Source organism: Rhineura floridana, chromosome 2 (genome assembly GCF_030035675.1).
Source record: "Rhineura floridana isolate rRhiFlo1 chromosome 2, rRhiFlo1.hap2, whole genome shotgun sequence".
NCBI lineage: Eukaryota > Metazoa > Chordata > Lepidosauria > Squamata > Rhineuridae > Rhineura > Rhineura floridana.
In genome coordinates, this window is record NC_084481.1 from 53,490,645 (window position 1) to 53,612,340 (window position 121,696).

General features: G+C 41.1%; 1 protein-coding gene and 1 long non-coding RNA gene across 2 annotated transcripts; one reads left to right on the top strand and one right to left on the bottom strand.

Moving 5' to 3' along the window:
- The first annotated feature begins 6,582 nt into the window (after nt 1-6,582).
- On the top strand, nt 6,583-120,216 carry LY75 (lymphocyte antigen 75). Its single transcript, XM_061608667.1, has 35 exons — nt 6,583-7,293; nt 21,004-21,375; nt 28,745-28,918; nt 30,210-30,374; nt 34,745-34,855; nt 35,105-35,248; nt 39,012-39,200; nt 39,538-39,695; nt 41,442-41,552; nt 41,898-41,986; nt 42,172-42,341; nt 42,470-42,666; nt 43,802-43,944; nt 46,171-46,252; nt 47,431-47,499; nt 48,406-48,529; nt 51,875-51,910; nt 52,918-53,093; nt 54,851-54,915; nt 56,996-57,072; nt 68,060-68,196; nt 68,434-68,539; nt 69,862-70,022; nt 80,567-80,696; nt 81,913-82,139; nt 86,266-86,434; nt 88,973-89,137; nt 96,542-96,664; nt 98,671-98,865; nt 98,976-99,196; nt 101,610-101,784; nt 112,853-113,017; nt 113,210-113,326; nt 115,216-115,383; nt 117,161-120,216. Exons 1-35 carry the CDS (start codon nt 7,179-7,181, stop codon nt 117,343-117,345), a joined length of 5,211 nt encoding a protein of 1,736 aa, XP_061464651.1. The 5' UTR covers nt 6,583-7,178; the 3' UTR covers nt 117,346-120,216.
- On the bottom strand, nt 98,381-112,210 carry LOC133376480 (uncharacterized). The gene is made up of 3 exons (XR_009760493.1): nt 112,131-112,210; nt 111,905-112,006; nt 98,381-99,377 (listed from the first exon to the last, which is right to left on the bottom strand). It is a non-coding gene; the product is annotated as an uncharacterized LOC133376480 (long non-coding RNA).
- Nucleotides 120,217-121,696: the final 1,480 nt, after the last annotated feature.

Consider the following 121,696-nt stretch of genomic DNA (forward strand, 5'->3'; position numbering starts at 1 on the left):
AGTATATTGTATCGCTGGAAAAGGTTCAGAAAAGGGCAACCATCAAGGGGATGAAGCAACTCCTCTATGAGGAAATGTTGCAGCATTTGGAGGTTTTTAGTTTAGAGAAAAGGCAAGTAAGAGGTGACAGGGGAGAAGTGCATAAGATTATGCATGGCAAGAAGAAAGTGGATAGAGAAAAGTTTTTCTTCCTCTCTTATAATGCGAGAACTAATGGACATCCAATGAAGCTGAATATTGGAAGATTCAGGAGAGACTAAAGAAACCACACAGGGCATTTTTAACAGTGTGTAGTTAAACTGTGGAATGTGCTCCCACAAAAGGCAGTGATGGCCACCAACATGGATGGCTTTAAAAGAGGATTAGACATAATCATGGAGAAGGCTATCAATGGCTACTAGCCATGATGGCTATGCTCTGCCTTCATCAGTAGAAGCAGCATGCTTCCAAAAACAAGTTGCAGGTCCTGGTTTCGGGGTTCCCGTGGGCAACTGGTTGGCCCATGTGAGAATAGGATGCTGGACTAGATGAGCTACTGTCTTGATCCAGCAGGCTCTTCTTATGTTTGTATGATATGTTTTTGTTTGTTTGTTTTTCTTTCTCTCTCCTAAAGTGTCCGGTACATCATCTCTTTTTCCACCCAGTTTAGAACCAATCTGAATTTAGACAGATGAAGTGTTTGGCTGAAATAGTACAAATTTTAAACTGCTGGTTAAGGCTATGGGTAGTGCCAAGGCTTATTTTTCATATTAAATACTGAGGGTTGTATACAACTTAGTCCTACTCAGATTAGACCCATTGACATTAATGAACCTAAGTTAATCATGTCTATTAACGTCAGTGGGTCTATTCTGAGTAGGGCTATCAGTGAATACCATACTACATATATCTTTATTACGATCGAAGATCAGCAATACAAATACAATACAATCAGCTGGATATCGGAATAGCAGTAAAATGCAAAATAACAGCAAGGGCTGATTAAAAAGTAGTCCAGGAATGTTATAAAAGAATCAGGGTGGAAGGGAGTCAGGCTGGTTCGCAGCGCATAGTTCCTTTCTGTGAACCATAGCGGCTACACAGAATGAGGCGACCTTTGCAGTAATCCGAGGATCCCGATCCGCCAATAAACGTCACAGAAACTCAGCCTCAGAACTAGGATAGAGATTAGCTAAAATTGGGAAAATAAACTTGTGGCGAAGGTTAGAATAGAAAGGGCAACAGAGCAATACATGACACACCGACTCCACCTCCTCAGCACCACAGGGGCAGGTTCGTTCAGAATGTGGGACACCCTTATATCTGCCCTCCAATAGTGCTGAAGGAAGAACATTGAATCGTGCCAGGGTAAATGCTCTCCTAAATTTCGGGGTAGATAGATTTGAAATATAGGAGGCGGGGACAAAGGGTTTCATATTAATGTGGCTTAAGGAGTAGACAGCAGCCAAGCACTGGTTGTTCTGGAGTTCAATGTCTCTAAGGCGTTGATTGATTGTTGTTTTGGCCCTCGTATACCCTAAGGCCCCTATTGCTGGCAGCGAAAAGCCAAGAGATTCTAATTTGTTGGACAGCGTCTGCTTCCACTGAGACTGGAAGGGATCTTCCAGAGTTAAAGGGGCCAATCCTGTGGGTATGAATAGTAACTTCAGCCAATAGCTGAATCTGAGCATCCAAACTCGGGTCTTGATTAAAAGGGCACCCAGTTCCAAACGTAGTGCCACATTAGGGACACAGCACGGGACACCCATTACTGACCTCATAAAGTTGGATTGAACCACCTCCAGCAATGTATAATTGCCCCCGCTACAAATTTGGGTCCCGTAAAGTAGTTGCGCAAGAGCCTTGGCATTAAACACCTGGACAGCCGCAGGAACATATGAGCCGCCCCTTGTATAGAAAAAGGCAAGCAAAGCCTTTACCGTTTTCTGGGCGGTCTCAACCGACCTTACGAGATGTGCCTTCCAGGATCTCGAGGACTGGAATACTATACCAAGGTAGCTAAAGGCATTAACTTGGACAATAGAATGATTGTCAATTTGCCATCTGTACTTATGCCTCTTCCTGGAGAAAACTAAGACCTTGCATTTTGCATAGTTGATTTTTAAAAGTTCATCAGTACAGAAGGCTGCAAGTTCTCTTAATGAGCAGCGCAATCCAATCGGCGTTTGAGAAAGTAAAACAATATCATCAGTGTACAATAAGCATGAGATATGTCTCCTCATAAGTGCAGGGGGATGAGAATTTACTGTCTCTAGGCATTTAACCAATGGATTAATATAAAAATTAAATAAAGAGGGGGCCAAGACACATCCTTGTTTTACACCCTTAAAAGATGCAATCGGTGCAGACAGATGTCCAGCCCGATTGCATCTTACCCTTATCTGGGTCCTTTCGTGCAAACATCGAATTAAGCAAAGTAAACGTCTATCGATGTTTGTGTCCCTTAGTTTCACCCACAGCCTCTCGCGAGATATTACATCGAAAGCTGATTTGAGATCTATAAAAGCAGTAAAAAGAGCCCCCCCCTTGCATAAAGAGCATTTTTCGGCCAAATGCTGAAGGATAAGGCCCTGGTCCATGGTGGAGCGCCCAAGTCTGAATCCGGCCTGTTCGTCGGCCAAGATGTTTTCACCATCCATCCAAGATGTTAGCTTCTCTAGAAGACGGCTTGCGTAAAGTTTACTAATGATACTAAGAAGGCTTATGGGTCTATAATTTGAAGGATCCATCCTCTTGCCCTTCTTATAGATGGGTATCACAATGGCCATTCTCCAATCTTCTGGGATGGAGATTGATTGATCTATTACAGTAAATAAGGCCGTCAAAATTGGAGCCCACCAGTCCAGGAGCGTTTTAAGAAGTTCCGGGGAAATATTATCTACACCGGGTGCCTTGCCCATTTTCAGTTCGTTAATAAGTGCTGCAGTCTCACAAATGGAGACCGGTGGCCATTGGGGTAACGTATTAACGTCTTCCCACTCGGGACTATCACATTTATCACTTTTGGCGAATATACTAGCGAAGTATAATTCCCATGCGCCAGCTGATATATGATATTCGATACTCGGCGGAACGGGCTGGCACCCCCCTGCAACCAGCTTCCAAAACTTTCCAGAGTCTTTTGAACAAGAGGCTTCTATTAAGTTGTGCCAAACTTCTTTTTGATGTAGCTTTTTCTTTTCTTTTATTAAATTTTTAAATCGTCTTTTAGTATCTAAATATTCAGTGGGGAGTACTGATAATTCAGAGGCTCTATACCTTTTATAAATGGACGTGAGGGTTTTCTTCAATGCTATGCAGTCCTGGTCAAACCAGGGCTTTGACGCCCGCTCTAGAGAGCCTGGTCTCCATTGGTTTTTAAGGATTAAGGAGTTACTTATAAATTTCACCATCTCCTGATACCATAAACAGACAGATGATGAAGCAGAGGCAAATAAAAGCTTATTCCTAACGGCTAGAGCTTCAGCAGAATATAGGGATTTAGCTAATTTGTTAGCAATAGCAGGGGACCATCTGATACGGGTGGCTCTTCTCTCCGCCGCTAGGTTATATAAAGGTTCTTGGTCCAATAGTAACTTTTTATGACCCGGTTTAAGTGTAAAGATCAAAGGGAGATGATCACTTTCCTCCCTGACACCAACTTTGCACCTGGAGACGTATTTCAACAAATTGGGGGAGATCATGATATAATCAATGGTGGACACTCCATGGCAAGAAATGTAAGTAAATTTGCCATGCCAATCTCCTGCCACGCCTCCATTTAGAATAACCAGGACAAGGGCATGGACCATCTGTAAGAAGCAGAGGCCAGCAAAATTACAGCCTTTGTCCTTAGATTGCCTACTCGGACAGAAAAAGGGCTGTTCCACTATTGGAGGGACTAGACGGAAGTGTTCATACAATGCTGCATTGTTAGCGCATGACCTTGCATTGAAGTCCCCTGCCAGAATAACAAAGGCTTGGGGATACTTGGCCACCATATACTTGGTGACATAATCCTGTAATTTCGACCATTGCTCTCTTATCAGTTGTTTTCTAGATGCGGGAGAGAGGTAAATGTTGATCACCAAAAAAGAATCATCTTGTATATTCAACAGTAAGGCGGTTGCTATATCCTCTAGCCCCTCTAGGCTCAACGCCATTGCGCCCAATCTGGTAGAAATCAGGGTCGCTAGACCACCTTTTGGCCGGCCACCTCCAGTGCTTAAGACTGCCTCTAGAGAATAACTTACAAAACCACTTAAGTACAATTCCTCTATGAGCCAGGTCTCTTGGAGCATTATAATATGATGCTGATTGAGAAACGTGAAAAATGCGGGGTTGGAGCTCTTGTTGGACCAACCTGCCACGTTCCAGGACACTAAAGATAGCAAAGCATCTGTCCGAAGTACATTATGTCAATTTAAGTGATACCTTACATTACCTGTAGCAGAAATGTTATCTACAGAGCGGCCAGGAGAAGTTATCAAAAGTCTTGATTGCACAGGATTACTCAACTGCTTACTGGGGGCCATAGATGGAATAGAGGAAGCACCCTGCATGATGGGGGCCTCTATAGTCCTGACTTTTCCCAGGACCCTAGTGGATATATCATTGTTCACCTGCACCTCATTAGGTCCCTCAAGCGAAAAGATCCCCTCCAGCATAGGGCTCCAACAACTGACATTAGAAACAACCTTAAGAGGGAACTTCATCTGGGGAGGGGGGCAAGGGGATGGAAGTCTAGCATTATTTTGCTCAGCGGTCTTTACACCCCTTAAATCTGCCAACTTGGACTGATTTGTCGATGTAAGGACTAAACCAATCCCCTGATCACACCCAGAGGAACTCAACGTGTCCGCTACATAATGCGTGTCAGCAACAGGGTTGATTTCTGCCATCACCTGGATTTCCAACTTTTCCCGACGGGGCAGAGGGCCGACTTTATTGTCCGGAGCATGAAGAACTTCTGTCTCTCTGCAATCTTTGTGGGTAGGGGATTCTTCGGGTATTTGAGTCAATGCAAGCAGACGGGATCTAAGAGAATCCAGTCTCGATATGATGTTCTCTTGGGCTTGTAATGGTAGAGCTCCATAGGACTCCAAAAGTCCGTTCTCCTCTATCACAAATGAATTGCTTGCCAGTTCGTTGATCGCCGATTCATAGGGACTTTGAACAGGTGCCGTATCTTGACGATGCTCCACGCATAATTGGACTTCCTCCTCTTCAAGTGGTTGCACGGTTGATTCCTCAGGTGAAACCTTTGGGCGCAATGGAATACCATACTAAATATTTTAAAAACACATAGTACACCATAGAGAAAACTTTAGCATAGCCATCTCCCTGCTGTGCCAGCTTTCTTACTTGTAGGGGCCTCTTTTAATGAGGGGAGCATTTAAAAATGGTTCTCCAACTGCACATGACAGTTTATAGGTCAGAATTCTGTCACCACATTCTGCACAATAGGTAGATTGGACATTATGGCCCTCTTCCGCATTGCCATTGTGGTATAGGAGCTTCAGTCTCTGGAAATGGTGTCCCTGGTGTGGGGAGAAGCCACACCTTGCACTCCTTCCATGTGGTGTGTGACTTCTGACTAATATTACCCAAGCAATAAGTGGCACCTCTTAGGAAGATTATTATACTGAAACTCACTCTGAGTCTTGACCATGCTCCTTTGCTATGGATGGGAATAATGTGATGTGGTGGAATAATTGAAGAAATCCCCCCTCTGGAATGATACCTTCATAGGAAGCCTATAACATTGTACTGGTTTTATAACGGTGACAAAAACTCTAGACTTGTCACCTGTTCCTTGTTTGGTATTAAAGTTTAGCATTTGCTGATTAAGGACCCATCCTTCAAATAAGGATGTGGCAAATTTGAACTGTGCATGCTACAATTCTGGAATTGATTCTAGAAATTCTCCTCCTTAGGCTGCAGTCCTGACCCTACTTACCACTGAATTCAGTAGGACTTACTTCTGAGTAGACAAGGTTAAGATTGGAGAAGAATTCAGAACAGCAAATTCAGACAACAATAAAGAAATGGCATTGGGCTGGGTGCTAATTTGCCCCCCCTAATTATTTACCCAAGAACAAATTCGGCTGTAGCCTTACTGTAAAAAGTAAAGGTAGTTGTGTAGATTTTGTTACTATACGTTATCTGCTGGAGGGCAATCCAGGGGCTCTATCATTTGTAGAGAATGAAACTCTAATCAGCCAAACATATATATATCATCCTCATCAAGCACTCTCCACCCCCTGTGACTATATACTTCCAACCCTATTACCATAATGTTAACTACCATGTTTAGCTTGGTTATGTTAGCCTTTGCAAAGCCACAATGAGAAAAGATACGACCCACCACCCACAGAGATCTACTGCCACAAGATGTTGCAATGTACACTGCTCCTATTCAGGGTTCCAGCCACCCACTCTTAATTCCAGGATACTTAATTTAATCCCCACTTTCCATTTCCTACTTCACAACAGACACTTCGACGTTCTGTGGTCATTGAGCATGCTCAGTCTTCATTGGGCTGTTTGGGGCTTCCCTTCCCCCTACTTTTTTTGCGAAATTCCTTCTTAAGTGCAAACCTTGAGGTTGCACAGGCCCCGAGCACGCTGATACCTCCCTCTTGTACAGTACCTGGATGGTGCCCTTTTGGCTACTTATAGTTTGGCAAGGATGGAAGAACTAAGTTCTATATTATATAAGATAAGAGACGACCGTGCTAGACCAGATCGCTTTCTGTGAACGGCTGGGTTTTGATTACATAAATCGCTACTGTGAGCAGAACAACGCCTCCCGCGCGCTTTTCTGCTCTGGCGTGTTTCACTTTCGATATTTGTTTTCATCCTCTGCCTATCTACGGCCTTGGGCGAAGGGGAAGATACAAGTGATTTTATATATATAGCAACGCAGTTTGATTTTTTTTTTTATCTCGTCCCCACAGGCTCCGCGGCCTCTTCTCCTGGCAACAACTTGCTGTTCAAGACAAGGCAAGGCGGAAAAAAACGTGATTGGTTCTCAGTCTCCACCAATAGGTTGCGCTCAGTTGTCATCGACTCTGGCGCTTTCACAGCAGGGACTGCAAGTGAGAGTCTGAGAAGCGCCCGAGGGAGATTTCTCAGAGAAGGCGGTCGCAACCATCGCCTCTGGTCGCCGCTGCAACTTTCTCATCTGCTGCAAGAGGATGAGGACAGCGCTCCGGCGTTTTTTGCCCACCTACCAGGAGGCTTTACTGCTGCCTCTACTACTCGCCACCTTGTACTGCTGCTGCGCCCGCTGTTGGGCAGCCGCTTCCTCAGGTAACAGCCTAGCTAGAATTTTGCTACGCACTTGCTCGGAGCCTGGGGACCGAGAGACCTCCGAGGTGCGTACGGGGAGCTGAGCCCCGGAGGTAGAGGAGGAGAAGGAGGAAGCCGCGAACCGCGCATGCGGGCGGGGGGCGGGGCAGGTGTTTGTAGGTGCCGGTCCGCGTTGGCGCAACCCTGCGGGGTGGAAAGGACTGGGCAGAGGGTCGTGGTGGCGTGTGGCCTCCCTCTGTGTGTGCATTGGGGACAGAAGGAGGAAATCCCTCTTTAAAGTTCTTGAGGGGCGTGTGCCGGGGCTAGGCGGGAGACGTCAGTGTGTGAAGAGGCTTAGGGTGAGGTGCAACTTTGAGAAGGGCGGGGAGAGACGCACCACTGGTGCAATTAAACGCTGTAGACTTTACGGGGCTTTGGGGGGAGGGATTGTTAACTTGGCAATGTGTATATAATTTCATTTACAACAAAATGTGGCAAACTCCTTCACCAGCACTGCATTTGGGCGCCCTCCTGCTCATTTGGCTGAGCAAAGCCTTGGACATCTCTGCCCCAGAGTTCTACTGTGGTGACGGCACCATTGAAGTGAAGCCTTGCAGAACTGAAAGAGTGCCTCTTCCTCCCACCCCTTGGGGGAACCGAAAAATCCCGAATTGTTTTTTCCCCTCGTGGTGGGTGGGTTTCCCCTGAAATGGTGTCTGGTTGGTCTTTGAGGAGGAAAGAAGCGACTCCCGCGAGGGAAACATAGACGCGCAGGACCGGCATAGACTTTTCTCCTTGTTCCGTAAGAGCAGAGGAACGTTTGGAGAAACAGTGACTAGACAAGTTTTTTTTAAAAAAAGCTCCGGAACTTGTATATTCCGTGCCGGGACTCCAGCCTGGAAACTCGGAGAGTACTAAAAAACACGAGGGCATGTGCAGAGAGTCCCTTCCTCCTGATAACTAAGCGCAGCTACTCAAGTCCTGAGGTGTAGGAGTTCAAGCTTTACTTTCCAGCAAGAAGATGGGGCCAATCTAGCAAGGCGTCTGATCCACCAGCGTCTCCAGGCGACCGTTGTCTATTAGCAGCAGGGCAGGGCAAGAACCGGCTTTCGGGTTTTTTCTGCCACGATTTCCGAACGCGTTTTCCCTCATCCGCGTTTAAACAGTCTTTTCACACACCCTCTGCCCTTTCTCCAGCAGTTGTTTATATTATCTGGGGAGCTTCTGCAACGGAATCCTTGCGCGGTATGACTCAAGGGCTCAAAGGTTGGCCAGTCTGCCAACTCTCACCCATTTTACTGTAAAGGAGTACTGTTCTTGGGCGGAGAGAGGGGAATTCCTCAAACCGGTTGGAGCTCCTAGAGAAGCTCGATGGATATAGATAGGCATCAGGTTGATTGATTGCTTTGTTTCACTCCAGGTAAAAGAGCAAATTCTGCAAAGGTAGACTTAGACGCTTCTTCCACCTTGAGGCAAAGGCTCCTTTTTTAAAACAGTTGGAGAAGTTTGGCAGGCGCTGCTTTTCTCTGTTGCTACAGTTCCATGGTGTAATATAGCTGCGGCACTGGTTTAATTTCTACCTGTTATGTAGTTATTAAAGGCACAAATGCTGTGTCTGGGATAAAAGTGGGAGCAAGCTTATCCTGAGGCTGAATTCAGTTTCAGGTTTTTGTTTCTTTAAATGAGAGTCAAGCACATTGAATCTGCTCATCTGACATCCTTAGACCATTCAGATGCTATACAGATCCCCACTGCTCAGAACATCAGGTTGGAGATTGGTGGTATTGACACCAATGATATAGATTTCCGGGGGGGGGGGATGAACTGCACAATTTTCCACCGTCCTAAACTTATGCTGTATAAACATCACACTTTCCCCCCCAATGGCTAAAGTATTTGAACTGAAATATTTGGGAATCAATAAAACTTACTTATGGTACAATCCTATATATGTCTACTTGAAAGTAAACCCCAGTGAATTCAAAAGGATTACTCCCCAGGAAAGTGTATATAGGGTAAAGTTGCAGCTTTAATATGGTCTTAATGTTATATGCAGAGGTTTTCCTTTTTTTTTTTTTTCAATAATTTTTATTCAAATTTTCATAAAACATACAAGACGAAATCATAAAACATTCAAAGACAAAAAACAAAATCAAAAATAGTTAAACAAAAAAAAAAAAATAAAAAAATAAAAATAAAAAATAAAAAATAAAGAGTAAAATATTGACTTCCCATTTGTCAAAGATCAGATCAGTTATAAGTCTATAATATATAACAATCCTGTCTCTTAAGTCATATTATAAAATCACTTTCCTCCAATAGTTATCTTACTTAATCATCAAATCTCATAAACATTACTTTATTCTTTCCACAAAAAGTCAAAGAGAGGTTTCAATTCTTTAAGAAATATATCTATCAATTTTTTTTTTCCAGATAAGCATATCGATTAATCCATCTCATTACTAATTATGATAATCTTATTGTCATAACCATAGTCAAAATAAACATTTCAATTAATCCATCACATCAGAATCTGTTAGGTTCAGTAATTTCAGTAGCCATTATTCTATTATCCCTATTAGTTCCATTTTCCATCTTCCATCTTCAGTAGTCTTGTTAAGTCCAGTAATTTCGGTATCCAATCTTCCATTATCAGTATTCCATAATAATCTTGCTGTCAAAGCCATAGTCATATAGTAAGAGTCTGATGGGAATTACCTCTATCCCAAATATTTTCTTGCCATCCATTCTGAATAGGTTGCTGAAATACTGCTGTAAAATCATATCTCTGTTCTTTTTTTCAAAATACACTGGGTCATCTCTTGAAAGTTTTTCCATTGTCACATGGCTGCAGTTAATTCCATAGATTTTCTCTATATTGGGCTCCATCACATCATTCCAGTCCAGAAGATTATCCATGCCATTAATAACTTTATCTCTAGAATCTTCATTAATTTCTTCAGAGATAACATTGAGTTCCAAACAATAGATTTTATTTCTAAAGTCCATAGACTCCAAATCTTTTTCCTGTTCCACGTTTGTTCCAATCTCCGGGGTCTCCTCTCTCACAGGGACCCCTGTTCCAGTCTCCAGGGTCTCCTCTCTCACAGGGACCCCTGTTCCAGTCTCCAGGGTCTCCTCTCTCACAAGGACCCCTATGTCTTTAATCTCCTGTGTCTCCAAACAATAGATTTTATTTCTAAAGTCCATAGACTCCAAATCTTTTTCCTGTTCCACGTTTGTTCCAATCTCCGGGGTCTCCTCTCTCACAGGGACCCCTTCCAGGGTCACCTCTCTCACAGGGACCCCTATATCTTTAATCTCCTGCGTCATTTTACTCAATTCAATTTTCAGCTCCTTACAACCCTGTCGCAGGTTTTGTTTCGTTATCTCAATCTCATCCATTATTTTCTGAAACATAGTTATTTCCAGATTCTCAGCCACTTTCTTAATTGCCATTTTAAAAGAAAAATATAGGAAAACCACTTCTTATTTCAGCAACAATTGGGTTAATACTCCAAACTTGGTGACATCACAGTATAAACAGAGCAGACAGCCTTATCTCTCCATAGTTAAGTAAACAAAATGCAGTTCCCAGGATCGAAACAATTAATGGCAGTCGTCAGGAAACAGATTCGTCAAAAAAAAAAATAGACCAAAAAGAGAGTAGTCTCAGACAATATAATATTCTTCAAAATAAAAATCTGGAATAGAAATCCCTCTTCTGTGTATATCTTTAGAATGCAAATCCAGGACAGCTTTTTGCAACAAAAACAGAGATAAGCTATTAATTAGTGCGTAGCAGAGAGAAGTTATGGCTCCCCAGTGAGATGTCAAAAACCGATCAATCTGGCAAATCTCTTTTAAACAGCAACAATTTAAGTCAAATAAAAGAAAAATATAGAAAGAAGGGTGCTTGCCTGTTAGTGCGTTCTCTCTTAGAAGATAAGGTGAACGTTCGCTTTATCAGATAGAGCTTGCTGTTGAAAATCCGTCCCACCTTCGTCGGCTGGACCTCGTCCCATAAATTAATGAGATCTGGTCGTCCCAACAAAAATAGGCTTTGAGGTTAATCTCTTCGTTTCTCCCTACCCGGGAGAAGTTTAATCAGTCAAAAAAAAAAGAAAAAACTGACTGATATATCTGAATAAGCTTCTTTTGAGGCAGGAGCCCGTCTCAAAAGCAGGCACAGGCTAAGTCACCCTTCCCGGAAGTCATATGCAGAGGTTTTCCATGAAAGCTATTTTCACTGGAATACTTGTAAATATTTTAAGACATGACAGTTCCTTAGCATGCACTTTTGTACTTTACAGTAGGGCCCCGCTAATACGGCGGGTTAGGGACCAGGCCCCCGCCGTAAAGCGGAAATCGCTGTAAATCGGGGCCCCATAGACTATAATGGGCGTCATCATGCGAAAATGATGTCAAAATGGCGTGCCACAGAAAACACTGTAAAAGTGGAACAAGTGCCGTAATGCGGGGCCTTTCCCTAACAAAACCGCCGCATGAACGAAGCGCCATTAAGCGGAACGCCGTAAAGCAGGGCCCTACTGTATTATTTTATTAGAACCCATCTGAGAGCATTTGGTGAAGAGAAGGATATAAATTTCACAAATATAATAAATGCTTGGAAAAATCAAGTACAAAAGTACTTGGAGAAACTTGCCAAGCTAGTCACTGAATTGGTGCATGCTCCCAATCCTAGAGTCCCCAGTACAGCATGGTTGCAGGATTGTTTCTTGAACTTAATCAGGGGTTCCACCACATCAAGACTAGGGGACCCTTAGCAGGAACCTTACCTCCTAGGGGGTAAGAAACACATTGCTGGGCTGTTTTTCAGGGCCAGCTCTCAGTCACTAGAGTTGATTGCCGCAGTTTGTACTTTCTTTCTGTAAGTGTAGGCTTCAGATGTTTTACAGGTGGCAGGCAAACCTCTCAGATGCACCCTGATAAGACAGGAGACTAGTGGTTGCTTTTCTTTCTTTTCTTTTTTTAGAAAGAAATTACTGGTGTTGTCTCGTAGAACAGGTGCAGCCTAGTAGGAAAGGAAGAGTGATGAGAGAGAAGGGAACAAAAGGGGGGGGAAACATGTCGGCAGCTGTTGCATATATACGGACAAAAAACCCCATGAAGTTGTGATGTCTCTGTATACTCAGGATTCACTTAAGGCTTCTAGTTATAAATCTTGCCTACAGATAGATCTGTGACTACTGGAGCCAATGTCCACGCTTGTACAAAACCTGCCTGTCTTAAGATACAAACCTTACAATTCTCATGTTTATAAAACATATCTATGATGGGCATTTTCTAGTGAATGTAAGTGAAGTGGTGCTCAGATGCAGATAAGAAAGGAAGCCCAGATAACACAGTTGCTTTGCTCTTTCTCCTCTTCCCTGCACTGATTGCGCTATCATTGACACCGGCTTCATTCCCACTGCTACTGGAGATAGGCCTCAGGTGACTCCTCTGGCTCCAGGCTGGCAACAAGGCTGCTGTAGCAGCGAGCTGTGTTACACAGCATAGTGTTGGGAAGCTATGGGTGAGATTCTTGTAGTCTCGCTTCTTCTCTAACCTTAAAAAGTGGGAAGCAAGACAATGGTGCATGTATGTAGCATTTGCAGCACTCCAAAGCTCTATTCAGTGGCCAGCCAGATGATGCTGATAGTTTAGGTTTATATAGCAGTTCCTCTGTGTTCAGTATTCTTTCAATTGCCCTGTAGGGTAGATCTGTATTATAGGATTGGGCGATTGGGATAGATGATGTCTTGGGGTCCCCTTTCAAGCTTCTAATTTCAAATCTCTACAGGTGGAGTTGACATTGGGGTGCATGCAACAATATTATCTCCTTATTGCAAAAGGGTGAGTGTGGATAACTGAATGTTCATGATGTAGGTAAAAGTTTCTGGCTTTGCTGGGGACTTCCTGGATAAAACCTCGCAGTTTTAACCACTCACTAGTTCTTCAGTAACCAGAAAAGCTCACAAATGGGACATGACAGAGATAGCCACCCCGTGATATTTCCTCAGAGCATCCAGTGTTCAGAAGCATACTGTCTCTGTTCTTCATTGTCATGTCTATTTGCTGTTGATATTGCTTGTGTTTGCTAATTTTTCCAGGGTAACATAAATTCTGTACACAGAAAAGCAGAATCCATCAACTTGTATAAACGATTACAAGCATAATATATCTTATTTTGCGTAGTTTGCTTCTGCTACTCCTAGTGAGAAGCTATGCAGGACACTGAAACCCCATTCCCCAACCACGTTATCTTTCATTGTTAAACTTTTCTGTGAACTTGGGCATCAGATCTACAAATTTTAGTCTACTTTAGTTAAATGCATTAACATGTGCACCATCTATACATTTTTTTAAAAAAAAATAATTATCTGCTGCTGCTTGTTCTAGGGAAGGGAATTTATGAGACCTGCAAGGCAGCAAAAGAAAGTTGTGCTTGATCAGAAAGTAAAATAAGAGCAGCTGCCTAAAGTGTACATTTTAGAAAGCAGGATGTCGTGTGCTCATGTACTGTCTACCACCACATTAAAAATACATATTTTCATTACAAAGATTGGGCCATAGTGAAATCAGTAGACTGCAATATTATGCCAAATTACTCTAGTTATACAGGGGTGGGGAGCCCGTGGATAGATGTACTTGACTCCGTATCTCATCAGCCTCGGCCAATATAGCCAGTAGTCAGGGATGATGGGACTAATAGGTTCCCCACCCTTAGCATACAATGAATTAGTTTCTGCCACACTGTAAAACTCCTGATCTACCAAATTGATTGCCAATCAGTTGTATTGGATGATTCTGTTATGTGGTGTTTTCAGTGGAGAGAATAACTTAATTTCTCTCTTCATTCCACATCAGTCCCTTTTTAGTTGCCCTTTCTGTATCTTCTGTCACTTCAGGATCCAGATAAAGTGACCAGAACTGTACAAAGTGTTCTAAAAGTTAATGCTTTCTCCTTTTGGATTGCTGCAGCATATGAGCTGGTGTTTTCAGTGACCATTTTACTGTGGGGTGTGGACCAAGGTTATTTTCTCTGAGTAGTTAAAACTAACCTATATCCCTGTCTGTATATATATGGGCCACACTGACTTCCTTCTAAGAGGAAGACCAGGATATAAATTTAATAGATAATAAAATGTGTGAAGTTGGGATTTTTTTAATTGCCTCTATGCACATCCCAAGCCAGACATCCAAGTTGGATTTAGAAAGGGAAAAGACACCAGAGATCACATCGCAAACATACGTTGGATAATGGAACGGAGCAAGGAGTTTCAGAAGAAAATCACCCTGTGCTTTATAGATTACAGCAAAGCCTTTGTCTGTGTAGATCATGAAAAACTATGGAATGCTTTAAAAGAAATGGGGGTGCCACAGCATCTGATTGTCCTGATGCGCAACCTGTACTCTGCATAAGAGGCTACTGTAAGGACAGAATATGGAGAAACTGACTGGTTCCCCATCGGAAAGGGTGTGAGACAAGGGTGTATTTTATCACCATATTTATTTAATCTATACACAGAACATATACGGAAAGCATTGGACCAAGATGAAGGAGGTGTGAAAATTGGAGGGAGAAATACCAATAATTTAAGATATGCAGATGATACCATACTCTTAGCAGAAACCAGTAATGATTTGAAACGAAAGCTGATGAAAGTTAGAGGAAAGCACAAAAGTAGGACTACAGCTGAATGTCAAAAAAGACTAATGACAACAGAAGATTTATGTAACTTTACAGTTGACAATGAGGACATTGAACTTGTCAAGGATTATCAGTACCTCGGCACAGTCATTAACCAAAATGGAGACAATAGTCAAGAAATCAGAAGAAGACTAGGACTGGGGAGGGCAGCTGTGAGAGAACTAGAAAAGGTCCTCAAATGCAAACATGTATCACTGAACACTAAAGTCAGGATCATTCAGACCATGGTATTTCCGATCTCTATGTATGGATGTGAAAGTTGGACAGTGAAAAAAGTGGATAAGAGAAAAATCAACTCATTTAAAATGTGGTGTTGGAGGAGAGCTTTGCGGATACCATGGACCACGAAAAAGACAAATATTTAGGTGTTAGAACAAATTAAACCAGAACTATCACTAGAAGCTAAAATGATGAATCTGAGATTATCATACTTTGGACACATAATGAGAAGACATGATTCACTAGAAAAGATAATAATGCTGGGAAAAACAGAAGGAAGTAGAAAAAGAGGGAGGCCAAACAAGAGATGGATTGATTCCATAAAGGAAGCCACAGACCTGAACTTACAAGATCTGAACAGGTTGGATCATGATAGATGCTCTTGGAGGTCGCTGATTCATAGGGTCGCCATAAATCGCAGTCGACTTGGAGGTACATAACAACAACAACATGCACATCCCATTGCCCTTTCTTCCATCATACCTCACTATCTGTCTCCCATTGGAGTGATTCTTTTGGAGTTCTTCAGTCTCCTAGGAATGTCATCATTCTTAATAATGTCACACTTTTCCTGAATTGTATCCAACAAAGTCTTCCTATTCACACAAGATCTTCTGTTGGTGCAAAGGAACTTTCCCTCCCTTTCTTCTCCCTGCACACCCCACCCAATCTGCTGTGGAGGGTTGGGGGGAAAACCCAGAACAGGTTTGGGGGATGGGAAATGGGGAGGGAAAGTTCTGTTGCTCAAGAAGAAGACTTTGTGTGAATGGCATGACTTCGTTGGATACAACCTCCTGACTCCATATTAATTATGAATAAGGAAAATAGTGAAGATTGTTAATACAGACTCATAAGAACATAAGACAACCCTGCTGAACCAGGCCAGCGGTTCACTGGTCCAGCATTCTGTTCTCACACTGACCAACCAGATGCCTATGAGAAGCCCGCAAGCAGGACCTGAGTGCAAGAGCACTCTCACCTCCTATGGCTTCTAGCAATTGGTATTCAGAAGCATGCTGCCTCCGACCATGGAGAGAGAACACAGCAAACATCATAGCTAATGTCCGTTGATAGCCATTTTCTCCATGCCATGCATAATTTTATACACTTCTGTCATGTCACCTCTAACTTGCATTTTCTCTAAATTAAAAAGCCCTAAATGCTGCAACCTTTCCTCATAAGGGAATCATTCCATCCCCTAGATCATTCTGGTTGCCCTTTTTTGAACCTGACTCTTGGGAGCTCTGCTGGCTGCATCCAACCAGGGCATTGTGAAAACAGTTGGTTTATTCCTGTCCTTCCAGTACCTAGTTATTTAATCTATATAGCGACTTATGTACCATGATGGTTAAGTTTCTATAAAAGTCTTTGTTGATGGACTTTTCGAAAGCTTTTTAAAAAAATACCTCTGTTACCTGCTATTGTCATCACTGGTCGCACAGTTTATCATTCAAGTGCTTGTCTAGGGACAACTGCTGATAACCCCTAGGGTAACTTTTAAAGCCCCCTTTTTAATAGACCGGATTTTGTTGGTGTGTTGGCATGCAAACTTTCATGTCAAAACTCTTCACAAGGCAAAATGAAAAGCATGAAGTGATATTCTTCAGTTGCAGTTGCCATTTAATGAGTTTGTGGTTGAGATGAAATATGAGCAGATTTCCTGGCTCATAACTGAGGCCTCGCCCTTTGTCTTCCTGCTGAGGTGAAGCCTGCAAAGCCTACAGTAAGGGTGGTGATGGTGGAACGTGTGTCACTCCAGATGTTGTTGGATTCCCATCAGCCCAGCCAGCATTACCAGTGGTCAGGGATGATGGGAGTTTTATTTATTATTTATTCCAGAATCTATAAACTGCTCTGGATTTAGAAAATACCCATGCAGTGTATAGGAATAATACAGATCATTAAACAATAAACATAAAAACCAACATGAATTAAAAACAGGAGAAATGAAACAGACTAATGCAGGAAGGCTTGGGAGAAAATAAAATAAAAATGTGAGGATTTGCTTCCCTTGTAAGGGAAGAGATTTGCAGACTACTGGTGCTACAATTCTGAAAGCACGTGCATGAGTCGCTGCATACTTTACAGCTGGGGTATATGGCACCATCAACACATCTTCATCTACAGATCTAAGTGACTGGGATGAGATGTAAGGAGAGAGGCACAGAGGAGTTGTAGTCCAGTTACATCTTGGGGCGGACACAGGTCCCCATCCCTGGTCTACAGGAAAAGTGTGAAAGTCTCTTGTCAGCACCTAGTCAGTTTCTGTTCTTGTGGACTTGACTCTGCTTCTTCAAGGCTGTGTGCTTTCTTTCTCCTTCCTTGCAGGAAAGCACATCATCTACCTCCGCTAACAATTCTGAACACCTTTTACAATAATTCTGTGTTTTCTTTATCATTGCTTGTACCATTGGAAGGATTCCTCTACTGTTCCATTACTTACATTGCAATATAAATATTTGTTTTCCATATGTTTGCTTCCATACGTAGTTTATTTTTTAAAAACTCACTGTATGCCCAACATTTACCACAATTTTCCTCACTGCCTATCAACCATGAGCAACTCTGTGAACTGGGGTTAGTTTTAACTGCTCTGACATAAACTACTCGGAAGACAGGAACTGGAATGCACCTGTTTACTCTGAGCCATCTTTTTACAGAAAATAATTTTAAAGGCACAAATAGTGCCCAACTGCCTCAGCTAACATCAGTAATAATAGGAAGACCATTGTGTTTGGAGGTGAATTGGAACTTCACAATTTTCCAGGAGTAGTCTTTCACATGTGGAACAAATATTGCTCATGTAAAATTGGGTTAGCACAGCCCTTTTTGATCCTCTGCTTTCTTTATCAAGTGCCTCGGTCGTTTAACATTTACATTTGTAAGTGTTGCTGTGTGGTTTAGAATGGTGCTGAACTTTGGTGAATTAGCCAGTTCTTAACTTGATGATTCTGTGAAACGGGGTGGATCTCAAAGGGCTCAGGAGGTGCTCACCTCTGTTACTGGATGTGAGGTGCTTATAGCTAGGAGTGGATTCCTCTTGAGATTCAAATCACATGGGTCAGACTTCTGATAATCAAGTAAACTTGAGTCTCAGCATAGTAGTTTAACAAAGCAACCCAACTCAAGGGAAGTCGGCATAAGCTGCTGAAGCAAAAGAAACTGGCGTAAAGTTCCGCTGCATCCAACTGCCATTCAGGAGCCTTTGGGTTGACCGGCTCAGATGGGAGCTGTGCACAGGGACCAGAAAGTAAAAGCTTGCTCTCCCAAATACACCTACTGGGGAGTAAGTCCTCTCCATTGACTTCTGTTGCAATTATTCTTTAGACTGACCTTTTTCCCAGTGTAACTTTTGCCTGGATTGGGACCTGCAAGAGCACTCAGAACATAAGTTGCATGTGACCTAAGTTCCCTCACCTCGGCCCCTCACCTCAAATGCCCCTTTTTGGGAGGCCTTACACCAGCTCCACCTGCCCCAGTCTCGGCTGAGCCAGCTGGGGCCAGGCTGAGGGACTTAATGCCAGCTCAGCTGGAGATCCGCTGCATCCAACTCCCCTCAGTCCAGCATAAATGCAAGTTGGATTGCTCCCTCAGGAAGCAGCAAGAGTAAAGAGATTCTTTGTTCCAGAGGAAACAATACACTGCTTAAAATAAAACCTTCCAGTGCTATTCTGTATTCATAAATGATCTTTCAGAATGTGTTGCCAGCCACAAGATTCCTACTTTGCTGCAGCTCTTAAATCTCCCCCCCCTCCTTTATTATTAACGGAGCAATGTCAAAGATAAGATTTTAGTCCATTTATGGCTGTTTCAAAAATGAAACTGATGGGAAGTTTATTAAAAACCAGTGTCATAAGCTGTTGCCAAATAGGAGCTATGTTATGCTAAGGCTTTATTGCTGCATTGTTAAATTGCAACAAGTATTTGATAAGCCACAAAATATGAATCAAACAAAACAAACAGAATATTGCATTCCTAATGAGACAGCTGAACACCAGGCCAAAACATTTTGTTTGTGCCTTTGAGATTGAATGCTGACTACTCTTATATTGCCCCCGTCCGCTATTACCTATGAGGGGCTATTGGGTATTCGTTTATTTTTGAATGTTCAGCATCCCACCCCAGCAAAGGGTGACATTTTAGAAATGAAATAGAACATGCATAGTACATTTAAGCTAAATGTATAAAACACAGCGCTATTGTTTTATTTCAGCAAATTGCGAGAGGCATTACTCCAGGGAATATGCCCTGAGTGGGCTGTGAGTGCACAAACATACTTTTCTCCAGCTCAGAGCTTTTGTATACAAAACACCAGCATTCAGACTAATGAATTCTGAATAAATATTTCAAGTCCCTGTTAACTTGCTATTTTCCATAGTGTTCTTTCATAGGACAATTATTAATTCAACACTATGGTCTTTTAAAAAATTATTATTAACTTAGCCGTCAAAGAATGTAACATACACACCCAGTAAAAAAGAGAATTAATCATGTCAATATATGGGACCCACAGCCATTTCCATAGAGTCCACTGGAAAATAAGATGTCACCTGGGGTTGTTTTCTCCAGTGCAAGATGACAAAAGCCACAATGTAGCTTACGTTTTTTTGTAAGATTTGCCCATCACAAAATTAAATTTTACTTCAGTCAGGTGCCTAGAAGAGATACTTTTACAAACTAATAAAAAGATGTAAGTCAGGGACAGGAAATGGGAACCTGTGGCCATCCAGATGTTAAGAGTCCAGCTTCCATCATCCCTGTCTGTTGGCCATGCCACCTGGGGCTGATGGGAACTGGAATCCACCAACACCTGGAGGGCTACAGGTTCCTCGTCCCATATATAAGTGGACTGTTCTGTAGCATCAAAAGTGTGCTTATTGATTTATATTCTGGGACTTCTGGGTTTCAGAACTGGGTAACTTGCCAGTGTGCACTAAATTAAAAGAGAAGACTGAGGGGAGATATGATAGCACTCTTCAAATACATGAAAGGTTGAGAAGAGGAGGGCCGGGATCTCTTCTCGATCATCCCAGAGTGCAGGACACGGAATAATGGGCTCAAGTTGCAGGAAGCCAGATTTTGACAGGAAGAACTTCCTAACTTTTAGAGCCATACAACAATGGAATCAATTACCTAAAGATGGTGTGGGCTGTCCGACACTGGAGGCATTCAAGATGCAGCTGGACAGCCATCTGTTGGGAATGCTCTGATTTGGATTCCTGCATTGACCAGGGAGTTGGACTTGATGGCCTTGTAGGCCCCTTTCAACTCTACTATTCTATGATTCTATGAAAAAGCCTTTTACTAAATTTTAAAAGCTTAGATAAAACATTTTTTAAAAAATTAAAAAGTTCTGATAATTGTATAAACACATTTATATCCAGCCTTCCTAAACAATTCATTTGATTCCAAGTTACAGTGAAAGAATACCATTTCACGGAAAAGTCTTATCGGTTGCATTTTGCTTTGTCCGTTTCATTGATGGATCACTTTGATCAGTTTATCTTTAGTCAGGCTTCATGAATTTACACCACAATCTAGAGCACATTTGCATAGCAGTAAAATCTGGTTTTAGTGGAGCAAAGTTTCAAGTTACCATGTTTAGAATTACGTGCTTGGGTTACATCCTCACAGTCATTTAGGGAGATACTATGTTGCAGAAGGCATTAGAACATTATAAACTGTTAGCAGTACTTTTTAGTAAGCATTTTCTAATGTGCCTCCACTATAGTATTGTATGTTACTGCAAATTGCAGAAGAAGAATAACCAAAGGATATGCCTCTTTTCTATGCAGATAACAATGTCTTCACCATCCGCCATGAAAAAAGTAGCAAGTGTGTCCAAGTTAAAAACCACCAGATAACAACAGGAGATTGCCAAGAAACAAAAGAAACCTTATGGACATGGGTTTCCCGACATCGCCTTTTTAACTTGGGGTCCCAGAAGTGCCTTGGACTAGAAATTGCCAAATCCCAGAATCCCTTGAAAATGGTGGATTGTGACTCAGACCTTACATTATGGTGGCGATGTGATGATGCCTCAATATTGTCTGCATCTGAAAACAAGCTGACTTCAAATAATGGAATTGTGACAGCAAGCATAAACTCTTCCGATACTTGGAGAAGAAACAATTCCAGTGATCTTATTTGTAAACTCTCTTACCATGGTATGTATTTTCTTTCAGTCATTTGTTTAAGCTGGAGAAAGGAGAGATTTGCAGATGATTTTCAGTAAGTAAATATGTGGGCCATAGCTCAGTGGAAGAGTATTTGTTTTGCATGCAGAAGGTCTCAGGTTTCACAGTGGCTGACCTGGAGAAGCTGAGAAAGGCAGAGAGCTTTGTGGATGAGGCCTTTGGGGACATTATAGCTGTGTCCCACTCCACAGATGATAGCTCTCCTACTATCATGGCAGGGAAGGAGAGCATCTGTCCAAGGAAGAGGGAAGTGATCCCTTAGAAGGGACCCATCCCTTGGGAGGATGAGCAGCTATCCTCTCGTGGTGAGGATACTTCTCTTGGGAGTGGAGGGATCCACCTCCAAGGAGTTAATCCTTAACTGGCAGTTAATCCATTACCTTGGTGCAGTTTGTTGCACTCCTCAACCCCAGGGGCTAAATTGACTAAGAGCAGGGATTTAAGCTACACCCCCCTGAACTCATTGGCTGGCAGCAGTAGCTGGGAGGAAGCAGCCTCACATATATATAAATTCCCCTGTGAGGGAGTCTGCTCCACAAACTAAAGGGAGCCCCCAACTGACAAAGTGTCAAGGATCTTTTGGGAATGCTTTGATTTGGATTCCTGCATTGAGCAGGGGGTTGGACTCGATGGCCTTATAGGCCCCTTCCAACTCTACTATTCTGTGAAGGCAAGTTAAGCAGCGGGGGGGGGGGAGGCCAGGGCTCCCTGCTTTGCCCTTCTGTCTCTTGACCTGAACAAAACCTTAGCTTTCAGTAAATTGACTCAATAAATTACAAAAACAATTATGCATGTAGGAAGCCAGCAGGGGTATGGGATCTTTCCAGTGTTTTGCATTGTCTTGAACATACACCTATTGGACAGAAGTTGTGGGTGTGCTTTTGGTGCAATGAACTCCTGGCTCTCCAGGAACAAGTTTGTTTCCTTGAGCCCAGTTCAAGGTGTTTACATTAGTGTTTAAAGCCCTAAAGAACTTAGGCCCCAAGTATCTGAGAGACCATTTCCTTCCCTACAGACTGGAGAGAGCTTTCTCTGTGGCAGCCCCTAAAACTCCCTATCTACAGAGGTTCATCTGGCACCTTTGCTGCACAGTTTTGGGCAAATGCTAGAGAGGCACCTCCTTGCCCTGGCCTTTAGCACTTAAGATGTATGTTTTCAGGACCCACTCTATTCCTGTGGATGTAATGTGTTTTAACTTTTTTTAATACTGCATTTTAAAATTCTGTAATCTGCCCTGGGACCTACTGGTGAAGGGCAGGCAATAAATATAATAGTAATATTTCACAGCTGTAAATGTGACAAAATGGCAGAGCTTACAAATGTAGAGTTTAAAACAGGGTTTTATGCTCTGATCACCCTGCTTCTTCCCCAACTTAAGTGCTGAAGAAACAGTTTTTGGGGTGTTTACTGTGATATTTTTTTGTGTGTGTATGCATATATTTTCTATATGGCAAGCATCCCTAGTTACACTACATCTTACCAGCCAAAGTCTTTGCGTATTTGTGGTTCTCACTGAGGATAACGTTGGGCATGTCTGAACACACAAGTGAAAATTACTTCAATGCATCTTTTGTCTTTCCCTATTCCTGGGGAGAACTTAGTTGATGAGGTTCATGTCATACAGCAATTTCTAGGCATGTTTATATATTTTTTGCTTATGTTAACTATGAAGTAGCAATGTCTGGATTTGCTCCCTCACTCCCTGTTCCCTTTCCATTCCTTTTTCATTTTCTGTTGTGTCTATTAGATTATACCCAACTGTGTTGTTTTTTTTAACATCTCAGTATCGTGCCTAGAAAGATGTTGGTGCTTTATGTATTAGATGGTGATGACTCCTACCAATTTCAAAAGGGCTATCACATCCATAGCATTTTGATGGCTGGCATAGGCTACAATCACCAGACCACTTCAGTGTATTTGCATCTATCATTGTTTGAGCCACATGTCAGGCAGATCTTAAAAGATCCACTTTAATTGAGGCCTTACAGTGAGCAAGAATCTGCATATTTGTTATGTGCCCTCAAACAACTACTAGAAGTGGTTAGTAGTCGTACAATACCAGATATCTGCAATAATCCCTGAAGGGTAGTCTTTTTTTCCCCCTCCGTCATACAAAGCAAACACCAGCTATGCTTGCTGGAACAGGTAAAATTGGTACGCTGGCCAGTTTTGCATTCCTGTTGAGCTGGATTGGGACTATTCAGGACATTTTAAGGACTTGAACCTGACAGCTACTTCTTATCAGCCCCACTGTCTTTGAGGCATCAGTGTCCTGGGGGGCAAGCCTCCCAATTAAGCTACATATCCCAGATTGCCAACTTCCTTTAAAAAAAAAGCAAGTCACTAGCTCTTGTAGGCAAAATGTGCAATCATTCTGCTTTTGGTTTTGTGAGAAATTAACTTCAAGCTGCCTTTCAGAGTTTTCAGCCAATGCATCAAGTCATAGGTGTAACTGACATTTAGGAAAGCCAAGTTGGCCATATAGAGATACACATTTACTGTCTGAAGACAGAATTTCTGGTTTCATTTTCAAGCTAGTTTCTAAATTTTTTGTAGTGGAGTCGAGATTGCCACCCATAGAAAACAATTCAGAAATCCAATTTAGTGTGGCTCTGGTTAGGCAGTGGTATGTCTACCAAAATGTAATGGGTAGTAGCAAAGACAAGATATTAACTCAGGTTTTATTTTATACCATAAAAATGTGAATATCACCACCCCTACCCCAAGTTTGCCAACATTTAAAAATTACTCTGCCAGTGCAAATGCATGATAAATCCCATCATTATTACATCCACATTGCAGGGCATGGAGCTGTGGCTGAGAAAGAGCAGCTTTATGCCAGCCCTGTAAAGTAGCCCAGTTTGTTACACCCACTTTGCTGGGTAAGGTAGGGAAGTTGAGTATAAAAACCCTGCAGTCAGTATTCGGGTTTTTAAAAGGGAAATGTGGGGTAGGGGAAGCACACTCTTAAGTTGATTGTAGCAGCAGTGCTGGGGGGAGAGGGTGTGATTAATTGCTTTCCCACCCTTGGCAGAAAAATTGGAGGAGAGGAAGCTTGTGGCTGGAAGATTTTGCTTGCAAAAACAACTTCAAGGGAAAGTGAATCACTCATACCTCAGTGCCACTGCTGAAATCAACTTCACAGCCTCCTATCCACATCTCCATAAAACAAAACAACCTGAAACAGCCATGTGTAATATGAGCCTGAGGGTTATTAAACAGTGCTTCAAAATGCTGTAGTAAAAGTTATTTCCACCACTCTTCCCCATCTGATTACTTTCTGCCAATTTAGCTGGTTTAGATTTACACACACACACGCACACAGAGAGAGAGAGAGAGAGAGAGAGGAGAGGTCACAGCAAAATCAAACTGTTTCAAATGGATAGCAAAGCAACTTGAATGTCAAGTTAAAAGCATTTTTTTTCAAATACAAAATACTTGTTTTATGCATTTATATTTACATATATTGCCCCACCCTGGGGAAAAATTCCTGCAGATGCCTGTGATTTGAGTCACTATTCTCCTCTCCCTGGCAAGATATATTTTCAGTTTCACTTTTGATATCCTATATAGACAGGTTTTTGAATGTTTTTCCTGTAAATTGATTTGAGGATTTTTTTAAAACTTAGAAAAAACTGAAGCTGCAATCTCCCCACCCCCTCTAATGTTCATGGCTCAAATTGGATTAGGACAGGGGTAGAGAATCTTTTTGGCTCCATGGGCGAGATCCTTATCAGGATCTCCCTCGCAGGCCAAATTTGACAGGTGGCCAGAGCTGCTTACTTGTCAATCACATGAAATCATTTAAGTCTTTTCCAAAGCTTCCCACACTCCTCTTTTAAGTCTCTGTGATTGGGAACGTAAATGGGCAGCGGGGAGATGCTTGGAAAAAGTTTTAAGACAGCCCCTACACTCCCGTTTGAGCAAACAGGACTGCAGGAGCTGTCTTAAAGCCTTTGCAATAGTTTGCACTTGACAGCTTCTTCAAAGGGCAGTTTTGCACAGGGCTTTAATGCCCGCTCAGTTGATGAGTGGGGATTAAATCATGCTGCCTTAGCTGCATGATTTTGTTCTCTGCTGGGAACAGGATCAAGCAGCCAATGTAATATTAAATGCTGTCCTCCTGTGGGTGGGTGAAATGGCCTTTTGGGCCAAATTGGACCTCCTGAAGGCAATGCCGTCAGGAGTCTAGACCAAGAGGCTAGACTCCTAGCAGGGGAACCCATGGCGGAATGGTCAAAGCTGAGACACTAGACTATGATGCATCCATACTCAATGGCAATGATAAACCACCTCTGAATACCTCTTACCATGAAAACCCTACGAACAGAGTATCCAAAATGCAACACAAGATAGGGCTAGAAGATGAGACCCCCAGGTCAGAAGGCACTCACCGAGCTACTGGGGAAGAACAAAGGACAAGTACGAGTAGTGCTGTGACTAATAACGCAGCTGGGTCAAAGCCGAAAGGAAGCCCAGAGGCTGATGTGCACAGATGGGAAAGGAGAGTCCGGAGTTGTACGACACACACAATAGGAACATGGAATGTGAGAAGCATGAACCAGGGAAAGTTAGAAATTGTCAAGCAAGAAATGGAGCGTATCAACATTACAATACTGGCGTGAGTGAATTAAAATGGACGGGAATGGGACATTTTCAATCAGGCAACTACAAAATATTTTATGCAGGAAATGAGAAATCAAGAAGAATTGGGTTGCTTTAATAGTGAGAAGTGATGTAGCAAAAGCAATTAGGAGCTACAACGCAAAGTCTGAGCGAGTGATATCAGTGAGGTTAAACGGGAAATTATTAATAAAACCATCATCCAAGTCTACGCTCCAACATCAAACACAGAAGAAGAAGAATTGGAGAGATTTTACGCAGAAGTACAGGAGGAAATTGATCACACACCAAAACAAGATATGATGATAAACATGGGGGACTGGAATGCATAAGTAGGGAACAGAGAAGAATTAGGAATTGTGGGGAAATGGGGCTTAGGTGACAAAAATGAAGCAGGAGAAAGACTTACTGAATTCTGTGAAGCCAATGATTTGTTTCTTGCGAACACATTTTTTGAACAACCAAAAAGACGACTGTACACATGGACATCACCAAATGGTCAATATAGGAATCAAATTGATTATATAACTGGAAGAAGATGGAGTAGTTCCATACTTTCTGCAAAAACAAGACCAGGAGCAGACTGCGGTACAGATCATGAACTGATTGTATCGAAAATCAGAGTAAAGCTAACGAAGAACAACAAAGCACTCATAACGCCAAAATACAATTTAAATAACATCCCAGAAGCATATAAAGATCAAATAAGGAACAGGTTTGAGGCTTTAAACTTAGTTGACAGAGAACCAGAAGAACTATGGACTGAAGTCAGGGACATTATCAGGGAAGAATGCAAAAAGACAATATCTCTTGTTAAAAAGAGAGAAAGACCTCAATGGATGACTGAAGAAACTCTTAAAATAGTTAAAGAGAGAAGGAAAGCAAAAGCAAAAGGAGATAGAAACACCGTCAGAACCCTAAATGCAACTATACAATGACTAGTACGTAGGGACAAAGAAAACTATTACAATAGTTATTGTATAGAAATAGAAAAAGACAACAAAATGGGAAGAACAAGAGCCCTATTCCAAAAGATGAGAGAAATGAAAGGGAAATTTAAACCACGAGTATGGATGTTGAATAATCAACAGGGCAACACACTGACTGACCGAGATGAAATAAAAGGAAGATGGAAGCAATACACTGAAGAACTCTATAAAAGAGATGCCAGGATGACAGATTCATTCACGGAGGAACCACATAATGAAGAACCAGAAATTTTAGAATGTGAGGTGAAAGCTGCTGTTAAAATTCTTGGAAGAAACAAATCACCAGGAATAGACAGCATACCAATAGAGTTGCTACAAGCTACTGAGACTGCATCTGTCCAAATTTTGACAAATATTTGTCAAGAAATATGGAAAACTAAACAATGGCCCACAGACTGGAAGCGTTCAATATATATCCCACTTCCAAAGAAAGGGGATCCCAGGGAATGCAGTAATTATCGAACTATTGCCTTAATATCCCATGCAAGTAAAGTAATGCTCAAGATTCTACAACAAAGGCTCTTACCGTATATGGAGCGAGAAATGCCAGACGTCCAAGCTGGATTTAGAAAGGGAAGAGGCACCAGAGATCATATCGCAAACATACGTTGGATAATGGAACGGACCAAGGAATTTCAGAAGAAAATCACCCTGTGCTTTATAGACTACAGCAAAGCCTTTGACTGTGTAGATCATGAAAAACTATGGAATGCTTTAAAAGAAATGGGGGTGCCACAGCATCTGATTGTCCTGATGCGCAAACTATACTGTGGACAAGAGGCTACTGTAAGGACAGAATATGGAGAAACCGATTGGTTCCCCATCGGAAAGGGTGTGAGACGGGTGTATTTTATCACCCTATTTGTTTAATCTATACACAGAACATATCATACGGAAAGCAAGATTGGACCAAGATGAAGGAGGTGTGAAAATTGGAGGGAGAAGCATCAATAATTTAAGATATGCAGACACCATACTCTTAGCAGAAACCAGTAATAATTTGAAACGAATGCTGATGAAAGTTCATGAGGAAAGCACAAAAGCAGGACTACAGCTGAACGTCAAGAAGACTAAAGTAATGATAACAGAAGATTTATGTAACTTTACAGTTGACAATGAGGACATTGAACTTGTCAAGGATTAGCAATACCTCAGCACAGTCATTAACCAAAATGGAGACAATAGTCAAGAAATCAGAAGAAGGCTAGAACTGGGGAGGGCAGCTGTGAGAGAACTAGAAAAGGTCCTCAAATGCAAACATGTATCACTGAACACCAAAGTCAGGATCATTCAGACCATGGTATTCCCGATCTCTATGTATGGATGTGAAAGTTGGACAGTGAAAAAAGTGGATAAGAGAAAAAACAACTCATTTGAAATGTGGTGCTGGAGGAGAGCTTTGCGGATACCATGGACTGCGAAAAAGACAAATAATTGGGTGTTAGAACAAATTAAACCAGAACTATCACTAGAAGCTAAAATGATGAAACTGAGGTTATCATACCTTTTGCCTTTCCTTGCCCTCCTCTCCTGTATGCATCATGCTGCCTGTGAACACTTCAGAGCAGGCATGTGCCTGTGCAGAAGCATTCACAGGTAGCATGACACTTACAAAAATATCATATAGTAAGATATGAATGCTTCTGAACCCTTCTGCGTAAGCACACACACACACATATATATCCACTTTTCATCCCCAAATGTAAAATCTGTTTTTTCCCTTACAGATATTTATACCAGAGATGGAAACTCCTATGGAAAGCCTTGCGAATTCCCCTTCTTTTTTAATAAAACATGGCATCATGACTGCATCCACAATGAGATGTTTACTGGTGGTGAATGGTGTTCTACAACCTCCAATTTCGATGAAGATAGAGAATGGGGTTTCTGCTTAAAGCCAGGCAAGTAGCATTCATAAAATCCTGACAAATCTCTTTTACCTTAATGCAGTCTTGAATCAACCTTGTGCCCTCCAGATCCTTTTAACCATAAAACTTTTGGAGGCTGGCTGGGGATGATTGGAATTCTACTCCAAAACTTCTGGAGGGCACCAGGTTGGGAAAGGCTGCCAAAGTATACTTTTTTATAGGCAAAAATTGGATGAACAAGATTTCATGTCTACTAATGGCTTTATAATGGAACGTTAAGCAAAATTATATTGTATGTGATTCAAGGTTGTGAATGTAAAATTATTCCATGTACTTCTAATTTATGGTATAAAACCTTTTTAGGAAAAAAAATGCATATTAATGTTGGGCACTTGCACATCTGTATGTTTACTGGTAGAGTCTGGGGTGGGGCAGGGAAGACCAGGCTGAGTAGAGCCCAGTTTTTTCCCCTGTCCCCTGCAAGTACAGACAGCATAAAAATACACTGGAGAGAATATTAGCTGGTATTCACCTTGCATTTCATCATTCGGATCCCTTCTGACCCCCCCATGTAATTCGCATGGCACAGAGAAGGGAGGCCGGATGCTTTAATGCAGGGATGGGGGATAGGCCAAATGCTGTCCTCCAGGCATCTGTATCTGGCCTTAGGGACTCTTCCCAGGCTTCACACCCTTCGTATCCATACCTCTCACCAGACCTTGTTTGTACCCTCCTTGAGTGTACCTGTCTGGCTGGAATGTGAAATTGAACACTAATAACTATGCTTGCTTGCCTGGATGGAGAATATGGAGGGATGTGTGAGTGTGAAAAAGTAGCCTACTGTGCAAAAGGTATCATTTGTATTCATTGCTCTGCCCTTTTGCCTCTGGTCCCAGGCATTGACAGTATGCACACACACGCACAGACACACCCCGCAAAAGGTTGACCAGAAGACAATGTGATATGCAGGCTAAAAAAAAAGCTATCCATCCCTGGTGTAATGGAAGGCTTACCAGTCAGGAAGACAAGACAAGAGTTTTATTGTGTCTTTCCAACAAAAGCAGAACAGCTACAGGAAACTTCCAACTCTACCAAGATTTAACTAAACCCAGTGCAACTAAATGACTAAACTATATAATGACACTTTCACATGGATTCAGATATGGGAGGTGCATAAAGACTTCCCCTTCCCTGCAGTACCTTGTTCTTTGTGTGCGACCATGCTTTTTAAGGACTGGAAAACAAATCTATTGGAATTATCAACACAGGGGTACTATGCCTGCATGGGACCCTGTTTTATTAATCATTTGTTTGTCTTCATCAGAGGATAGTTGTGGGAATACATGGGAGCATAATGCAGAGTCTGGAAGTTGCTACCAGTTAAATACACAGGCTGCCCTTACTTGGAAAGAAGCATATGTTTCATGTCAGAGTCAAGGTGGAGATTTGCTGAGCATCATCAGTGCATCTGAGTTAAGTTATATTCAAGGTGGGTACAACTGTGTATAGTGAATTTCTGGGTGATACTGGCATTACTCCATATAAGGGAGGAAATGGAATCTTGACGATAGGATTAGTTTCAAGATAGATTTCTGTTTATTTATTTATTTTATTTTATTTATATCCAACCCTTCTGGACTCAAGACATGTTCTTAGTTTTTTCTCTTCCTTTTGCTTTCTCCTTTTGCACCCACCTTATCACTATACTCCATCTAATACTCTTGGACTTGACACAATTCTTTAACTGTGCTGAATTGCAGATTACAAATCAGGCCTTTCCTCTCCTTTAGCACCTAGGGAACGTAGATTCTGTTTGCAGAACCCCATTATGAACTCTCAGGGCTGAATTCGACTTGACATGACAGATCCATGAATAGGATCTCAAGAAATGTGTCCATGTTAGGATATAACCCTGAGATTATGATTTAACAACATGAGAATGAGCTGCAGTGAGTCCTGAGCTTGTGTGTTCCCCTGCTCCTCCTCCAAGGCAACAGCGGTACTGGAAGTTCCTGCTTCCATTTTAGATTAACTGCAGTTTAGAGTGTTGTCTGAAACCTAAACTGTGGTTAATCTTAACTATGATTGGTTGAAACAAGCCATCTTCATATTGCTTGAATGTGGCTTGCTGTCAAAAAAACAGTTAGGTTAATAACAGTTTGTCCACATTTGCATGTTGCAACAAGCAACGTTTAATCTAAAATGAAAGTGGGAACTTCTGAATTCCCCTTTATGACCACACAGGAGGAAGAGAGAGGAATATGCAGGTTCAGGGTTTGCTGCAGCTAAGCATTATGTCCAAATGAGGCAATGGCTGCATTGATCTTAAAAAGAAAACAAAAACGACCAGGAGATCCATGAACAGGTTTTCCTGCATCACTTGTAATTGGGCCCTCCCGTGTAGAAACAATATGACAAGAAATACTTTATTCTCAAAAGTGCCAACTAGTAAGAGTTATTACAGCTCAATGTGTTGCAGAACACAGGTTCCTTCTTCAGGAGCATTCTACAAATAATTAACTATATATATATATAACTCAACTATTTTGCTATATGAACAAAATTATATACAATGCTATTTAAAATACCTGAAACATTTGAAACTATTAAAAGGTGGTTGTTGTTCAAGACAAAGTTTTGCAGTTGGCTTCTATTTCCATGTGAGTGCACAGGATTTCATGCACAAGGGTGAGCAGGTTTGGTGGAGGAGGAGGAGGGACAGAGCATTCCACCTCCCTTCTATGTAGAGCATAGAAATACATCAGACTGCTGCAGGAGAGATGGATCTCCCTGTCCCTCTTCTGCCTGCCCACAGCAGGCTAGTAAAAATATTTGCAGGCTAGTACCAATTATTTTAGACTTATTTCCAAGGCTTGTTTACATGTCAGATTTCATGCAGAGCTGCTTAAGTTTTGCTGACTACAGGACTCGGTATATGACTCAGTAAATAAAGTGTTGGACTTGGGCCTGGGACATTTGTCTTCCTAAATTCCTATTTACCCATATTAAGTGGGCTTGAGCAAGTGATTATCCCTCATACTCACTTCCCCATTAGTAAAACAAAAATTTTGAAAGTGCCTTGGTGGATCTAGCAGAGAAATTTCTGCTTTGCCTGGCAACACTCTCCAAGATCTCGGGTGCGAAGAGGCCTTTCCCAGTCCAACTGTCCAAGAATCTTTTAGCAGGAGATGCCAGGGATTGAACTTGGAATCTTTTGCATCCACGGTACCCTTTAAGATCTGCTGCTGTGGCCCTTCTGCATGTGATTCTGCCTACTGAGGTGTGCTTGGTGGCAGTGCATGAGAGGCCTTTGGGGAATTCCCTGCCCCCAAACATTAGGCTATCTTTGCTGTTTGTGTCTCGACAGCACTTGAAGACATTGCTTGTAAAACAAGTCTGATTCTGTTGTTGCTTAGTTTTAATGTGTGCATTGTTGGTTCAGGATTTCTGTGCTCTTTGTTCCTTTATGGGCGGGGGAGTGTTGCTTTTAGTCTTGGTTGATTTTGGTGATTTTTTGCTTTAATGGTGGATTTTGTGTGTGTGTGCTTGTTTATATCTTGTTAGCTGCTTTGAGTGACTTCTTTTTGGAGCAGAAAAGTAGGATATAAGTTATTCTATAAATAAATATAGTAGTATAATAAATTATAATAACCTATCTGACTGAAAGGCTGTTTTCGAAGCAAGCAAGGTAAAGGTTGTAAAAGTGTATTGAAATTATGTGTATATTGTCAATGACAATCTGTTTATTTTTATTTGCCTTTCTGGATGGCTAGTTCAGATTCTTATTGAAAGCTCTGGTTCATTCCTCAGTGAATGCTATTCAAATTACACCATCACCCAGTTCATCTGGACTGATCAAGTTATAATTTTCTACAAAGCAGTGTGAAAGCTTTGACTAAATGTAATGCAATATGTTCTATGTAGCCCATGTTAAAGGGGGATTAAAGGGAAAATTTTCAAGTATAGTCTTGGTCTTATTTTCAGCTAAGTGGTGCTTCTCTCAGACACATGTCCAAGCAGGTTAAATGTACTTATTTCAGTAAACCATTTCCACATTAGCTACTTTCAAAGAGCACGTCACAGATTTAGATAAACTCAAAATTGTATGAGGATTTACCCTTTGTATATTGTCTAAAAAATGGCTTATTTTTGTCTAGTGCTTAATTTGTTCTAAACTAGAATTCTAAAAATTATAAAGTTCCATTTTCTTAATCTCTTGTTTTTATTTATTATATTCCTAGGGAAAATGTAATATTTTACACCCATTACCATAAGAGTGAATTCTTTGTCTAATATAGCTTTGAGAGTATCACATACAAGAATTATATAGTGCCTATGAAATCAGCACTGACAAGCAGTGGAATTCTCCTCCACATCTGTGTTCTGAACTTTTTCAAAAGTTTTATTTCTGTATGCATTATTTTTAATATTTTAGATGTAAAATGTTCCTACACTGTACTACACAATTGCTGGAGTAGTCCTTAAAAAAGAAATTTGGGGCAAGCTCCAGTAAGCCTTCCCTAAAGCATTCCCTTTCATTTTGTTGATCTTTAGTTTTTGTTAGTCTGTGTGCTTCACGATTCAGTGCTAGAACACGTATCTACCCAATTTAAAAAACAAAACCGACAACAACAACAATAAATATATATGTTAGTGTTCCTCCCCTACAAGTAAGGGTACATCCCATTATGAGCTGATGGAATTGCTGGATTGAAGATAACACAAATGCCTTGATTTTGTTATTTTATTTATTTATTTAAACATTTTATATCCCGCCCTAGTTCTTAGAATTCAGAGCGGCAAACAAATAAAACAATTTCTATTACAACTCAATACAATTAAAAGATAAAGTTAAGAAAATCAAAATTATACAGTAGTTATAACCATTTAAATGTTAACCATTTAAATGTTATTGAGAAAGATCACTAGGCAAATTCTGAGGTTTGAAGGATAGTGAGATTTTACCTATATTATTGTTTGCAATAATGAATAAAAATTGCCATCTGGAGGTCGTGAATGCAAATGGCCAAGAAGAATTAAAACAAAAATAGTTAAAGAATCTTACATAATCAATGCTGTTTGTAAGCACAATTCAAAATGATAGTTGTGACATACACAGCTTGGGGACCAGGTTATCTAAAAGAGCACATTCTCCCATATGAGTCTGCCTGAGTTTTAAGAGCCCCAGGAGAGGCCCTTCTTTCTGTCCCGAGGGTGGCTAGCATCCAAATGGGCAATCAAAAAGAGAAGGTCAAAGACCAAGATGAGACGTTTGATATTGGTACAGTACAGAAAGCGATTTGCTCGTCTTTTAATCTTACAAGTTATTATGTGAGTACAAGACTGTTCAAAAGATTTATATGTACTATGTATAAGTATATTATATGTGTGTAGAACTAATTTGTCCTCTGTGTTTGGTTTACCATAGCCCCTGATGAAGGCCTGTAGATAACAGGCTGAAACGCGTTGGGTTTTATCAAAAATAAAAGTTCCCACTCTTCAGCATTTGGTCTTTGACCTTCTCTTTTTGATTGCCTTCTTTCTGTCCCACCAACATCTGAGAGAGGGCCTTCAGTGACTGCTCCTTGATGTGGCAGGAAAACAGACCAGGGAGGAGCCCACACATTTGCACTAAGTTGTGGTTTGGCTTAGCATGATGTGCGAACCAAGCCACTGTCTAATAAATTAACATAATACTTGGGAAACTGCGTCCTATGCTGTACTACGTAAGACAGTGCCCAAATACTGCTGTTTGAGCCCTAAAAATATATGACTGCAGTAATTGAAAGGTTCCTGGAGAAAATATATCTGGGTTCAGTGTAGCTGAGTGATAATGTTTAATTATTTTTAACTCTGTAGCAAAAGATGGCATTGCAGAGAGATTTTGGATTGGATTAAACCAACTGGATATTTTTGGAGGCTGGCAGTGGTCAGATCATACACCTTTGAAATTCCTCAGCTGGAGTCCAGGTAAGTGTATTTAATTCATCAGTCATACAGTGCAATTCTGTAAATATCTGTTCAGATTTAAGTCTCATAGTGTTCAGGGGAGATTGCTCCCAAGAAAGTGTGAATAGGATTGCAACCTTATTAATAGTGTTAATTAAAATTATTTAAGTGGTCTGTGGAGCTTAATGTTTGGAGCCCTTCCTTCTCAGTCTTATGTGATCCTATGATTTACACTTTGTATTCAAATTACTTGTCTTTATTTTTCTATAGAAATGCAGGATTCCTCTCCATTAGATGGATCTGGCTGTGCAGCTATGAATGCTAACAAAGGTGACTGGATGAGTTATCCTTGTGAGAATAAACTTCCTTATGTTTGCAAGAAACCATTCAACAATACCAAATTGGAGTTCCCAGGTAATTCATAATTAAATTGTGTATTTGGTTTCTGGCAGGCAGTTGCGTAGTTAAATTGCCTAGTATTTACTACTGCTACTGCAGCTGTCTATCACTTTTAAGTAAACCAGTTTTTACTTCAAGAACAGCTACCTATTAAAGCCTGTTTTTAAGAAAAACATTGCAAAAAGATCTTTATCGCAACCCCCCAAGTCTCAAGCCCTTACATGTACCTTTAGAGTAGATAGTAATAAGATGCAAAGAGTAGGAGGAGAGTTTTATCCAGGCACTTTTTGTTTGTTTACTTTGCAGAAATAGTTAATTTTCTCCTGGTACAAAATGGAAGGAAAATGTTTGGGGATTTTTACAATTGTCAAATAGTGATATCCAAAGCACATTTACTTGGAATGCGCCACTATGTTCAGCAAAGTTTACTCTCTAGTAAATGTGCCTAGGATTACAATTTGCACTGAGTTCGGTAGGATTTTCGTCCTGATTAAATGTGTGTAGGATCAGGTGGAATGAAACTCCTCTTGGGCACAGATTCATTATTTATCCTAACACAAGATAGAAAGCTGATGAAAGATGTTTGTAAATAGCATGGACTTTCTTGCCAACATTGGTTTTACACTGAATGGAGAGAGAGAGAGAGAAAGAGAGAGGGCTCATCCAGACGACTGCAAAATGTGTGACACGCCTGCTATGTGTGTTCATTATTTTTCGGTCGTCCACTGTTACGCATTTTCGCGGGTTAAATTTGCTCCTTGCAATACTGGCAAAAGTGCGATTTGCTGTTTAAAATCGGGAATCATCCGCTGTGCCTTCAGGAGGTAGGATGCAATACCGCGGACTTTACCACTGATGGGTGGTTCTCGGGCATTTCCCCTTGACCCTTCTCATTCCAGCCAATCACGTATCTGCACTTTTGCGCATGTGTGAGAATAAGCCCAGGAAAATTGAACCAATCATTGCAATGGTGGGGTGTTGGGGGGGGGGTCTGCAACTACCGCACAGATGCATTTTATTTTTTGCCAGCCTGCAAACTGGGCGGCCGCTCTGGGTGAGATCTGCAAGGCACAGCAAGCGAGAAAGGGGCTGCTGGTCGGTTTCATGCCTCCCGGAAAGCTTTGTCAATTTCATTCTACTGACTGGGGTTTTTGTTTCAAATCATTTCACTGCAGGAAGGAAAGGGAGAAGGAGGGGTGTGTGACACGTTTCTTGCTTTTTTGGAGAAATAAGTGCAATTGCCAGCGTGTGTATCTCCTTAGACACTGGAGAACCATAGAGAATGAAATTTACAAAGCTTTCCAGAGGCAGGCATGAAACCGACCAGCAGCCCCTTTCTTGTTTGTATTTGCGATATTATGCTTGAACGAATGTATGCTTTTCTGCCTTTATGGATATTTAAGGAGATAAATGGAAACCGTGGATTATCCCACTCCGTTTGGATAAGCCCAGAGAGAGAGAGAGAACACCAGATTTAAGCTTCGCTTGTGAAAATGGGATGAAGGTGCTTCTGAGCCAGCTGGGTTGGGGGAGCAATCTTCCATTCAATGCACCCAAACCCCTCTAGTCCATATACTTAGAAGTCTTCAGCCTGCACTGTCCTACTAAACTTCATCATATATGGGTGCAAAATCAGGAGCAGCAGGGAATGTACTGCCCATAAAATCCAATAATTTATTTCCTGCACCACATTGTACCTTATTTTTGAGATGAAGTCTCCATACATTCCCATTTGGGTGCAAAAGCAGTGAGTACTAAAATCTGTGCAGAAGGAAGCTGCCTTATACAAGTTCAGGTTACTTGTCCACCTAGTTCAATATAGTCTCCTCTGACAGTTGCTCTTCAGTATTGCAGGCAGAGGTATGTCCTGTCTCCTGGGTTCAACTGGACATGCCAGGGATAGAATCTGGGACTTCCTGTGTGCCATGCATATGTTTTGCTGGTGAACTACATTCTCTACCACTACGATATTGTTACAGGATTGGGTGGAGGACTTAGTCTGGATGTCATCTGTGGATCCTCTCCAGACTTGTGGCTTTATATCTGTAAAATGGGGTTCTGTTGTCAAGGAATTGCTGAAGTGGTCAAACCAGTCTCTTTGTTCAGTTAATGGCTGTAGCCAAGTCTGTTAAGCATCTCTTTGCATAACAGAAGGGTTAACCAAGTACAGGTGTATTACCATAGAAATGACTAGCTAATGATTCTTCTAGAAAAAGAGGGTAGGCCTTTCCTGCCCCTCACCTGGCTGGAGGCAATGTCATTCTGGATTTTTTGTTGTTATGTGCCTTAGGAGGGACAATAGACCATCTTTTTGTCTTGCCTCCTGGTAAGATGGAGCTGGTAAGAGAGACAGAGGCTTGGATTTGATGTCTGTGCTGAAAGCAAAGCTATGGCTTTGTGAACTACTTAGAAATCAAATGAGGAAGGCAAGACTATTGGGGTCTTAAGGCTGTGAGCCGCTCCACCTTATTCTCAGCCTGTATGTGTAAATAAAAACATATATCACAAAGCCAATGCCGTCTCTAGTAACCTTCATTCTAAGCAAAGCAGGGGTGTGAGCATATACCTTGGGTTTGAAGTCTCTCATTTTTCAGAGATTGGGGGGCATGTAACAATATTATCAGTTTGTGTCGTACACTGTGTGTGTGTGTTATGTGCCTTCAAGTCGATTACAATTTATGGCGACCCTATGAATCAGTGCAAAAATTAGCGAGAAGTGCCAGACATCCAAGATGGATTTGGAAAGGGAAGAGGCACCAGAGATTATATCACAAACATACGTTGGATAATGGAACGGACCAAGGAATTTCAGAAGGAAATCACCCTGTGCTTTATAGATTACAGCAGCAAAGCCTTTGACTGTGTACACCATGAAAAACTATGGAACGCTTTAGAAGAAATGGGGGTGCCACATCATCTGATTGTCTTGATGCACAACCTATACTCTGGACAAGAGGCTACTGTAAGGACAGAATATAGAGAACCCGATTGGTTGCCAGTTGGAAAGGGTGTGAGTCAGGTGTATTTTATCACCCTATTTGTTTAATCTATATGCAGAGCATACCATACGGAAAGTGGGATTGGACCAAGATGAAGGAGTTGTGAAAATTCGAGAGAGAAATATCAAGATATGCAGACGATACCATATTACTAGCAAAACCCAGTAATGATTTGAAACAAATGCTGATGAAAGTTAAAGAAGAAAGCACAAAAGCAGGGCTACAGGTCAACGTCAAGAAACTAAAGTAATGACAACAGAAGAGTTATGTAACTTTTAACGTCGACAGTGAGGACATTGAATTTGTCAAGGATTAACAATACCTTGGCACAGTCATTAACCAAAATGGAGACAATAGTCAAGAAATCATAGTCAAGAATCAGAAGAAGGCTAGGGCTGGGGAAAGCAGCTATGAGTGAACTAGAAAAGGTCCTCACATGCAAAGATGTATCACTGAACACTAAAGTCAGGATGATTCAGACTATAGTATTCCCGATCTCTGTGTATGTATAGTTCTCTCATACTGGTTTCTGCTAGTAGTATGGTATCGTCAGCATATCTTAAATTATTGATATTTTCCCCTCCAGTTTTCAAACCTCCTTCATCTTGGTCCAATCTCGCTTTCTGTATGATATGTTCTGCATATAGATTAAACAAATAGGGTGATAAAATACACCCCTGTCGTACTCTAGTTGCCTCTTTTTAAAGAAGTTATGATGTTTATCTCCATATCACCTGTTGTATATTTTTACATAATTCACATATTTTCTTCATTCTCAGGAGTTCAAAACTATGTGGAGACCCAGTGTGAACCTGAGTGGCATTCTCACAATAGATTTTGCTATATGCTAATGAACAGATCTACTTCCTGGAAAGATGCATATCAGTTATGCAATGCAAGTGATAGTAGCCTAATCAGCATACATTCCTTAGCAGATGTTGAGTTAGTGATTACAAAACTTCATAATGGTAAGTGGCATGGATATGAATTCCTTCTAAGTACCCATCTCAACTTAAAGTTGCATTATGTGGAAACTTTGTTTTATATTTCTGGCTGGTACTCTTTATCCATGGCCTGAATTTTTGCCATTTTGGATCACAGACTCAAAATAAATACATTATTTTGCCTTGGATAAAAATGTCCTGGCCACATCCCTTTACATCTTACCTTAATTTTAGGGCATCTTTGCATGACTGAATGCATTCTGAAAAAGTGTGCTTGTTTGAATGTATGGCTATTCTTCTGGTGTCTTATTTGATTAGTTACATTGCTTTTTGAACTGCCTATTTCTATTGTTGAATATAGAAACAAAAGACAAAGTATGGATTGGCTTCATAAATGAGGATATTCCAGCCTTGTTTAAGTGGGCTGATGGTTCCAAAGCAGTCTTTACTTACTGGGATCAGGATGAGCCAAAAATTCCCTCCAACAGCACTCCCAACTGTGTAGCCTATTCAGGAAAGGTAAGACAATTCTATGTTCTTTTTGATAACTTTATAATTACCTGCCCCAAGTGCCTCTTAAAAGTTCCAGGGAAGGGAATAAACCACATGAATTGCTCTGTCTCATCTACCTCATTCTTACTTATCTTAGTTATGGAGAAGAGGATGATATACTATAGTAGTGCAATCTTTAACATGTTTATACATGTTACACATGTAGGGCCCTCTGATTTAAGTGGAACTACCATGTAAGCATGCATAGGATTACATCCTTAGATTCTAGCTAACTTCAAGTCCAGGCAATTGTAGTTCACTGTAGTAACAGAGAAAATAATAAACTTTAGAACAAAAACACAGGGCTTTTTGTGAGCTCTTCATATCTTTCTGTGAGAGAAGTCTCAAACAGCTACTTCTCAGTTTTAGTGGGGTAACAGTTTTCCTATATGAAAATATGGTAGATGAAACAAAGGTCATGAGCAGCTATGGTCATATTCACATCAAACACTAAGCCATGATTTAGTACTATGTGAAGGAGCCAGAGCAAAGCATCAGGCTCGTATTCTCTCCTCTCCTTCTCCTCCTGCTCCTGCTACTCCACAGCTGGAAGGAGGACTTGAGCAGAATTTAGTATCACTTTTACAGAATTATGGCTTGTTCAGACCAGAAATTGTGGTTTAAACGTAAGGCTAAAAAGGCAGCTTCACAACCCATGACTTGAAGTTGGCTTCTTTTGAAATTTACTAGGGTTTGTTTTGAGCCATAATCTCTGGTTTGCATGTTTTGAAAGTCAGAGATATATACATTTTAAAAAACTATTTTGTGTCCACTGTTAGAAAGCTGCGAACAGCTTTGATCACTTGGAAAAACAGATAGCTGGAAAAGGTTCAGAAAAGGGCAACCAAAATGATCAAGGAGATGGAGCAGCTGCCCTGTAGAGAAAAGTCACAATGGGGGACATTATAGAAGTGTATAAGATTATGCATGGTGTGAAAAACTGGATATGGGGAAGTTTTTCCTCCTCTCTCATAATACTGAAACATCCAGGGAAATTAAATGTTAGAAGATTCAGGACAGACAAAAGAAAGCACTTCTTCACAAAGGACATTGTGGAACTATGGAGTTTGCTCCCACAAGATGTAGTGATGGCTACCAACTTAGATGGCTTTAAAAGAGGATTAGCTTTATTCTCCATGAATTTGTTTCTGTTCCACATTTAACTTTGCAGGCACTGTATGCCAGTTGCTGGGAATTGCAAGTGAGGAGAGTGGTAATACACCAAGGTTTCCCATGGGCATCTGCTTGACTATTGTGAAAATAGGCTGCTAGACTAAATGAGACTTGTCCTGATCAGGCACGGCTCTTCTTATGTTCTTAAAGTCCTTGTCCTGGTCACATAGGAGGAAAGGCTGGAGAGGCTTGACATAGCTAAACCATTGCTTAGTGTTAAGGTTAAGTGCAGCCACAGATTACTTCAGTTTTTTAAAAAAAATAGTCAGGGACTTTTGGAAAGACTAGTTTGCCTGAAGTTTCTTTCTACTCATGCATTTTTAGTTACACTTATCCAACTTTTTTTTCGTATGAGAGTGTGTATGTTGACAGTGATCTGATGTGAAATTTAATTTTTTGGTTGTTTTGTTTTTGTTTGGGTTTTGTCTCCCTATTTTGCCTTGTATATTTATTGTGGTTGATTGGTTTCCTAGAAAATCAGTAAACTTCATTAAAAAATAGTTTTGAGGATTTCTAATTTTTTCTTCTTCTTGCTAATAGCTGGGTCGATGGAAAGTCCTGCCTTGTGATGATAAACTTAAATATGTGTGCATGAAAAAAGGAAAGGTTTTGAATGAATCAAAATCTGATAAAGATTGCCCTCCGAATGAGGTAAAATGGTATCAATAATTATATTTTAAACCAATCTTCGAGGCTGTATTAAATATCTTTTGCTTACTGTCTCCCTGACATTTTGAATGTCAGATTCAGTAGTAGTAATAATAATAATAAACATAGCCTGGAATTATTTGGAATTCTGACATATTAAATGAAATATTAATCATTTTTCTTCTAGTGTTTTTCAAAAGGATGCTTCTACATCCAAGTTTTCCATCATTTCTTATCAGAAATGTTTAATTTCACCATTCTATCTTTGTGAAAATGTAACAGGGATGATCATATGTAATACATATGCATTTTACCTTATGAATAACAGAGTATCATTCTCTAAACTAGGAATGGAAGAGGCATGGAGATTTCTGTTACAGAGTTGAGAAGAGTGAAGTATCATTTGGAAAACTATGCAACCTCACTATAACAAACAGGTATTGGTTTGTGTTGTCTGGGTAAAACAATGATTGTGCAAGAGATGAGCTCAGTTTGTAAAGTACTTAAATGTATGAATGCAGAAAGAACTCTCCTTGTGAAGTCAAATATTCATGTTTAAGATGTGTTCATGAATTCAATAAGGACAGTTGCACTTTAATTTAGAAGCTTTTGACTCTTACAGATTTGAACAAGAATTCATAAACAGTTTGATTAGAAAGCATAGCAGAGTTGAAGAAAAGTATTTCTGGACTGGCTTGCAAGACATCGGTTCTTCAGGAGAGTATAGCTGGGGAAGTACAGATGGAAAGGATGAAACGCTAATGTACACAAACTGGGGTCATTTTCAACCAGGTAAATTCTTAAAATTAGTGAAGTGCTACTTCTTGTTTCGTGATAAACCTTGAACGTTCTTCAGTTTCTGGAAATATACTATCAATGGTTAATATCTTGGATTTATTTTTTTTAAATCCACATTCTAGAGTTTCTTGGAGGATGTGTGGTTATGTCAGGGGGAAGAAACCTTGGAAAGTGGGAGGTCAAGAATTGTAAAACAACTAAAGCTTACTCTCTTTGCAAGAAATACATTGGACCAAAAAAGACATCAGAAGTACTCCCTAAAGTTACTGACCCTTGTCCTCCAGGTTGGCATAGCGGATCACATCTTGCCTGTTACAAGGTAGTATATCATTCCTATTAATTCTCCAGATGCAGTGGTCCCCAACTTTTTCCCCCACAGACCACTTGAAACGTGTTGAGGGTCTTGGCAGGCCACAATGATTTTTCTGTCAGTTCTAGCAATTGCTTGATGCTGTATGATTTTAATTACATGTTATTGCTTCTTTTATTTCGTGTAATAAAAAATGAGAAATAAAAGAAGCAGTAAAAATACAATTAAAAATCATTTTGAATATTTAATGTTATGGATGTATCCTGAGTTCTACCACAAATCCACAGACACACCAGAGACCATCTGACTGAAGCTTGTGGAGCACTGCGAGTCCATGAACCACAGTTTGGAACCACTATCCTAATAGATCTAGTTCAGTTCCCTGAGTGTGTGTATGTGCGTGCTTACACACACACACACAGAGTGCTCTTGTCCTTGTATTATTTTGGGCTTGTATCTAAAACCGACAGAACACCTTGCCATTATTCCTTTTGTTTCGTTTCTTGTCAAAGGTTTCATTACATCGCTTCAAATGATGTGATGGTATTAACTAATCAGATTATATATTATTAGTCTGTTGTTTTAGTGGCTGATCAACCGCTGTTCATCAAAGCAAGGACGTTGCTTGGGTTCTGAGTTGCCCTTCTGTGACCTGAAAGACCCCTTTCATTTGCGAAAGGGCTTTTGATCCAGTGGAAGCTCTTACTGATGGAAAAGGGGAGCAGGCAATTTTTGCCAATTGCTCCTTCCCCTGAATCCTACCATTCTACCTCCCACACTGTTCTGGAAGGCTCCCCAACCCTTCAAAGCAGATTTCCAGGGGTCAGAGGAGATTGCAGAGAGAAAGGGAAATAAGTGAAAGTCTGGTCTCTTCTCTCTCCACCCCTCTCTTCTCCTGCCTTTCTATAGCATCATGTGAGTTCAGTGATGTTCATGGAATCTCGGTATCCAAGTTAAAGAAACTTTAAGTTGCTTTTTTAGGTCACCTCTTCTTAAAAAGAAAGAGAATAGAATGAAATGTGCTTTTATATAACCAGATTGGGTGGGTTTATAAACCAACTCAAGTCGTTTTGAAATACTCAGCGTATCTTTGGCATAAAAATTATAAAGAAGAAAGATCAATTCAACTCTATTTTTTTTAAAGTTCTTTCATAAGGAAAGAGTGCTGAGAACCAGAACCTGGGAAGAAGCAGAGAGATTTTGCGAGGCTCTTGGAGGACATCTTCCTAGTTTTAGCCACTTAAAGGAAATAGGGGAGCTTCATGCAATACTAAGAGAAGTCATAAGGTAATATTCTTAGTAAACTAGTTTTCTGGTGAAAATCAGTTGGTATTGCAACATTAATATTAATCATTCTCCTTTAAAAGAAATTCTTCTGGATTCTGTCATTAGAACATAATTCTAACCACTGGTTTTGTTGCTATGGAAATGGTAAGAAAAACCAGCAAAATTTGTTTTTATTACCTTCATTTCAGCTGTCTTATTTTAAAATAAAACCAAACATTTTTCCTGGGGCATGGGGTTACACATCTATTTTCCCCCCTTGCTTTGAGTGCTACTTCTTGATTAACATGCGTAAAAATTGCCTGCCCTTTAAATTATTAATCAGTATACTATATAAATAAATACAGATATTTTGGGATCACTAGTATAAATAGCCTTTTTTTAGGATTCTGAAGCAAAGGGATAGTTTCTCTTAAACATAACTTAAGATAAAGAAATATTTCAAAACAAGAAAATCAGTAGTAATAACAAATCACTCTTGAATGCTTAACTTAGATTATGTGATTACTAAGAAAAGCATAAAACATATGGGAACCTCTTTGAATGCTCAGACATTAACAATAGGCATACAAGACAGGGAGAAATTATGTCTACTGAAAAATAGAAGTATATGGGGCACAGGAGAACACAGAACAATGTTTACACAATAATGGTTAAGTAGCAACATTTTTTGTTTACTGCATTACCTAACTTTCTCAACTAATACATTATTTTGGTTGAGTGTGTGAGAGAGAGAGAGAGAAATACAATGTACTATCGGGTGCAGGGGGAAAGGGAAGGATTTATGGCAGTCCAGTTAATATCAGCAGAAGATACAGTGTTCATAATCTTTGTGGTAAACAACTCAGGTGTTCTTTCATAATTTATTGAGCCACTTGACTTATATCAATGTAGTACAACTTCAAAGGAAAAATGGTTTTGTCGTATTTGAATATAACCATCTTTGTTCTGATATCCTTGCTTTTGAAAATAGAGGATTTCAAGTTTACATTGCCTCCAGAGCTGGTCAATAGAATATCAAAAAGGAATCGGGCTGCACTTGGACATAATGCTTAAATGCTACATGAATATGCTGCAGCAAGCCTTGAACCTGGGTGGCTTTCCTCCCCCCCCATCCCCTCCACTGCCCTACTGCTCTTTTTCTGTGTTGCTTCACTTCCACTTTTAGTTAACCACAATTTAGCATTACACCTGAAGACTAAACTGTGATTAACATTATCTATGGGTAGTTTAAATAAACCTGAAGTTGACATTCTGAAACTGACCATTGTTAAAAGTTAACCATAGTTTTGATGAAATGATAAATCATGATCAACAAAAGCAAAAACGTTTGAACTTATTGTAACAGCCATGCAAGGAGGGGAGATGGGCAGTGCACGAGCCGAAGGCTTACCATGGCTCTCCACATAGTGCTACCTTACAATAGGATCTGAATGTGACCACTGAGTGGAATCCAGTTGGTACCCTTGTGCTCTCAGACAGGCTTTTAATCTAGCATTTGTCTGCACTAACGGAAGAAGGGGGTGATTTTTGCAAATTTCCCCTCCCACCTGCAGCCCCCAGCCCCTCCGAAATCCAGCTTCAGAAAGTTGAGGGACCCTCCAAAACAGGGTGGTAAGTGGCATGTGAGCTGCAGGGGAAAGGGCAAATCGGCAAAAATTGCCTCTTCTCTTATGTTAAGGTGTCCACTGTATGAAAAGACCTTTTCCATGAGTGCAGTGGTACTAACTGAATGCCATCCAATGTGCTCAAAGTAAAAACTCTTGGAATCTATGCCTGCTTTTAAATCTGAGCCCTGTGTAGATGTTCAAACTGTGTGCATGGAGAGGACTGCAATTGCACTTCTGTCCCCCATGGTGCTTGCACCACCTTCTTTTGTAACTCATACATCCCAGCTTGTGCATAGACTCTGTGCCATATAGGCCTACATGTCTAGAGCCCAGTGCATGCAGCCCAACCTGTATGATCTGTATGCTTCTATTTTGTGATGTACTGATTACGTGCTTAGATCCTTTACATTGTGGAAACTACATATGTAGACTCCTGTGCAAATTGGAATGCACAAATGGCAGGTACAATGGGAGGTTTGGCAGACTGATACAGTGACGATCCCACCCACACTATGATTTCAGTTAGGAAATTTGCACAGGGCTATTGACTTGCATGATTATAGTGATGAAATAGAATACTTGTGCTTAAAATTGGATTGAAATGCTCTTTCATTTACAGTGATGACCGATGGGTCTGGATTGGGCTAAATAAGAGGAATCCAGAATCTCTAGGATCATGGCAGTGGAGTGACAATAAGCCTGTAAGTTAAAATGGATGACAACGACAATAACAAAACATCAAATCCTAGTTGGGAGAATGTAGGTGGGCCTGAAAGAAATTAGGCAACTTTTTAAAAAACATATTTCATGCATGAAGAATAAAAGTGAAATACTCTTAAGATAATAATATAAATTTAAACATTTTGTCAGTGGAAATCTTTTGAAAATCTAAAGTTCCTGCCATTTTACTGTTGCTTGGTATTAAAAGAAATGGTTTCTCAGAAGGAATTGTACTGATCCATCCATTTTATTGGAAGAAACAGGTTTTCATTCAAATTCCTTTGTGGTCACTGAAATAAATTGAGAGCCCGTATGTAGGAGCCTTGTGTGGTTATAGAAGTGCACAAGAAGCTCTGGGTCATAATCGATGCATCATTTTAACTGTATATCAGAATGTGATCTTTCACTTCTGTAGAGAACAATACCTCTATTCAGACATTCATTTCCCTTGCGTGATTATAATCGTGCATGCTGACAAGCTCTGCCCCCTCCAGCGCATTAGAGTCCCATCTATTTCTCTACATCCTGCACAAGTTGAAGGGCATCCTTTTGAAGCAGGGAGCCTCCTGTACTTGGAGAAGCTGCCTCCAGGATTTAGAACCCTCATGTTGCATATGAGGAAAATTAATGCTCCAACAAGGCTGTAGTCCTGTACAGAAGTTCTTCATTCTGATATTCAGTCACTGGCCATGATCCAGATCCCCTATACACGGGCCCTCCATTTAGGTCATCTGAATATGAAATAAGGAATGTGTGTGTATAGATCTGTATATTGTGAATGTGTATATTCATTTCATCAGTGAAATGAATGCAGCAATGCATGTGATGAAGAATTTCCATATGCTCATTGCCCCTGCTCTACTTTGTATGTTTGCAATTAATTGCCTGAGTGGGATGAACATAAGAATTGGACTTAGCACAATATCAAATTTTACAATACAGACTCTTGGTGCAGTCCACTAAAGCCAACATGTCAGTAACAGCCATAGTAGTTGGATGAGATCCTCCCGCCCCTTCAAGATTCTTCCATTAAAGATGTAGTAAGGCCACTATGATACTGCAAAAATATCAAAACGCTACTTTAGCTACTACAACTGATTATCGTTAATAAAATGCAATTGTGTAATTCACAAATCTATTTATTTTCTTCTTTCTTTAGGTGTCTACTGTTGTTATGCACCCTGAGTTTAAAGATGATTATGATACTAGAGACTGTGCAGCTGTGAAGGTGCATTGTAACACTTTTGCTAAATAACTTCAAAATAGAATCAAACTATGTGGGAATTCTTTGTGCTGTGTTTTCATAAATTAACTCAAGTGATATATTAAATTTAGAATAATTGCTGCAACTTTGTCAAGTGCCAGGAGAAATTTTTAGTTTACTAGCAGGTTGTCAGTGAGCTCCTCCAGGGCTTTTTACTACCATGGAAATGCTACATTATACTTAGCAATGTAGTTTTGACTTTACTTCAGAATGAAATAGCATTTTATAAATACTACATTTGCATAAATTGTATTGGATTCATAAAATGAGCCCATAATACTGTGTTCTTTGCTTGATTCTTTGAAAAATATAGTAACAATGACCCAATCTAAATGTTGTTTTTTTGTATCTGAAAAACAGCGTCCATGGTTAGTTTCAAAAATATTATATTTTACTATGATGAAAAAGAGGATATGGCTCCTTCTGCATAGGTATTTTAAGTGCAGAAGGAACCATATCTTTTTTACCTGGCCAAACTGGTTTTAAGGGCATGGTCACCTAGATTTATATACATGTGTTCTTGTACACTTGTGTTATTTGACCCTTAAGCTGCAATCCTCTGCACGTATATTTGGAAGGAAATTCCGCTGGACTCAGTTAGACAGACTTCTATGTGAACAAGTGTGAGATCTGGCTGCACAAGTAGCTGTGTTTTTTTCCGTTGAAAAGCCCAATTCAAAAAAATAATTCTGTTTATCAAACAGTTGACTTAGTCTGCAATCTTATGCATACTTACCTGAGAGCAAATCCCATTGAACATAGTTGAACTTAGTTGCACGTAAGCACACATAGGATTACACTGCTCATGCAGGAATTGATACTGAATATGTCTATATAGTTTCATTGTTTTTATCTTGCTACTATGTGCAGTTTCTTAGAGCAACACGGAGATCAATGTGGAGGCTTTACTATTTTGAAGACAGAGAAGAGGATTTCTACTTAAAACCTTTCTATTGCGGTTCAGTGCTTGAATGGGTGTGCCAGATTTCTAAAGGTAAGCATCAGTCATGAATATTTTCAGCTCAGTTGTGTGCTTGTTTGCTCAGAGGTCAGTGTCATTATATTCAGTATGGCTTACTCTCATGTAAGTGTGCATAGGATTAGGCAGCATTAGGCCTAGAAATGTCTTAACTTTCATTTTGTGTGTTGTGTCAGCATGAACTGTTGGCTCAGATTTCTGTGAATTTGAAGCAAAGAGCTCTGAAAAATGTAGCAACACTTTCTTCCACACTGGGGTTCTTATAAAAACATAAGAAGAACCCTGCTGGACCAGGCCAAAGGCCCATCAAATTCACCATCCTGTGGTCTGTAGACAACCGGATGCCCATGGGAAGCCCTCAAGCAAGACCTAAAGATTTTTTTTAAAAAAACCTGATACTTAAATCAGTTTTTGAATTTTTTATGTCTGGTTTACATTGACAAGATAATCTACATGTTATATAAAAAAATAATTCTCATGCTTTTTATCTCACATAACCAGCATTGCCCAGCAAGGCTAGCTCCACCATTAAGCAAAGTAAGGCAGCATCTCGTGCAGCAGAATTTTGACACCCTTCAAGGCACCAAACATTTTCCTGGGGCATGGGGTTACAAGTCTGTTTCCCCCCCCTTGCTTTGAGTACTACTTCCTGATTAACATACGCAAAAATGGCCTGCCCTTTACATTATTAATCAATATACAATATAAATAAATACAGATATTTTGAGATCACTAGTACAAATGGCCTTTTTTAGGATTCTGAAGCAAAGGGATAGTTCCTCTTAAACATAAGATAAAAAAACTTTCAAATTAAGAAAATTAATAGTAATATAACAAATCGCTCTTTATATGTTTTTACTGTGAAGGTGTGCTTTTGGAACTGTCTGAGGACCAGCATTACCAAATGACAAACTTTATAGTGAAAAACCTTTTCAGAACCAGACTTCTGAGATGCATGGCGGCTGCCCAAAGTAGCAGCTTCTCTCTGTCCAGTAACATGTAATAAAATAAAACGTATAGCATGATGTTATTGTGGTTCTACTCCACTCTGTTGATTGCCAAAAGTTTGTACTGTTGGCTTTTCTCCCTCTTATATGCTGCCATTGGACTTTGTGCAAGCCAAATCTATGGTTATGGATGCGCAAGAGCATCTACTCAGATATGTGTGTTGTCTAATTGGACATGTACTCCATGGTCATTGGGCCTGACTTGGTCTGCTTCCAATAGTTTTATGCCATTTTGAAATGTTCTGATGAAACCCAAGTATAGAAGGAATGTCTTCCCTTCAAAGTTTCTTCACATCAGATTTACTAGAGTTCACTTTAAAAATAGGTACGCTCTCTCATGTGTTTTTCTACTGTAGTTCTTCTCAGGGGGTTAGAGAATGCATAACATGCTGTTAAGAGACAGTTTCCTTTTCTGAGGTGTGTTTTGAGGGGACCAATAAATGCATATCAGACAGGTGGCAAAATATCTGTTTTCATGTTTCTTAAACCTGCTTTGATGGTTACTTCTTAGTTGGTCATTTCTTAATAATTGGTTCTATCAAGTCTGTGATTTGGTATTTTATACTTCGTGTTTTGTCTTACTGGTTGTTTGCTTGTAACAAACAACTAACTGACTGTCCCCATTGCCTGCCACCTGCAGGGCCAGGAAAACTCTGAATATGATGGCATCATATCATGCACATTGTATTTGGGTACCTATAACCAAAGGAAAAAGGAGGAGGAAAGGAGATATAGGGTTGCTGCTTTTTATGGCCACCACATAAAAAAACCACAGACATTCTAACCCAAGAGAGTGGGAACATAAGTTCTTAGTGTACTATGTTAGTAAGAACAGGAGAAGTTTGAAAGTACAAGCTCCAGATATGGAAACAACTTTTACATTTGAACTCTGCCGATTGCTTTTTGTACCTTACATTAGAAGCTTGGGAAGTGAAAGTGGAATTCTCTCATGCTTCTCCCCAACATTCATCACTATGCCTTTAGAGTATAAACTGCTCCTGGTGTCTGCCTTGGGTGTGAATGTACCTTGACTTTTGAGGCTTTAGGTTTTTAAAGGGACAGAAAATGAGGCGTACTGTTGTTACAACTGTCCTACATATTTGCTTGGAATTGATTGCAAGGTACATTTTTCTTTATTTTTACAAACTGCGTATCAGATCTATATCTGAACTTAGGGTGGCCAGATGCAAAAGAGGACAGGGCTCCTGCACCTGGGGTAGAAGAGGGAATATCAGCAGGTATAGCTTGTTGTCCATCTGACCATCATGTGTGAAGTTCTGCTTTACAGATGTGGGAAATGTGCATTTAGCATTTAACTTTCTCAGCATCTACAAAGAAAAAACTACAAGCAGTTTCTGTTTTACACTCTGATGTTTTGGGGCCTCTTGTTTCCTTTAAAACTGTGTTCCTTCTTTCAAGTAGAGTTGGTGTGACACCTGTTTATGGTTTTGTCTTTATTTAGATTAAATACTGTATTATGGCTGTTAAGGGCTATAAAATATCAGCCTGTTTCTTAAAGGGCTATAAAATATCAGCACAAGGAAGCGGAAATCCATTTCATTTTTTTTTCTTTTATGTAAAACATTATATCCTGCATTTCCACTATTCTTTCATGGTATCATAAAAAGTTCAATTAAAAGTATTAACAATCCAGTGCAAATGAAAACAGACTCAAACCTATTCAAACATACTGTCCAGCAAAAAAAAAAAAAGAAAGAACAGCAAAACCAATATTAGTGTGCTGCCAAAGCTTTCTGTGGCTGTTTGGCATTTGTTGCTGTTTTATTGTTTTATGATATGATGTATTTGGATTTTAACAGTGCTGTAAGTTGTTTAGAAACCTTCAGGTAACAAGCAACTAATCAATCTAATAAATAACAAAACAACAATAACAACGTGGCAATAATAACACAACATTTTAGTCCATTAAGTTTTGTGACTGACTAAAAACCTATCCAAGCCTTTGCAAGAGCTTTGTAATGTTCCCTTGTTGGTTTTTCTTAATCACTCTCATTTTTAAGTGTAACATTAGCAGCAAAGAGCCTGGAAGAGAGACATCCTGAGCCATAATTGTTTTTTGGAATATGGATGGTATTGGATTGCAGCGTCAATATCTTAATATTCTTTTAAAGTTAGTCAGAAGCCTGATATATTCTTTTAAACATCATGTTTTTAAAAATTGCAATTGTGTTAAAGTTCTAACAATACTTTACTGCTTGCACCTTTCTGGTAACAAGAACAAAACCATTTCACATTCTTTGTTTCATGATGCTCTTGAAAATTCTTCTCATTTTCTTCTGATCAAGGCAAAATCAGCATGCCCAGTGATAATTTCTCCTAATTTTATTAACAGGTAGTACTCCGAAAGCACCAGAGTGGTACACACCAGGTAAGCTAACATTTTAGTTTGGCCTACACATCATTGATAAAGGTGGTCCCCACATAAAGGGCTGTAAAAGTGCCAGTGGTCTCAAAAACAGCCTCTAGCAAGTAGACCCAGGCACCTTTATATTCACTCCCTTCATGGCAGCTTGCAAGCAGAGGGAGTTGAACTATCTGCCTGTCTCCAGGCCAGCAGTCTTAACAGTAGCTATGCTTAAGGGAGCTTAGTCAGATAACAATATATATTATGAATTTATATAATAGAAGCCCTCTTATGGTGGTCTTATCAACAGGTAGTACCTGTTAAGTAAGCGTGTGAGAGAGGGCAGCAGGGACAAACATGTTAGCACCATCCACCCCAATGGCATTCACCTTCTATGAGCTGCAGAGGAGCTTCCTGTAGCCATGAATGCTCCCTGTGCTTTTTAGACGTCTGGACGATCAGACTCCTAAAACATGCAGGGAACCTCAGTTAGTACAGGAAGCTCCTTGCTTCAGAAAATTGCCCTCTTGCTTCAGAAATTTGTGGAGGGCAACCAGTATAGTGATGGAATTTTGCTCTTTCCAACTGCCTACCTGGAGATGGCTGTAATACTGTTAATATGCATAATATGTAACAATCACTTTCTAATTTTGTAGAATTTTATCTATTGTATGTTGCTCTATAATTGCCAGATGAAGGGTGGTCTAAAAATATAATAATGTTCTGTTAACAAGTTACAAAGTGTAGTGCATTAATACCCAGTAATTTTAGATACTGTTAATTCACTTCGCTTCATTAGACAGCATTCAATGCCAGTCCCATTCAGAGTAGACCCATTGAAATTAATAGACATGACTAACTTGGGTTTATTAATTTCAAAGTGTCTACTACTCTGAGTAGGACTTAATTAGTAGGGGTAAGAGCACTATTTTAACAAACATTTCCAGAGTTGTGGTGAGGTCATGGGTACATGTAATGCTTCATCTAGGATAAACTTACGTATATAGCACTCTCTCTCTTTTTCTTTGTAGATGCACATGGAATTCATGGACTACCACTAAATATTGATGGGTCTGAATTCTGGTTTGTGCCAAATAAGCACTTGAGCTATCAAGAAGCTGCTCTGTACTGTTCTAATAATGGAAGTGATTTAGCATCTGTGACCTCTTTCACTGCAGTAACGGGAATTCTAAACAGAATTGCAAATGTAATTTATTACTTTGTATCTTGGATAGCTTTTATTGTGAAAATGCTTATGTCAAAATAGTTAAAACCTCTTTTCTTGTTGTTATAAGCTGTTCAGAAAAAAATCTGTGAGAAGTGATACCTTGCCTGGGAGCATATATACCAGATCTGTTTTTCTTGCATCCAGTGAAAAAATGCTGTGCTCTTGTCCGGCTTCCCCAACTTTTCCTCTAGTATGATGAAGGGGGCAGAGTAAGAGGAACGGGTAAATCAGTGAATGCATCATTGTCATTGATGAGATTCTTTAGAACTGTGCTTGGAGGGCCATTAACTAAGGCCAGTCTGTTTGGAGCGGACTTGGGAGCAATTTTTCTCCTGTACTGCAGACAAAACAGGGCTTATCTTGAAAATACCTTTGGAAGCGCAGGAGAACGTTTCAAAAGAAGTTCTAAAGATTGCATCAGGAAACTTGCTCGATTCTCATTCAGGTAAACAGTAGTCAAAGAGCCCCAGTTACCTTCGAGCACTATTCTTCAGCCTTGGGTCTCCAGATGTATGTATGTTTGTTTGTTAGATTTATATCCCGCCCTTTCTTCCAGTAGGAGCCCACGGCAGCTCCTATTGATGAACTACAGCTTCCAGCATCCCCACACAGCATGGCCAGTGGTCAGGGATGATGGGAGTTGTAGTCCATCAACTCAAGGTTGAAGAACACTGCCTTAGAGGATGAGTTGCCACTTCAGGGAGGCTTCAAATGCCACCAACAAAGCATGTTTTTCAAAGGTCTTACCAGGTGTGTAGTAACTGCTCCCCTTACAATTTTTCACAAGTTCTTGCTTAATTCTCATTCAGATAAGCAGTAGTCAAAGAGCCCCAGTTACCTTACTATGGGTGTGTATAGGAAGTACATGTGAAAACCTTCTCAAGAAAACCTGTAATGACCTGTAAGAATTAGCAAGAGAAAATTCTTATTTTTAAAATACATTTTTAATTAAGGATTGTTATGAACAACAACATGTTTAGTCAAAAGACATGTTTAAACTTTTAACATATAAAGTGTAATACTGAACTGTTACAAAATATAGAATGGTGTTAAGTAGCAATTTTAAAAAAAAACAAGGAAGTATTTCATTTTAAAAGATGAACGTTAAAATTCTTTCTGGCATACTCTGACCCACTTATACTTAAGAAGCCTGAATTACAGGTGTTACGTGTTCTTGACTAAATAATTATACAGGAGGCACTCAGGTGATTTCAGACAATTACATAACAGCCTTTTGACCCCACGTTCCCCTTCACTCCTCCCTTCATGATGGAGCAAACATACTAGGAAGTCCTCCATTAACCATATAGTTTCCTGTTTCATCCAAGCATCTTTGATACCTGATGTTCCTCTCTCAAAGCATGTTAGTTATTTGCATTTTCTAGGGAATATTGTTCACTATCTAAACTCCCTCATAAGTTTGTATATTTCATGCAACTGTATTATGAGTTTAAGAATTTTTGATTTCCAGATATGACACCTCACACTTGTTGTTATTACTATGACTCTGGAGATTCTTTTTGGGCTGTATTAAAGGCTAGAATCAGTGAACATCAGAGCTGCGGAAAAACCTTAAAGGATTATCTTGCATTACTTCCCACACTAAAATTTCTCAGTGTATTTGGTGCATATAGACATTTCACTCATCCCTAAAAATAATTTATGTAGACTTTAAAAAACAAAAAAATGCAGGATTCTACACTTCTTGAAAACTGAGAATTTTCTTCTTTTTGCAGTTATCGGACGAAAGGCAAAGCTGGTGGCTGAAATACACAGCTCCTCTGAGCCGCTACCATTCACTGTATGTAGAACTATCAAACTCTTTGTATTCCTGAAATTCTTTTGCCATTCACCCAGTGAAAATGATCTAGCAATGTTGAACATATTATGGCCATAGGTTAAGATACTTGAGCTACGAGTCTCAGGATTTATTTATATTTTCAGAATTTAAATAAATACTACAATGAGTTGGATGCACGGATGTGCCAGAAGAAGACATTCTATCTAGCATTGGCACTATTCAGTGAAATGCTGCAAAAGAGCTAATGGAAGATGATGGCCATGTTTGCATGTAACAGTAAGCTAAACCATGACTTAGCATGAATGTGATGGCTCCCAGGAATGAGATCACAGCCGCTTTGCTCCTTCCCACTCCTTTTAACTCAGTGCAGCATGGCTGCTAAGCCAAGGTCCAAAGGCAGCTAAGCCAAATCCAAATATGAGATTGTACTTAAGCATTCTCCTCCTTAACCACAAGCTGTAGCCAAGAACAAATGTTGGCTACAGTTCTTAGTTAAGAAGGAGAGAGCTTAACCACGATCCCAGGGAGGAGCAAAGTAAGTATGAGCTCCTTTCTGGGAGCTAGCGTGTTTGAGGGGTCCTGGTAAGTCATACTTTGGCTTACTGTGGCATGCAGACCATGCCATCATATGATGTGCAAGTGATTGTGCAATGCCCAGTGCATATGATGAGAGAACATTATAAAATGCAGCATAGAAAATACCATAAAGCACAGCACTAATACAATAAGTTCTATTTGGCCTGTAAACAGAGAGATAAGTAAAAATCATATGTATAAATGCAAATAAGGAGAAAATAGAAAGCCCTTTAAAATTATCTATCTGTTGGTATTATATGTAGCATTTTGAGGGTGGAAGCACAGGATGATTTTTTAAAAATGCATGAAAGCTAAGATTCTAGAGAGTTACAAGCTTCATATTATGTAGCATTATGTTGGGTTTTATTCATAAAAAGACTGCAAGACATGCAAAGTAACAAAAACCTCAGTGTTGGGCAACTGAATTAATGTGTTCAGTAGCTGCAAAAAATAAAAGAGACCCAACAAATCTGTTTCAACCAGGTTAGGGAATCTTTTCGCCTCCATGGGCCAAATCCTTGTTAGATCGGTCTTACAGGCCAAATTTGAGAGGTGGGTTTGGCTGTTTGCCTGTCAATAAAATGATGTTGTTACGTCATTACATGATTGACACGTGAGTTGTCAAAACCCCTTGCTACCGCTGAAGGAGGCTTGAGGAAGAAAAAGACTTTCTTCTGTTGCTTCCCAGGGAGCGGAGAAGGATAGGAAGAATTCTTCCTTTCTCTCCCCTCCCACTTCCCCCCCCTTGTTGCTTCTGTAAGGGAAAGAAGAAAGCCTGCATTTTAAATTGCTTGCTTTTCTTCTCTCACTAATCACTGCAGGGGCTAGGGTGGAACAAAGGGGAGAAAGATGTCTTTCCTTCAACTTGTTGCTGTCGCCATGGGGACAGGGATAGTGGAGGGTGGAAGGAAACAATTATTTCTCCTCCACCACCGTTGTTGCACTACTAGGGTAAGTGTGCTGGGAGGGAGAAGCAGTCTCCATTCCTTGAGGAAGGCATGGTCCTACCTCCTATCTGCTGATGGGCAGTCGGCAGTGCACCTTGTTCTAGCAAAAGAGCATTTGGGAGCCCACTTGAAGCTCCCAATTGTTCATTTGAGGCCCCGCCTTTACCCACCCCATACCTGACATCATATGTGGGAGGATTAGGCTTCTCCAAAACAGCCTCCGGGGCCAAATTGGAAGGCCTGGGGGGGTGCATTTAGTCCGCGAACTGGAGATTCCCCATCCTTCTCATGTATGGTAGGACAGATACAAAGGGCAGTATTCAGTTAAGTCCTACTTGGAATGAACCCACTGTAATTAATGAATTTTATTTAGATATGTCTAACTTCAATGGGTCTATTTTGAGTAGGATTAGCATTGGATACTTCTCAAAATAAGAAAGCTGATAGAAATTGGCTACTACCTAGTTTTATTGTATGCTAATAACAATAAATATTTACATGCACCAATTTTTTAAAGAGGGCAACTCTGAAATATTTGAGTTCTTCATTTTGTCTAGGTTTTCATTATTTTCACACCATCATCAACGACACTTTAGGAATTGTTGGCATATTTCTTCTCGAAGCTGGTACATAGGTAAGTTACTTAATTTGTTTTATTTTAACAATGCTAAAAGAAAGGGTTTTTTTCCTGCTTCCAGTCAAGAGCTTTTCCTTCTGATAACAGTTTTCCTTTAAACTATTTTTTAGAAGTCACGCTACTTTTCCTGCTTCATTTTTAATTTTATGGCGATAGAGAGCTGTTTGGGATTTTAAAGGCAACAAAATAAGCAGGCAGTGTCTGCTTGTAAATTCCTTGGCCAGCTCCAAAAGACCCTGAGATACCACCTTATCCCTTATATACCCAGTAGGTCATTGTGGTCTACAGAAGAGCTTCTCCTGCAAATTCCAAAGATACCAGAAGCCCATTTCACAGTAACTCAGAGCAGGGCTTTCAGTGTGGCTGCCCTTTTACGTTGAATAGCATTCCAGTTGAGATATGACAGGCACCCACCATCTCCACTTTCCAGAAACAAATGAAGACATTTTTTTTCCAACAGGCTTTTCGAGCTGGATGAATGGGGCTCTCCCATGAGTGTCTATTTTGTATTGTTTTGTTCTTTTTAAAATATATGTGATGTTTTTAACTATTTTGCTGTTTTTATTGTGCATCACTTGAGACAATTGTGTAGACAATAAATTAATGATGCTAATAATAAAAAGACACAGGGCTGCTGTACTTTAATAACTGTATAGAAGAGGGAATTTCAGCAGGTGTAGCTTGCATGAAATTATCTCATCTACACAATTCTTAAAGGTGAAGAAATTCTTTCCTCTTTTGCAGCTGGCCACACGAGGTCTTGCACTCAAAGTTTGTGCAAACTCTATTATAGCCAGCGTGGATTTTTCACATTCCACAGTGTTAAATTGAAAATACCCCCCATGCCATTCTGATGCTTCCCATAAGCTCATTTCAGAACAAATCCTTACAAAACTTATAGTCCTGAACTCAGAAACGCTTGCTTAACAACCCTCTCAATTTTCATGGCGATACACAAAACAATCAGGGTGAATAGAGAGTTCAAAGTCTAAAAAGAGAGGGAAAAACCCCAGAGCCCTTTTGGACTTTTTTCTCTTGAGAGTTCTCATAATCTGTTGAAATTCATTAAAAATCTGCCATGTTCACAGAGTACCTATAATCCTAATACTAACCTTACCCCATACTCTGACCTTCATCTTCTGCAGTTTAAAACTTTAAAAAAATGCCTGGCTGATTTTTAATTAATTTAAGAAATTTTGGCTGGAACCCTATGATAACGTGGGTCATGCTCAGTAAGAACCAATTGTCAGTATTCTAAAAGCTTCACAGCTGCTGGGCTTGGCTAATCAGGGGGCCACACCCACACCAGACTTTGATTTCACGTGACACAGTCATGGCTTCCCTCAGAGAATCCTGGGAAGTGTGATTTGTGAAGGGTGCTGAGAGGAGACTCCTATTCCACTGACAGAGATCCAGTGGCCAGACTGGTTTAACAGTCAGCCACTCTGATTGAAGGTCTGTGAGCGGAACAGGGCGTCTCCTAGCAACTCTCAGCACCCTTCACTAACTACACTTCCCAGGATTCTTTGAGAGAAGCCATGACTGTCCAAAGTGAAATAAAGGCCTGGTGTGGATGTGGCCAGGGACAGCTTTGGTTTAAATTTGGGTGGGAGGCTACATGTGCCTGCTGTAGACTAAAGAGGTGAGGGAAACGCTGAAAAGCAATGATACTGTTCACAATGTCTTCCTTTTGGAAAGGAAAGGGTTTTTCCCTCTGCCCAGTGCCCACCCACCCAATCTCTTCCCATCCTCCTCCCCCTCCTTGCCCCTCCCCCAGGTCAGTGTTGGACTAGGACCTGGGAGACCAGGGTTCAAATCCCCGCACAGCCATGAAGCTGAGTGGGTGGCCTTGAGCCAGTCACTGCCTCTCAGCCTCAGAAGGCAATGGGTAAAACCACCTCTGAATACCATTTACCATGAAAACCCTATTCAAAGGGTTGCCATAAGTTCGGTTGACTTGAAGGCAGTCCATTTCCATTTTCAAACATTATTGCACAGAAATTAATCTCATTGAACCAAAAATATACAAATGATCAAACTAGGGTTGCCAGGTGCAGCCTCCAAGAGGTCTTCTGTATCTTTAAAAGTTGTGCAGGAGGAAGGGAGAATTTCACCTTGTGGTTTTTCCCATTACAGTGTTGCAAGAAAACCTTGGCTGAATTTTCTCTTCTCTTAAAGATAAAGAATCATTCTCAGGCCCTAAGCCTGGCAACCCTAGATCAAACCCACCCACCCTTCTCCCTCCTATTCCTTCCCTCTTGCCCCTTCCCTCCCCCTTCCATTGCCCCTCCCCCTCCCCTTCCTCCTCCCCATGGTCAGTTTTACCTATCTTAAGCATGATTGCACAGAAGTAAATACCATTGAACTCTGTAAGCATGCAAATGATCAAACCTGCCCTCCCCTCCTCCTTCCTTTGCTCCCTCCAATCCGTTCCTTCCCCCTCCTCCTCTCCCATGATCAGTTTTTCCTGTCCTAACCATGATTGCAAAGGAGTAAATCCCATTGAACTCAATATGCATGCAAATGATCAGACCTGCTTTTCCCTTCTTTCCCCTCTCCTCTCCCTTCCTCCCCTTTTTCCTCCTCCCCCCCTGCCCACTCCAGCCATGCCTCCCTCCCCTCGTTCGGTTTTACCTATCCTAAGCATGATTGCATGGGAGTAAATTGCACTGAACTCAATAAACATGCAAATGATCAAACCTGTCCTCCCATCCCAGTCCTCCCTTCTGCCTTTCCTCCTCCTCCCTCCTCCTCTCCCTGCTCCTCCTCTCCCCATCCCCTATGGTCAGTTTCACCTATCCTAAGCATGATTGCAGGGGAGAAAATCCCACTGAACTCAATAAGCATGCAAATGATCAATCCATTCTCAGCAAGCTTGCACAGGATCCCATTTCTTACCTCCCGGATTAAAAAGTAGGGGAATCACTAATAGGCAAAAAACTTTGCGGTTTAAGAATGTACCTATAGCCCACAGATTTTTCTATCCAACTTTAAAAAGCGGGGAAATTGGGCAGCTATAGTGAATGCACCAGGGTAGCAGGAGACCTGACCTCCTTTCTGAGATATTGTACTGCCCTACAAAGTTGTCAAAATGCAAACACCATTTGGGTTGGTCTTTCACAGTCCAATCCACTTGCTGTGTAGCTTGGAAGAATTTGGTCACCTGTGCCTCTGAGCATATGGTGAGTGGTGGCAACACCTGTAATCAGCCCAAATAATAGAAAGAAGATATGTCCTGTGCTGATCTTGTTTTAGCCGGGAGAAAGCAACATTATTAAGACAGTTGATATAGTTCAGATGGTCACTTTAAATATGTCTGATTTACTTTGCAATTTTAGTGATGTTTTCTATAGGAAATCATTTTCTTTTGCTTTTGTTTTATGAATATGTGAAGTACAGCAACACTTTGCAAAATTTACACTAAAAAAACTCCAAACGTAATTGTGGTATAATGGCACTGATTTCTGCAGAATAGTCTCCAGTGGACCTGAGGAGTGTCTCAATTTGCACAAGATAAAACAGTGGGAGGTGAAATACATTCTAGCAAAATTCTAGGTGTGCTCTATGTTTTTAATTGACCATGCCTACCTTGCCTTCAATGAAGTGGTTTAAACATAGCAAGCTCAAAACATGCATCCTCTTTTTTCCAACAGCTAGAGTCATTCCTGAAGTAGCAACATATTAGAATCAATCTGATTTTACATCAAACTGCAGTTTCAGATTCCACTGTTAATGCACCCAAAATAGAAATAGAAGATAACCTCCAATTTGAAACACAAAAGGCTGTCTTCACCATCATATGACGTTGACCAATAAAAAGGCTTTGAAAGTAATAAAAATAAATTTGACACAGATTTCTAGGACGAATAATGAGGGAAATAAAATTTTCTAGATTAGATTCTCTGTAGAAACATTAGTAACACAGGAAAGAAGCAAAGTAAGAACACCAACAAACATACAAAAATGTAATTCTCCATCTTTGGAGATGGCAGGTATTGCCACCATTCACCATATGCTCAGAGGCACGTTACCAAATTCTGCCAAGCTACACAGCATGTGGATTGGACTGTGAAAGACCAACCCAAATGGTGTTTGCATTTTGACAACTTTGTAGGGCAGTACAATATCTCAGAGAAGTCAGGTCTCCTGCTCCCCTGGTGCATTCACTATAGTTGCCCAATTTCCCTGCTTTTTAAAGTTTGATAGAGGTATCTGTGGGCTATAGGTACATTCTTAAACCACAAGGTTTTTTGCCTATTAGTGAATATGTAAATATAGTTTGTGCAACTTTCCTCTGTAAGAGTAAATATAGTTTGTGCAACTTTCCTCTGTAAGATCACTTTCTCACATTACAACAGGTACCACTAAGCAGCTGATAAAACCACTGCACAGGCAGCTGGCAGAGTTTGTTTAGTGTATCTAAAGCCACTCTAGAATTACCAGTTTTACAATGCAATCCTAAGTATGTTTACCTGACAGTTAGTCCCACTGTGTTCAATACAGCTGATTCTCAGGAAGGCATTGCAGATACATTCATATATGATTCAGTGCAATGCTGTTATGCTGCAGTTCACTTGGCCACAGACAGGTGGCACTGCAAACTACAGTATGATGAGAGATGGTGGATGCGTGGCCCAGATGAGCCAACAGGCTGTAGCAGCCTCTCAGCTGCATGGGTTCCTTCACCTGCCAGTCTGGAACTCATGCTCCAGGGATCTAGAGCCCCAGGCTAGCAAGCACTGCTTCTGGCTACTTTCCTCCTAATGATCAGTTTGGGAACTCACTGCTTCTGCCACAGTTGATAGGATGAAGAGTCAGTCTGGGAGGAGGAAAAGATGACCAAAAGTGGCAGCCAGCCTGCCTGGTAATCCATCTGCACCGCTGCCAATTAGGATGAAGAGCTGGCCCAATTAAGGTGGCTGGCCTGCTTTGGGCTTCCTTCTCTCAATCCTTTTCCTGCTGAGGTGAGTCTTCAGTGGCATGAGGTGGAAAAAGGGAAGGTCTTTCTCTTTTAGCAGCTTTCCAAATTTTTGAAAAGAAAGTTGTCATTCCCATCCCTGCAACCCAAAGTCCTCTTAACTGGAGATAATGTGGGGAAAATCTGGGACCTTCTACATGCAAAGTCAGTGCTTAGCCAATAGGGGAGGATCCTTAAGCTTGGGCAAGACCTAAAATAATATAAATAGTAGCCTGGTGTTTAGTTTGCCAGGTGAACATCTCTTTATTTTCCCCAGCCTTTTAAATTCTTAGGGACTTTAAAAGTTAAAAATAAAAATAAAACAAGTTAGACATGACTTAGTTTCCAGTCAGTGGGGCTTAAGTTCAACTAAGTTAATCTGGGTCCAACCCTTACATTTTAAATCTATTATCTGATTATTTCTTGGTGTTGCTGAAAATATTTTAAAATGTTACATTAAAAAAACACAAGCAAAAAAGCAAGAAACACTTGCACCTATACAGGAGATTCCATTTTGAAAAGATACAAATCATTCTGTCTCTTACGCCAGTACAATTTTAAACACTTTCAAAATTATGACACTCCACATCCCTTTTTTATAAAAACATTGTTCCTGTAAGTTTACTAATTACAGCCAACCCCCAAACTTTGATGTCCCATTTCCTCACTCTCTGAATTTGTGGAGTTTCTATACAGATTCCTGGAGTGTTTTGTTATGATGATGATGTACTGCCTTCAAGTCGATCCGGACTTATGGCGTCCCTATGAATAGGGTTTTCATGGTAAGCGGTATTCAGAGGGGGTTTACCATTGCCTTCCTCTGAGGCTGAGAGACCATGACTGGCCCAAGGTCACCCAGTGAGCTTTATGGCTGTGTGGGAATTCGAACCCTGGTCTCCCAGGTCGCAGTCCAACACCTTAACCACTACACCACACTGGCTGTCATGTTTTGTTATACTGATTTTTTAAAAATATTATATTCAAGCACAAAAATGAAATAATGGTATAAGTATATAAAAAAAGAGATAATATAGACCACATACAACATGCTTTCCCTGTGCCTTAAGAAAAGTCTACTGCCCCACTAATAACCACAGACAGGATCACAAAGGAAAAAACATAACCTGAACAGCAACCATGTCAGTCTCCCCAACTGAACCCTTCCTCTGGGCAATGGCATAAATAAAAGAACATATAGCAGGACTCATTGATCAAAAATATATAACAAAATATGTGTCAGTGAGGCATGAAAGCAAAGGATAGGAAAATACGTTCTCACATTGTTTTCATTCAATAGTACAAATAACCTATATTTAAAATAACCTGTATTTAAGTGCTCCAAATGTTTGCATATTGTGATGGAGGATCCTGGCCATGCTCTTTCTGGTTTATATAATTTACAAAGGATACTAAATTTTTATGAACTTGTCTGTCTTGGTAATTCCCTGTGTAACTCTTAAGTTTAGCTGTGAATTTCTCCATGAAGGCAGGAACCAAACTTTTTGATACTAATAATGTATGGCGGCATCTTTTAAATCTCTCCAATGTTTGGTTAGCGTGAGCCAAGCTGCCATGAGAAAATATCCTGTTAATTCTTTGTTTTTTAAGTCTCTGTTAGCTTCTGAAAACAAAATGAGAATAGCTAATTGTGGTGTTCTGTCTGGAATTTGTTCAGTTATTTGTTGTATTTCTTCAAAAATCTGATTCCAGAAATTGTGGCCATACTCACAAGACCACCACATGTGGTGGGACGTGTCACATCTCCTCCAGCACCTTGATGAAAGCATATGGTTTATTCTGGATATATGTACTAGAGTTCCCTATGAGCGATGCCGTCGGGAGTCATGTACTCCCAGCAGGGTCACCCATGGCAGTAAGGTCAAGGGAGAGGAACCAGACAAAGAACAATCCAAGGATGTCCCCAATGGCAGAGCAGGCAGAGGATAACAATTTTTATTTATTTATTTATTTATTTTCATTTCTAGACCGCCCATAGCTAATAGCTCTATTAGTGTATGTTACAATGGCTGTGAAGGCGGATGAAGACTACAGCAGATAAAAGACTTCAAATCATTGTGGTATCCATGCCAGTGGATCAAAGCCTTTTTTTGTCAAGATTGTGTGTTGATTGTCGTGCACCGATCTCCCCACATAAAACAAATTCACGCACAGGCGTCTTCCAACCAAAACAAAACAAAAGCCCCATGGCGATCGGTGAATGGTGATGGGGGCAGGACTGTGAAATCCAGAAGCCCCTAGTCATGGACCGGCACATGGGTGGTGGATACAGACTCAGTCGTCCTGGCTCAAGGACCAGGCAGTTGAGTAGTTCGGCAGCTATATCCACGACTGAGCAATCCTATTCAGGATCCACTCTGCTCACCCTGTATGGGGAGGGGGCTAGAAAAGGTGCCCTAAACATAGTTTGCCTCCTCTCTCCCCTGACTGGATCACCGTGTCCAGTGGGATTACCACTTAGCAGTTGCAAAAGACAAATGAACTTTGGTACGTGGAATATATGGACATTGCTGTCCAATACAGATAGTGAACGTCCTGAACACAGGACTGCCATCATCGCGAGGGAGTTGAGACATTTTAATATTGACATAGAAGCACTCCAAGAAACTTGAAGAGCAGGACAGGAACAATTGAAGGAAGAAAAAGGAGGTTACACCTTCTTCTGGAAAGGACTGCCTGAACAAGAACGATGAATACATGGAGTAGGCTTTGTTATTAAAAATGATCTTGTGAAGTTCTTGTCAGAAGTTCCTATTGTCATTAATGAACGACTCTCAACTCTCTGATTAAAACTCACCAAAACCCAGCAGGCAACTATTCTAAGTGCCTATGCACCAACATTAGATGCTGATGAAGACATCAAAGAAAAAATTTATACCCAGCTGGACACCATCTTATCAGAGATACCTAAGGAGGATAAAATAATCCTCCTGGGCAATTTCAATGCAAGAGTTGGGCTTGATTTTGATTTATGGCCAGAAACCATTAGGAAAGGAGGAGTTGGCAATAGCAACCTGAATGGAATTCTCCTTCTGACTAAATGTGCAGAGCATAATCTTGTTATTGCAAACACACTCTCACCAGAAAGATAAATTTAAAACATTATGGAAGCACCCTCGGTTGAAGCACTGGCATCTCCTGGATTACGTAATTGTCTGTGCCAGAGATTGTCTTGATGTACTCCTCACTAGGGCCATGATGAGTGCCGATGACTGCTGGACAGATCACCGATTAATTCGATCCACTATGGCCATTAATATTGTTCCTCAATGTAGGCTCCAAGGAAGAAAACCAAGGCGTAAAATGAACATCCACACCCTTCAAGATCCTATTAAGCGAGCTTGCTTTCAAACGACTCTCAAGAAACATCTACCTACGGAACTCCCTGAAAACATCGAGAAACACTGGAGTAAACTGAAGACATCTATTATTGCAACATGTGAACAAACTATTGGATACCAAATTAAGAAACATCAGGACTGGTTTGATGAGAATGATAGTGAGATTGAACATATCATTGACAAGAAAAGGAAAACCTTCCAGACATGGCAAAAAGACATTAACTGTGCTGCTAAGAAAAAAAATCTATGCCAGTGCAAAGGCTGAGGTCCAAAGAAGAACTGGAGAACTTAAGAACGCCTGGTGGATAAAGAAAGCTCAAGAAATCCAGCATTTTGCAGATGCTCATGATGCACGGGCCTTTTTTAATGCCACAAAGGCCATCTATGGACCAACAAATTATGGTACAAATCCGTTACACTCAGTGGATGGAACCAAACTTCTAAAGGACAAAGAATCTATTGCACTGCGTTGGAAAGAGCATTACCACGACCTCCTTAATCGTAACTCTTATGTGACTGGTGAGGTCTTCTCACAAATCCCACAATAGCAAATCAGAGATGAGCTTGCAGAATCCCCTAATTTGGATGAAGTCAATAAAGCCATTAATTTTTGTATTTGTTTTTAGTTACTGTAAACCACCCAGAGAGCTTCGACTATGGGGCGGTATACAAGTATAATTAATAAATAAATAAATAATCAAATGAAGAATAACAAAGCTAGTGGTCTTGATGGGGTTCCTGCTGAAGTCTTTAAAGAAGGTGGGCCTGAACTTACACAACTTCATAAGCTCATCAAAAAAATCTGGATGAGGGAGGAGATCCCGGAAGACTTTAGGGATGCCATCATTATCACTTTTTTCAAGAATGGTGATACAACAGATTGTGGGAACTACCGAGGCATCTCTTTTCTAGTTACCTCAGGTAAAATCCTTGCAAGGATCCTCACAAATCGCCTCCTACCTATCTCAGAAGACATCCTCCCTGAATCCCAAAATGGTTTCCGCCCTTCCAGGGGGACAGTGGACGTGAAGCTCAAGAAAAATGCAGGGAGCAAAACCAACCTCTGTATATGGTGTTTATTGATCTGACTAAGGCCTTTGATACTGTAAATCGAACTGCTCTTGGACCATCCTTCTGAAAATTGGATGCCCTGATAAATTTGTGAATATTTTGTGACTCCTCCATGACAACATGACGGTGACAATTTTGGATAACAATGGCTCCATTCAAAGTGGGATCAGGCATCAAACAGGGATGTGTCATTGCTCCGACCTTATTAGCTATTTTCATCGTCATGATTCTACACCTTGTTGAGGGGAAACTTCCCACTGGCGTGGAAATCACATATCAAACAGATGGAAAGCTTTTTAATCTCAGTAGGCTAAAAGCAAAAACTAAGGTAATTACAACCTCCGTCGTAGAACTTCAGTATGCCAATGATAATGTAGTCTCCACACATTCAGAGGAAGATCTTCAAACTATCCTAAATGTCTTTGCAGAAGCATATGAAAAGCTTGGCCTCTCGCTTAACATCAAAAAAACCAAAGTGCTTCATCAGCAAGTGCAAACCAATCCCTCTACAGCACCATCAATCCATCTTAATGGTGCAACGCTGGAGAATGTTGATCATTTTTCTTATATTGGCAGCCATCTCTCTGTAAAAGTTGACATCTACATTGAAATTCAGCATCGTCTGAGTGCCGCATTCTCCCGAATGAAGCATAGAGTGTTCGAGGATCGGGATATTCGCAGGGAGACCAAAATGCTTATTTACAAAGCCATTGTACTACCGACCTTACTGTACACCTGTGAAACATGGACTATCTATAAATGCCACTCCCAACTTCTTGAAAGATTCCACCAACGCTGCCTTTGGAAAATTCTGCAAATTACTTGGGAAGATAGGGGGACTAATGTTAGCGTATTGGAAGAAGCAAAGACCACCAGTGTTGAAACAATGATCCTCCAACATCAACTTCGCTGGAGCGGCCATGTTGTTTGAGTGCCTGATCACCGTCTTCCAAAGCAGCTACTTTACTCCCAACTTAAGAATGGAAAATGGAATATCGGTGGACAGCAAAAGAGGTTTAAAGATGTTTTTAAAGCTAATCTAAAAAAAATGTAATATGAGCATCAAGAACTGGGAAGCCTTGGCCCATGAGCGTCCCAATTGGAGGTGGCCATTATCAAAGGTGCTATGGACTTTGAAGAAGCACGAGTACAGGGCGGAAGGGACAAATGAGCTAAACAGAAGGCACATCAAGCAAATCCTCATCGTGACTGTCTTCCATCTGGAAACCTGTCTCCTCACTGTGGGAAGCTGTGTGGATCTAGAATTGGCCTCCACTGTTAAAGACCTTATCCTGGAAGACAATCTTACTCAGCCACAAGTGATCACCAATGAATGAATGGCTGTGCCAGAGTGAGATACCACCTGTGAGCTATTTTGAGCATGGTCTGTCGGATTTGATATAATATTATGCTGATTTTATTCTCTGCTTCATATTTTATGTTTTGTTTTATAGTTGTGTAGTGGTGTTGTAAGCTGTCCAGAGAACTTTGCTATTGGGCAGCATATAAATATTAAGAAAATAATAAGTATAAATAATAGGAATGTAAATAAGGATAAATATAAAGACATACATTTGTAAATTTATAATTCCTGCAGACAGCACAATAAGCTGCAGTACGAAGCTCCCCTTCATTTGTGAGAAATACAATACTTCGCTATTGGAGAAGCACAACCCAGGTTATAAACCAACTCTGAGAAGGTGTCCTAAACATTGGCTTGCTTTTCTGGATAAGGTAAAAAAAATAATTGGGGCATTCTTTGTATTTCAAACTCTGATATCTGTTAAAAGGTGGTTTGTAAGAGTCTCTAAAACGTGATCAGTATCTGTAAGACTGTAGTGACTTTGACCAGTAACAAAAATATTTTTGTAAGATATTTTTTCCCCTTGCTTTTGTGAATCAAACTAAGCATCAAAGCTAATGTGAAATCGAGGTACCTCAGACAGAGTGTTTATAATAATTTTTTTCCAGTGTTATCAAATGGTGCCCCCTAAGGATTCCAAGTTTCAGGAAGCAAATGAATATTGTACAACGTTTGGAGGTTTTCTTCCATCAATTAAAAGCCAAGCTGAACAAGGTAAGGTGATAAATTCAGTGCTTCTTGCAAAGAGTTTTATAGAGGAGAACCACAATCGGTGCATTGATATTTTGTATGTTACTGCGTGCATGGCACATGGTTTGCTAAAGACTGTTGTGGAAACAGGGATTAATACTTTTCTCTTTTTGAACCAGCTAGCATTCTACTTGATGTTTTCTCTGGACTGTATTAGGGATGGAAGAGAAATTCGTTCAGTTTAGATTTTCATGAGAACGTACCTGATTTATACTTCCCAAAGCAATACACCGCTATCCTTAGAACTTTGCATTTATCTGAATTTTGCAATGTAGTTCTCCAACCAAACAATTGTATATATTAGGTGAAATTACACATAACAATTCATATAGTAGGGAAAATAATATACAAAATGCATTATAATGGGGGAATTTGCTCTCAAAATGTGTTTACTGGGAGAAATGCCCACTGAAATGCTGGTGAGTTTTTGTGAGGATGCTTGTTTGTTTTTAAAAAAATTTCAAGCTAATGCAGAAATGTGGCAAATTTAAGATTGGAAAAATTAATCCATCCCTAAATTGTATAAAGATGTGTGTGTGTTTGTGTGAGAGAGCAGGTTTTCATTCTTGACAGTGTGGATTTAACTATGTATCTATTCTGCAACGTACTCACTGTGTGGCCTTGCACAAATTACACTGTAATTTTTACAAATTCCATTTTTCATAAAATGGGCAAAGCAAGATTGTTCTGGATGCGCAAGAGTGCTCTGGAGGCAAATGAGAAAAAGATTATGAAGCCCCTTGCCTATTTCTAAGTTGTAATAATAACACCATCATTCTTGGGAATGATGGGTCATTGGCACAGTGGTGTGATATGCAGCTCTTAATGGCAAGAAGCAAGGTATGGGCATGGGTGGCATATATGTTGAAGAAGAGAGAGGTGAATGTTGTCTGAGGAAGGAGAAATGGAGAGTGATCCAGTTTGCCCTGCCTATTCTTGCAAGTTAACAAAAACAGGCTGTCCTTGGATGTATCATTTTAACCATCAGTAAAAACTTCACTCTCATATAAATCTGGGTCAAGTATTGTGTTAAAAAAAAATTAAGGGATGAAGAGGAGGAGGAAATCCATCAAAGCAAAACCAAAATTGTTTCCATTGATAGCTGCGAACCTGCCATTATTTGGGGAAAAAACTGCAATTCTTAGTATATAATCTATACAAGATTATTTATAGCCTAAGGAAATGCTATAAATTCCACATAAGTAGAAGATGCATTATTTTAAGTTTTTGATATTTACTCTGTCTACCTAATCCTAATGTGCAAATATTTATCTTCTGCCCAACAGATTTTATCACATCCTTGCTTCCTGGTATGCCGCAAAATATTTGGATTGGTTTGCGCTTTCGGGTTTATACACGTGAAAACAAGTGGGCAGATGGCAGTGGGTTGGAATATACCAATTTCCATCCATTGCTTCATGGAAGGCTAAGGAAAGTTGAATTTGATGTAAGTCATTCAGGATTTGTTTTCTAAACGAGAGAAGGACTTTGATTGTTACCAACTTAAGACAGAGAAGGAAAGGCATGTACAAAACAAGTAAAATTAATCCAGCCTTCTTGAATATTAGTTTGTGGCTGTTTGTCTTGTACAGAAACAGAGGTATAGAATGATACCATTCTGTGATATCTTCTTGGGCTCAATATTGTTTCAAGTATAATTATGACAGCAGCATAAGGAATATGCTATTTTTTAACAGCATAGTAGTGGCCTAGGGAGCCAAAGACCTGTTTGGAGACACATCCTCTATCTACTTTGGGGGGGGGGGAGGGGAGGGATTATTTTTCTAGCATCATTTCACACCACAGTGGCCTAGTTTGGACATAATGCTGATTTTTTGTTCCTTGGGCCAGTGGCCTCTGATAGCTAAAAGGTTCTGTATCCGTACCGTAAACAAATTGCAGTTAAGGCTAATTTATTTATTTATTTAATTTAATTTATATACCGCCCTAAGCCCGAAGGCTCTCTGGGCAGTGTACATAAAAGATAAAACAAGCACAGTGTATAAGTACAATAAATACAATAAATCAAGAACCAAAAACAAACAAACAATAAAAGAACCAAACAACGTCCAAAATACAAGATAATAGTGAAATACTGTTAAAATACACTTTAAAATGCCTGGGAGTATAAAAAGGTTTTCACCTGGCGCCGAAAAGATAGTAGCGTCGGCGCTAGGCGCACCTCATCGGCAAAACTGTTCCACAGTTCGGGGGCCACCACTGAAAAGGCCCTAGTTCTAGTCACCACCCTCCGAGCTTCTCGATGGGATGGCACTCGGAGGAGGGCCTTAGATGTTGAGCGCAGTGTACGGGTAGGTTCATATTGGGAGAGGCGTTCCACCAGGTATTGCGGTCTCATGCAGTGTATGGCTTTATAGGTCAAAACCAGCACTTTGAATCTAGCCCGGAAACAAATAGGAAGCCAGTGCAGACGGGCCAGAACAGGTGTTATATGAGCGGACCTTCTGGTCCGCGTCAGCAATCTGGCTGCTGCATTCTGGACTAGCTGTAGTTTCTGAACAGTCTTCAAGGGCAGCCCAACGTAGAGCGCATTGCAGTAGTCCAATCTAGACGTTACCAGAGCATGAACAACTGAGGCGAGGTCATCACTGTCCAGATAGGGACGTAGCTGGGCTACCAATCGAAGATGGTAAAAAGCATTCCGTGCCACCGAGGCCACCTGGGCCTCAAGAGACAAGGAAGGATCGAAAAGAACTCCCAAGCTACGAACCTGTTCCTTCAAGGGGAGTGTAACCCCATCAAGAACAGGATAAACATCCACCATCTGGGCAGAGAAGGCACTCACCAACAGCGTCTCAGTCTTGTCTGGATTGAGCTTCAGTCTGTTAGCTCCCATCCAGTCCATTATCGCGGCCAGGCAACGGTTTAGCACGTTAACAGCCTCACCTGAAGAAGATGAAAAGGAGAAATAGAGCTGCGTGTCATCAGCGTACTGATGGCAACGCACCCCAAAACTCCTGATGACCGCACCCAGCAGCTTCATGTAGATGTTAAAAAGCATGGGAGACAGGACCGATCCCTACGGGACTCCACAATGGAGGGTCCAGGGTATCGAGCAATGTTCCCCAAGCACTACCTTCTGGTGGCGACCCACCAAGTAGGAGCGGAGCCACTGCCAAGCAGTACCCCCAACTCCCAACTCCGTGAGTCTTCCCAGAAGGATACCATGGTTGATGGTATCAAAAGCAGCTTAGAGATCAAGGATATTTTCCACAGGTAGCCTGCCATCAGATTGGGTAGTACTGCCATCTAGCGTCCGAAGGCAAGAATGCACTAGAGTTAAAACCTGGGGCTCGAGCCCCTCCCACTCCAGTCTTCATTCTTGCCTCCGTCCGAGGCAGATCTGAATTTAGACAGAGCGTGGCTAAGTCTTATTTCCATTCTGTTACTCTTCTTATCTTTTTACCTGTTGATTTCTTCGGGGCTCTTCCCTGAGGCTTCACCAGCAGCGGCTGCTGCTTTTACATATAGCGGGGACTCCGCGGCTGCGATCCTCCCCCCCCTTTTTTCTTTGCCGTTTGTTACTCAGCTTTCAGAACTTCCTCCAGCAGCGGCTGCTGCTCTTTCCCATTTAGCGGGGGCTCCGCGGCTGCGGTCCCCCCCTCCCCCTTTTTGCCGTTTATTACTCAGCCTTCTCAGCCTCCTCCAGCAGCAGCTGCTGCTCTCTCGTGTTTGCGGGGGCTCCGCGGCTGTTAGGCTCCAACAGCAGCGGTTGCTGTTTTTTCGTTTAGCGGGGGCTCCGCGGCTGCGGTCTCCCCCCTCCTTATTTCAGTCTATATTTTAGCCTCTACATAGGGAAGCTTGCGGCTGCGGCTCCCTCGTAGACACCCCGCCCGTTCTGAAGCCTCTTGTAGCGCTCCCGTTTTTCCCGCCAACCCCGATATCGCGGCTGCCATTGTTATTTATTTCTGTCCTTAGGGAAGCTTGCGGCTGCGGCTCCCTCGGCGGCCGCCATTGCAATTTCTTCTATTTTTTTACAGAAGCCCCTCAGCCCTGCTGTTCATTCAACCCGGCTTGGGCTCAATTACGCTTACTGATATCACCCCTCTCGCCTGTTTTTTAGCAGTGTGCTCTCCTGTTAACAAACATATACTCACCTATTCAGTATTCCCCTCAGACACAGCAAGTAGCCCTGTTGTGGGACTTGTGTAGTCTCCGGTTATCAAATTTATATTCACTTAATCAGTATTCCCTTCAGATACATCAGGTAGCCCTGTTATACCACACCTTCCTCTTCGTGTGTGTGTGTATATTTGTAGGTGCACCTCCAGTAGCCCTGTTATACCACACTTGCCCCATTGTGTGTGCGTATATTCGTAGGTACACCTCCAGTAGCCCTGTTATACCACACCTTCCCCAGTGTGTGTGTGTATATTTGTAGGTGCACATCCAGTAGCCCTGTTATACCACACCTTCCCCATTGTGTGTGTGTATATTTGTAGGTGCACATCCAATTGACTAGTCTGTGCACCTTGGTGGTACCGCACCTTCCCCATTGAGTGCGTGTATCTAACCTTGGCCACACTGCAATTTTTAAATAAAGCTTACCTCTCTGGCAGTGTCACTAGCGGTCTCGCACCTTCCCCATTGTGTGCGTGTACTTAGCTCAAGGCCAAGTTGGCAGTGTAACTAGTGGTCTCGCACCTTCCCCATTGTGTGCGTGTAGTTAGCTTGGCGCCAACCTTACCCGAGTTGTTACCTTTCTCGTACTGGGCGTACTCACTCGTGTCATACTGTTTCTAGTCTGTCCTATACTATTTTTACCTTGGCTCTGTTACCGCTCCTTCCCCATTGTGGGCATCATTCAGAGATTGTCATGGTGGATTTGAACCCTGAGGTGACAATATCCCCTGAAGCAGGCCGTCCATCCCCATGCCAGCCAGCTAAACATAAACACGCCAAGGCAAAAGCAAAGACTAAACACCTGTCTGGTCACGGAGCGCCCAAGAGAGCACGCTACGTATCATCACTCCCAGAGAAACCTCGCCATGCAGCCGTTCCTGCACTTTTCCAGTCTCCTTCTGAGTCTTCAGAGGAAGAGTTTGAAGGATTCCCCTGTCAAGCTCCTCAAACTCCGCATGGGCAGCCTCAAATTCCTCTTCAGGAACAGGCACTACCTTCTTCCACTCCCCCAGGGATACAGTTGACCCCTGACTTCCTGCAACAACTACGAGAGCTGCTGGGGTGCCTATCCCATCCCCAGCCTACTCTACATTTGTCTTCTCAGCCCGGAACCTCATGACAGCCCAGCTCTGCGAGACAACCCGGTGACAATACTGATGCTCCACTACCCTCTCCTAACCCATATGAGGTGGTCAGGGGTAGATTGGATGTAGAACAATCTCAGTCTGCTGACTACATGAACGTTTTTCATTCTGACCTGGATGAATGGAGTGGGGAATCTGACCAGGAGGAAGAGATCTATCGCCTGTTTGACCCGGCGGATTTCTCTCGTCTGTCACGTAGAGTCTTGGACACTCTTGGCATTCAACCAGAACTTATTCAACCGGTTGTCCCTCCTGTCAAGGGTGCCAGAGTTCTCAAGTCCCCCAGATCAGTGCAGCACTTCATTCCCGTGCCAGACCCCATTAAAAAACTGACCAGAGAAGAATGGGCCCGTCCCCTTCGTCCACGTCGTTCCTCCTCCTTAGCCAACAAGCTCTATACCCTGGACCCGGAATCCATGTCCTTTCTGAACGTCCCGGGGGTGGACCAACCTATTTCCAATCTTGTATCCCGTTCTCTCCTTCCAAAGGAAGGCGAATCACTGTTCAAGGACCCCTATGAGAGGAGGCTTGACTTTGTCTTCCGTAAGATCCATGAGGCCTCCACTCATTCCATCCGGGCCTCTTCTACTGCCTCTATCTTCTCACGGGCTTCCATGATGTGGTTAGAGGATATCCTTGACGAACCCAACCCGGATCCCGCCAAACTAAGGAAAGGTATCCTCAAGATACACAAGGCTGCTGCCTTTGTGGCCGACACCACGTTAGACACTTCCCATCACGGTGCACGCGCCCTTGCAGCCGAAATTGTAGCTCATCGTACTCTATGGCTCCAACATTGGGACGCCGACTCAACTGCCAGAACCAACTTATCCTTAGCTCCATACTTGGGAAATATGCTCTTCGTCGAGGACGCTCTCAAAGCAAGTCCTTGTCGACCCCAAGGACAATCGTAAACCTGCACTAGCTACGGCCAAAAGAGACGACCGCAGACCCAGACGACGGTTTACCCCTTACCGTTCCTTCCAACCCTTTCGGAGAGGACGACCTGGTGGACGAGGACGGGACACCAGGCCTACAAATTTCCGTCCCTTCAAGGCACCCTGGTCCAGACAACGATCACAATACAGGGGCCAATACCAGAGCAGGCAGGCATATGGCAGAGGAAACCGTCAACGCAGGCAGTTCTGACTCCATCCCCATTGGAGGCAGACTCTCCTTCTCCAGCATCTGGCTAAACTTGACAAACATCTCCTGGGTCAGACTTCTCTTCACCCAGGGCTACAATATAGAATTTTGGCGGACACCACCGGACAAATTTTGCATCTCCCCCGTCTCCAGGGCACGCAAAAAGATCATGCAGGACGCACTACGACATCTACTAGAGATAGCCGCTATAGAGCCTGTTCCCCCATCCGAACGGCTACAAGGCGTGTACTCCGTCCTCTTTACGGTTCCCAAGCAAGACTCCTCATGGAGGGCGGTCTTAGACCTCAAGGGCCTCAACCGCTTCGTCAAATACCGCCACTTCAAGATGGAATCTCTGGCGTCTATTGTAGAGGCTCTACAACAAGGGGACTTTATCGCATCCATCGACCTGAAGGACGCTTACTTACACATCCCAATTTGCCCGGGTCACAGACGGTTCCTGAGATTTGCACTAGGCCACCTCCATTTTCAATACCGGGCCCTTCCATTCGGCCTCTCCTCAGCCCCCCGAGTCTTCACCAAAGTGATGGCCACCATGCTGGCGTATCTCCGCCTCCAGGGGGTCCATATTTATGCTTATCTCGACGACCTCCTCCTCCGAGCAGGCTCCCGGGACTTCGCCAACAGGCAGATCCAGTTCACCCTAGAGGCACTACACTCTCACGGCTGGCTGATCAATGCGGAAAAGAGTCATCTACAACCAACTCAGCGCCTCCAGCACTTAGGGGCAATACTGGACACATCCCTAGCCATGTCCTTGCTTCCATCACAGCCATGGCAAACTTACTTCTACATCACCCCACAGCAGATGTCATGTTTCTGGCCCAGTTTCTCGGGGCAATGATCTCCACCATCCACATCGTTCCGTGGGCCCGACATCATTCCAGACCTTTACAATGGGCTCTCCTACCCTTTCAAGCGGACATCTCCAAGTCCAACCATCGCGTAATTCCTCTGGGCCAATCTCTGACGCAATCATTCAGCTGGTGGGTATCCACAACTTCCCTTACCAAGGGGACACCGTTCAGGGACCCAACCAGAGTCCTAATCACCACGGATGCCAGTCTGTCCAGCTGGGGAGCCCATTGCAACTCCACCTTTGTCCAAGGCGTGTGGTCAACCCAGGAACTAAGTTACAACATCAACTGGCTGGAGCTCAGGGCTGCTCATCTCGCTCTAAGACACTTCCAGCCACTATTCGCTCTACAACACGTCCTAATTCGCACGGACAATGTTTGCGTGAAATCTCACATCAACAGACAAGGAGGCACAAGGTCCAGGGCTCTACAGGAGGAAGCGACACGACTCTTCAACTGGGCCGAGTCCCATCTCCTGTCATTACGAGCAGAACACCTCAGCGGCACGCTAAATGTTACAGCCGACTGGCTCAGCAGGCAAACGATCCATCCGGGAGAATGGAAACTTCATCCAGCTGTGTTCACCCTCCTTCAGCGGCGGTTTGGCCCCCTCTCACTGGATCTCTTCGCCTCCAGCCAAAACTGCCAACTGCCTCGTTACTTCTCAAGGTACCTAGAGACAACGGTGGAAGCAGTGGATGCGCTGACGACACCATGGCCACACGGGCTCCTTTATGCCTTCCCGCCTATATCACTCCTAGGCAGGACATTGACAAAACTCCGACTCGAACGGACACGGATTTTACTCATAGCACCCTACTGGCCTCGCAGACCCTGGTTTTCGGACCTCCTCTCGATGTCAATGGCGGCTCCCTGGACTCTTCCAATCAGGCCGGATCTTCTCTCCCAAGGACCAGTTTGTCATCCGGACCCGAACTGGCTGAGACTGACAGCCTGGCTTTTGAGCGGACACAGTTGATCTCTGCTGGTCTGTCTCAAGGGGTCATAAACACTATTTTAGCATCTCGGCGTCCGTCAACTACTCGAATCTATCAGAGTACTTGGCGTACTTTTTCCAGCTGGTGCACTTCTAAAGGTTTTTCAGCACCCTAAGCCACTGTACAGCACATTCTACAGTTCCTACACAGAGGCATGACATTGGGACTCAGACCGAACACCCTGCGTAGACAGTCCTCCACCATCTCCTCAATTCTGTCTGTTTCTTCATCGGCAGCACCCCTAGGCACTCACCCGCTCATCAAACGCTTCTTAAGAGGAGCTACCCACCTCTCTCCAGCGGTACGTCACCACTTTCCATCCTAGAACCTCTCCAAAGTTTTGCAGGCATTACAGCAACCTCCATTTGAGCCTCTTGCCTCAGTGCCTCTAAGACTGTTGTCTTTTAAAGTCCTTTTCCTCGTGGCTATCACTTCAGCGAGGCAGATTTCGGAGTTACAGGCCCTGTCATCGGCCCGTCATCTCTGCGTATTCCATAAGGACTCTGTAGTCCTGAGGCTGGATCCCTCGTTCTGTCCTAAGGTCAACTCAGTGTTCCACAGTAGCCAGGACATTGTACTTCCATCCTTTTGTCCAAAGCCGGTCCATCCCCTCGTAAAGGCCTGGCATTCGCTGGATGTTAGGAGAGCGCTCAAAGTTTACCTCTCTCGCACCCAGGATATTAGACAGACAGACGCATTATTTGTATCCTTTCATCCGAGATCTTTGGGAAAAAAGGTGTCCAAATCCACTTTGTCCTGTTGGCTTCGAGCCTGTATTTCTATTGCATATCAGTCACTTAATTTGCCAGTGCCGTCTAACATCACGGCCCATTCGACCAGGTCTGCTGCCACTACGGCGGCTTTCCTAACTAATGCTCCTCTTACAGACATATGCAGAGCGGCGGTATGGGCTACCCCTAACTCCTTTGTGAAGCATTATAAGATTGATCGCTATGCTTCAGCTGACGCCTCTTTCGGGAGACGTGTCCTGCAACACGTTATTTCTGATTTGTAACTTCCTAGGAATCCCTCCCTATTAGGGGGCTACGTTGGTACATCCCAATCTGATGGCAGGCTACCTGTGGAAAATGGTCCCTTGGACCCACCTGAAGGGTGATTTTCACAGGTACGCCTGCCATCACGTCCCTCCCTTGTGGGGGATTTCTGGGGAAATTGGTTCAGTATTTCGTATATAGTTCAATCTATGTGCTTCGTGCTCTGTCTGATTTTCTTTAGTTAAAACCTGTTCTTATGTTGCAAGTTCTATGATATTTGCTATGTATATTTTCTTTGCTGCTGGGGCTTTTGCCCTTTGGTTACTTTCAGATTACCACTTCGGACTCGTCATCATGAAGACTGGAGTGGGAGGGGCTCGAGCCCCAGGTTTTAACTCTAGTGCATTCTTGCCTTTGGACGCTAGATGGCAGTACTACCCAATCTGATGGCAGGCGTACCTGTGAAAATCACCCTTCAGGTGGGTCCAAGGGACCAATCAACAGAGTCACACTCCCCCTGTCCCTCTCCTGACAAAGGTCATCGTACAGGGCGACCAAGGCTGTTTCAGTGCCAAAACCGGGCCTAAAACCGGATTGAAATGGATCAAGATAATCAGTGTCATCCAAGAGCCCCTGGAGCTGGCCGGCAACCACCCGTTCCAGCACCTTGCCCAAGAACGGAACATTCGCCACAGGTCTATAGTTGTTCAGGTTATCTGGGTCCAAAGAGGGTTTCTTCAGGAGCGGTCTCACTACCGCCTCTTTTAGGCAGTCAGGGACCACTCCCTCTCTCAAAGAGGTGTTTATTATCTCCTTGGCCCAGCCGGCGGTTCCAGTCCTGCCAGCTTTCACCAGCCAAGAGGGGCAAGGGTCCAGCGCAGATGTGGTCGCCCGCACCAGTCCAAGGATCTTGTCAACATCCTCAAGCTGCACAGACTGAAACTCATCCAATAAATAAGGACAAGACCGTGTTCTGGATGCTTCATTAGATCCCACTGCCATAATATTGGAGTCTAAGTCCCGGCGAATGCATGCGATCTTATCCTGGAAGTGCCTCGCGAACTCATCACAGCGGGCTACAGATGAATCTATAATATCCCGAGGGCCAGAATGTAAAAGCCCTCGTACAATTTTAAAGAGCTCCGCTGGGCGGGAGAGAGATGCCTTAATTGTGGCAGCAAAATATCTCTTTTTTGCTGCCCTCACCGCTACTATATACCGCTTAGAACAGGCACTTACCAAGCCATAATTGCATTCGTCGGGAGTTCGCCTCCATCTGCACTCAAGCCTCCTCCTCTCTTGCTTCATCACTCTCAGCTCCGAGGTATACCATGGAGCTGTATGAGCTCTACATAGGAGGGGGCGCATGGGAGCAATCGTGTCAACCGCCCGGGTCATCTCCGTATTCCACAATTCAACCAGGGCTTCGACAGGAGCGCCAGTCTTCTCAGTCGGAAAATCCCCCAGAGCCCTTTGGAAACCCTCAGGATCCATTAGTCTCTGGGGGCGGACCAATTTAATAGGTCCCCCACCCTTGCAGAGGGAAAGGGTCGCTGTGAGCCTAAACTTCAGCAAGCGGTGATCTGTCCATGACAATGGGGTAGATGAAAAAACCCCAACCACAGGTCACCATCTCATAGTTTGTCTGGATTTAATCATAATGCTAAACTGTGATCAGTTAAAGATTGATACATGAGAAGTACAAGTGAAGTGACAAGCCTGAGGCTCGCTCACGTAATGCTAAACTGTGCTTTAGCGTTATATCTGAATGCAACCAATATACTGTTTCTTTGGATAATTCTTAAATAGCATTATAATTACATATCAGTGATTAAAATAGTGCTTCAATATATTTTACGGCAGCGAGGGGAAACCTTTTATTTGCCCAGACTCCTGCAGGCCAACTTTGATAGATGAGTGGAACACCCCGCTGTTGGTCACCTGATGCCATTATTATGCCAGATGATTGTCCTGCCCATCTGTCAAAGACCATTGCGCAGTGCTTCCCAAGCACCTGACAGTTAACTGGTTGTCAGCACTTGAGAACAGTAGCACAATGGTCTTTCCTAAGCCCTGTGCTCAGCAATTGGGAGGCACCAAGTATAGTGCTGGTAAAGCACTTTTCCATGGGTTTCTGCAGGGATTGGCTCCATGATTCAGTTTCCTGTGGGAAACCTGACTGTGCAGTCAATCCAGTGGGCTTGAACTCACCGCTCATCAGCTGATGGGAGGTGAGTTCAAGCCTGCTGGAAAGCACTTTGCCAGCCCTCTGCTCAGTGCTTCCCAAGCTTGCTTTCTGTGGGGATAACTACTGCAAAGTGGTTTATATTGAAACTGCTGCTAACACGAAAAAAGCTCTGTTGTAGAGGCGATTTCAATGTAAACCGCTTTGTGCTACTGGAACAAGGCATGCTCCAGCAAAGCAACAATGAGGACTCCCCTTTAAGTTTCCCAGTTCTTTGTCTGTAGCCATGGCAGTTCCTGCCCCATGCCTGGCATACATCATCAGGTTTGGGGTAGGTGGGTGTGGTTTGTGAGGAACAGCCTAGCAGGCCAAGTTGGGACCCGTTCTGGGCCAAATTTGGCCCACAGGCTAGATTTTCTCCACCTCTTTTTATGAAATATGCTAGAACAGCTGATAAGCTGCTCCCACTCTATCTTCTGGGTTTTTTTTGGTGTTTTTTAGATGTTTAATGAGGAGGTGAACAACCAGTGTGGTGTTCTGCTCAACAATCCCAAGTCTCTATATGCTGGAACTTGGAATTTCACTTCTTGTGCTGATATTCAGTCTGTGGCCATATGCCAAATGGACTCAGGTAAGTCTGAGAATTCTTAATGAATGTTCATATGTTCATGAGCCAGAGAAACCTGTTGTGAAAATACATGAGCTTTGTCTCCTAAGTAATGGAGCATCTCCATACTTTACATGGCAACTCAAGGTATACAAGTGTTCCACTAGATGTTTGCCACAGCACAAAGTGTGATGTGATGGAGGAACACACATCCCCAAATGATGTGATAGGGAGTCACACTTGAGTACAGCTTTCTGGTACATGAACCTAGTGCAGAGTTTGGGGGTTATCACTTTCTCTTCTCTGCATGTAGGTTTTACATTTCGACCCTTAGAACCTGTTATAAATAGGGCAACATTTAGTGAAATAAGGATTCTGCCTGTAATGTTTGTATAGCCATTAAAACTCTCCCTTTGCTTTGCTTTTGACAAGGCGAGCACGAGTTGAATTACCTTAGTTTTCGTGTGATAAAAATCTTCTATGGCCTCCATTTTAAGAGCATTCATGTCCTTTTTTAAAAAAAACAAACACCCAACCTATGATCACTTTTAACATTGATTGAGCCAGAACATAGTGAGTGATCATGTTATCCAGGGCTGTTGTCCAGTTTAAAAATGTTAGATGTTTAAGGTTCTAGATTCGCCTAAGAATATTGCTGAACTCAATGGGACCTACTTTAGAGTACGTATATATGATTGCCCTGTAATTGTGCCGATTGCTGGTTTTGTTGATAATTCTGGTTTTATGTAAGCTGATCTGAGATCTTTGTCACCTGAAGAGCAAGGTATCCAAAATTGATGGATTGATCTGCAGAAAATTGCATCTGAGAAAAATATTTTTACTGAAAAATTCATAATGGCTTTGCTATTAGACAATGTGTGCATATGTCGCAGGAGATTTACTTTTAGAAGACATTTTACTTTCATACTCAGAGAGAAATGTTTCTTAAAATGGCATTTGTCAACTGCAGTTTTTATGTATATTAGCAGTTTTTTTTAAAAAAAATTGATTAATCAAGGGCTGTATTTTAGTTGATCGTGTCTTTTAATAGGTTATCTAAGTGATTGATCGACTAAATATTGCAGTCCTAATCTCACCATCTCACTGAGATTATGTATAATGCCTTTAAAATTTAAAACAAAAGTCCCCCAATGACTGAGGGGAAGTGTTGCTGCTAAAAATTAAACTGTTTGATGAATTATAACATATTGCATGCTCAACTGTTTCGTTTCTTCATTAGACGCTGTAGAAAACCAGACACAGCAAGTACATAATGTCACCATGAAATATCTAAATGTCACGTACACCGTAATTCTGAAGAACTTGACATGGTATGATGCACAACAGGAGTGCCTGCAGAATAATTTGCAGCTGGTTAGCATCACAGAACAATACCAGCAGGCTTTTCTTGCTACACAGGCTGCCCTTTATAATTACCCACTGTGGATTGGACTCTCCAGCAATGATGTAAGGCTTACTTTTCAACCCGTTCCAAACATGACATTGGAATGAGGGGGTGTGGGAAAACCTACTGAGATATTTTAAGTTATATGGGTGAAATGCCAGCCTTCTACTGCTTCTTTTGTCTGTGGTGGCAACATGCCCTATGAATATGTTTTGAAACCGTAATGATCTAAATTATCTGTGTTGCTTTTTTACACAAAGAGCACAACACATTCATTAGAAAAGTAAGTCCATTCAGTCCCACGTAAATCATGGGGGGAACCAAAGCATGCCCAACTTTCTCAAGAACCACTAGGGTTAACCAGCAAAAGTAATTGTGCACAAAACTAATTGACATATATAACCACCTAGCTGATTCAACAAATACTCAAATTCTGTCATTTATACCAACAACTTGGGTATCATTTAATATGGTATGATATGGTAAAACTTTATTGCATAGCCATAGGCCATCACAAGACATGCATTCAAAACACACTCTCAGAAATAAAACAGTTACACAAGCCATATTGCCCCCTGGTTATACCCTGTCTTACAAATTATATAAAATGGGCAATCCAGAGGGAACTAAAAGATAAAACGTTGGAGGTGGATCCTATATTCCAGCATAAAAGTTGGATTCTGCATATCTTTGGCCAACCCCTAACCTGGGGACCTGATGGCCGACTAGCAAGCTGGCTCCAGCTCTGCTAAATACTTCGTCCTTAGCTTCTGCGCCACTAGGCCAAAGAGAGCAACCCTGTACATGATCGTTGGATCTATATCCGAAAGAAGAAAAACGATAATGGTGTATACCTGGGCAGGGCTGTGTCGGGCCAGCAAACCACTCAGAAATTTAGCCCGAGGATGGAGGTAAAAAGGGCACTCAAGCAGGTAATGGGGCAGATCTTCCACCATGGGAGCACTACAGATGCAATATCACTGACTCCTAGGGATCTGATTGTAATGGCTGGACAATACTGCACTCGGCATCGTCTGAAATCTGAGGGCCATAAATGCCTGCCTGAGTTTTGTCATTAACAGTTGGGCCAGATAACTTGCCCTCGAGTGGTCATGTTTAAAAGCTCCGAACCACTTAGAGAATCTGGAGTTTGTTATTACAGGACTGTTTAGCTGAGCACTATGCTGGAAAATGGCCTCTCTAAGTCTGGCCCTGTTTGCATGGGATAAAAAGGCCTGCTGGGGTATATGATAAATTTGCTGAATATACGCAAGTTTAGAGATCCAGAAATTATCCACAAGTTTTCAAAATTAGCCTGTCTGGGGCATCTTTAATAGCACTCCAAAAGTTTAGCAGGGCGAGGTGAATCCGTGCTTTTATAGGAGGGAAACCCACCTCAGCACGCAATAGAGCCACTGGGGTGCCAGCTGGTAATAACAAAAGTCTTTTCAAAAAACTGTTTTGGACAGCCTCTAGGCTATGCAAGTGAGAATCCTCCCAACCCCAAACTGCGGCTCCATATAGTGTCTGGGAAAGAACCTTGCTCTGGAAGATTTTCAATGCAGGGATAACAAGGTCACCCCCTGCTGTGCGGGAGAAATTGAGAATAGCTCCACATGCTCTTAGGGCAGCAATTTTGGCGAGCTCTGTGACAATGTCGTTTATATAGAGGTTGAAAAGAATTGGTGCTAGGAGGCAGCCTTGTTTTACCTGCTTGTTGACTTTAAAGGGGTCTGATAGTGAGCCTGAGCTGCCTACCCTGACTCTCGCGGTATTGTTAGAATATAGCGCCTTTATTAGGAACAGAAGCCGTCTGTCGATATTAGATTTTATCAATTTTGTCCACAACCGTGGCCTATCTATAGAATCAAAGGCGGCTGCCAGATCAACAAAAGCCATGTACAGATGTTTCGTCGGGCCACGCACACTCTGTTTGGCTATGAGGTAAAGAGATAGACAATGATCAATTGTGCTTTGCTCTTTCCGAAAGCCAGCTTGTTCAGGAAAGATGACCTGATTAGCCACCTCCCACTGTTCTAATTTAAGCAGAAGACATTTGGCATAGAGCTTGGCCCCAACGTCCAGCAAACTAATTGGGCGGTAGTTGTTATACGTACCATTATACGGCTGTTAGAATTGCTGTATTGAAGACAATACAAATACATTGATTTTGTTATTGAAAAAGGTTGCTTAGCAAATTCTGAGGTTTGAAGGATAGTGAAATTTTACCTATGTTAATTTGCAAGAATGAGTAAAAATCTATCTGGAGGCCATTGATGCAAGTATGGCCAACAATAATTAAAACTAAAATAATTAAAGAATATTACAGCACGGTCCTACACATGTAGGACTCAGAAGTTAGTCCCAATGAGTTGTATTCAACTATGTATTATTGAGAGTAGACCCATTGAGATTGATGAAGCTGTTAGTCATGTCTGTTAACTTCAGTGGGTTTACTCTGAGTAGGATTAGCATTGATTACCACCACAGTGAAAAATAATTTTTTATATATTTCTTTTATTTGTAGGTCACTCTTTCCTCTTATTTATTTTTATTTATTTATTAAATTTATATACCGCCCGACTAGCAATAGCTCTCTGGGTGGTGAACATAAAACAGCATAAAAATACAATAAATAACAAAACAATACTAAAATACAAGCATGAGCTTATCATATATTTTAGGGTGAAACTAGACAATATGTAAATATTGTATCTGCTTCTAAATATTTGTAATGGCATCCGCCATACCTGCCAGGGATACTGCAATAGTGAGTTTCCTGCACTAGCAGGGGTTGGACTAGATGACCTTTAAGATTCCTTCCAACTCCATGATTTGCCCCAGGAAGGAAGCTGGCATTGGTGCCAGTGGCAGCATCCCTCCCACAGTAAATAGTAGTTTTGGAGGGAGGTGTTAACCCATTTAATTTGCATCATTTTAACATCCCTTTGCTTCATGACATGGTCACAATTCTGACCCTCCTCACCTCCCCAGAAGTTGCTATTTTTTTATTTATTTAGAACTTGGATTTCCTATATTAAAGACTAGTACCACCCCTTGAATCATACTGAATATAGGAAACTGCTTTATACTGAGTCAAACCATTGGTTCATGTAGCTTAGCATTTTTATTAAATAATTCAGTCTTTATTAGACAAAATACAAAAGCATTTGAAAATAGAACACTAGTATAACCATACAATTCCAATACTTTATCAGATATAAATTTAATTGTGACAGCCACGCTTAACTCATAATTTAGAATTGTTAAATATCTCCCAACAATAAATATGGATTTGCTGAGTTGTGCACTCTATTGTTCCAAGAAGTAATAAACTCCACTTTACTATAAAATGATTTTCACATTGCCTACCTTCTCTTACCCTAATAAAGTTTGTTAGTTTAACCATGAATGCCAAATCCCAGATTTTTATAAGCCAAGCATCTATAGGAAGGTGATCACTGTTTTTCTAGTTCTGACATATTACCATTCTTGCTGCTGTCAACAAAAGAATGATCATCTCCTTATCCCTCATCATTAACACAGTCTTTAAGATAGCCAAACAGCATCACCATTGGATCTTTGGAAAACTCATAACCCAATATACTTTTAGCTTCTTATGCAGCCATATTCCAAAATATTTGAATTGTAGTGCAAGACCGTGTAATATGAAATATGTTTGTCCCAGGTGTGTTACATCTCCAGCAGCAATCTGAAAATTCTGGGTATGTTTTATATTATCTAATTTGTGCTATATACCACTGAGATGCTAACTTATACTTTTTTTCTTTAACATTCATGCATATGATAAAACATGGAATATCCTTCCAAATACAGATCATTTTTTTCTAAAAGAATCATCACTGACATATCTTGTTCCCATTTAATGGGATAATTATGTCCTAAAGTTTCCAAATCACTTAAGATCTCATATATTCTGCTTAAAGTTCCTTTTACCCATTTGCTTGATGTAATTGGTATCTCAGACTGTGTTGGATCTTGGTTCCATCTAGCTCAGTATTGTCTATACTGACTGGCAGCAGCTCTCCAGGCTTTTAGGGTTCTCCAGGGTTTTAGGCAGGGGTCTCTCCTAGCCCTACTTGGAGATGCTGGTGATCAGAGGAGGAGTTTTTATTTGTCTTGTTTGAGTTTTATAATGCTAACCTTTCTTTATGGTTATGCTGCTAGGATGGAACTCATTATCACTGGGCTGACAGAAAACATGTTAGTTTCAGTCAATGGTCCAAAGAAGATGAAGATTTAGTTGATGAATGTGTGTATTTGGATAGTGATGGATTTTGGAAAACGTCCGATTGCTCCACAGAAAAACCAGGCACAATTTGCTACCTACCAAGAAGTAAGTATCTTCATTACTACTTACAGTTTATACTACTGCTTTGAGAATGCTTTTAGATACCTAAAAGAAACAAATGAAAACATTGCTTTACATTCTATAAAACTAACAAGCGCAATATTTGGCATCTGTGCATATTTAAAATGTCCAAGGGTATTATTCATATCCAGTACAATAATAACTTCTGGCTCCCTGAAAACCATGGTTTGTAAACTGAGAATAAACCTCAGGAATGTGCACTCTCCCCTCTCCAAAAGGAATTCTGTCCGTCACTCCTTTGTCTGTTTTTCAGCATTAATCTATGGTTTAGAGTAGCCTTTCCCAACTAGTGGGCCACCAGATGTTGTTGGACCACAATTCCCATCTTTCCTGACCATTGGCAATGCTGGCTGAGGCTGATGGGAGTTGTGGTCCAACAACATCTGGTGGCCCACTGGTTGGGAAAGGCTGGTTTAGAGCTGCATAAGTGCTGATAGTAACCATGGTTAGCACTAATCACTGCTGCATTATCAATTAGAATTTGGCTTACATACCATGGATATGAGTAAATGTGGTGTTAATCACAGTGTGCAAGTAATGGAGTCAGTGTGCAAGTAATACAAAACTATGGGCTGTATTCAATGTAGCATTAAGGCAATCATTCTTTCAGCACAAGGATTTCTGGAGTGACAGAATGATCTCCATCTGAACTCCCCTGCACATACCCTTAAATCTGTACCAGAGGTTCTGCCAGATTTTGGGACACTACAGGGCATGTGCAGGGGAAGGAAAGGGGGGAACTCCTGTTGTACTAGTGCTGAAAGTTGGTTGAATACCATCCCGCAGCTTAAAGCAAATAAAAGAAGGGATGGGGAGTTTTTTTTTTAATTATTATTATTATTTATACCCCACCTCTTGGCCAAAGGCCCTCAAGGTGGCTTACAAAGAAAAATGAACACAAGTATAAAAATACATCAATAAAAGCAGTACAATTTACAAAAAATTTAAATAACAAATAACATTATTAAGAAAAACAAATGTCCAAGAAAATTTTTGAACAAGTGAATTTAAAATGGATCACTCTCTGTCTTTGCCAGCACACAATATTCCATGCTTAGAGTCTCTCTCAAACACAGTTTACTCTGTTCCAGTCCCAGCAGACTGTTGGGATTGGACCCCATTTTTGAGACTTCTGTTTCTAAGCCAAACTCAGTCATTGGATGCAAGCCGAAAGGAGGCCGCTACCTGGGGATGGTGATGCACTTGGTGTTGATGCTCTGGGTGGTGATGGCCTTCTCCAGTTCGTCCAGCTGCCCGGTCTTCTTGAGCTTCTTCACCAGGCTCTTGACTGCCTTCTCGCACCACTTCTCCTGCCCGTTCTGCTCGCCTTTCTTCCAGCCCAGCAGCCGCTTGACAATGGGCAGCGTGAAGGGCAGGATGGACGACATTGCCGCAGCAGGGAGGAGGAGAAGCCCAGAAGCGAGCCTGGGGAAGGACCGCCGGTGGCGGCGGCAAGCGTGGCAAGCTTCCCTCGCATCTGGCGCTGATGCTGGTAGAACATCAGAAATGCCATCACCACAACAAATACACTGGCAGAACACATTACCAGCAAAGATAAATTGGTGGAATGGCTGATATGTAGTTCAGGCAAGGGTACCGGCAACACCAAGTTCAAGGGGCAGTCCACAGTCTGGTCACACAGAGCAGCTCAGGCAAATCACCCAAGAACATTATACAGGACTGGTACAAGGACATTGTTCTGGAGAGAGACGGGGAGGAAGCATGCACAACCTGTGGATTGATACATTGCAGGGAATGACATCAAGATTTTCTACTTAGTCTAACTCCTCAAAAGAAGGTTGTCTAACCTTTTTTATCAGACTGACCCATATCATAGAGGATTATAACTTACAGTCATCTAATTTGAAAAACAGGGTTTGTTGAGCCACTTAACACTAACATTTTGCAAACTGAGATGAGTGAGAGGTATGAATATGAGTGAGGAAAACTGCACTAATAATTTTGTATATTTTATTACTATTGTGTTTATGACCTGTCAAGGCTGAAAACTTACCAAAGCAGGGTTTTCAGTTCCACTGCAATCATCAGAATGGCCATACATTGGTGATCACTCATTAGGCTAGAGTTGAAGTGGCATGGGGAGAACTGGATGTTTGGGGATAAAGCTAGGCAGATGTACTCAGTGAAGTTTTTTTGGGGGGAGAGAGATCCAGTTCATTTATAAGTTGATACTATTCCAGACATTTTTAGAGCCACCTCAGATGTTAAAATATACAGAAAGGGAAGTGGGAGTGCTTGTTCTTGCTTTTTCCAATATGTTTCATCTGTAATATTCAAAAAAGAACTCACTGAATTTCCATGGAAAACCAAAAATTTTAAAACTGCCTAAGATAGTATTGACAACCATGCTGAAGCTGGTGGCAAAAATATTACCTTATAATACTCAGTTGATCCAAGGTGCATCCGAGGCCAACTAATTTTTATTTGAATGTACTCTAGGTATCACATAGTGCCTTAAAAGGAGTTTAAACTTTTTTCCAGATGAAACTGAAAAACCCGAAGTATTTGAATCTATTAAATGTCCACACAAGATTAAGAATACCCCATGGATAGCATTTCAAAACAGTTGTTATTCATTCATGATAACAAAAGACAGATGGAATGGAATGAAGTCTGATGAAGCCCACCATTTGTGCAGGATGATGAGTAAGCAATTCCTATTTAAAGTTCTTTCTGTATTCCTGTGGTCATAATGCTGAATATTTTTATATGCCTGAAAGCACCCCACTTATTTCCTCCATAGGGTCTACATGACTACACAGATAATTGTGTAATAGCTGGCAGTCATTTCCATTACTGTAGTCTCTCTCCCTACTCCAAGCTGTAGTCTTGGGAATCATGCAGCTGCCTCCAAGTTGCCTCACAGGTCATACTAGTGTTTCTTCACACAGTTGTACTTCATTATTTGAAGAAAATAAGCAGGAATCATATTTGTGAATAGGCACAGAGTTATCTATATAGCTGTGGGGATTTTACAGTGCAATCCTGTAAATCTGTACATCATTTCTGTATGTCCTGTTGACTTTCCCTTAGTTTATCCTGAATCTACTATCAGTTGGTGTCATTGGATACTTCTGAGTCATAATAATATTGGGGGGGGGGGAGAAAAATCAGTCACTTACTGGGAGGGGTGAAGTGGTGACTAGTCAGGTCTATGCGGGTGTGCTGCTCCAGCCATGCCACTGTCTCATCCCTCCCAGTACGTGGTAGTGACCCTGGTGCCAGGAGGTTATTGCGGTTCTACTCCAACAGCACCTGGAGGGCCAAAAGTTCCTCACCCCTGGTCTATGCATTATCAGTAAGCTATGTACTATGACCTTGGAACATTCAGAGCTAAGAAAGAAAGAGCACCTGACTTTTTCACTAACAATGCTATTTCAGGCCTTTTTTGTTATTTTTTTAAAAAAACAAAGATAAATGGCTAGACTTTCTCAATTTTCCCTATGAGTCCGGCCATCACAACGGGTTTTAGCTCCACCTATCGTGCGAAGGCAAGAATGTCTTTGAAGTCAAGACTAGGAGCGTCAGGCCCCTCCCACTCTCCAGTTCATTCTTGCCTTCGTACGAACAAGATTGGAATTATAGCATAGCACTGAGCTAAGTCTCTCATATTTGTTTGTGTATTTGTCTTCAAATCCTTCCTTTTTTCTGTTTTGTGTGTAGCTCACTGAGGGTCCCCACAGAGACCGCGGCTGCGACTCTCTTCACTATTTTCCTAACGCTGAGCTATTCATTTCAATTTACTTTCCTTTCTTGACTGGGGGCTCCCTCTGAGACCGCGGCTGCGGTTCTCTTGTTTTTTGGCCGTTTTTTGAGATCCCCCCCCGGCTCTGTTGCATCCAGTGTCTGGGGGCTCCCTCAGAGACCGCGGCTGCGGTTCTCTTTGTTTTTGATCGTTGTTGAGCTTCCCCCCCCCCCGGCTTTGTTGCCGCGGCTGCGGCTCTTCCGATCTCAGCGGGAGCTTGCGGCTGCAGCTCCCGCCGTTCCCCCGTCACTCAATTTAGCCTGCCTGGGTCCGTTTTTCTCCCCCTGTAACCTGTGGCTGCGGCTACTCCATTAGTTCCGTTACCCTTTACCTCAGCTCACCCTCGCTACGTGGCTTTAATTTTCCACTGTGAAGGGCTTTGCAGACGGCGACGGCGGCTCTCTCTGTGGCAACTGCTGCTTTTCCCTTACTGCACTGTTCCCTCCTGGGGGTTTTTTAGAGCCTCTACTGCGGTTTTCGGCCCCGCGGTTCCTCCTGCGAGACAGCGCTGGGCAGACCTTCCCCCAGTTCGCTTCCAGACGGCCGCCATTGCTTCTCTCTCCGTCATTTTTTCCCGCTCTTTTTTTCCGGGCGCCATTTTTTGAATTTAAATTTCCCGCCTTTTTTGTTACCCTTATTAACCATCGGATACCTCCCTTGCAGGCTATCTATCCGTATGTGTGTTGTATACGTGCTGCAGACAGACTTACACAGGGCTGATTTTCACACTATTTTACTGTGGCTATAATCCTAGTGGCTGGATTATATTATCAAGGCTGGAGCTCCAATCCTAGTGGGCTGGATTATTTTATCAAGGCTGGAGCTTTAATCCTAGTGGCTGGATTGTATTCTCAAGGCTGGAGCCTTAATCCTAGTGGCTGGATTGTATTATCAAGGCTGGAGCTTTACTCTTAGTGCCTGATTTGTACTAAATCTGATTTATATTGGTCCTGCCCCCTCTGAGGTCGTGAACCAAACCTGAAACCCAGCCTACAGCAATAATCTGAGTGTACCAACTCTAAAACAGCCTATATTACATTAACGCTGATATCTCAGTGCATTCTGCCCCCTCTGTGGCAGTGCACTTCGCCATCTGCCAGTGTATCCTACCCCCTCCGTGGTAGTACGCTGTGCCAGTTCGGGTCTTTACATTCTGCCCCCTCCGTGGCAGTGTACTGCACCCAAGTTAATATAAGATGGCAGAACAGCCAGGCATGTGGCCATCAACCCATATGGTGCCAGATCAGCCAGGCATGCCACAATCAGCCAAGCCACAACATCCTAACACGACTAAGACCAGACATACCAAAGCACTGGCTAAGACAAAACATCTTTCCAGCCATAGTAAACCAAAGCGCCCACGTTATGTCTCTGTGCCAACCACCACCATAGCACAGGCACACATAAGCGATATTCTCCATTCCCCTGCTGCTGCCTCTGACGAGGAAGAGTTTGTTGGCTTTCCCCCGTGTTTGCCTAACGAACCTCCCTCCATTTTACCACCCCAAACATCTGTTCCAATAGTCCCTCAGGCACATACATCTGCCACATCCGGTCTGCAGCTGTCTCCTGATTTCCTCCCCCAACTTCAAGCCATGCTGGCACTTTTCACCCAAATGCAGTCACTACCACAAGTTCCTGCCATACCTCCTCTTAACATGGTCCAACGTGCGTGCCATGAAGCTCATTCTTCCGGTTCACCAGATCCCTTTGATGTAGCCAGAGGCATATGTACGGACGAAGCCTCGTATGCGGAGGAGTCAACCTTCACTGACCATGTTGAAGGAGACGACTGGAGCGACTATTCAGATCATGAGGAGGATACATCGTATCGCTTGTTTAATACCTCAGACTATCAGCCGCTAGCACGCAGGGTAGTTAATACCCTTGGTCTCCAGACTGCGCCTTCAACTTCGCCCGCCCCAGCTATCAAAGGGGCCAAGGTCCTCAAATCCCCTGCACCTACTGAACACTACATCCCGGTGCCGGACCTAATTACCAAACTAGCCTATGAAGAATGGGCCCATCCACTCAAAGCTCGACGCTTTAAGAACCTGGCTGACAGACTTTACGCCCTAGCCCCGGACTTTGCCACCAAGTTAGATGTCCCTGGCATAGATGAACCAATCGCTCGCCTCGTTTCACGATCGCTTTTGCCCAGGGAAGGGGAATCCCACCTAAAAGACACTACTGAGCGACAAATAGACTTCGCCCTCCGCAAGAATCACGAGGCCACTGCCCTAGCCATGCGTGCCTCCGCTTCAGCCTCCATCTTCTCCAGAGCAACTATGATGTGGCTGGATGACCTTCTAGAGGATGCTAACCCTGATCCTGTCACCCTCAGAAGAGCACTATTGAAATTGCGTAAGACAGCAGCTTTTGTGGCCGATACCCCTTTGGATGCCACTCAATTAGGGGCACGAGCCATGACGGCTCAAATAGTCGCTCGTCGCACCCTCTGGCTTCGCCACTGGCAAGCTGATTCAGCGGCCAGATTGAATCTATCCAGGGCTCCTTACTCCGGATCTCTCCTCTTCGGCGAGGAAGCTCTAAAGGCAGTGCTGGTTGATCCAAAAGATGCCCACAAACCGGTTCTGGCCACAGTCAAGAACAGCGACCACAGGCCTTTCAGGCGATTCCCTTCCTTCCGTTCTAACCAGCCCTTTCGAGGAACGCGGCCAGGAGGACGAGGCCGCGACTTCAGACCCTATGACCCCAACGCATTCAGGGGCTCCTGGAACTGATGCTTCCAGGGCAGAGGTCAGTACCAAGGGCGCAGGGGCAACTCATCGTCCTCATATAAGGAAGGTCCTCGCCTACGCAAGTAGTCTTAACGCCCTCCCCATAGGTGGCAGATTACTTCATTTTGGAGATCGATGGCTGCGCCTTACTACGGTCTCCTGGATCAGGGACCTTTTCAGTTATGGTTATACCATAGAGTTCTGGGCAACCCCATCAGACAGATTCCACCCGTCTCCTTGCCCAAGGGCACCAGCCAGGCACAACATTATGCAGACAGCTATACACCACCTCTTGGACATAGCGGCGATAGAGCCAGTCCCCACAACTGAGAGGTCGGAAGGGGTGTACTCCCTCCTATTTGCTGTGCCAAAACAAGATTTATCATGGAGGGCGGTATTGGACCTCAAGTTTGTCAACCGTTTTGTAACATACCGCAGGTTCAAAATGGAATCACTCCACTCCATTACGGAGAGTCTGCATGAAGGAGACTTCCTGGCTTCTATCGACCTTAAGGAAGTGTATCTCCATGTGCCTATTTGCATAGCCCACAGAAAGTTTCTTCGGTTTGCTTTTGGCCACCAGCATTTTCAATATACAGCGATGCCATACGGCCTCTCCTCTGCTCCAAGAGTGTTTACCAAGGTGCTACTCATCCTAGTGGCTTACCTCCGGACCCAAGGGGTTCATATCTACCCATATCTGGATGATTTGCTAATAAGGGCCAAGTCGGAGGAACTGGCTCATCATCATTTAATGATCACCCTCAATGTTTTGCCGGCCTACGGCTGGCTTGTCAACTTCGACAAAAGCCATCTCCAACCAACCCAACGCCTACTACATCTAGGGGCAATGTTGGACACCCTGCAGGCAATGGTCTTCTTGGCTCTAGATCGCATCACTGCCATCACAAGCATCGCAAGGTCCCTGATGCAACAAACATCCGCAGACGTCATGCTTCTCGCCAGAGCGCTCGGGATGTTTATATCTACAATCCACATCGTGCCATGGGCTCGAGCCCACACTCGGCCCCTTCAATGGATTCTGTTGCCTTTTCAAAAAGACATTGCCAGCTCCAACCATCGCAAAGTTCGCTTGAGCTCCGCACTGCGCCTCTCCTTCCGCTGGTGGACCAAGGTTCAACACCTCTCCAAGGGCACGTCGTTCAGAGAACCCCGCAGAACCGTTGTAACCACAGATGCCAGCCTCATAGGTTGGGGAGCCCACTGCAACTCCCAGTACGTTCAGGGGGTTTGGTCCAACACAGAGCAATCCCAAAGCATCAACTGGCTGGAACTAAAGGCTGTCCACTTAGCTCTATGTCATTTTCAGTCTCTGTTCCCTTTGCATCGTGTGCTCATTCGAACAGACAACACGTGTGTAAAATCACATTTGAACAGATAGGGGGGCACCAGGTCTCGTCCCCTGTTGGACTTAGCCTCCCTCATCTTTGTCTGGGCAGAACAACATCTACAATCCCTGAAAGCAGAGCACCTCAGAGGGATTTGGAATGTGACAGCAGACTGGCTCAGCAGACAACAGGTCTTTCCGGGAGAATGGAAACTTCATCCAGCCATTTTCCATCGTCTCCAGTGTCGGTTCGGCGCCCTATCATTCGACCTGTTTGCCTCCGGTCGCAATTACCAGCTTCCCAGGTACTTTGCCCGATACCTGGACTCAACAGCAGAAGCAGTGGATGCTCTGACAACACCGTGGCCAGACGGTCTATTGTACACCTTTCCTCCCATACCATTGTTAGCCAAAACCTTGAGGAAGGCGCGAACCGAAAGGGCACAGCTGGTTCTGATAGCACCATTTTGGCCACGCCGTCCGTGGTTCTCAGATCTTCTGGCAATGTCAATGATGGATCCTTGGACACTTCCAGTAAGGCCAGACCTATCCCAGGGTCCAGTACTACACCAGGACCCTACTTGGTTCAATCTAACAGTGTGGCATTTGAACGGGGACATTTGAGGTCAGCTGGACTGTCTGACGCGGTGATTGATATTATTTTGGCCTCGAGAAGACCATCTACCACCCGTATTTATCAACATACCTGGGTGGCTTTCTCCAAGTGGTGTCAGTCCCACCACCATGATCCATCTCAGGCCACTGTGCATCAGGTGCTCCAATTTCTCCATAGCGGCTTTATGATGGGACTTCGACCCAACACTCTACGTCGACATGCGTCCACTCTGTCGTCCATTCTCTCAGTGTCCTCTCCTGGAGATCATATTTCCTCACATCCGTTCATCAAACGTTTTTTGAGGGGAGTCGCCCTACGCTCTCCGGCTGTTGTCCATCGGTTTCCCTCATGGAGTTTGCCAAAGGTTCTGCAGGCTTTGCAACGCTCTCCGTTTGAACCCATCAGGACTGTGCCTCTTCGTATACTGTCCTTCAAAGTCTTGTTCCTGATCGCAATCACATCTGCTAGACGAGTTTCGGAGTTGGGCACATTGTCTTCCGCTCGCCATCTCTGCGTCTTCCATAAGTACTCTGTTGTACTGAAAACTGATCCTTCCTTCCGTCCCAAGGTTGATTCAGTGTTCCATTGCAACCAGGACATTGTTTTGCCTTCCTTTTGCCCGAATCCTACCCATTCTCTCGAGAAGGCTTGGCATTCGTTGGATGTCCGGAGGGCTCTCAAGACCTACCTGTCTAGGACCCAGGATATACGACGAACTGAGTCTCTGTTTGTATCCTTTCATCCAAGGTCTATGGGGCATAAAGTTTCCAATCCTACCTTATCCCGTTGGTTAAGGGCATGTATTACTTTAGCATATGAGTCTCTGAAGCTGTCAGTTCCAGCTAGTATAACGGCTCATTCTACCAGGTCAGCTGCCACTTCGGCTGCTTTTGCCACTAATGCTCCTGTTGCCGATATTTGTAGGGCTGCTGTCTGGTCTACCCCACACTCGTTTATAAGGCATTATAAAATTGATCGCTATGCCTCTGCTGACGCTTCTTTTGGCAGACGAGTGTTGCAACAGGTTCTTAATGACGATTAACACGTGGGTGGTCCCTCCCTGTTTGGGCTGCTGGGGTACATCCCGTTGTGATGGCCGGACTCATAGGGAAAATGGACCATTGGTCTCACCTGAAGGGTGATTTTCCTATGAGGACGGACATCACGACCCTCCCAGTTGGAGGATGACTATATATTTTCTAATGTGTTCTATATTACTGTTACGCTATTATATTTAAATTTAAAAGTGAAATCAAGACTTCTAGTTCGGTTATACTGCTATGTTGGAGTCATGGTACTATGCATGGTACTATTGTGTTATTTTCCTGCTGCCAGGCCTGTTGGCCTTGTTCTTGTATTTTTAGATATCTCTCCTTAGACTCGCTGCGAATGAACTGGAGAGTGGGAGGGGCCTGACACTCCTAGTCTTGACTTCAAAGACATTCTTGCCTTCGCACGATAGGTGGAGCTAAAACCCGTTGTGATGTCCGTCCTCATAGGAAAATCACCCTTCAGGTGAGACCAATGGTCCAATTAATGTTATAGCCTGTCTATAAAATCCTGCTAAACTCATTAATTGATTTTAAAATCGCTTCAACAGATCCAAATTCCTCTCTCTTGACTGTCAGGGATGAAGATGAAAACAACTTTGTTCTTGAGCAACTTCAGTATTTCAGTGGCCTTGCTCAGTGGCTATGGTTGGGTCTGATTTATGATGCTAATGGTAAGTTTTAAGTTACTTATATGTGTAAAGCCCTGTTGTTACATACATAACTTTCTTAACCATACAGAGAAACCCCATACCATGACATTGCTTGCAGCCATTGACAAGAATTTTCTGAGAAATCAAGTCTATATTTGATGAGTTAAAATTGTCAAATACACATTGATGGGAGAGAGTCTACAAACTCCAAAGTGTGCTTTGGAAAATTCCATCCTTATTCAGGGTTATCTTTATTGTAGCAATTAATGACAACCTAAAAGGCTGGGTGCAAATTTGAGACCCCAAAGTCATTAATGGTGCTTGTCATTATTAGTCTAACAAGAAATGGCAAATCCCTAATGTTCCTGGTGCATCTGCTTACAAGCATTATTGATTTTTATACAAGTACAGCAGTTTCCTTTCCCAAGGCCTTCATTACACAACTTCAACTCCCTGGTTTCATTTGTACTCTGAAGGAATGAGTGCAAAGAAGGAACATTCTGCATCGCTTTCATGTAAACAAAAAATTAGAGTTGCTAACAAATTGAAGCAATGGAATAATGCAACCTTTGGGAAGAAATGGTATTCATTTTACAGTGTTTCACAGTATCTTGGAAGAGCCTATTGTTAAGAATGAATATTTTACATTGACCAGATTTTATTGGGGGAGGCGGTGCCAAATACAATTTTCCAGAAGGTAGATTTAAAAATACTGAATCTTTTATTCCTTTTTTTTTCTCTAGGGAAAAAAAAGGCTAGTACAACACTAACAGAAAACAAGGAGAGGTTAACATGGGATAGTCATAGAAAATAGATAGCATCAGTATAATGATAGAAACTCGGGAATTATGGATTATACCATCCGTATAGAGATATTGCAGATTTTATCATTTATACTATTGCCCAAATACCGCAAGAACATTTTTATATCAAAGAACATTTTTTAAAAAGGTATCCCATCCTGGATAATCTATACTATCATTGCTTCTACCAGAAGATGAACTGCTGTATCAAATATACAGTGCACTTACAGTGCTAATTGGGACAGTTCTAATTGTCTGCTAGGTAGGCAGAAAGGGATGCTAAAGAGGGTGTCCTCTTTCCTTCTGAATTATCCAACTAGCGATAAGTATTGTCAACAGTTGTGTCACTTACAGATGGAAGAGGAAGACAGAGCAGGTATGCAGTCATCTACTCCACCTCCAGTTCCCTTTATTGGTTTCCCAGTTTAGTTTTATTTTTAGATTTCACAGACGTTGGATCACTATATTGGAACAAACATAGTGGGGCCACATTGTACATGGCAAATTGAGTCTGTTAGTACTCTTTCAAGAATCAGTATTCTTTTGGTTATGAATATTAAGTTTTTGTTTGCAGAGTCATAGTAGTCCTAAGGATATGCTTAGTTTTTAAAAACCTGTTTTAGATTCAAGAATGTAAATGACTTAGATGCAGATAAGTGCTCAGAGAGCTAATGTAATTACAGGTTTGCTTTCTAAGTTAGAGGCTGGCAGACGATTCTGTGCAGGTCTACTTGGAAATAAGCATACCTGGGAAAAAGACTCATTACTTGCATTGTAAACATACATACTTGTAAACATGCATAGGATTACACTTTTAAGAAAATTGCCATGTAACCTATAAAAAATTGTTCACTCACAAAAGATCCCCTAGTCCTGAATCATAATTTGTTTTAAGGTCACATTTGAAGTAGTTGGCATGCAAGTATTTAGACACATTGGGGCACGTGGATTCATTAATCTAGTTTCTCCTGGATTTGATTTTGCTAAGAGACTATTCTAAAGCAGGAAAGCTTCAAGCAAAATGTTTTGAGACCTTCAACAAACCATACCACATCCAAATAGCAGGCACAAAGGTATATCCTTCCATTTCTAGGCCAAGTGCTGGTTAATAGTGTCCCTCTAGTAATGTTAATATTAACCCTGTGTAGGCTGATTTCAGCACTGTCCTGTCATTAAATAAAATCAGACCTCATTACGGAATCTTTGTGTTTGTTTTCTTCACAGATGACACTCTAAAGTGGGATGATGATACATACCTATCATACAATAACTGGAGACTGGGGAGACCTTACATAAAGAATAATATGTTTGTTGCTGGTATTGGCCTAGATGGTGCCTGGGATATTTACAATTACACTGATAAGTGGCTGCCTGTGCAATTTAACCTACACAGCATCCTTGTCTGTAAAATAGAAATGGGTAAGGGACATCTGTAATTTCAATTGAATTTCCAAAACACCTATTGATATTTCTGTTCCATTTGCCTAAACTAAAACAAAACTTTTATCCTTGTTGTAATATTGAAATAGGACCCAAAGAATACAATCCACCACTGCCTAAGATACTACCCCATGGAAACAACACATACTGGGTACTTCAAAAACAACTCAGTTGGTATGATGCATGGAGAGAATGCAAACAAAATGGCAGTGATTTAGCCACTGTACACAGTGAATCGCAGCAAGTGTTCCTGGAAAATATTGTAAAAAGAGATGGATTTCCACTTTGGATTGGTTTATCCAATCATAATGTAAGTTGGATTGTGCTTTTATGGTGGTGGGTTTTTTACAACCATATCACTCAGTAGGGATGGGATCTGTTGGCTGGTGCTGGTTCCAAAGCATTCCATTGACCTAACAGGCTAGCATCGATTTGACTTCGTTCTGTATCCACTAGCCACTGCATCTACCAATTCATGTTTTCTTTACGCTCTGAAAAAATATAGTAATATCAATATTTTAAAAGGAAATTCTTACAATTGATGTTTTAGAGGTGGATTTTTTTAAAAAAAATCAGTTTTGAAAAATAGCCACAGAAATTTGCTACATTAAAATCCGATCAGCAATTGAGAGTAAGCAAATTAATGGAAAATTCAGTAAAACAATCAGAACTGGGTGGAATTCTAACACAACCCTATCTCTGAGCCTTTGTCTTTTAATTAGCGTCCTAAACTGTAGTCTGTGGGCCACCAGTGGTCCATAAGCTTCTTTCAGGTGGTCTACAACATGTCCACATTACTTATATTGATTTTTAATTGTATTTTATTGCTTCTTTTATTTCTTATATTGTATTTTGTTGTATTACAATTTAAATTCTGTAGAATGCAAATTATAATATGATAAAATATAATATAATAAAGAAAAGAAGCAATAAAATACAATTAAAATCCATCCAGCATCTAGCACAGTGCATTACAATTGATACAACCAGCATGAAAATTAAGTGGTCTACCAAGACCTTCAGCAATTTTCAGGCGGTCCATGGAGAAAAACTATGGGAACCATTGTTTCAGAGTTTGGAGCCCACTTCTAACTTTTTCTTTTTCTTAACAATATATTAACTTGGCTTCAACATTCAACACTTAGCCAAGGGAGGGCACAAGGAAACCAGTAAAATAGTACTTTGGTAAAACACGTAAGAAGTAGAGATCAAATGGCTACTTTGTTTCTACCCACCCCCATAATGGCTCCATTTCATTCTTACTTCACACAGACTGGTTTTAAAATTACTGGTGCCCGATCCTCCTATAAATATTTGTAAATATACATATTTATAAATCATATTGAGTTTGATAGGAGTCTCTCCAAGGTGAGAGTCCATGGGATTGCACCCTCTTTCTCTCTGATGTACAAAGGAGTGCTGTTAGAGGTCTCTAGAGCTGTGAGTAACCTGAAAAATTTAAAATCCAGAGGATAGAGAAGAGCTGGCTGGAGCAGCCAAAAATAGGCTGTTAATGCCAGATTGTGTGTGCACTTGTAGAAGAGTATAGTATTTGGCTATAGCTGCCTACAACTACCTAAATGTAAAAATAGAAATCACCAATTCATTGTCTGGTTTCCTCCCAAAAAGGGCTATAAAATGCTGTAGAAAAAAATGAGCTGATATTCTCAGGTTCTTGCACAAATTTCCAGATGCACCATGAGACCCTATATTGTAGATTCTCCTACAGTTGTGTTCTGGAAACATCCCTCAGAAATAAAAACAGGTCTTAGCATCCCATATTGACTGCCTAAAGATCATTTTGTTTTTCAAGCTTGTGTTTCAAGCTCCAGACGATCTCCAAGTGCACCTGTCCCTTTTCAGTTTTAATTCCAAAGTTTCCCCTTCATAATTTTTACAATGTTTCTCATACCCAGTGCTCTGTGCAGTCCTGAGAAATAAACATTTGATTGTTTGGCAGCAGCACTAATCTAGAAAAATTTTGAGACTGGAAGTTATTCTATGCAGATTTAGTGGGTGTGAGTTCCAATAAAAAGTGGAATCTGCTTACAAGTATATATATTTAGGAGGCAGGACCAATGATGTAAAAGATAGATGACATTAGCAATTGTATAAATTAGTTTTGTTTAGAGTAAGGAGCAGGGGAAGTGATCAGAAGCTTTAACCCATTGACTTCCACTGAGGTCCTAATCCAGATCACCTGCTATTTGTGTTAGGAGGAAAAACTACAATTGGTGGCAAAGGGAGTTTTCCACCCAAAGCAAATAAGAGATGTGAGGCCTTTGATCAAGAGTGGAACTGTAGTCAAGGGCAAAAGGTTCAAGTCCCCCTACCCTATCCCCAGCCAGATCCCCAATCTGGATTGGAGATCCACATATATTTACTCTTTTTAAAAAAAAAAAAAACACGTATATTCATGTAATTGCTAAATGTGTGAACATTGTCACATCCAATTTGTCCCCAAGGACTTGCGTCTCAAAACATGGTTAGGTATTCCAGTGCCAGTTCAATTCATTGGGCTGTGCATAACAGAATTTCTTTGACAATGAGTCTGAATGTTAAAAATAACAAATTTAAAGCACCTGCATGAAAATCGGCATAAATGTCACCTGTTCCATTTCAATAGTTATCCATAGCTATGATGCCCATTTGTCCTAGGGTTTGCTAAGAGAAAGTGTGATATCAGCACTTACTCAGTTTAAATTATATTGCTCCTTTTCCAGGGAAGTGATTCTGATGTTGAGTGGTCTGATGGAAGCACATTTGACTACAAACCTTGGGAATATCATCAGTCACATGCTCCTGAAAATTGTTTTGTCTTGGACACTAAAGGATTTTGGAATCGCGTGGGATGCACAACTCGAGTTGATGGGGCTATTTGCTACTACCCTTCAAATAGTAAGTCTGCATTCGTGTACCTTGTGACTTTCAGAGCTAAAGACCAAAAAGAATTATGTATTCTTCACTCTGCCCTATGCTAAACACATTTTCTTAGAAGCAAGTCTTACTGGTTTCAGACCTTCCAAGTAACATGCTAAAGATTGTGGACTAAGACTATATAGATAGATAGATTAAAACTTAAGTACAGTTGGAAGAGAATTCCAGCAAAATCATAAGAATATAAGAAGAGCCTGCTGGATCAGGCAAGTGGCCCACCAAGTTCAGAATCCTGTTCTCACAGTGGCTAACCAGGTGCCTATAAGAAGTCCAGAAGCAGGACTTGAGCACCACAGCATTCTCACCTTCTGCTCTCACCATGGAGGTATCCTCCATGAGGTAAGATTTAGGATGCAACCATGTTTGTGGGAAACAAAGGCAGCTGAACCCATGTCCTGCTGGGCCTGAGCTGGCAGAGCTGTAGTGAGGGCAGAAGAATGCTCTGCATTCCTTGTATGTTTCTGAGCTCCAAAAACATTTTGTTCCTTTTTTGTTTTTCCTACAATTGGAAATGTTCATGAGCATGTTTAAGTGTTCCCCTGGTTTTTAGGTGTGTTTTTGGATCCAATCTGCTTCCCAGAACATTTGGGCCGTTCAAACATTGCAGCTCTGATGTGATTAGGACTAGGAAAGGTGTGGGAAATCTTTGGCCCTCCAGATTTGCTGAACTACAACTCCGATAATCCCTGGCCATGCTTGCTGAGGCTGATGGGAGTTGTAGTTCAGCAGCATCTGGAAGGCCAAACGTTCCCCACTCCTACACTAGGTTTTGAGGACCTGGTGGTGGGGATTGGATCTCCCTCTCAGGCATCAGAGGCAAAGATCTATGTTCCCTGGGACACCCTCCCAACCATAGGTTTGCACCTATAATTTATGGAAAAGTGTTCCAACATACCAGTGGAGATATGTGTGCCAACAGTCAATTTGCATTCACATGGCAATGGCTATCGGGGACCCATTGAACTACCTGGAGGAAATTTTGGAGCAGAAGTAGGAGATGCACATCTTCATAGTCTTAGTCATAATCTATTTATATAGCACATTTTCCCCAAATGCATCTGTGTGCAAAACATTTCACATAAACAGTTTAAAGCAGTTCACATAAAAAACTAATTCAGTAGTACAATAACAGTGCATAGTGAAAAGTGTAATATCACTGCAACATAATACTTTTTTAAGAAAAACTGTTAACAGCTCATTTGATATACATCAACATTTTAAAGGTCAAGTGAAAATATCCAGTAACTTCACAGCTGTGAGGACCATAGAATTACCTATTTGGCACTAAAACTGAGTGTAATTTTTCTTCTAAGTAAATGTAATTCAAATCATTGAGATTTAAAAGAAAATAGTCCTATTCCAGAGATTTCTAAGTGCAGTAAAGGAGTGGGTATCTACTGCAGCACTGGAACACCCCCATCACTGGGTTAGAAACACACTCACTCTTCTGCCAGATCCAGTGCATCTCCACCTCTCTCTTCTGAAAATGAGGGCACATGACACTAGTCAAACCCAACCCCTTTTTACAGTAAAACCTGTGGGGAGCAGCTCAAGTGCATTTTTTTAATTCAACTGGACTGGAATGCAAAAACAGGGAACAGAGAAGAACTAGGAATTATGGGGAAATGGGACTTAGGAGATAGAAATGAAGCGGGAGAAAGACTTTGAATTCTGTGAAGCCAATAATTTGTTTCTTGGAAACATTTTTTGAGCAACCGAAGAGACGACTGTACATGTGGACATCACCAAATGGTCAATATAGGAATCAAATTGTTTATATAATTGGCAACAGAAGATGGAGAAGTTCCATACTTTCTGCGAAAACAAGATCAGGAGCAGACTGTGGTACAGATCATGAACTGGTCATATCAAAAAACAAAGTAAAGCTAAAGAAGAAGAACAAAGCAATCATAATGCCATAATACAATCTAAATAACATCCCAAAAGAATATAAAGATAAATAAGGAACAGATTTGAGGCTTTAAACTTAGTTGATGGAGAACCAGAAGAACTATGGAGTGAAGTCACAGACATTATCAGAGAAGAATGCAAAAAGACAATACCTCTCGTTAAAAAGAGAGAAAGACCTCAATGGATGACTGAAGAAACTCCTAAAATTGTTAAAGAGAGAAGGAAAGCAAAAGGAGATAGAAACACAGTTAGAACCCTAAATGCAACTCTGCAGTGACTAGTACGTAGGGACAAAGAACTATTACAATGTTTATTGTATAGAAATAGAAAGGCCAGCAAAAAGGGTAGAACAAGAGCCCTATTCCAAAAGATTAGAGAAATGAAAGGGGAATTTAAACCAAGAAGTAGGGATGTTGAATAATCAACAGGGGAGCACACTGGCTTACCGAGATGAAATAAAAGGAAGATGGAAGCAATACACTGAAGAACTCTATAAAAGAGATGCCAGGATGACAGATTCATTCACGGAAGAACCATATAATGAAGAACCAGAAATTTTAGAATGCAAGGTGAAATATTAAGGTGCTCTTAAAATATTTGCAAGAAACAAATCACAAGGAACAATACCAGTAGAGTTGCTACAAGCTACTGAGACTGAGTCTGTCCAAATTTTGACAAAAAATTATAAACAAACATGGGGGGGGAAGGCCCACAGAGTGGAAGCGTTACAACTCAATTCCAGAGATAGGGGATCCCAGGGAATGTAGTAATTATTTTTTTTTTGTAATAATTTTTATTATTCAAATTTTCATAAAACAAACACAACAAAATCAAACAACAAAAACAATACAACAAAAACAATACAACAAAAATAAAAAGAAGAACTTGACTTCCGATTTGTTACAGATCAGCTATAAGTATATAATATATATCAAACCTGTCTCCTAAAACATACGAAATTCACTTTTTTCCATAGTCTATCTTAATTAATCGTCAAATCCCATTATCATCATTTCATTTTTTTCTTTCAACAAAAAGTCCAAAAGAGGCTTCCATTCCTTAAGAAATGTATGTGTCGTTTTTTCTCTGAGAAGGCATGTCAATTTGTCCATCTCAACTAAGTCCATTAATTTCAATAGCCATTCTTCCATTGTTGGTATTGATTCCATTTTCCACTTTTGTGCGTATAATAATCTTGCTGCCGTAATCATATATAATATTATTCTTCCATATTTCTTTTCCTTTTGTTTATCCATAAAACCCAATAAAAAAAATTCTGGCTTTGACTGAATATTTATCTTTAAGATTTTTTGCATCATCCTACCTATCTGTGCCCAAAATAATTTTGCCTGTTTACACGACCACCACATATGATAAAAAGATCCTTCTTGTTGTTTACATTTCCAACATACATTAGAAACATTACTATACATTTTTGACAACTTTTCTGGAGTCATGTACCAATGATACATCATTTTATAAAAATTTTCTTTAAGATTATAGCATAATGTAAATTTCAAACCTTTTTTCCACATATTTTCCCATTGATCCATTTGTATATTATAACCAAAATGTTTTGCCCACTTGACCATACACTCTTTTACTTGTTCTTCTTCCATGTCCATTTTCAATAAAAATTTATACATTTTTGCAATTATACATTCATCATTTGTACACAAACCTATTTCAAAATCAGATTTATTTATTTCAAACCCATACATTTTCTTATCCATTTTGTATTTTTCTAACAATTGTAAATAGGCAAACCATTGAGAACTATATCCTTCCTTTATTAGTTGTTCTCTCTCTTTCATTATATATTCTCCATGCACATTTTCTAATAGTTCTTGGTAAGTTAACCATTTCTCTTTTCCAGCCATTTCTCTTCTATAAAATGCTTCTTGACTTGAAACACATAGTGGTATTTTTGAAAAAAACCTTGTTTTGTATTTATTCCATATTTTCAACAAAGGACGTCTTATAAAATGATTATTAAAATCCACATTAACTTTTACTTTATCATACCATAGATATCCATGCCATCCCCACTTCAGGTTGTGACCCTCCAAATCCAATAATCTTTTGTTCCTCAATACAATCCATTCCTTTATCCAGACTAAGCAACAAGCAGCAAACTAAAGTCTCAAATTTGGTAATCCCAGTCCTCCTCTTTCTTTGGCGTCTTGTAATAATTTAAATTTAACTCTTGGTTTTTTCCCCTGCCAAACAAATTTAGAAATATTTTTGCCATTGTTTAAAAGGTAAATCAGAGGATATGACAGGTATTGTTTGAAATAGAAACATCATTCTCGGCAATACATTCATTTTTATTACAGATATTCTACCCATTAATGACAACTGTAATTTATCCCATTTTAACAAATCTTTCTTAATCTCTGTCCATAATTTTTCATAATTATTATGAAACAACTTTGAATTTTTATTTGTCATAATAATACCTAAATATTTCACCTTTTCTTCTATTTTAAAATCTGTCTTCTCCATTAACTCTTTTTGATCCCTTAAAGATAAATTTTTCACCAACATCTTTGTTTTTTGGTTATTGATCTTAAATCCTGCTAATGGTCCAAATTCTTTTAGTTTATCCATCAATACTTTGATTCCTTCCAAGGGATTTTCTAATACAATTATCAAGTCGTCAGCAAATGCTCTCAATTTATATTCCTCTTTTTTTATCTTTATTCCCGAAATCCTTTTGTCTTGCCTTATGTCTCTAAGCAGCACTTCTAGAACCAAAATAAATAAAAGAGGGGACAGTGGACATCCCTGTCTTGTACCCTTTTGTATTTCACATGAGTCCGTTAAATCCCCATTGACAATTATCTGTGCCTTCTGTGATGTATAAATCGATCTGATCCATTTTATAAAATTATCTCCAAAATCCATTTGCTCTAGAACCTTAAACATAAATTTCCAATTCAAATTATCAAATGCTTTCTCAGCATCCAAGAAAATCAAAGCTGCTTGTATGTCATTTCGTTGTTCTAGATATTCCAACACATTCAAAACATTCCTGACGTTATCACGTAGTTGTCTTTTAGGTAAAAACCCTGCTTGATCTTCCTGAATAAATTGTTGCAATATTATTTTCATTCTTTCTGCCAAAATCATTGTAAAAATTTTATAGTCATTATTCAATAAAGATATTGGCCGATAATTTTTTGTTTTAGTTAGGTCCTGCTCCTCTTTCGGTATTAATGTTATATTAGCATTTTTCCAACTATCCGGTATCTTCCCCTCTTGCAAAATTAAATTCATTATACATTGTAAAGGTAACAAGAGTTCCCCCTCCAAACATTTGTAATATGCTGCCGATAATCCATCCGGTCCTGGTGCCTTTCCTAGTTTAATTTTACTTATTGCATCAGATATTTCTCTTAACGTAATAGGACCATTAATAGCTTGTCTCTGGAAATCTGTGATTTTAGGCAAATTCTGTTTAGATATATACTCTTCTATTTTTTCAGAAGGAATTTCCTGACATTTGTACAACATTGAATAATATTGATGAAAAGCTTTTTGGATTTTTACATTATCTGTCAACATCTCTTCTCCTTCTTGTATCTTTAAAATGATTTTTTTTTGTCGTTCTTTTCTTAATTTATATGCTAACCATTTCCCCGGTTTATTTGCAAATTCAAAAGTCCTTTGTTTAGCAAAGTTTACATTCCTTTCAATTTCTCTAACTGTCAACATTGACACTTGTTTCTGTAACATTTTAATTTGATTTATAATGAAAACTTTAGTTGGATTCTTTTTCAATTCTTCCTCTTTCTGTTTTATTTCTTCCAAAATTAATTGCATTTTCTGTTGTTTCTTCTTTTTTAGTTCAGAATTACATTTAATAAAATATCCCCTCATAAATGCTTTACTTGTATCCCAAACAATATTTTCATCTGTTCCTTTGTATAAATTATGTTCAAAAAACTCTTTTAATTTCTTCTTACATTCTTGCACTACTTTATCATTCTGTAATAAAGATTCATTTAGTCTCCATCTAAATCCAAGATTTTTTTTTTTAAAGTCAATATCACAGGGTTATGATCCAAAAAAGTTTTTGGTAATACATCCATCTTGGAAATGTCTTTCACTAAATTTTTAGACATCCAAATCATATCAATCCTCAAATGTTTTATGTCTTTCTGAAAAGTAAGTAAATTCATTTGTATTGTCATTTATATATCTCCAAGCATCCACCAATTCTAAATTTTCCATCAATTCGAAGCAGATCTTCGGCAATTTGCCCTGTGTCTCTTTAATATTTTTCTCAGAAAGTCTATCCATTTTTGGTGAGATTACCCCATTCCAATCACCCATGACACACCAATGATCATATGCAAACTCTGATAATTTTTCCATAAGTCCTGTATAAAACCTTGTTTTATCTTCATTAGGGGCATAAATGCCCACTATCAAAATTTTTGTACCCTGTATGGTAATTTCAACTCCCACAAATCTGCCACTATCATCCAATAATATCAATTTAGGAGACAATTGTGAGTTAATATAAAGAACAACACCATTTTTTTTTTGGATCCTGCCGAAATAAATTCTTCACCCAAATTTTTACAGATCAAATATTTAGAATCTTTCTTCTTAATATGAGTTTCTTGTAAACAAATTATATCCAATTTTAATTTTTTCAAATAATGAAATAGTTTCTTTCTCTTCTGTGACGTATTAGCTCCATTTATATTCCAAGTTAGATATTTATAATCCATTTTTAAGCATGTATTTTAGAAAAGTCTGTACCTGTTGCTCCCTTTAATTCATCATCATCCTTTTCTTCCTCTACCTGTTTCTGTTGACTTTGTTTCCCATGGGTTATATCCATATCTTTAATTTTATCTTCTTCCATGTCTTTTGAAGCTTTTCTCAAGAAATCCCTTGCTTTTTGAACAGTATTCAATCGATACTTCTGTTGTCTAAATGTAAAAATCACTCCCTCTGGAACATCCCATCTAAATTGAATTTTACATTGTTTGAGTTTTTCTGTGAAGAAAGCGTATTCTTTTCTCTTACGTAGAAGTCTAATAGGAATTTCCTTCATCACCAGTATTTCTTTACCGTCAATTTTGAAGACATTGTTAAAATGATGTTGCAAAACCATATCTCTGGTCTTCTTTTTTAGAAAGTAAACAAGCACATCTCTTGGGATTTTTTTCATTGTTGCGTATCTGGAATTAATTCTATAAACTTTATCTATTTCAAATTCCATCCGATCTTCATCCCAGTCCAAGGATTTTACCAAGGCATTAACAATTTTCTCTCTGATATCTTCACCTGTTTCCTCAGGAATTGCATGGAATCTCAAGCAATATTCTTTATCTCTAAGTTCCATGACAGCAATATAGTCCAAATTTTTTTCCAATTCCACATTTAAAATATCTGTTCTATTCTCTAAGGTTTGCACCTTGTCTTTAACATTTTTTACATCCTGTGTTAGTTGCCCCATTGTATTTTTAATCTGATCCACTTCTGTTTTGATATGGTCTTTTAAATCTTTGAAATCCTTTTTCATATTGCGAAATTCAACTTTAAATTCTTGTCTGTCCTGTTTCATCTCTTGTTTCATCTCTTGTTTAAGATCATTAATCCCCTCCATAATTTTCTGGAACATGTCTATCCCTTCCTGTGTATCAGTTGAACCTCTTCGCTCTAAAACTTTGGCTGCTTTCCTGGTTGTCATTCTTGAAAAAAAACCCTTTTCTATTATTAGCCAATGTTCCCAAACTTAGAGGCAAACTGATTCTTTTTTTTTCCCCCAACAACAAAAGAGTTAATATTCCAGGCCTGTTAATATGATCTAACCAGCACGGTTCTTATCTCCAGCACATTCAGGAATGTAAAACAAATCCAGTTCTCAGCATCCAGCAGTTAGTAACATACACGAACAGCAGATTTGTTCAAAAAAAAATCCAAAAAAAAGGAATAAAAAAATAGTCTCAGATATATTTCCTTCAAATAATCAAATCATCTTATCTAATAAGTTGCCTCTTATCCGTTTTAATCTTTGTAATTCCAAATTTAAGCCAGCTTTTTGTCATAAAAAAAATAAAACAAGTTCTTTGAATTGCTCCCTTCTTCCTTAACTTTATATAAAAGAAAAAAGTGTGACTCACCCAAGTTTCTGAATTGCTGATTCGTAAACAAGTCTCTTTTACGGTAGTAATTTAAGTCAAATGATAAGATTTAGACAGAAGGAGGCTCGCTCGTTAAAAACGTTTTTGGAAAGAAAAAAAAGTCTCGCTTGTTTTCAGCACAGCTTGTTGGAAATCCGGAGTTCGTCTTCCGCTGCTAGATATGCCTTCTTATCTCAGGGGATTCCTGATCAAATCCAGCCATCTACAGCTCAATGAAGTTTCGTGGATAATCTCTTCGGTTCCCCTTTATCTTGGAGAACATTTACGCCAGTCAAAGATTCCTCTTGACTGGCTTTTAACTGAAAAAAGCTTCCTCTGAGACAGAGCTCCCTCAGAGACAACCACCAGCCAGCACTCCTTCCGGGAAGTCCGGGAATGTAGTAATTATTGAATTATTGCTTTAATATCCCATGCAAGTAAAGTGTAATGCTCAGGATTTTGCAACAAAGGATCTTACCATATATGGAGCAAGAAATGCCAGATGTCCAAACTGGATTTAAAAAGGGTACCAGAGATCATATTGCAAAAATATGTTGGATAATGGAACGGACCAAGAAATTTCAGAAGGAAATCACCCTGTGCTTTATAGATTACAGCAAAGCCTTTGACTGTGTAGATCATGAAAAACTATGGAATGCTTTAGAAGAAATGGGGGTGCCACAGCATCTGATTGTCCTGATGCGCAACCTATACTCTGGACAAGAAGCTACTATAAGGACAGAATATGGAGAAATTGATTGGTTCTACATCAGAAAGGGTGTGAGACAGGGGTGTATTTTATCACCCTACTTGTTGACTCTATACGCAGAACATATACGGAAAGCGGGATTGGACCAAGATGAAGGAAGTGTGAAAATCGGAGGAAGAAATATCAACCATTTTAAGATATGTAGATGATACCATACTACTAGCAGAAACCAGTAATGATTTGAAATGAATGCTGTGGAAAGTTAAAGAAGAAAGCACAAAAGCAGGACTACAGCTGAACGCCAAAAAGACTAAAGTAATGACAAGAGAAGATTTATGTAACTTTAAAGTTGACAACAAGGACATAGAACTTGTCAAGGATTGTCAATACCTTGGCACAGTCATTAACCAAAATGGAGACAATCGTCAAGAAATCAGAAGACTAGGACTGGGGAGGGCAGCTATGAGAGAACTAGAAAAAGTCTTCAAATGCAAAGATGTATCACTGAACACTCAAGTCAGGATCATTCAGACCATGGTATTCCCGATCTCTGTGTATGGATCTAAAAGTTGGACAGTGAAAAAAGCGGGTAAGAGAAAAATCAACTCATTTGAAATGTGGTGCTGGAGGAGAGCTTTGCGCATACCATGGACCCCAAACAGACAAATGATTAGGTGTTAGAACAAATTAAACTAGAACTATCACTAGAAGCTAAAATGATGAAACTGGGGTTATCATACTTTGGACACATCATGAGAAGGCATGATTCACTAGAAAAGACAATGCTAGGAAAACAGAAGGGAGTAGAAAAAGGGGAAGACTAAACAAGAGATGGATTGATTCCATAAAGGAAGCCACAGACCTGAACTCACAAGATCTGAACAGGGTGGTTTATAACAGATGCTCTTGGAGGTCGCTGATTCATAGGGGCGCCATAAGTCGTAATTGACTTGAAGGCAGATAACAACAACAACTCCTCTGATAGAACTCTCTTATGGTGAGGGAATGTCTTAGCAGAGCCTGGCACCCACTACCTCCTTCTTTCCACCAGATAATGAGCACTGTTGCAGCTGATCTAGAACTATGAATATGCTCATGTTATTACCAGATGCAGACTGAATTGTGACTCCACAGGACACACACTCCCCCTGTGCTCTCCATTTTTGCACATCTACTTCATGGGATGTAGACACACACATTTATGGTTGAGATTGAAAGGCTATGATCCTGTATATTGTGGTTTGCTAAAACAAAAGGACTTCCACACCCCTGTCTGTTCCCCAAGCTGCAGTTTTCAAGACATTTAGGAAATACTTACACAATCCTTTTCAGGTTTGGGGTATGGTCCTTTCATGTGCCATTGTCGTATTGGGCTGGGTGGCTGATGCAATGAATTGCAAGCCAGGCCAGGCCAAACAGCCTGCGAGGATAGAAAAGGAAGAAAGCCAGTGTTAACGCAGAAACGTCCATTCAACACTGCACTGTATAAATGCTTCCGAATGTGTTATTAATGATTCCCTAGGATTCTATTAATATACACCTACCATGAAGAGGTCCCGTGTATTTATTCACATGTCCTCCCAAAGAAGTCCAGGGCAGCAAGCACATCGTGATAAAACAACTCTTTAAAAAGCATTCTGAAAAACAGTTAAAACATTCAACCAGTGATCTCAGGTTGCCAGGAACAGTGAGCTTTCAGCCATCAAATGCCTAGGTAAACAGGAATGCATTTAAATTCCTCCTGGAAGTCCATGAAGAGGGAGACAGATGCACCCCATCAGGTAGAGCATTCCACAAATAAGTAATTGTCACTGAAAGGCCCCTGTCATGGGCCAACACCAACTGGGCAACCCCCAGTGGTAGGACCAGCACCAGGGCCTCAGCTGCTGATTGTAGGGTCAGAAATGGTTGATACTGGGGAAGGCGCTCTTTTAAATTCTTGGGTCCCAAGCCATTTAGTTATCAAGCCATTATTCATCAAAGTTCATAACTGAGTCTAACAACCAACCATCATAGCTTTGCTTAATTTCAACCAGGTGTTGGTAACCTTTAGTCCTCCAGATGTTTTGCAACTACTTCAGCCCCAGCAAGCATAGCTAGTGGCCAGGGATGATGAGAGTTGTAGTTCAGCAAATCTGGAGGACCAAATATTCCCCACACTTGATTATTTAAAATGTTGAGTAACAAACCTAAACCTGTCAGGTAACTGATGGTAGAAGAGCTTCATGGTGTTTGAATGATGATGACTATATTTATATTTTCACAGAAACACAGCCAAAGGAAACTGAAAGTCCTTCACAATGTCCAAAAACTAATAGGGGATCTTCTCAGTGGATACAATATAAACAACATTGCTATGCATTTGATATGGCGTTTTACAACTTCTCTGTATATACTGGGAATGAGGCTAAAGAAATCTGTAAGAAGCTTGGTACGTCTAAATTATATATCATGTTATGTTTAGATAGAGACCATAATATCCCTTAGCATGTTTTGAACAAGGAGCTATTTTTTCATTATTTCAAATTCTGTCTTAAATTATTTCCAGAAATATTTTGAGAAAATTTTAATAAAGAGAACCTCAGTTTCTTTTCTCTTTTAACCACTAACATTCTCCCATTAGATCCTTCTGCAGCACTTCTGACTATACAGGATGAAGAAGAAAACAAGTTTGTGAGCACACACTTAAGAGAACATTATTTCGTTACTGGAAGAGTATGGCTTGGAATGCAGTCTAATGGTAAGGAGTGAATAACCATGAAACACACGGGATATACAACTGTTAAGGCTGCAATCTTAACCACGTCTATTCAGTGGGATTTACTCCCAGTTAAGTGGGGTTAGGATTGCAGCCAAATACTGTACAAGGCATGATAAGCAATCTACATAAACTAGGGCATGTTCAAGTCCATTGAAATCAAGAAAATTCAACTGCATTCTTTATTTCCATTGATTTCAGTGAAACTGAACTTTATTTGGATTGTGCTCATGAAATTTACCATGCATTGCAAACATTGGTTCTAGAAGCTGAAGCTCTCAGCCAGTTGTAGCTAGGACCCCTTTGGATTAAGGCAGCTCAGCCAGTGCACTCCCTGCCCCAAAGACCTCCTTGCCTGCCCTCCCTCCCTCCCTCTCCGTGACACTAGAGCAGCTCAGGCAACTACTGCAAGAGTTTCTTCACCCACCACAAAAAAACCTTAATGCATTATAATATGAATGGGAAACCTTTGTCAACCTGAAGGCCACATTCCCTTGTGACCAGCTTTCCTGGGACTGCATGCTAGGGGTAGGGCCAAAAGCAAAAGAACAACAGAAGTGGCTCTTTTGTACAGCAGGCTACTCGATACACAAAAGCCAGGTGTGTACGCGTGCATGCACACACACACACACCCTCCCTTTCAGACAAGCAAGAGCCATTATTACAATTCAAGGACACAACCCAGCCAGGCAAAAAGCACTTAAGGAAGCTGCAGAGTAGGGCTGGCGCTAATCATGAAGGCTACATCGAGGGCTGGGAACCTTTTTGGCTCCATAGGCAAGATCCTTATCCGCCTCTGCTTCATGGGACAAATTTGACAAGTGGGCACCTACCCATCTGTTAAAATCCCTTGTGCTTCCCTTTCATGTCTCTGAGATCAGGGGAAAGGTGGGAAAGGGGAGACTTGCAAAAGGATTTAAAGCAGCCCTTGTGCTCCCCTTGGAGTAAAAGGAGCTCAGGAGCTATCTTAAAACCTTTACAAAAGCCTCTTTGAAACAGTTTACATGCATGAGCTGCATCAAAGGGTGCTTTTGCACAGAGCTTTTAATCCCCACTCAGATAATGAATGGGGATTAAATCCTGCTACCATGGCTGTGCAATCTTGTTGCTTGCCTGGAACAGGATCATGCAGCTAACGCAGGATGAAACAGTGTCTTCCTGCCCATCAGCTGACATCACTAGTGATGTCAGCTGGTGGGCATGGTTTGGAGGAAATGGCCTCACAGGCCACATTGGATCTCTTGGTAGGCCATGATTGACCCAGAGGTTCCCCACCCCTAAGCTACACACAAAGTGCCAGATCCCCCACCCCTGCATTTATAATACAGATGAGAGAGTAGCATTATGTTATGAAGTAAAGTGGGACATTACAGATGTTGCCTACTGCTGCTATACTTCTGTAATACGCTAGCAACTACTAGCAATTATCCCTTTCCCCTACATTTCAGTGCTGGTAGCAGTGCCACAAACATACTGTTGATTCAACACAGACTGCCTTATTGATACGTTCAGAAATAATGTCAATTACTGTGCTTGTATTTATACAAGTTTGACATGTTTATTGCTTGCCTGACTTAACGTTGACCTTTGTCAACACACTGACAATTAAATTCTGTAGTTATAGGGAAGCCACTCAAATGTTTTTTTAGTTGCCCTTACTCTCTGGATGTGGCATACAGATAGTAAATTCAAAGAACTGTATTAAGTCATCTTTCAGAATACCAGAATAGACTCCGACTATTAGAGCTTAGTTAACTTCTTTGGATCTGAATATTATGTAATAAAATTGCTGCTCATATATAATCTACAATAATTGCAACACATTTTTGCTGATAAATTAAGGAAGAATTTTTTGTGGCTTTTATTTACAGCTCAGTCATTGAACTGGCTTGATGGTTCAGAGGTTAAATACACCAACTGGGCAAAGGGAAATGAAAATGCCGGTGGTAAATGTAGTGTTATCTTTTCAACGAATGGAACGTGGTCCAAAACTGACTGCATGAATATCCAAAGCAGAGTTGTATGCAAAGCTCCTCAAGGTATGTATGCTTTGATTTTAACAGGCTGTATCTTTTCTTTTCATTTAATTACAGTGGCATATGATTGTGTCAGCAGTATGATCCATCTCTCACCAGGAGCAGCTGCATACAAGGAGCAGCAGCTGCATAGAGCTTGATAGAGCCCTCTTGCCTTCCTGCTTTTGACCATGCATGCCCAGCTGTGCATTACATGTAGTACACCAGCCATTGCATGCAATAGGATGAGGCCTTGGTGAGGAATGGAATGGCTGGATGTGTACAAAGAAGGTGCACAAAACAAGCCGCCACTTCTGAGTTAATGGCTGGTGCACTACAGTGCAAATGTAGTGAAGAAACAGCTGCAAGAGAGGGGGGCAGAGGGAGGTTCCATATAAGTCTTATATCAGTTATCTCCTGCACATACATGTGGAGATGTATTGCCCTGTTAGCTGTTTTAATGTAATGGTTCACATTGATTATAATTTTTGAGGAATTTACTAATTAATGAGTGGGTGACAGAAAAGCAATCAAAATATTTGCTGCTAGTAATTTAATGTTTTGATGGTGCTAAGCCAATAGACTGATGAAATTTAGCCTGATTGTGTAAGTGATTATTGTAATTTCCATCAAATGGCCTCTTAAGGAAAAGTATTTTACAGATCTGTGGACCACTTCACATGTTATAATTTAGGCCTGATTTAAAGTTGGAGATGTGTAAAAGAAACTTAACAATGTGGGGAATACATGCCTCTGGCGTAACAAATTGGGTATTGGATCTTACATATGCAGCTTTAGCACTAGTAAAGAATGTACCCAGCCTGTGGATACCTAGCTTGCTGATGTTACATGTGCTGGGATTGGGCCCCCAGTTTAAATGTGATGCTGATCACGTGCAACCTACATGGGCAACTTATTTTTTTCATGCCCAGGCATCACTTTTAAATGCATTCAGACCTGAGAGTGGGCAAGAAGATGGAACTATAGCTCAATGAAGGAGCACTTGCTTTGCATGCAGAAGGTCCTAGGTTCAATCCTCACATTTCCAATTTGGAAAAAAATCAGGTAGCAGATTATGGGAAAGACTTCTGCCTCACCTGGAAAGCTACAGCTATCAGAGTAGACAGTACGTGGACAAACAGTCTGGCCTAGTATAAACCAGCTTCCTATGTTCCTATGAGCACCTTAGGACAGAGGAATGGTTACATGTGCTACTTAGACTGAGGGGACTTTGTATCTGCCAGAGATACCAGATTAGCCACCTAATTCCACCTGATTTTCAAAGTCAGGGGGATTATGGGCTATTGTATGAATATCCACTTGGAATTGCCTGAGGTCCCTTCCTCTGTCCAGCAGCTCCAGTGGTGCTGACAGACAGTGTCTGATTTGCAGGGCTCCTGGTTTGAACCCTGCAACACTGAGTTTCATAGTGCAATTTGCCTGTACAAGGAGATATGGGAGAACTTTGCAGCATGTTGCAGGACAGTAGCATGAACCTATTCCCAAAAATTTGTGTGTTCAAGTTCACATTGTTTGTGATCTCTGTGCGTGCAAGTAATGTATATGCTGAGCAAATGGTGAACAGGAAGCATGAAGCTATCTTTACTTTACCACTTAGCTTGGCTGGGCTGCTCATTCACATCTTTGCCTTTCTGGAGAGATCTTTGGGCAAGGGGGCAGGAAATACTATATATGGTAGTTGGGGTGAAGTAGTTTTGTACAACACCTGCATAATATCTATTATTTTCATTCAAGCTACTCTGTATTAATAGTTATGGATGGATATTGTTTTTTCTTACAGTGTCTAATCAAATGGGAGGGGCAATAGCTATTGCTATTTTAATTATCGTTGCACTCATTGCTGGATTGATATGCTTTCTGTATAAGAAGAAACGACTGCAGTGGGGTGGATTCTCTTCAGTACGCTATGAACGGGGGATGTACGAAGATGAAACTGACAGTATGTTTACCAGAGATGGTGACTGATAAACAATTCTTGTTGGATTGGGCTGTTTGGCATCTTTTTATAGGTTTTGTTTTGACAGACCTATACCAAAAGTATTAAATAGCAGGTAAATTCTGACCTCTGGGTACAGTATCTATTTTTTTTCAGGGTTTATCAACAACAACCCCTTTTCCACACTTAAAAGGGGGGGGAAGCATCTACTGTGTTTCAGCAACTACTTAAACTCTAATCAAACTTTGCACTTTCCATGGTCTTGATATGATTTGCACATGCATTAAGGTGTGATGCATTGAGATATGATCCTGACATTGATTTTAGGACATGCTGTATCTGCCTATATGAAGTATGATTGATGCCCAGAGAATCCTTTGAAACTAACTTATTGAATACTAAATCTGCAATGTAAAAGCTTGTAATATCAAGATCTATTGGGTACGAAATGTTTTTTTTAAAAAACTTGAAATGTTTTTAATATAAACTTGAAGTGGTGGCCTTTTTTCAATAAAAACTCCAAAGATTTCATCCCTCTTTGGTTCAGATTCTTGCGTTAATCTTTTAGATACAACAATAAAAGAATAACAGTTTATCAGTCTGCATTTTTAAAAACATTTTTAATCTGAATAAGTCGTACACACTGTTCCCACTCTCATAAATGGAAGAAACCCAATTGAATTGAGGGCTAAATGCAAGGTTCAGGCCCCTTGTATAAACAGCCTGTAGTGAGGGGAAGCTAGAGAAAGAAAAATTGTGCTGCATGTGAGAATGATTGACATTTGTGCTTATTTTTATAACTTAACTTGGATACTCTTAAAGAAGCACTATATTTTTTCTTTATTAATAAATTAAATATATTGCATTGTATCCAATATTAGATCTGCTTAGGTCCATTATTTTCACTGGGTCTCCTCTGAGTAAGGCTTGGTTAGATGCAGCCCATTGGCAGACGTGTGTGGGTCAAAACACTTCCATGCCTACACTGGGTCTTCCACATTTTTCTTCTGATTATAGCTCCTTCTATTGTGTTTGGTTATGTGAGATTTTCTTTTCCCTCATGCCATTGCAAGCCCTTTTTTAAATTCTTTGCTATGATGTGGTTGAAATCACCTGATTTCATGTGATGAGCTTTTGCACACAAATGGTTCACCATATTGTGGCAGTTGTCTCATGGAGCAAATCAAAACAGCTTCCACACAGTGGCCATTACATGTAAATCGTCCCTTACTGAGCTTTAGAGGAGGGTTTATTAGTAGATACTTACTTGAAATGTAGCATAAGAGTTTTTTTATTAGACAAGAACAGCCTTTATTCTTACTATAACTCCATTCATCTAATAAATATATAACGGAGATATTTAACTGACTGTTCTGATAATACTACTGATTTTCCAGGCCCCCAGTGAAAACCACTGGAAAGTGGGGCCCTACTCAGCTGGTGCGCAGAGAGCTCATGCGCTCCAGCTGATCACTGTCGGCTGGAGTGCGGTGGCTGGAGCTCCCCGCGCTCCAGCCGATTGCCCAGCTGGTGCCGCCGTATTAGCAGAACGCCAAAAAGCGGAGCACTGACAAGCGGGGCCTTACTGTATCATACTAGAGGCCAAATGTTTCCCATCCCTATTTCAAATATTTTTAACCCCAAACAAAAACTTAAAAGATTTCCAAACTGAAAGAGTTTTGTATATATGGGATATCTCACTGTCATAGACAATATCCAGCAAATGCCCCTCACACTTGCACAACACCATTAATGCAGCAGTCACAATAGCAATGGATGTGTGCTAGCTAGGGAAAATACTGAGACTTCCAAGATACAAAATACTGCTGTTTGACTATTTGGAAATCGTGTTTTAAAAAACTGCTATGTACAAAACAAAAAATTATTCAGCAAAAAGTGATTTTGCAGAAAAGCCTTTAATATAGTGCCTATAGCTAAATAATAGTGATACACATGTATATATCCATAGGTGGGGGGCGGGGGGGAATGTACTTTGTCATCTTTGAAAGCATGATTTAGAATTTTTAGATAAATAATATGCCCTTAACCAAGTCCTAAATTAGTAATGGTGAAGAGGTTTATTCAATATGTAGTAAAACATGCATAACAGCCTTTTTCTGACGAAGGCCTGATTCACAGGTTCTTGTGCATGCCTGTCAAAGAAATGATTAGTCTTGTCATCTTTGACACAGCCTATATCCTGCTACATAGCAGAGAACATGTTGGTCCCAACACACACACACACCAGGTAACTAAAACCGGAAAAGCAAACTGATGAACATATGTTAAAAGATTTGATCCTGCATTACCACATACATAGCTCACAGTGCAGGACATGGGACTTCATTGATTAAATGAAGTGCTGTTTTGCATGTGTAGTAGTAAATCAGGATTTTCACTTCTCTAAGTGCTCAGCATTACTGAATTTATGACTATTTGCACTCATGGGCTTAATGGAAAGTTTTTTAATATATTATCAGGGCTATTCAATTATGCAAGATATAGATAAAATATGCACAAAAGATTCCATTGTTTCTACAAAGTGTTTATTTGTATAATATTCTGAATGATATAAATTGTGTAAGTTATGTTTTTAATTGTGTGGGGTTTGTTTTTTCTTGAATATTTTTTCTTGAATATTTGAATACAAATGCCTGAATGTCATGATGTGAATAGATACAAATGCCTTAATATATCCAGTTATCCATAATGTTCACAACAAAACCTACCTGTGGTCATGGTCTTAGAAATAGCGGTTGATTTAACAGCAAGCTTCAATGGTGATTAAATTAGATTTTTACTTTGAGAAAATTTAAGTTGACTCAGTTCTTTTCACCTTATTAAAAATGTTTTTGTATTCAGTATTTAAAAATATACACTCCAATGTCAAAGTTAATAAAGCTTTAAAAAGCAGCATTATCCTGAGTGGTGTTTTTTTAAGGGGTTACAAAGGAGAATAAAATCAAAACAATTATTTGGAGTATGTGTCTTTACGGTGTCCCACTTTCCCTATAGTTAATAGATGATCAGCACTGTCAGCCCTGACATCACTGATTAATATATCAAGTGAGAACGCACATCTGGACTGACTCCAGCACTTGCTCCCTCTTCTTCTACTTAAGAAATAATTGATGAGTCAGAGCTGACAGCGCTATGGGTAGGGCCGTAGCTCAATAGTAGAATGCCTGGTTTTCTCAGTTTCAATCCCTGGCATCTCCATGTAGGGCTGGGCAAGTTACGATATTAAAAATGCAATATTAAAGCTGGTTAAAACAAATTACAATCAGAATAGGTTGGGTCCTAAAAATACATTATCTGGTGTCAAAGGCAAGGGTAAAGCGTCTTCAGCATATGACAAAACAGAAAGCTATACAATGAAATTGCCAGGTGCATCTCCATGGAGAGGGAATTCCATAGTTTAGGTCCTACCACAGAGAATGCACGCTTAAGCTGCTGACTCCTGAACTTGCAAATACAGTAATTTGTCTTTAGGACTTTAAACACCAATGTGAGCATCTTGAATTGGATCTGGAAACAAACTGGTAATCAGCACAGCCATTTTAGAACAGAGTTGTATGAGTTCTAAATGGAATCCCAGCCAGAAATCTGGCTGTTGCATTTTGGTCCAGTTAAAGTTGCCAGGCATCTCTTGAAGTCCTTTTATGTTGACAGCCTTTTCCAGCTGTTTAATTTTTATTTTGATTAGCCAGTCACCTTAATCATTATCTGTATTTTTATTTTTTATGGTATTTTATGTTTTAACATTGTAAATCCCCCCCCCGGTATTTATGATATGGCAGTATAGAAATACTTACATAAATAAATCACTGCCTCCAAACAGCAGTCTAGCACATGAACCATCACTCCAAATCTCCTGATGACAGCTCCCAGCAGTTTCATTGAGATGTTGAATAGCATGGGAAACAGGATGGAACCCTGCAGGACTCCACAGGACAACTCCCATAGGGCTGAGCAACAGCTCCCCATATCTACTTTTTGGAAACTGTCCTGAAGGTATCGTTTCTCTGCTTTCCACAAGCTCCAGTCCTTAACATACTTAGTGAAGAGCAAGTGAACACAGTAGTAATTACTGCCAAGTAATCATGCACAGAACTTTGATGTAAATCTTCCCATAATTTAAATCTTTATAGCAAATGCTGGCAACAAGCAAAAAGGGCTGAATAACAGGCTACCTTTCAACAATCCATAACATATGAGTGTCAGATGGAGAAAGCCAGACCTTTACAAATGAAACCCACTTTATAACTGGATGCTTTAGTTAACTAGAAACTAAAAACTCACTTTTGAGCAGGTTTTATTATTATTCCTTACACTTCTCAGGGTTGACATTGTATACATTTTCTTTTCTAATCCAGTGGT

What these genes read in the sequence shown, in the direction of transcription:
- LY75 (XM_061608667.1), top strand. Translation starts at nt 7,179, where the DNA reads ATGAGGACAGCGCTCCGGCGTTTTTTGCCCACCTACCAGGAGGCTTTA. An exon ending in TAAAAGCCAAGCTGAACAAG is followed by an intron (nt 68,540 to 69,861) that starts GTAAGGTGATAA and finishes TCTGCCCAACAG; the next exon opens with ATTTTATCACATCCTTGCTT. An exon ending in TGTATGCAAAGCTCCTCAAG is followed by an intron (nt 115,384 to 117,160) that starts GTATGTATGCTT and finishes TTTTTCTTACAG; the next exon opens with TGTCTAATCAAATGGGAGGG.